This window comes from Ylistrum balloti, unplaced genomic scaffold, assembly GCF_031769215.1.
Source record: "Ylistrum balloti isolate Yb309-2 unplaced genomic scaffold, AGI_CSIRO_Ybal_v1 Utg371274, whole genome shotgun sequence".
NCBI lineage: Eukaryota > Metazoa > Mollusca > Bivalvia > Pectinida > Pectinidae > Ylistrum > Ylistrum balloti.
In genome coordinates, this window is record NW_026782685.1 from 35,382 (window position 1) to 177,841 (window position 142,460).

The following is a 142,460-nucleotide window of genomic DNA, read 5'->3' on the forward strand; positions in this document are numbered from 1 at the left end:
AATATCGACACATTCAACTTTTGCTAAATGTTCAGATATTGATTAATTTTATGTTGTGGTAAAACCGTTGTATGTTACTTTGCTAGTTATCATTCTAACATATAAACGTTATAAAAATTCAGTGTAACCGCACTGTTAAGTGACCCACTATTAGCCTTTCAATCCGCTGACATTTGTTCACATACTTTGTTTGATGTGAGACCATGGAAAGGAACACAATCAAATACAGAGCTGGATGTCATACATTTCTCGACAATACATATTTACTGTCATGCAATGAGATTGTTTTTCCATCAGAAAGGCCCAACTACACCTAAAAAATATTTGGAGAAAGAAGCGTTTATGAGCAAAAAAAATCACTACACAAAACGAATCGAATAGTGTTATGATATACACTATGGTAGACATATAATGTAAGAATATCAATAAGCTTATTGTAATACTCATTCTTTAGCACATCCACATGTTGTATATGGAGTTGTATCTATGTTAGATGTGTTTTTTTCAACGACGAGGATCCGTGGGAACGCGACCTCCAGACTCACGCTAACTGTTAGTTTTACACAGTGACTTCCCAGCGACATTGTGTTGGAGAGGAAATTAAAAACATTTCCTTTTTTTACTGAAAACAATGGTGGACCAATGAAAGTATACAATTGTCAATGTGGCATTTAGACAATGATACAAGAAATGCATGAAGTTGGTTCTTTATGACATCACTGGATACAATATGCACAGTTTGAAATGTTAAACATATTTTACATTTATATATAACAGTTTGCGGGTGCGTCTGTATTTACTGCTTTGTTTGTAAGGCATGTATGGTATTTTGAGCTATGTTCAACCAATCAATTCTTAGAGGCGACTAATGTGTATTATATAAATAATAAGTACATATTCCCGAATAAACGCATAAAATTTGCTATCTTTCATCAATCCTCAATCCATTAATTTATCTTCCATTCGTATTCCTTGCATACATCTAACTATGTATAGTGTATTTATAAGTAGCCCGATATTGTAACATTTTAGTACGTTCACACTAAATCAGTGTTCCCCTAAGGCTTTTTTCATCAGTGTGAATATTAACATTTAAAACAAGAAAACAAACGCACTAATTCAAGTACACCTTCTTTTTAACTAGTGATTCGAACTGAAGAATGTCTAAACCAGATTTTAATGTTTCATAATTATTACCTTCATTTCATTTGTACCTTCACGACAAAAAACGACACAAAATGTATTTCACTTGCCTGTATAGTAGAATTATTACACTATCGTCCTCTCAAGTGAACCATAGAAAGATCAAACATCACCGTAAATAGTATCTCTTAATCAATACGTGAAAGTCTTAATAAAAAATCTTATATTAAATCCACGTTTTGGTGATCCTTGATTTTATTTTGTTAATTATGTCCTTCTGTTGTGAAGTTGTATTTACATAAATTGTTGTCGATGTTATTTGATCGTGTTGTGATTTAGAGTTAGAAAGAAAAGTAATGTATATGTTTCGTCCAGAACGACAGGCTTCACAAGTCGACTTCGTCTAAGTTTGACAACACATTTGACGTTGTTTCTCATTTTTGAAACATAGCAATATTATAAAAACTACGAGGACTGATAGATAAGATGTGTGCCTTGTTAACAAGGTAAGTCTGACAGCTTAGAATATACATAATGATTGGGTAGCATCACTTGGGAATGATGCCCCGTCATATGATACAGTGACAAGGTGGATGACAGAATTTAAACGTAGCAGACAGAGCCTTGGGGATGACGTCCGTCCCGAAAGGCCTGTCATTGTTGCAATCTCAGAAATGGCCAATCAACTCCATGATAATATTATGGCTGACAGGCGAGTTATAGAAAGGTATATTGCCAGTACAGTTGATACCTCACAGGAAATAGTACACGGAAGATCTTGTATCTATTCACAAATCCGTCATTGTCATGGATGCTATTGATGATTGTGGCTTTGCAATTAATTGAGCATCAGTCTTTTTCGCCTGATTTCGCTCCAGGAGACTATCATCTATTTCCAAAATTGAAAAAGGATATATCCGGTACCAAACGTCGTCAGATGATGACGTCAGTCATGCAGTGGAGGACTTCCTAAACGGCCAAGAAAAGATTTTCTTTCAAAAAGTCACCGAGCCTCTTAAACATCGATGGCAAAAGTGTATAGATACTGAAGAGGATTTTGTTGAAAAATAATGCAATATATTCGCCAACAAATCGTCTCCTTAAAATGAGGCTCACAACTTATCAATCAGCCCTTGTATATAACACATCATAAACTTAATTTGGCAAATGTCCAATTACTTGATATATGTGCAGACGCTATACATGGATAAAAACTCATCCATTAAAGCGTAACACATGTATTCGAGTAAATGAATAAAGGTAAGCATTTTTAAATGTGTTCATGAAAGGTAGTAATGCCTTTATGTAAAACCTTAACACGTGTTATTTTAAAGTTGTTTCATTTGTCCTATGTCACTGTGATCCTTTTAGGTGCCCTTTGTTATGCTTAGAATTCATAAATACAATGTTGTGTCTGTTGATTGTTGTCGATATGGCATATGCTTTTGTTGATGCTTTAGTACAGGGTTTCGTTATTTTCTTATGTTGTGGTCGCTTTTGGTCCATTATTCAGTACACAGTTCAGTTTTTGGCTATTGCTTGTTGTCGCTATGATACACATAACATGTTATTTTTGTTGATGCTGTAGTTCTGGGTTTTGTTGATGGTGTGGTTCTGGGTTTTGTTGATGCTGTGGTACTGGGTTTTGTTGATGCTGTGGTTCTGGGTTTTGTTGATGCTGTGGTACTGGGTTTTGTTGATGCTGTGTTAATGGGTTTTGTTGATGCTGTGTTAATGGGTTTTGTTGATGCTGTGGTACTTGGTTTTGTTGATGCTGTGGTTCTGGGTTTTGTTGATGATGTGGTACTTGGTTTTGTTGATGCTGTAGTTCTGGGTTTTGTTGATGCTGTGGTACTGTGTTTTGTTGATGCTGTGGTACTGGGTTTTGTTGATGCTGTGTTAATGGGTTTTGTTGATGCTGTGGTACTGGGTTTTGTTGATGCTGTGGTACTGGGTTCTGTTGATGCTGTGGTACTGGGTTCTTTTGATGTTGTGGTACTGGGTTCTGTTGATGCTGTTGTACTGGGTTCTGTTAATGCTATGGTACTGGGTTCTGTTGATGCTGTGGTACTGGGTTCTTTTGATGTTGTGGTACTGGGTTTTGTTGATGATGTGGTACTTGGTTTTGTTGATGGTGTGGTTCTGGGTTTTGTTGATGCTGTGGTACTGGGTTTTGTTGATGCTGTGGTTCTGGGTTTTGTTGATGCTGTGGTACTGGGTTTTGTTGATGCTGTGTTAATGGGTTTTGTTGATGCTGTGTTAATGGGTTTTGTTGATGCTGTGGTACTTGGTTTTGTTGATGCTGTGGTTCTGGGTTTTGTTGATGATGTGGTACTTGGTTTTGTTGATGCTGTAGTTCTGGGTTTTGTTGATGCTGTGGTACTGTGTTTTGTTGATGCTGTGGTACTGGGTTTTGTTGATGCTGTGTTAATGGGTTTTGTTGATGCTGTGGTACTGGGTTTTGTTGATGCTGTGGTACTGGGTTCTGTTGATGCTGTGGTACTGGGTTCTTTTGATGTTGTGGTACTGGGTTCTGTTGATGCTGTTGTACTGGGTTCTGTTAATGCTATGGTACTGGGTTCTGTTGATGCTGTGGTACTGGGTTCTTTTGATGTTGTGGTACTGGGTTTTGTTGATGATGTGGTACTTGGTTTTGTTGATGCTGTAGTTCTGGGTTTTGTTGATGCTGTGGTACTGTGTTTTGTTGATGCTGTGGTACTGGGTTTTGTTGATGCTGTGTTAATGGGTTTTGTTGATGCTGTGGTACTGGGTTTTGTTGATGCTGTGGTACTGGGTTCTGTTGATGCTGTGGTACTGGGTTCTTTTGATGTTGTGGTACTGGGTTCTGTTGATGCTGTTGTACTGGGTTCTGTTAATGCTATGGTACTGGGTTCTGTTGATGCTGTGGTACTGGGTTCTTTTGATGTTGTGGTACTGGGTTCTGTTGATGCTGTGGTACTGGGTTCTGTTAATGCTATGGTACTGGGTTCTGTTGATGCTGTGGTACTGGGTTCTTTTGATGTTGTGGTACTGGGTTCTGTTGATACTGTGGTACTGGGTTCTGTTAATGCTGTGGTACTGGGTTTTGTTGATGCTGTGGTACTGGGTTTTGTTGATGCTGTGGTACTGGGTTCTGTTGATGCTGTGGTACTGGGTTTTGTTGATGCTGTGGTACTGGGTTTTGTTGATGCTGTGGTACTTGGTTCTGTTAATGCTGTGGTACTGGGTTCTGTCGATGCTGTGGTACTTGGTTCTGTCGATGCTGTGGTACTGTGTTTTGTTGATGCTGTGGTACTGGGTTTTGTTGATGCTGTGGTACTGGGTTTTGTTGATGCTGTGGTACTTGGTTCTGTTAATGCTGTGGTACTGGGTTCTGTCGATGCTGTGGTACTTGGTTCTGTCGATGCTGTGGTACTGTGTTTTGTTGATGCTGTGGTACTGGGTTTTGTTGATGCTGTGGTACTGGGTTTTGTTGATGCTGTGGTACTGGGTTCTGTTAATGCTGTGGTATTTGGTTCTGTTGATGCTGTGGTACTTGGTTCTGTTAATGCTGTGGTACTTGGTTTTGTTGATGCTGTTGTACTTGGTTCTGTTGATGCTGTGGTACTGGGTTCTGTTGATGCTGTGGTACTTGGTTCTGTTGATGTTTGTGCATGCCCTGGTAGAGGTGTTTCACTATTTCGCTATTGACGCTTTGTTGCATACTTTTGATTTTGTGTCTATTATTCGCAGATATCATATACATGTTTTGTCATGGCTGGTGTCGTTGATGAAGCAGAATACACTTACTCTTCCAGAACACAGGGTCTCATTCTCCTTGCACATTTTCAGGAGTCTACGTGTGAATCTTTCTTTTGTTCATATTTCCCCCTAGTTTATGGAATTCGAGTTTACATTATGATCATATTGCCATCTTGGTATTTTCTTGAATTTTTAAAAATGTAATTGAAATAAACCCTTGTACGTTATGAAATTATAAGTTACCAACAACAATATTCAATAGAAGTATGGGACTTAGCTTACAGAAATCCAAATGAATTCGATTTGTATTACCTTCATTAAAGATGACAGTGAGTTCGCGATATAGATACATAGCATGTTACAACACAATTCATTACAAGCATTATCACCATTGTAGTTATAAAAAAAATCCAAATCCGAAAACATTTCAAATAAAGTAGCTTTGTTTGATACTATCTGGATCTAAAACAATCTGAAGTTCCCTTCCATAGAAATACGGCATTTAGGTGTGTAACAATGGTGGAGGAATATCATGTATCTATTCTCTAAACAAGTTTATATATCTTCATGGTGCACATAAGACACGCTGCAATAAACATGCGTTTTTGGGTCATAATCACCTCACCTGATACGATCACGACATACCCATTGCCAAATCTGATTGGTTGAGAAATAACACACCTCTAAAATCACCCGATGAAAAATATCGCCGTTTCCAGTCAATGGTGTTATCTGGGGTCAAAGGTCACATCTATTGTTATGTTAATAAACTGTAAACAAACTTATCATGACGCCATTAACAGGATTTTTTTTATGTCGTATCCAGCTTCGTTAATGATTCACATTCTAGCTTATCTAAGTATGATATGTCTGCAAGTAACACTGTCATCACCTATTCAAGGCCTATGTTGTATGTGGTATAGTAAAGCGTGGGTGTTTTATAGCCGGGCGGATTTATGTAAGGTATACCTTGAGAATAGTGCAAGCGATCAGCAAAAAGGTCAAAAAGTAGGCTTAGAGGTGTGGGCATGATCTTAACTGGATGTATTATAACTCATATAATTGTTACCAGAACTTAACACCAGAAGACATACTACTACAGTAGATACCCATTTGAACTGTCCGCACATTTTAAATGAGTTGAATTAAATTCCGTCCATTCACATTTTTAAAGTTAGTCATTCACAGGAACGGGTTATTTAAATGTTTTGTTGTGTCGTATGTTTTGGATACCTGAATGGGTCAGGTAATTCGATAGCATTAAGTTCTGTGTACAGCGCAGTACACCTTCAACAAGTAACAGTTACCATAATGTGGCCTGACAGCGTTTAAAAGTCGACAATATCTAACAACTTATCAATGGAATGATGATAACATAATGTTACTACACTTAATATCTATATATTGATTTTAACAGTTGCCTTTATGGTTTAATATGGAAAATGTGTTTTTTTTTCTGAAATCCCTGATGATCATAAACTCAATGCTATGCTTCCTTATGAACACGTACGTATTTTTTGTTATTAACAGTGAATATGTAGACATAATGTTCAATTTTTAATCATTGATATATAACCAAAATACTCAACCTCTACCTCCCATTTGGCCACTAACTAGTGTTATGTGCTATATATCAATCAATAGCTATGTAACTATAATATTATACTTTTTGGCCGACAACTATGTATTCTTAATGTTAAATAAGCTGTAAGACTGCAGTGATCTACATAGTGACTAAATGCGGAGCCAATGTCTTTTACCAGGTTACTTTAATAGATCACTATTTCAATTGACCGATCCTTCCGTACAGGTAGTTATACAAAATAATGTTCAAATGTAAGTATTGCATATATGGTATTGTCATTTTACACTTTATATTAATTTTAAATAAGGAACCAATGTTTATCTGGGGTTAAATAAACGCAAGAACTGGTTAACTGGCCTGCATTTGCGAAAATATTGCACGAAACCATTTGGGTTTTCGAATATTGAAAGATTTTATCTCTCATAAGGAAAAGTTCTTTCCGATAGAATCATTGTCCGAACCTCTTTTCGCCATTGTTTACAAAATAAATAGAGTAGATAGAGCAAAACAAAAACAAAATCAGCAAAAGCATTTCTCGGGTTCGGTTAACTTTATATTTTCATTTGGTTGGAGTTCTAAGCTAGCTATCAGCTAGTCTACATCGATACGTGTAGAGTACTTTCCTGTAAAACATTGCAATAGGTCATTTACTAAGATATTTTATTCAAACTATTTCAGTTGCTGTATTTTCATTTCAGAATGTGACAGTGAACATGTTGATCAGAAAAGACATCAGAACAGCGGATTTACCCGAAACTCACGACACCGAAGTATCCGACACAGACAAAATCCTCATCTTAACCATCGGCACCAGTCACCTGCACATCACCCCGGTCATCATGACCGAACTGACAGAACACCTAAACTCCCAAAAACTAGTGGAAAGGATCGTCAGACACAACACAGGAGGTCAGACCAAAAACATCTCTCCGCATTCCACCAAATAGAATCATCTGCGACCCTTCAGTTGGCAAAAGAAAAAAATTCTCCTCACCACAAATCAAAATTATCGTCGCATCCAAAGACCCCCAGTCGAACATCAAAACAAAACCATGGGACCGATTATCAGCACAATAGCAAGAGTCCAAGAACAGACGAAAATAAAATGCAACGTCACCCTCCTTTCAGGTACAGTCGGCGTCGTGAATATAGGCGTCGCTATGGATACGGACAAAGGGCACCTGCTTCTGTCTCCAGATTGGTAAGATAATTTTGGAAGGCAATATTAGCAGTTAATGGTTTAAAACCAAACCTACATCAACAGTGTTAAAAAATAGAGAAATGTTACCTAAATAATCCCTTGACGATATAGATTAAACCTCAGTTTTGTATTACGGTAGGGAAGATGAAAGAAATAAACTATAGTCACTGTATCGGGATCACCGAGATTTCATTTACGATGTAATAAATGTTGTATTTATATTAATAGGAACAAAGAATGCGGCCCAAACTTAGCGTGGCTATACATAACCTGAAACACACCATGTCCAATATGCTTGAAATTATGCAGAAGAAAGTAGAAAAGGTACGGTATTATTCACTACATTGTATGAACGAAAAGTGGTTGCAGAAATCAAAGGTTCTCAAATCCATCTAAATTTTGGAAATTTTATACCACCTTCCACCATCTGATAAACTTTACTTCAAGAAAAAAAAACAGGTTCAGGTAATATGGACTGCTTGAATTACAATCTACACAGCAACAACAGCAAGGATATATTGACATGCATGATTGAATTTTGTCGGTTTTCGATGCACAGTCAGCAGCTTATGTAAAAGGGTCTGTTGTGTATTTGTTTCCTAATCTCTTCCTATGTAAAGACTTGACATCATCAATATAACTAAAGGACTTTGCGAGGTCTCTTTTTCATCTTTTGATCATTCGGATAAAGTCTGTCTCATATGAAAACAAAAACAAGACAGCGAAAAGAGGGCCCAGTTAGTAAGGTTTCATCACCACACCCCTCGCAAGTTTTGTCAATCAAGTTATTCGATCGAACTCGCGATTTCACCTTCCTTGTATCTATTCTTGAAATGATTTACACTAAAAACGCTTCAGTATACTTGTAGTGTACAATGAAATTCCTGTAGGCACGTTTTGGTTGCGAAAAAAAACCCACGAAACCCCCTATAATCAGAGACTATGCGGTATGACGCGGTGTTCACTATTCGTCATACGTTCTTTTGCTGTCTCCAAAATTTACATTCCCTTAATTCTATCGCTCGCGTTTAAGCATTATCACAATAAAACTGTAACATTGAAAGTTAGTAATTAAAAACATGGATAAGAATTTGGTTGAACAACTAGACGAGTCGGCAATGAAACGCCTTTACACAGCCATGGATCGTGTTTTGTCTGTAATATTGTTTACATTGTGAACGTCCTCTCAAGTTCCATCGGCGGGATTTAGCTACCGAGATATTCCGAACGGTCTTTATCATCGCAAAATAGTTACTACTACTGTTGTGATACTACACATCCGATGTATTTTTGTTTTGTGTATTCAAATAGCCATTAAGGTCCTTGGGATTGATAGCGATACTTAATGTCGTATGAAACAGGATGTAAAAATCGTATGATATGGAAGACACTAAAGGGATCCTTTGCAGAATCATGGTTAAAATATTGCATTAAACAGGATATAAAAATCGTACAATATTGAAGGCACTAAAGGGATCCTTCACAGTGACATGGTTAAAACATTGAATGAAACAGGATATATATATTTTTTAACTTATTTTATCAGGTCGGCGAACGTTTCGCAAATATCAACACCGATGCACGACATGACATCACGGAGGTGAAAACACAGTTGAAAGTCATCCATGATGAAAATAATCGCGCTTACGGTAAATAAATGTTAATACAAATTCCCCTGGACGAAGCTATCTGATAAAAGGTTCAATGTATCCACACTTATATTCGAATGTTGAGTATAAACATAAGGTTTCATTATTTTGCTTAAAGCGTTCCAGCCAAGCCTGTATATATTTACATTCACGGTCCGGATAACATCAGCCATAGTATATGACTTACTTACACTAGACAGATACCTGAAAATATTTAAAGATATGAAAGAATAAAGAATATTTGATTGATGTTGAAAGTAAGCTTAAGATTTGAATGTAATGGAGATAAAATTTTACGAGCACTAATCATACACTCCATGAATAATCTTATATATTCTAAGATATATCATATAATTTATTAATTCATTTATCATCCAAATCACATTCGTTATTAAGATATTTCTATAAACGTCACAAAATGACAATGGATTTTAATGGTCAGTTGTATTGATAAAGATTTTTTCAACGAAGCTAACACATTCATAGGTCGCTAAAGATTTAAGTTTTGTAATCGCACCAGTCTGTGAGAGTTATGTCCCTTCCTCCGTTCTTAGCAATGGAAATTTCGTAAGGTTACCGGATGACTCAGAAACACGACAGTTATTCAAAGTTTATTCTTTTTATCTTAGGTACTGCCAATAACAAACCATTTGTTTTCCGTAATTTATTTATTTATTTACTACAACACAGACGCACTACTTGATGTCACGCAGCTCGTGCGTTTTGTGCACCTGAGGGCGTACGAGAGACGAGTAGCACCAGTATCAATGAGCTTACTACCAGATATGCAATTCAAAGACTTCAGCTATGAAGTAGTTCTCGCGGACCAAAGGCAGAACCGTGCAAGGACCATGCATATGGTCCTAGAAAGAATAAAAAGGTAACGTTTGAGAAATAACGCTAATAGATTTGTTTTTCGTCATTGTTCGAAAATTTCAGAAGAGAATTTGATTTGAAACAGCTAGAAAACCGCTGATTAAACGCAAACTATTATAGTTGGTCCTTAAATATTTCTTATCACATCAAACTGGTAACATTCTAAATATCAGAGTATCGCACATTCCAATATTTCATCATATTGACTTACATGGGATTTTACTAAAAAATTTTTTTTTGTTTGAACATGATTCGTTTAAGGTCTTAAGATATATTTTGAATAGAACATATTTACTCAATTAAGAGACGTAAGAGGCGACTGGGAAAATAAAAAAAACGGTCGAAAGAAAAGTAAGATTTTATATGCGGAGGTACACTAACACAAAACGTGTTGGATTTTGTAATTTTCACTGTCTGATTAGTCAAGTCTATAGGTATATCTTGAACCTTACTGCTATCAGAATGAAGTAAAACGTGGCATGCAGGTCACGACAAACATGCTGGAATTATAGTACATATATAAAATCAGGCATAATTTTGACAGGACATTGATTTTTAAAATTTTGAACTGATGAAGGTAGTCAAAAGAATTTAGTTTCGGATTTTAGTGTTTAATTAGGGTTTTAGTGTATGACTTATGAACGGATTCTCGACAACCGTTAACATCTAATCAACTGCTTTTCCTTTGATCTGAAATACTGCACGCAAGTAGGAAGTAAGTGAGTCCTTTATGTATACAATTCTCAATTGACCGACCTCGTGGTGCTGACGTTTAAATGAAAGTTATAGATTATATTTTTGTAGTAAATTGTAACAGATTGAGTAAATGTCCACGTTACTTTCATTCATTAATTTCTCATAAGTACTTTTAATACTTAAAAATATATTTGCTATATGTTTCAGTCGGTGTATGGAGCAGGAACAGAAATACAGCTCAATAGTCCAAAGATATAATAGCAGAGATGCAAGGGCGCTCTTTGTGGATATTGCTCGTTTTAGACGTAAAATAGAAACCAGATTATACGGACAAATCCGGGGTGATGTCCGACAACGCATACACACGTACCAGGTATCATTCTAAAGCATCACTTTAAATAAACTGTTTTAAACAGGTGCGTGCTTGGCTCAAATGTGTATGTCATTTTATATTCTTTAAAAGCAACAAAGAATGTCTTTCTTTATTTTGGTAGGCTGGTGGATCTGCATGACAATTCTATACATGTTCCATACAGTTATTTGTTTATTTGATTTCCGTAACTTAAGTGAGTATAAATAAACTAATACTGAAACAAAACATAGATTTAATTTGATTGTAAACAGCTATCAGAGCACATGTGTATCGTTATACCGACTGTATATATCAGAGTATCAAACAGAAACACCAGCTAGATATTTGTAAGTATGAGATATAGATATTTATAACCTATTACGTACTACTTATTTTTTGCTAATACTTCAGATTATGTCTAAATATATCCACCCTTTATATCACTATTACAACACCTATAGATAATATTAATTCTTCCACGATACAGCGGTACCTGAACACTGTAACGGACCAATATATGGACGCACGAAACTTCTCATTTACCGCGAATAAGGAAATCAGAGCTGTCCAACGAGATGTACAGGTATGTCTGGAAGTATTTGTTTACATCATGGATATATGTTATGCTGCGTAAAAATGTGTTTGTTTCATTTCTTCGAAAACCTGCATTGGATCAATTTTCTCTCTCTCAGTCAGTGTATATTGTTTCTGTTTTTATAGAGCGTCGAATCATGAAGTCTCGTTTGTAATTTACATTAACATGGCGACAAAAGCGATTTCAGTAAAAACCTTTCTTTCTTCATTCGATCTTCATCCTTTATGTGTTTTGGTGTCTGTCCGTATTTGTACATTTGCTGTTCTGCCGAAATATTATTTATTTTGGGAAAATTGCGGGTGAATGTTTGACTTTCATTAAAACCTCTATTTGGAGTACAATCGTACTAGATATATTCTTTATATAACGACTTACTGATCAATTCTCCTCAAAGTAATATTTTTTGCTATTTTGGACATTGAAAACAACACATTAGACAACTGAAAAATCCAAAATTCGAAATATTTATCACAATAGCACAAACAATTATGACTGCAGATGTTTATCCTCTAACTTGATAGCTTTTATAATGGCGGTAAAATGTTTTAAGATACATACCTATCCAGACTTGTATATGGAATTTCTGATGAGGCAATTTCATCCTTCTTAAGCACATATATCTCACATCTGTACAATCCTAGGACCAAGCTATAGTCATTGTAATGTCATCTTAAAACTTCACAAGATGACATCGCTGGAAAGCAAACAACCTTTATCATAAGACATGGCACAAACACTTTAGGCATTCGGTTCCGGTTTCGAAATCGTCCTTGATATTGATCTTTGGGAAGATCACGTGATAGTATTAAAGTTAAAGGTTATATTCTCAAAATTAACGTGGACATTTTAATATTAGATAGCTTTACAATGAATTATGTTTTATATTATGTACAACCATCAATGATATCATTCAGTGTACTTCACTTACGGACACATAGATATTATGGAGATACTCCTGTTTTTTTTTATAGAGAAACATTGCATTACGAAATGCCTATTTGGAGAGACGTCTACCTCATACCGAAATCGTTTACCAAACAACAGCGCCAATTACCAATATGGATGATATAGACCAAGTGGCATTGAAAAGCTATCAAAAAGCCAGACAATTAGGACGTACTGTCGAGTCCATGGCAAGGTCAGGAATGAACAGAATGCGTCAAAATCATCTTTGAGTTACAAATGATTTTTGGAGTATAAAGGTTTTCATAATTAAATGCATTTTAATGAACCTCCTACAAATGTACAGTAAAATAAAAACACACAATAACAATGTTAAATTAATCACAAGGTATGATTTCATTTACAGGACCATCATTCCAATATTGCAGAAAGCAAAGAGATTTATAGAGGAACGAAAGGAAACTGGAAGTAATGTGCGTTTGCAGTTGTTTGCAATTGTTGGCAGACTGGCCGGTACTATCGTGGTATGTGTTTTGAAACGCTGTAGTAATACGCAATACTTTGCATTGTTATCGAGGATTTCTAAAAATGGTTAAAGGTATCACCTCCTCAAATCACCCCTGAAAGTAAGTAATGACCAAGCCCACATGTGTGTTTCAAATGAGGTTAATTAAACGATTATATTAATCTGTTATATCGACAATTTCCCGAGGTAAATTTATATTGTCATCTGATTGTTGCCTTCAGAATCTCGACAAGACAATGGACCAGTTACGTGTCTTACTGGCAGACGAGACTATACTCCGCGAGCGATGTGAAGACTTAGTCACTGGATCTGGTGGAGGCGATGATGATGATATGGTCATCGATTGTGAGCAATATATCACCATATTAGGAAGTGGTGAGGATGATTTAATAACCGCGCGTGTTACAACTCCAAGACCGAGCCCTTCTTCCACATTGGTACCTCATTACAAATCTACAACTCCGCGACCATCAACAAAAGTGCATTCAACACCAAAACCTAAAACTACGACACTACGTCCTACAACTCCGCGCCCATCAACAACGAAATCTTCAACACCAAAAGCTAAAACAACCACACTACTTCCGACAACTCCGAGTCCAACCACAACAGTGACGCCAACACCAAAACCTAAAACAACCACATCACGTCCTACAACTCCGCGCCCATCAACAACGAAATCTTCAACACCCAAACCCAAAACAACCACGCCACGTCCTACAACTCCAAGTCTAACTACAACAGTGAAGTCAACACCAAAACCTAAAACAACAACACCACTTCCGACAACTCCGAGTCCAACCACAACATTGACGTCAACACCAAAACCTAAACCAACCACACCACTTCCAACAACTCCGAGTCCAACCACAACAGTTACCTCAACTCCGCAACCAAGAACAACGCGTCATTTAAAAACATCCACAACAACCACATCAACCACTACCACCACAACACCAGTTCCATCGACAACTACCACCACAACACCAGTTCCATCGACAACTACCACCACAACACCAGTTCCATCGACAACTACTACCACAACACCAGTTCCATCGACCACTACCACCACAACACCAGTTCCATCGACCACTACCACCACAACACCAGTTCCATCGACAACTACCACCACAACACCAGTTCCATCGACCACTACCACCACAACACCAGTTCCATCGACAACTACCCTATCAAAAAAACCTCGATATCCCGTATCACTGTCAACAACAACAAAAACAGTTACTGTATCGTCTGACGATGAAGATATCATCTTCAGTGGAGATGAAATGTTTTATCCAACTACAGATAAATTGTCAACAACCGTACTTCAAAGCAAAAGTCCTGTTACTACCAGTTCTCCTCACACAACCACCACTACAAGCATCCCAACAACTCTTGAGAGTAAACCCACAACGGCTGCCCCAACTACAACTACGGAAGCAGTCACTACGACAGAGATAGGCGCAACCATTGAAATTGGCAGTGGAAAGGAGGAATCCGACTTCACAATCGAGGAAAGTAAAGAGAACGAGGATTCGGATGGTGGATGGGGCGGCTGGCTTTGGGGAGGTGATGACCCTAATGTCGGAGCTTACGAGAATTCATTTAGTAAGTTTAGACTAGTTGCATCGGTGTGTACATGTGACATAAATATGGACTATCAGATGTGAGAAAACTTTAAGAAATTTTGACCGGAAATGTATTGTAATATCCAATTTTCTGTTGCTGCTTGCTGTCAGTCTGATTAATTATTATTATACTATTATTCTAATTTGAGTTTTTAAATTATTTAAATAGATGTGGTATCAAATATTAGGAAGACAAGTTTTCACTCTGCTGTTAGCCTGTATTGAGCTGGTTATCCTACTGTTTATAGAAATGATCATGGTACATAAATCAGTTTAACACTGATTGATGTCAAACTATTAAACAATTGCTTGCTTCACGACATTGCTTAATTTTGAATGATATTTTAATTGTTAAAATCTTTCTGAATCCTTCCTAGGTCCTGTGAAGTAATATATTCTGTATTGTACTTTATGAATTTTACTGAGAGATTGTAAATCAATCATGACGGAAAAAGGCATGTGACAAAAGTGAAATTTATTACCACAGGCACTACATTCGCATGGGAATGTAATTCACGTGTTCTGCCCCACGTTATGTGAAGCGAAACTTTAAATGATAACTAGTATTCTTGTCGCTGTGTTATTTGCTAATGGATTTCTCTTCGTAACCGGGTACATATTGTCACACTCTGATGTACCAATATCAGTGAAAACGTTCACGTATGTGCATGAGAATATTTTTAATTAAAGATATCTTTTACAGGAAACAAATTGCAGAAGAGAGCAGAGGAGGAACGAGAGAAATCTGACGATCTGATAGCAAGGTCTATTCCAATCAACCGCAGACATGATTGTTAGTAAAACAATGATAACAGTTGTTACCTTTCATTAGTTGTCAACTTGTATAGATGAAAAAAAATATTTCTCACTTATTTGCTTACAGATATTCCATAAAGATTACTTTTTTTCTTTATATTGCAACTGCTTCAAATTATTTGATGATGCTTATGGTGACCATGATGATGATGATTGTGCTGATGATTATTATAATGATGGTGATGATAATTATGATAGCATGGTGATGATGATGGTAATAATGGTGATGATGATTATGATGATAATGATGGTGATAATGATGATGCTGGTGATGATAATGAAGATGATAATGATGCTGGTGATGATAATGATGATAATGATGATGATGATGATGATGATGATGATGATGGCTATCAATGATAATAAATCATCTTTATCCTAGTGATCCTGGAGAGATGGGGCACTGTGAAAGAAAACGTAGCCATCATGAGAGATTTTGTAAACAATGTCACCGAAGTGGAAGCCATTTGGATGGACGCCGAGCCCAACATTGAATCTACACATGACAAGATAGTCAAATTAAACGCAAAGATTAATCAGCATGATATAAGTATCCGGAACAGGATCGAAAAGGCAAAGAAAATAGCAATATCACAAGTGAAGAAGGCAGAATCTAGTCTAAATGGCCAGGAAACGTCACCATCACGTCGACACGTGGAAATGATGACGGATCTACTTGTTAAAGGTTTAGTTAATGTGTCTCTATATCTATATGTACCCATCTTTCTCGCTTGTTTCCATGTTTGGACGTACCATCAGCATCAATTGCCACATGCAGTGAAAAGAATGCAATGTATGGATCATAATCATCATAATTATGAAACTAAATTTCTTCTACCTCTATTTTCTGAATGTTACAATACATTTCAAAATTCATTTTAAAGCTTGCTTTTACTTCAGAAACTGTTATTTATGATTTTATCGGCTTGAGGCTTTTGTCTTTCTTTCTTCATTACTTTGGGTTTTCCTCAATAGCGTCATAAGCTTCAAAATTTAGACCCCTAGCATCAGTAATGTGTATTACAAGGACAAAACATCGTTATGATGCAGTTTAATTCATTGTTTGGCACAATTGTATCTACCTCTAAACGTGTATCAAAGATGTAATTCGCTTATGTGTCTGGTGCAATTTTAATGTTGTTGAACAGTTGTTCAGTATATCAACATGTACTTGTTTTAGCTGACACTGTCCGATCAAATATGCAACAGATCAAGGAAATCACTGGCCGTCCAGATGTTCAGCCTTGTTTGACCGTACAGAGGGAGGCCACCAACCTTCGTAACAACATAACAGAACTCAGGAAAAAGATAGACAGAGCTCGAGCTATCTTCTCAGCGCTTCCCGTAGGTTCTAAAAATTTGAATATTGCATATTATACTTAATATCCAATAATTTTAAGGTGAAAGTTCCTGTCACATAGTTCACAATAATCTGTGACATGTTTCATAAGATTTGTTATAAAATATGCATTATTCCATTACGTAGGTCATTATTCCTTTCATGTAGCTCACATCGTTCCGTGACGTAGTTCTAATTTCTTGAGATATATTACACATTATTCCGTGACATATTTCACGATTCCTGAGATATATTACACATTAATCCGTGACGTATTTCACGATTCCTGAGATATATTACACATTAATCCGTGACGTATTTCACGATTCCTGAGATATATTACACATTATTCCGTGACGTATTTCACGATTCCTGAGATATATTACACATTAATCCGTGACGTATTTGCAACATATCGCACAACAACGTCCTTGAAAATTATCAGATAAATTGCTTATTTACATGTCACAAAATGACCGGCTGACCTTTTGTTAATTTAGGTCGTTCGGTCACCTCTAACACGTTCATCGTTATTTTTTTCAGTTTGCTGTTTCACATGCCCTAAATCATCTTTGATTTGAAACAAGTATAAATAATTCAAGATCGGATATTGAACGTATAAGAATTCATTTCGTAACATTCAGTTTAGTGAGATAGACAAACGATTGACAAACTCGAGACAGAAATAATTTATAAAAAAAAATGTGTATATTTTATGTAGGAGACATGTAAGATGGGGGCGACGAAGCCCACTATATGGTAGTAGCGACTGTCTGACCTTAATCCATACTCTCCCTATGGATTATTGTATAATGTTATGCAGTGGATATCTCATGACCGAAAAGCTGAATATCATCTTCCATGTAAAAGATACAGATAGAGCTTCACAATTCAGTCAATAGTAATATATAGTGGTATTTTTGCTCGTTTGTTACACAAGTCTATCGATGGTTGTATTGCAACAAGTGTGTGAATAATTGTGCGCATTTTACATCTTATCTATAAAGTAAATGCCGAAATATCAATTTAATGTTTTCCAGTGGAAATTCAATATATTGAGAGTGTCCATGTCCCCTCCTTTGCCACAAAATCATAAACATATTTCCTTAGAATGGTTAAATGAATATTTGAGCATTCGTCATACACGTGGTTGAGCCTCGATTTCATTAGAAAATGTAACGTAGATCAATAAAGTGTGTCTGTGACGTCAACAACTACCTTGATATTTTGGAAAGCCTTCGTCTAATTTCAATTCGTTATTTTGGTCTTATTTTATACACCGTTTTCCATAACTAGTTTTCAAGTTCACAACTCATAATGTTGAACTTTAACATTGAATTGAATTGATTAAATCTCAGTCAGTCTGACAAACTTTTACGTGGAATGTAACATTGTATAGTGATTAAATCTCAGTCAGTCTGACAAACTCTTACGTGGAATGTAACATTGTATAGTGATTAAATCTCAGTCAGTCTGACAAACTCTTACGTGGAATGTAACATTGTATAGTGATTAAATCTCAGTCAGTCTGACAAACTCTTACGTGGAATGTAACATTGTATAGTGATTAAATCCCCGTCTGACAAACTCTTACGTGGAATGTAACATTGTATAGTGATTAAATCTCAGTCAGTCTGACAAACTTTTACGTGGAATGTAACATTGTATAGTGATTAAATCTCAGTCAGTCTGACAAACTCTTACGTGGAATGTAACATTGTATAGTGATTAAATCTCAGTCAGTCTGACAAACTCTTACGTGGAATGTAACATTGTATAGTGATTAAATCTCAGTCAGTCTGACAAACTCTTACGTGGAATGTAACATTGTATAGTGATTAAATCTCAATCAGTCTGACAAACTCTTACGTGGAATGTAACATTGTATAGTGATTAAATCTCAGTCAGTCTGACAATTTTTACGTGGAATGTAACATTGTATAGTGATTAAATCTCAGTCAGTCTGACAAACTCTTACGTGGAATGTAACATTGTATAGTGATTAAATCTCAGTCAGTCTGACAAACTTTTACGTGGAATGTAACATTGTATAGTGATTAAATCTCAGTCAGTCTGACAAACTCTTACGTGGAATGTAACATTGTATAGTGATTAAATCTCAGTCAGTCTGACAAACTCTTACGTGGAATGTAACATTGTATAGTGATTAAATCCCCGTCTGACAAACTCTTACGTGGAATGTAACATTGTATAGTGATTAAATCTCAGTCAGTCTGACAAACTTTTACGTGGAATGTAACATTGTATAGTGATTAAATCCCCGTCTGACAAACTCTTACGTGGAATGTAACATTGTATAGTGATTAAATCTCAGTCAGTCTGGCAAACTCTTACGTGGAATGTAACATTGTATAGTGATTAAATCTCAGTCAGTCTGGCAAACTTTTACGTGGAATGTAACATTGTATAGTGATTAAATCTCAGTCAGTCTGACAAACTTTTACGTGGAATGTAACATTGTATAGTGAATAAATCTCAGTCTGACAAACTCTTACGTGGAATGTAACATTGTATAGTGAATAAATCTCAGTCTGACAAACTTTTTACGTGGAATGTAACATTGTATAGTGATTAAATCTCAGTCAGTCTGACAAATTTTTACGTGGAATGTAACATTGTATAGTGAATAAATCCCAGTCTGATAAACTTTTACGTGGAATGTAACATTGTATAGTGATTAAATCCCAGTCTGATAAACTTTTACGTGGAATGTAACATTGTATAGTGATTAAATCTCAGTCAGTCTGACAAACTTTTACGTGGAATGTAACATTGTATAGTGAATAAATCCCAGTCTGATAAACTTTTACGTGGAATGTAACATTGTATAGTGATTAAATCTCAGTCAGTCTGACAAACTTTTACGTGGAATGTAACATTGTATAGTGAATAAATCCCAGTCTGATAAACTTTTACGTGGAATGTAACATTGTATAGTGAATAAATCTCAGTCAGTCTGACAAACTTTTACGTGGAATGTAACATTGTATAGTGATTAAATCTCAGTCAGTCTGACAAACTTTTACGTGGAATGTAACATTGTATAGTGAATAAATCCCAGTCTGATAAACTTTTACGTGGAATGTAACATTGTATAGTGATTAAATCTCAGTCAGTCTGACAAACTCTTACGTGGAATGTAACATTGTATAGTGATTAAATCTCAGTCAGTCTGACAAACTTTTACGTGGAATGTAACATTGTCTAGTGAATAAATCCCCGTCTGACAAACTCTTACGTGGAATGTAACATTGTATAGTGAATAAATCTCAGTCTGACAAACTTTTACGTGGAATGTAACATTGTATAGTGATTAAATCTCAGTCAGTCTGACAAACTCTTACGTGGAATGTTAAAGAACGATTTAAGTAATTGGTTGTTGTAATGAGTTTTATCGATGGGGTCAAAGCTCACATTTTGGGCGGAATTTGAATGAACACTATTTGTTGTATAAAAAGTATTTATATCGAATTACGTGCGTCGTACATCAACAATCCTTCTGTATAATGTTGGTCCTGAAACGTGGTAATTAATCTACATTGATGATATCTTAGGTCTTACTAAATGTAGCTTAATTGACGTACAATAAACTCGGCCTTATTCTCGCTATTAATAGACCCATAAATAGAAGGTATATTCCTCAAGTATGTTAGTATATAATAAAAATACAATTGATAATATACACAGTGTACAGCAATATGTTAACGAAGGCACCTTTGGAGCAACGACCTATTTAAAGTTATTCACATTTTTAGTTGCACTTCCATCCTTTCAGCATGGCGAAGGGAGTGGACGGTGCTTGTGTTATCGCTTCCGGCGGATGTTGAACGCCGAGTCTAAAACAAGCGTTTTCGCTTTAATAGGAATGTGTAGGATATTAACGAAATTCTAAATTCGTAGTCGAACAGATATAAAATATACATAATCTACCCTATTACTGTATGCTTCCGTCATATTATATCAGGTATCCATAGCAATGGTGGAAGGGAGAGAATATAATGCCGACGTGCCATCAACAAGTGAAATTGTGTCACCCATGACGTCACTCGAGGTGTGCATTAAGCCTGAAAGGTCGGGGATGACGGTAGCAAGTTTCCATGGTAATGGAACAGTAAGTAGGATGTTGTTTTCACACTAACCTACTACCCTACCAGTGGATCATGAAAACTGTAAAATGAGTTGAACACAGCCTGGTTTCAATCAATGATGAAACATAATTTTCCTTGTACATACAACGAGAGAAATTGTATAGTTTTTGTATTAAAATATTGATTAGTTATTTTTGTTAGGGTTAGCAAAACTCATTCAAAGGTAAACGCTCATGTTGTGTGAAATAAAACTAGTGAAATCCTTCCATCGAAGACAAATCAACCTGATTAACTGGGTATGGGATCGAAGACAAATCAACCTGATTAATTGGGTATGGGATCGAAGACAAATCAACCTGATTAATTGGGTATAGGATATGCTAGTGTGGTTATAACAATAGTTACATTGTGACTACAGTGATGAATGAGTTTATCTTGAATTGATATCATCTACCGTCAGTAATCTGTGGTATTCTATGCCAAGGAAAGCAGAAGAATTCAAGCTTTTCTCTTTTAATATCTCTAAACTCTACAGATCTCTAGATCAATTAATTCAGATAATTTTCTCTGTTGTTCAGATTTTATTGTTGTCAGAAAATATAGAATTAATGTGTTGTTTCCACACAAAGGTTGCCTATGATATAGAACTTGTGGAAAACATTCCAACTGTGTCTATCACGGGTGCTGATGGGGAACTTTACGGTACTCTACAATCATCCGTCATCATTGAGATGTCGCAGTGGTACAATTTACATGTCACTAGGTATGTAAATATATTCCTAAAAAGTAAAATTCAGAAAAAATGATACATTATTAACTTGTTACCAGTTCGAAAACATATTCATATTCTTGATATTTCTTCGTTTTTGTACAATTAATGTGAACCTATGGGACGAGCGTTAGTGGGTAATGCGTGGGCATCGTGTGGTTTGATGTAGTGCGATCCAGGGGTGCTGTTGGGATGGGGTGTGGTTTGGGCAATGACGAAAGGAGTTCTTCCATTCTCCTCTATTCCTAATCGTTTCAAACACGTTTCCTCGTTTATGTCATTTCCCCATTCCTCTTATATTTCTCCTTGACTAATAGCCTTGTATCTCTTCTCGTTTTGCTGATTGCATAGTTTAAGTTGCTGTCCTTCTGGTGCCTGTCCGCGTCCTTAATTTTTTGTTGACCTTTTTCTAATGATTCTGCGGGGTTGATTGTCCAATTTCTTATTTTCATGTCAAGTTAATCGTCTCTTTTCTGTAGCGATTTTTTGTGTTGTATTTTATTGTCTTCTCAATTCAGCTGTGAATTATGTTTAGACTTGAGTTGCGCGTTTTCCGTTGTTGATTGTGTTGTTTTCTTGCTACTGTTTGGTGTCTGATGATATTTTTCTTTACGATATCTGCTCTTGGTATTGACCTGTGTATCGTTTAGTATTCCATCCATATCTTTATTTCCATATTTCCTCTCTGTTTGTAATCCTGAAAAGTTCTTAATTACTTGTTGTAAAGGTTTATTTTGTTTCTGTTTGTTCTGGACGGTGTATTACACATAATTTATATAAATAAATGTCGTCTTTTTTAACGTGGTTCATATATTTTAACGTCGGACGTTTTGGTCGCTGTTGCCGGCGGTTGTATATCTTGGGTCTTTGTTTAAGTTTCACTGTCAACTATACTGTATACTTTAAAAGTTTTGTTGTCATGTTGTTATGAATGTTTCCACGTATACGGTACTCCAGCATAGTAGAAGAATCAGCCTGTGATTGGATAAGTTGTCCTTAATTTTGTATCAGATCTGGCCACACTGTAGCGATGCGAACCACGCGACTGGTCAATGATACCGAACCTATCCTGGAGACAGCTGCTTTCCCCAATATGCAAGTGTTGCAAAGAGCTCCGACATCGATCCAACTTGGAAGTTCCAATCCTCCCGGTCTGGTGAGAGATCCAATATACTTGATTATTCAATATGGCATACATTACTAACCAACATTTCTTTTGATTTAGTTTCAGTGTCATCCATATTCTGTCCACTGTTAAATTTGTTAAGTTTGTTCGATAATTTGATAATTCAACTTTCTTAAAGTTGGTTGCAAAAACCTGTCGTAAATAAAAAAAATTAGTTATTGTTATGAATACAGTAATGTTATAAACGTGAAGTCTTTGAATAGGATTTAAAGTTTTATTAGACGTTGTCTGATTCATTATAGCAAATATATTTTTAAATCTTCGGAGAAAATTGTAGTGCGAGAGGGAGAAAGTTTATGTAGGTTTTAGCCTGTTGCCTAATACCCAATGTTGTATTATCAATGAAATCTTTGTGGGAAGAAAAAAAGTAGTGCTTGGTGTGTAGCATTCATTAAGTACAGTTTCCGGTGTAGTTATCGGTGTAAATATTACTTTTGTTCATATTTGCACTAGTTGAGTTTGAATTACGAGTACAAAACTGTTGGTATTTTCTTTGTATTTTTCCAAATTTTCCAGTAATGTAACGTTCACGTGGTATTTTTCCATGAGTGTAATGTCCACCACTGCTATTGATACTTAATAGCTTTGTAAAGGTGTTACTGTTTTCTTGGTTTATCATTAACTAATTAGATTTGTTATCTTTATTAAAGTATGGCTTGTCATTGATAAAGATTAGTTTGACGTGATATGCAATAAAAATCTAACAAAACAAAAAACAAAAACAAAAAAAAACTAAAAAAAAGACCCCAAAATACAGCATTTGAGAAAGGTGTGTTTGACTTTTAATTTTTATATATGTAACCGTAGATTTGTTCCTTTATGAACATAAAAAACCATGCGCGTATTGATTTAGGAATTTAAACTCTTTAACAAATGCGGTGTAAATGAATGGTTACTGAGATGTACCTAGTTACTTTGCATACTGAAACATATTTTTGATTGATATGGACGGAGATTGAATATTTCCGTATGCACTAAAATGATAGTTAAAGTAAATAAGAAAATTACAATTATTGTTGTTGATTTCTGGTATATTGCTAATTCGCTTGGGGTAATTTTTTTGTCCTTGTTAATGTTTTAGCTATGCATGTCTATGGTGATGTTATGTTATCCTTGTTTGTTAGATTTTTCTCTCTTTCTCAGGGGAATACTGATACGTTAGGCTGTATAGGACGTGTGATAATCAACGGGCAAGCTGTGGGATTGGCACATGCTGGATCTATAGAACAACCTGCGAAGACTTGTACCTCCGGATGGTATACCTATGATAGACAATATAGAATTGTTTTCCTTACATAATCACTAGAATAAATGAAAAACGTTAATATTATTTGTATATTTAATTATTTCTCCATGTTAAATGCTAGTTATAAACTGTCTTGACAAATCTGGTTAACTCACGAACACACTCTCTCTCCAAATATTCTGAAATGTTTAAATTATAAACTCACACTCCTCGAATAGAAAAAAAAATATTGAAACCGACGTTCTTTCGTTGTAATGTCAGTGCTTTTTTTATATTAGTCACCGATAAAGATTCGATAAAGAAGACAGGTTGGGATTTTACTTTGAATTTCGAAAGTGCTTTTTTTTCTAATGTAAATGCCACTTTTAAGGGAATGATAGAAGTTGTTCTTCAGCATCCCTTGCAAGTGATAGGTAGCTGTCTTGCATCAATAACCCTAAACTGAACACACTTGTATTGGTTTCTTTTTATTTCAATAGTGCGTCATCTACTGCACCGTCAATGGTATTTGATGGAGATGGATATGTAATGTTTCCTATATCTGTGTTACGCCCCAATTCCCGAGTGGACAGCCTGTATCTGAAATTTTCAACAAGACAGCGGGAAGGCATTCTTCTCTTGCTTAATGACAAAGTGGAACAGGTATTTGTTAATTTCTTTCAGAATGTATTATCTTAAATGAGTTAATTGCATGGAAATTGTTATTTGGCATGCCCACTAAATTAAAGTCACGACAAATGTCGTTCACACATCTAAACAATGAAACAATTTATTCAGTACAGAATAACAAATAAATCATTTGCCTTATATGGTCTTTGGCTTTGGCAGATCACATGAGATGTCTTGAGCACATGGCTCAGTACTAGAATCTGTTAATTCTCTGTCCTTTAGAATTGCTTGACATAACAAACTCAGTGCACGTCGCTATGAAATGTGATACTTTTAAAATACAATATTTAGATACTGTTTTTTTTCTTTACTTAAATAGACTTTGTAACGTGATTCAAATGTCTTCAACTGGATTCGAATGATCCTCGTTAAACTTGGAGCAGACTGATAAACTTGAAAATACGACACGTGTCTGAAATATATGTCATTTGAACTTGAACGAAAATAATCCTCTTTACCTTCAAAATATATTTAGACATATATAAACAGTTCCCAATTCCTAATCCGAGTCTGTGTTTCTAATAATATCATGTACACTGTTTAATCATGTATGTACTTTTCTATGATAACATCGGACTCATTTGCCGACAGATTAAACAGCAGTAAATGTCGCCGTTTATGGCTGAAAAAAGAATGATTCGTATCAAAATGAGAATATCGTCTTCATAATAGTTTCATTGATTTGATTTCTGTCTTACTGATATTATTAAATTTTCTTTTTTATATCCTTCCGATCATAAAATACTAATATATACTTCTGCTGACAGCAATAAAATGAGATGAAAATATAGTTTTCCTATATTTCTCCACGCCTATCAAGAAAATGACGACAAAGGAAATAGAATACTACTCTCAAATTAGCTCTAAATAAGGGTCGAGAATTTCATGCTTGTGTATGCTGAATACAGTTTACTATCCTACATACAAGGATATGTAAGGTTAACTTATCATACTAAATGGTCTATCGTATGAAAGACGTTCATGTCCTTCAATTTCACTTTTCATTTCACCGACGATGTACAATTTTATAAATTGAATATATACTGATTTTAAATCAAAGTATGACTTCAATCTTAAAATCATGACATTACCTGGATATCACTATATTTACATATATTTATAATGTAACATTCATCCTCCCAGGTCTTGTTATTGAAGTCTCCATTGTGATTTTCTCTTCTGTTTTCAGTTCTTGTTTCATTGATTATACATTGCAGTTCTATCAATATTACAACATTGTTTTGCCTAAGAAATTAGTCCACGACTCCCCAGGCTCGTCACTTCTAATATAGGGATATGTAATTAATGTAAACAGAGGAGTCTGAGGTGATACTTACTTTCACATTACAACGTATGTAATAGTCCCGATATGTATCTTCATAAGTATAATCATGGTGTGCATTGACTGTAAGTTGAAGACTACTTTTATTCAGTTCGATATTTATTAGTATTCCAAAGGACTCAGTATAATAAAACATGAAGAAAATATCTGTGTAGAGATGAGTGAAACTAAAACATGAAGGAAATATCTGTGTAGAAATGAGTGAAACTAAACTATGAAGGAAATATATGTGTAGAGATGAGTGAAACTAAAACATGAAGGAAATATCTGTGTAGAGATAGGTGAAACTAAACTATGAAGGAAATATCTGTGTAGAGATGGGTGAAATTAAAACATGAAGGAAATAGCTGTGAGGAGATGGGTAAAACTAAACATGAAGTTCATACTCACCAGTTAATCACCACGTTATATCAAACTTTATCGTGTATGCTATTAACGATGAATATATGTAGGACACTCCCATAATCTAAAGATCGTGATATCAAAAGGGGGTCACATTACAAAGTTGTAACTCTCCTTATTATCTCTCATTCTTATAATTAAATGTTTTAATGCTTCCCACTTCATCGGATTGAGATCGAGAAATGTGTTGACGTGGATAATCAGTCAGCTATATGAGGTTTGTGGGGAAGATTAATGTCTGTCACCATCATGTGTTGTAATATAGATTTCATCGTGCGTTTCAATTATTTCCTCCATAATTAGTAAAAAGGTGATCGGTATTTCAACCAGAATTATAATATAAAAGTATATGATACTACAGTGCAATCTCAAAGTCGTTTATCGTAGAATCCTTCATAGATAGCATATAGGTCTTTAATTATACAGAATACCATACCTTTAGTACTATGAAATCCATACTCGTAAAGGTTTTGTAAGTAAGTCTACAGGTTTGCTAATCAAGCTATATCACATATATTCCTCGACAGGTAATTATATTTCTACTGAAACAATTAAAGTTTTTGAAAGTAGTACTATGGGTTTGGTTGCCACATTCATCACAACTATATTGCTTATTTTGTATTCCAGCATTTGCAGATGTTACTTTCGGTGTCTGAAGGTTTCATACATATGGAAGCAAGGACAAAGAGGGGAACGACTGTTCTTAGAAGCAACGAAAACATATACGCCGATGGATTATTTCACATCGTAGAGGTACTGCAGATTCATTGTGTTTAAGTACCTGTCGAAAATCAAAGGCGAATTCAAAACTGAGCAAAAGCGAACACTTTTTTTGCGATAGTAAAACAACGCTTGTCTAATTTTGTCAGTAATTAAATATAAATATGACATCATAACAATAACTGGTATTGATCCGATGAAAACTTTTATTCGTCCGAATATAACGGTTTTATAGAAGGTCAAGGTCAACGCGATCAAAACCTTCTCGAAAAGGATTGTGAGCACTTCATATGAAAGAGAGGTTCGGCAGTTTTTGCCCATTTTCTAAAAAATTATGAATGTTAATTGTCAAGGAAACAAAATGCTGTACAAATTCAAACCATGGATATTGATTGAAAATCAGTAAATGGTAAAGACAAACACATAACTATAACTATTGATAGAAATTATTTCGTTTAGAATTTTATCGACAACCTTATAAACATATGTTAAACGAAATTAAATATAAGCCCATATGGAATTTTTTTTCAATATTCATAGTTAATTGTATTAATTATATTGATTATAGTCTTAGCACGTGATCCCGTCTATATTTTAACAGTTCTTGATTCCTTGTATTCCATGTTTTAGGTCCCTTGAATCACCGACGAATCAGAAAACGACAAAATAGCTTAATTACGGAATACATTCATTCTCGACATATACTTGCATTATACTTAAAGTTATATGTATTTAAAAGAGATGTAAATTTATATTATAAGATTCAGAAACTTTAGGTTGTTAGTGTTATAATTGTATCAGATCCTTACTGTTGTCTACTATACCTAATCAATCAGAAGTCTACAGATAATTTTGATGTAACTTTGTCTGATTACCAGGTAAATGTACAGACTGAGATAGAAGCGACATTGGATGGCGTGCCAGGAACATTTTCCCAGGAAACCTCAACACAAGAAATCCCGACGAGGATAGATGAAGGAATTTACGTCGGTGGATTAGGGTCGAAGAGTCACATAATTGCTGGTAAAACTAAACTAAGGTAAGAAATATATATATATATCACTTCAAGACATTATATACGTCTATTGCTTATGTAAATGGAGTCTTGTTTAGATATTTCTATATAAACTCAATGATCGCCGCACCATGTGTGTGTTATCCCACCACGTCGACTTAAAAAACAATGTATCTGTATGTATAATGTAATAAAAGATGAATACATTTACTATTATGTTAATGTACAATTACATCAGTTAATATAGCTTCCATAATTCTATACTTAATATCTGATGCAATAAAACGTTCAAACTAATTCACTGACCTTTTTTTTCTTTTACTTTGGTTTTGCAGATCTCTGACAGGCTGCATTTCAACACTGCGTATAACAGACAAAACTGTTCCTATGTATATGCTACAGGAAAGCAAGAACGTGGTGTATGGTTCATGTACAGATAGTGTAAGTATTGGTAATGCGTGTGCTGGTAATACGTATGTGGAATAGCAATGCGTTCCGTTTGATTTAGTGTAGTGCCATTTCGCAAAATGATGTCATAGATATGTTGATTTTCAACGAGCAAAGCCCTTTAAAGGCAACTTGTTGATGAAGACAAACATTGGTGAGGTGCATTCTTCAACATTTTCAAAACAGTTTTAAATTGTTCTTATTCATCCACTAAATGAGTGGAATACAAATATAAAAAGTGAATATAGGATCGCTGTGTATGACACCAACTGTGGCTCCCATGACTTTGTCAATGTCTGACATTGCCTTTGTCACGTAAAGAAAGTCTGACATTGTCTTCGTCACATAAACAAAATGTGACATTGCCTTTTTCACGTAAGCAAAGTCAAACATTGTCTTTGTCACGTACACAAAGTCTGGCAATGACTTTGACACGTAAACAAACTGACATTGCCTTTGTCACGTACACAAAGTCTGACATTGCCTTTGTCACGCACACAAAGTCTGACATTGACTTTGTCACGTACACAAAGTCTGACATTGACTTTGTCACGTAAGCAAAGTCTGACATTGACTTTGTCACGTACATAAAGTCTGACATTGTCTTTTTCACGTACACAAAGTCTGACATTGCCTTTGTCACGTACACAAAGTCTGCTGGATGTTGTCATTGTACACATTTGTCTGACACCTCCTTGTTTTCCCTATAAGGGATAAATACCTGGATGTTGTCATTGATCGACGACGTTTGATTTGTCTGAGTCACCTCCTTGTTTACCCTATAAGGGATAAATACCTGGATGTTGTCATTGATCGACGTTTGACGTCACCTCCTTTTCCCTATAAGGGATAAATACCTGTCAGATCACGTTTGATTTGTCTTGTTTTCCCTATAAGGGATAAATACCTGGATGTTGTCATTGATCGACGACGTTTGATTTGTCTGAGTCACCTCCTTGTTTTCCCTATAAGGGATAAATACCTGGATGTTGTCATTGATCGACGACGTTTGATTTGTCTGAGTCACCTCCTTGTTTCCTATAAGGGATAAATACCTGGATGTTGTCATTGATCGACGACGTTTGATTTGTCTGAGTCACCTCCTTGTTTTCCCTATAAGGGATAAATACCTGGATGTTGTCATTGATCGACGACGTTTGATTGGATGTTGTCATTGATCGACGACGTTTGATTTGTCTGAGTCACCTCCTTGTTCCCTATAAGGGATAAATACCTGGATGTTGTCATTGATCGACGACGTTTGATTTGTCTGAGTCACCTCCTTGTTTTCCCTATAAGGGATAAATACCTGGATGTTGTCATTGATCGACGACGTTTGATTTGTCTGAGTCACCTCCTTGTTCCCTATAAGGGATAAATACCTGGATGTTGTCATTGATCGACGACGTTTGATTTGTCTGAGTCACCTCCTTGTTCCCTATAAGGGATAAATACCTGGATGTTGTCATTGATCGACGACGTTTGATTTGTCTGAGTCACCTCCTTGTTCCCTATAAGGGATAAATACCTGGATGTTGTCATTGATCGACGACGTTTGATTTGATAAATCTGATTGTCACCTCCTTGTTTTCCCTATAAGGGATAAATACCTGGATGTTGTCATTGATCGACGACGTTTGATTTGTCTGAGTCACCTCCTTGTTTTCCCTATAAGGGATAAATACCTGGATGTTGTCATTGATCGTTTGATTTGAGTCACGACGTTTGATTTGTCTGAGTCACCTCCTTGTTTCCTATAAGGGATAAATACCTGGATGTTGTCATTGATCGACGACGTTTGATTTGTCTGAGTCACCTCCTTGTTTCCTATAAGGGATAAATACCTGGATGTTGTCATTGATCGACGACGTTTGATTTGTCTGAGTCACGTTGTTTCCTATGTTTGATTTGTCTGAGTCACCTCCTTGTTTTCCCTATAAGGGATAAATACCTGGATGTTGTCATTGATCGACGACGTTTGATTTGTCTGAGTCACCTCCTTGTTTCCCCTATAAGGGATAAATACCTGGATGTTGTCATTGATCGACGACGTTTGATTTGTCTGAGTCACCTCCTTGTTTCCTATAAGGGATAAATACCTGGATGTTGTCATTGATCGACGACGTTTGATTTGTCTGAGTCACCTCCTTGTTTCCCTATAAGGGATAAATACCTGGATGTTGTTGTCGTTTGATTTGTCTGAGTCACCTCCTTGTTTTCCCTATAACCTCCTTGGGATAAATACCTGGATGTTGTCATTGTTGTCACGTTTGATTTGTCTGAGACGACGTTTGATTTCCTTGTTTCCCTATAAGGGATAAATACCTGGATGTTGTCATTGATCGACGACGTTTGATTTGTCTGAGTCACCTCCTTGTTTCCCCTATAAGGGATAAATACCTGGATGTTGTCATTGATCGACGACGTTTGATTTGTCTGAGTCACCTCCTTGTTTTCCCTATAAGGGATAAATACCTGGATGTTGTCATTGATCGACGACGTTTGATTTGTCTGAGTCACCTCCTTGTTTTCCCTATAAGGGATAAATACCTGGATGTTGTCATTGATCGACGACGTTTGATTTGTCTGAGTCACCTCCTTGTTTTCCCTATAAGGGATAAATACCTGGATGTTGTCATTGATCGACGACGTTTGATTTGTCTGAGTCACCTCCTTGTTCCCTATAAGGGATAAATACCTGGATGTTGTCCTGACGTTTGATTTGTCTGTCACCTCCTTGTTTTCCCTATAAGGGATAAATACCTGGATGTTGTCATTGATACCGACGTTTGATTTGTCTGAGTCACCTCCTTGTTTTCCCTATAAGGGATAAATACCTGGATGTTGTCATTGATCGACGTCGTTTGATTTGTCTGAGTCACCTCCTTGTTTTCCCTATAAGGGATAAATACCTGGATGTTGTCATTGATCGACGACGTTTGATTTGTCTGAGTCACCTCCTTGTTTTCCCTATAAGGGATAAATACCTGGATGTTGTCATTGATCGACGACGTTTGATTTGTCTGAGTCACCTCCTTGTTCCCTATTTCCCTATAAGGGATAAATACCTGGATGTTGTCATTGATCGACGACGTTTGATTTGTCTGAGTCACCTCCTTGTTTTCCCTATAAGGGATAAATACCTGGATGTTGTCATATAAGGGATAAATACCTGGATGTTGTCGACGACGTTTGATTTGTCTGAGTCACCTCCTTGTTTCCCTATAAGGGATAAATACCTGGATGTTGACGACGTTTGATTTGTCTGAGTCACCTCCTTGTTTTCCCTATAAGGGATAAATACCTGGATGTTGTCATTTGTTGTCACCTCCTTGTTTTCCCTATAAGGGATAAACTGGATGTTGTTTGATTTGTGATTTGAGTCACCTCCTTGTTTTCCCTATAAGGGATAAATACCTGGATGTTGTCATTGATCGACGACGTTTGATTTGTCTGAGTCACCTCCTTGTTCCCTATAAGGGATAAATACCTGGATGTTGTCATTGATCGACGACGTTTGATTTGTCTGAGTCACCTCCTTGTTTTCCCTATAAGGGATAAATACCTGGATGTTGTCATTGATCGACGACGTTTGATTTGTTTGATTTGTTTTCTATAAGGGATAAATACCTCATTGATCGACGACGTTGTCTGAGTCACCTCCTTGTTTCCCTATAAGGGATAAATACCTGGATGTTGTCATTGATCGACGACGTTTGATTTGTCTGAGTCACCTCCTTGTTTTCCCTATAAGGGATAAATACCTGGATGTTGTCATTGATCGACGACGTTTGATTTGTCTGAGTCACCTCCTTGTTCCCTATAAGGGATAAATACCTGGATGTTGTCATTGATCGACGACGTTTGATTTGTCTGAGTCACCTCCTTGTTTTCCCTATAAGGGATAAATACCTGGATGTTGTCATTGATCGACGACGTTTGATTTGTCTGAGTCACCTCCTTGTTTCCTATAAGGGATAAATACCTGGATGTTGTCATTGATAACGTTTGATTTGTCTGAGTCACCTCCTTGTTTCCTATAAGGGATAAATACCTGGATGTTGTCATTGATCGACGACGTTTGATTTGTCTGAGTCACCTCCTTGTTTCCCTATAAGGGATAAATACCTATGTTGTCTATAAGGGATAAATACCTGGATGTTGTCATTGATCGACGACGTTTGATTTGTCTGAGTCACCTCCTTGTTCCCTATAAGGGATAAATACCTGGATGTTGTCATTGATCGACGACGTTTGATTTGTCTGAGTCACCTCCTTGTTTCCCCTATAAGGGATAAATACCTGGATGTTGTCATTGATCGACGACGTTTGATTTGTCTGAGTCACCTCCTTGTTCCCTATAAGGGATAAATACCTGGATGTTGTCATTGTCATCTATAAGGGATAAATACGACGTTTGATTTGTCTGAGTCACCTCCTTGTTTCCCCTATAAGGGATAAATACCTGGATGTTGTCATTGATCGACGACGTTTGATTTGTCTGAGTCACCTCCTTGTTTTCCCTATAAGGGATAAATACCTGGATGTTGTCATTGATCGACGACGTTTGATTTGTCTGAGTCACCTCCTTGTTTTCCCTATAAGGGATAAATACCTGGATGTTGTCATTGATCGACGACGTTTGATTTGTCTGAGTCACCTCCTTGTTTCCTATAAGGGATAAATACCTGGATGTTGTTATTGATCGACGACGTTTGATTTGTCTGCGTCACCTCCTTGTTCCCTATAAGGGATAAATACCTGGATGTTGTCATTGATCGACGACGTTTGATTTGTCTGAGTCACCTCCTTGTTCCCTATAAGGGATAAATACATGGATGTTATTTCGGTTTCTGATTTGACTCTGTTGTACCGGATTCTTAATTTGTGTTGAAAGGTGTTAAAAACTTGTTTTTTGTGGTACAATCTGTGTGATAAATGCTAATATTGAAAGTAAATAACTCCAATATGCATCGTGTCGACGACTTACCTTAACGGAATGGGTGTGAATCATATCCTTGTAGTCGTTGTCACTGTTTTACGTTTCACTGAACAGCTGTATGATGCGGTCAAATGGCATGGCCATGTTGTATCTTATTCTGAGTTTGTATAGGAGAGTACGATTCGTGGTTTTTTGAATAGATAACATTTCTAGAAATGTTCAGTAATCAGTTGTTTGAACTGATTTACTTTTTTTTAAATACATCAAACAGCATATTCAAAAGGAATTTGGAATTATCGTTTTAAGGGCGACAATGTTCTTTGATCATATCTTTTTGTTTAATTACCTTTAAGATGTATAATCATGAAACAAATGCATCAAATCAATCAATGTTTAGAGAAATATAAGTTTCCAATTCTCTGCTTCTATGAATATGTTATTGACAAAGGAAAAATAAATGCTTGGAATATTTCACATTATGCTGGGCAGAATTAAAATCATGAACAAGTGTATGTCTAGAATTGTATCACTTATTAAGATCGACCTTTGTGTCTGATATCACCAGTAGCATAACTATGACGTATTTGTTGCCATGGATACAATGCTATTAAATATAGACTGACAATTGTGGCGCGGTCGCAGGTTGGAAATAGAAACTGATAAAGAGACTGAACTTGATATTACTAATCTTCTTGCAGGGATTGACCAAGGATATCTCGTATATATAGTCATTATTATTTGCTTAAATTTCCAGTTCACTAAACGTAATTTCTATAGAGGAAAAACCTTCCTATGAATATATAAATATTACCATTGGCTTAGGTTCCAAATAAAACATCATTCGAAGATTGTGTAGATAAATGACACTCAAGTGAAAAAAGTCTTTTGATACCATTTAGAATTAGATACATTAAAACCCAATAATGAATTAAACTGCATTATACAGCTCCTCGTAATTCTGTGACACAGAGATGATGTTACGGGCTTAAATTGTTGAAACTGAAGAATGGAGTGGAGGAAATGATACAAAACAAATAAGGATAAAATAAATTTCATTAGCCCCATACCATTTTTTCGATAAATTACGTTATTTTCACACATCTGATAAGCAGATAGTCAGGTACACTTTGAATAAGTATAAGAATAAAAAGTGGGATGCAGGTTACAGGAAACCTCGAGGTCTACTTGCAATGCCTGCCCTCATCACGAAAACATACAACTGAACCCAATCTTTGTTGTTTACAGCCTATCTGTCTGTTAAAACCATTTCCGCTGCATCCTCCGACATTATTAATTGATTTCCAATTGTCCGTGTAAAGATAAATTTTGACATAATATTTTATATATTCCTTAAAATATCGAATCCGTTGTAATACAGGCATATTATGTTTACTGGATATAAGTCATTGTTTTAGTGTAATAATAAATAAAACGTGTTGATTACGGAAACCATTTGGTTGACCTCTGTATTCTTCACTTTTAGGTGTGGCATCACTGTGTCCGTTTTACGGATAATAGTGTACCAGTAACGTTAGGAGACAACCTGGAATCAAGTCGGGTATTCATCACTGTTAGTACCGCAGCTATTGGAACAGTAGTCAACTATAAACGGAAAGACGTAAGTATTTCAAACCCTCAAAACACATAAAATAATATACCTTCATTTTGTTATATATGGGAGTCTGAAGTTGGTTCCCAGTTAACAATAGTTAACTATAAACGGACAGATTTAAGTATTTTGTTATATGTTATATGGGAGCCTGAAGTTGGTTCCCAGTTAACAATAGTTAACTATAAACGAACAGACGTATTAAAAAAAAAAAACCTCAAAAGACATAAAATAATATACCTTCATTTTGTTATATTCATAGGAGTCTGAAGTTGGTTCCCAGTTCCTAGTTCCTAATACAGTTTAAGAAAAACTGGAGCTGGGAATAGATCCGAGAACCGTGTTAGCTTCAATGGGACTGGGAACTCGATCCTAGTTCGGTGTAATATTAGTATGATATTAAGTAAATTCGGTACAATAATCGAGCTCACAAACTTCCAGTTACAGTTTCGTTTTAGCTAAAACGGAACTAGGATCTTGTTCTCAGTTCCATTTTTCTTAAACGGAACTCAAATATGGAACTAGGAACTGGTTGTCAACTTCAGGCTCCCTTTATTTTTCAGAAAATACGGTGTTTTAGCAAAACATGTCATTTGATGCGTGATCTTTCTGTTTTGGTTAGTTTTACTTTACAAAACAAGTATTAACGGCATATAAATAATTAATTCTGATTGGCTAACACATTGCTGGAGCTTTTTCCCTCACAAAAGAACAAATTGCAGTTAATAACAATATATAATGAGAAATGCGCAGATTAATTTTTAGATATCTCGAGTTATGGAGATGGTTTCCCTAAGTATGAATTATCCTTTGTCTGCATGAAAAATAAACTTTTAAGAGCTTGGACATATATTATACAATAGTATACTATTAAATATCATATTATATATTATTATTATATCCACTGGTCTCTCAACATGGAATATAACACTCAATAGATATGGTATCAAACATTAATCATATTGTGTTTTATAGAAATTCAACATAAACATAGAACTGGATGATTCTGGTGTGACCATCACCGAGAGTATTGTGGGCAATGAAGAAAAACTGTTCACTACATCGAATAACGAAGATAGATGGATGACCCTCCTAATAGAAGATTTAACGTACGTTTTATCGCTTAATGTCATACCAACAGGTGACCTTGTAATACAGAGATAACGTAATATTAACAGGTGGTCTTGTGATACGGTGATAACTTGATATTAACAGAATGTCTTGTGATTCAGTGATAACGTGATATTAACATGTGATCTTGTGATGAAGTGATAACGTGATATTAACAGGTGGTCTTGTGATACGGTGATAACTTGATATTAACAGGTTGTCTTGTGATGCAGTGATAACGTGATATTAACAGGTGGTCATGTGATTCAGTGATAACGTAATATTAACAGGTGGTCTTGTGAAACGGTGATAACTTGATATTAACAGGTTGTCTTGTGATGTAGTGATAACGTGATATTAACAGGTGGTCATGTGATTCAGTGATAACGTGATATTAACAGGTGGTCTTGTGAAACGGTGATAACTTGATATTAACAGGTTGTCTTGTAATGCAGTGATAACGTGATATTAACATGTGATCTTGTGATGTAGTGATAACGTGATATTAACAGGTGGTCTTGTGAAACGGTGATAACTTGATATTAACAGGTTGTCTTGTAATGCAGTGATAACCTGATATTAGCAGGTGGTCGTTATATAGTGATAACGTGATAACTCCGGATGTTTAATTCCACAAGTCCTGAAGCAACATGTGCGACTAATATGAGTTGAGGTCATGTGACATTTTAATGACATAAATCTTAATGGCTAAGATTGGTTCTCTGTTGTTTTACAAGCTTTACATTATTAACGGACTGTCATTTCCCGATTTAGCCAAATCTAGTGCATTATTATATTAGTTATATATTTGAAAAGAGGAAAATGTAACATACCATTTTGGAATAAAAACGTGTACACCTGTACGATGATGTCAATACATCACACATTCTACGGAAATACTCCTTTATATTCTTTTTTTTTCTTCTGTCTGTAATATCGTATTTGAAAATCGTCTGAAAATGAGAAATCAGTATAGATTACAGATTTATGTATCAAATACCATCAAAACAAATCCTTGTTTTGCCAATTCTGCTCTTTCTCATATTTCTTAGTATTCTCGATTTAACTTTACAGCTTTGTATTTGTTTTATGTTCTATGCATGTGATGTAATTGATGTAATATTTGTGTCTTGATAAAGGGGCAGGTTGCCTCGAAAATTTGACAATTCACTTGTCTGTACTGTCGTTATTACTTAATTGATTATATATATATATATATATACATATATAAATAACTAGAACATAACATCGTTATCATTTGGGGTGTCGGGTGTCGGTATGGTAAAAATTCGCCTATCTTCTCGAAGTATTGGACGAAAAAAGGTATAGATTCACCTGTAAGACCAAGAGGGTTTTCTCCAGGCACTACAGTATCCTTCTACATCTGGACCAACAACAGTGATTAGTATCAATTGTAATAACTTGTTTCGAAATTGTTGTGCAACAAATGAAATGTATACCTATTTGATTAAAGTAAGTGCTTAATTAGGGTACATACTTTTCGAGCTGTTGTTACTGCATACGGGTATTCAAAAGGTAAGATTTAGATATTTTTTATCTTGAAGGGACAAAGTGAAAGTTACTCTGAATGGGACGTCAGTGACACTTCAACATAAACAGAAAGGATGGTTTGCTACGGGAGATGACAGTTCCTCGGTATATCAGATCACTATCGGAGGAGAGGAGGGCGATGACCTGGCCACGTTTGATGGGGGAATAGCACGTGTTATTGTCAATGACGTGTAAGTATGACGTCACTATCTATTTTAAGCAAGTCTTTTATAAAGTTTATTAACCAATTATCACCAGAAACAAATTATTGTCGTGTTGATTAAAAAAAAATGTTAATATTCGATTTTGCTCAAATAATACTAATTTAGTATACGAATTGTTGATGAAGTTTAGTATTATTTGATATTAAAAATAAGTGAACAGAAAATTATGACAGGTTTTTAATTCCAAAATTAATAGCCACAAATCAGGTAGCAGCGTATGTCATCTTCTAATTGTTCTACTTAGTCAGAACTGTGGAACAGAATAGCCCGGTGTGGCATTTAAAAAAAACCGATATACTGTTGTAATGTTCATGTCTAAATTTCATCTTATTGATACGGGAATTGGTATCTCATACCCCATGGACCTGATATTGTCTTCAGATTCAGACAATCGTATGTATTCAACCATGTTGGTAAGAAATTTAGCTAAAAAAGTGACATTACAAATACCTACTTTAGCGGCGAGTTTTAAAGTTCTAACTATGAAAATGAAATGTTTAAATTGGATTTGTATATAAACATTTTTTTTCCTGTTCAAACATTTTCTTTTTTCTAAAGCTGAGATTCTGTACTGTTAGAATTATCAATCTAATTAACACATGTTAATACCATGTTTTCGTTTCCTCTCTGATAGGTTGAAAGACCTTGCTTCATCTGCAGATGTTCACAACCTCCTTGGATGTGAAAAACTCATTCCTGAGTTACCGGAAATGGAGAAAGACATGAAACCTGTATGTTGATATTGTCCTACCATGTAAAATACAGTGTGTACAGCTAATACCATCTCCAAGGGGAGGAGACAGGATCAAAACATCATTCGGATTCCTGAAATGGTTATTCCAAAATATATATCAATGACCATGATGGATATCTAAACATATAATACTAAACCTGGATTGATATTGGACGTGTAACATAATTACTATTCATTATTGATTAATATTTTATTACCTGATATGATCCGTCTATTTTCCAATAGCTGCGTTATTCAATCAAAGTATTCTTTTGCAAATTCATATATTGGTGTAACATTTAATTTTCACTTGTTAGGCGTAATAAGGATTTGTCTGGCCCCTATTATAAGGCACGGAAAAAGGACACCTATTGTCGCACTTGTATTCTAGCACAATACTCTCCCCTCCCAAAGCCATATAGCTAAAATATGTATATTTAACCTTTTAAGTATTTTCATATTTTAATGCATAATTTAACATTTAGATATCTACCACAAAAATTGCCATTCGGATATGTTCTTATGAAACACGAATATACATTTAATAGAATCTGTGTGAATTCATTCTTTATATATATATTAATTTTACTGTGTGATTGTCATAGCTTTCACCAAATTGATTTAGCAACAGGTGTACATGTAATGGTGCTGTTGGTGGGATGTTTTACGTGGATCAATAGCCTTTAAATGTGATTGTATTGGTGTTAAATGATGTTATAAACTTCCCTTTTAATTCAGACTGACTGCTGAGTGAATACATAAAACTTCAGCAGTTTGACAAACGTGACAAACACGACATAATTCAAGGATGGTTGTAGAACGTCCAAAAGATTGTGTGATCACGCGTTTACAAATTAAACCGGTGTTAATTGCTACAGTTCTTTTGCCTACATAAATTGATTATAATACAAAGATACATTTACTCTGGACCCAGTGTAATTGATAATTATCAGGATTGATGGAGAAGAACTAACTTTCTTTAAACAATGAAAAGCTACGTCCGAAGGTCAAATGTTGATGTTTCCTAATTCAAATACGAGTAAGATTTTCAAGAAAATCTACTTCATTTTTAAACATCTAGGTTTTCAATGATAAAGAAAGAGAGCTTTCAGTTTTATTCAAGAATTCGTGAATGTATGTACTGTCTTTATCAGTATGAGTATTAGTATGATAGCAATAAGTGGACTGCGACACGAATCATTCCTTGAAACGAATATCAGTTTATTGTTTGAGAACACCACGAGACAGACATCAAATTTTTTTTATTTTAATTGTGAAAGAAAGCGATAGGAATACTCACAGAGGTGAATATACAGCGACTGGTTCTTCGGTGAAAACGCAAAAAGTTCAAAAATATTGTTTATCATATACCGTCAGTGAATAAAGCATTTGCATATCATGTATGTTTTCAATTGTTTTCAATTCAACAAACAATATGTGGCAGGATATGTAATCAATGCGATGATACAACCTTACAAATAATGGCGTGTAAACATTTCTGATTGTACTCTTTGCTCCCAGTGGAAATTAATGATTTTGTACCATCGATTCATCACACACTGTAGATATCTTGGTCCATAATTAGTCTTCAAGCTGGCTGGCAAAATCTTCTATGCTGTGAAATCAGATATTTTCGGGGGACTCCATCTACGTGTTTTTTTCTCTCGTTTATAAAATACTAGTTTGTGAACATTTGATTCCGTGGATAAATTTAGATGCATTATGTGCTTATACTATATTAAACACTTCGTGAACATATGATTCCGTTGAATAAAAGAACCCTAGAAATGAACGACTATTAAATTCTCCACAATCATAATGATTTCACAGTCTTTGTTATAATTAATTTTAATAACTGTACATATGTAGGGTGAAATATTACAAAACGTCAAACTTACAGTTAATGAATGTACATATAAACAAACGTAACTTCAATACCAGTAGACCCAAAGATCAAGATCACGGCGTCCACTTTCAAACGCTAAAATAATGTTACCAACAATTTTGTGTGTATGCGTATAAATTAAGCACTCTTTTCCCACCTTGTTAGTAAATATGTAATTTTTGTGTTTTTGTCATCGTCAGGTCATTGTTTTGTCGTTGGTTGTAATGCTTACTTTAAAATTTTCACTTATCTTTTCTTATCTTATAAGCTATCTGCTAGCTGCAGACAGCGGTACCGGAAATCGTAATATTGCGAACCAGTAGTTAATATAAAGCGTGTCCCTGAATTCCATATCAGACTTGTCAATACCTTCTTCTTATCAAAAGATAAGACACCTCAAAACATCTCACAGTTAAATCTAAGAACTTGACAAAGGCTTTGTGACTTGTTTTCATAATCTCTAATTTCTTTCGTGAAAACAAGCAAGATCAGCTGTGTATATGTTCTACTGGCAATTATCATATGTTTTTAACATGTTGATAATATTATCATGTTCACAGCCATCTTATAGACTTTGAATGAACTATTTAGCTGTATACATATTGTATTCTATAAGCTATTTGCATTTGGAAATAAAGAAATTGAAACTTGAGGGTACAGTTAACTTCCTTTGTTATCTCTATTGTCTGTAGGAACATCAAACTCAACGAGGGTATCAACAGTCAGAAATTCGATTTTGTTTTTCTGATTTCGTCATAAGCTTATTCGTTCCCACATGTATATCTGTAGTCTATTAAAAAACTAAATTTCACCAGGTCAAGATGAGAATTGCTTTTTTTCAATAAATCAGAAGAGAAGAAAAATTTGACATATGTATTTTTAGAATCATATATGAAATAATATTCGAAGAAATTTCTGTCTATATATTCTGGTGTATCAAAAAACAAAATATGGTGTTTTGTCAAAGACGATTAAAAAAGAAAAATAGTCCAAAAGATTAAAAATACATTGAGAGAAATGACGACAAATGTTTGTACATCGAACATTTGTTCTAATGGAGAATTTATAAAATAATCACATCCAGCTGATGTATAAAAAAATAAAAATATAAAAAAAATTGTTACAGGACTGAATTTCTTTCAGTTTTTCAACATTACATATATACATTCCATGGTCTTGCTGATTCCAGCTGTACAGAGACGTGAACCGATTTAACAGAATTCTGTGATTCATATGAAAGTGGTATCATCTTACAGTCACACTATACAGAGCTATAATATCAATTATCTCCCTTCGACTGTATCGCCTTCATAACATGGTGCACATAAGGTAGAAGTATGAACACAATATCACCGTTGTCAGTAAAGATACTGCTATCTTATACCTTGCGTACTCATTAATATATATATATACATATATATGTTTTGTGGAGAATCTGACTTGTGAACGCGTTGATATGATATTTTCGCACCAAAGGTATCCTGTATACGTCTGTAAAGTCTCATCCAATTATTATTGTTATTATTCTGATCATTACATATGAGCCTAGTGTTGAATATGTATTTGTACACGAAATTAATTCTAATAAAATAGGAAATAAGACAAGAGGCCCAGGGGGCCTGTATCGCTCACCTGGATCTTTATGACCGAAATTACTATTTCTGTGCATATGTTCCACAGTAGATGCTTAAAGCAATATGGCAAATGACACCATATGGGTTCTGTCCCTAAGTAGTCAGCCCCATCATCTGTGCAATGTTGAAATGAAACTTTCTTATGATGTTTCAAGTTAAATATAATTGATAGCTTTCTTTTAATCAGGGAAAGAATATGGTCACACAATATAGCACAAAAACTCTTGGTTATAGCTGGACGGATGACCCAGGATAGCAGAAGCTTACTTGCCCTTTAGATCATTGTTTACAAACACAGATACAGCATATTTGAGACTTGCACAAGTCAACAATATATAGCAACGATTAAATATAAAGACAGGAAAAATTAAGGTACATGTAATTATAAACCATAACCCTAACTCAAAACCAATAATAAAACGTTTCATGCATATCATTAGTGATGTCACCATGGTCTGTTAAGCCCCGGTTACTGGAGATATACTGAAAACAGTTTACTGTAGGCCTATAATCACTGCATAGCAAATGGGATCAACTTAGAATTTCATATCTATTTATGCTATAATTATGAAGAATCTTAAATCAAAATGACGCTCTTGCAATTATCTTTCCGATCATGTTTTCTGTATTTTAATGCTGTGAATAGAACATAAGTAATTGGCTAACATGTAGTTTTTCACATTACTCAGCTCAAGCCTCTCAGACCTCCAGAGGGCTTGGCCTAATCTATTTTTGGAACAGTGTGACATCACTGTGTAAGGTCTTTATAATTTATTCCAAATTATGCCAAGAAAATTCCCAGCCAAATATATTCCTTTAATAAGTCATTGGACGGGTCTTCATATTTGTATATAAGCCTTTGTGAAACTTTTACTGGCCAAATATGATAGCCTTTGGTCAATCAGAAGTTGGTAATAATTTGACCAAATTTAGCCCCAGTAACCTTAAATATTTTGTTAAGCAGAAGTTGTTCAAAGGTTTAACACATCTGACTGTTTTGACCTTGACTTTGGGGTTAAGGTCATTTCTTTTTGCAAACTATCTTGGATATTTTGGAAGAAGTCGTTTAAAGGTTTTCCAATATTTGACCTCTGTGACCTTGAATATGGGTCAAGGTTATTTTTCGCAAAGTTTGTTTTGGCTTCATCAAATGAACCTTTCAGCCAAATGTGATAACTCTACGCCTTTCGGTATTTCAGAAGAAGTTGTCTAAATGAAAAGTTGATGGACGAAGGACGGACGGACGACGGACAGACGGACGACGGACGCCGCGCTGTGGCATAAGTTCACTTTGCCCTTATAAAACGGAAGACATCATTACTGCACGGCCTTTACCAGCGAAAGATCAAACAACGTGAAAATCAAAAGTAAAAATATTAGGTGGTATCGGTGAGTGATCTCTATAGTGTTCGGTTTTGTGCTCTGAAATTGCAACGCCACGCTAAAAGGAACGTTTTTTAAATTTTTGAATAACAATCCTGGATACATCCTAACTAATCCGAAGTCTGTAGGATCTAACCAATAACTTCAGTCGATTGAATGTTAATAACATTGTAGGTCTGTAATTCGTATTTTGAAACATTTTGATACATTGTATATAATTACATATTACGTTGTATGTATATTATGACGAGAAAGGCAAGCTTAGATGCATTGATATTTGACATGAAAATTGACCATTTAAGATGTCAACCTTGAGAGTTATATGTTTTTAAAACTTGTCTCTAGATGATGCTATGTTGGTGAAAATAATCTCGGTGTCTTTTCTGCATATTTATGAAATTAGATCAATATATTTTTCAATTCTGGGGACTGAAAAAAAAACTTACCGAAACTGGAAACGTACACTACAGGATCGTAGGCAGTTGGTTTTTTTAAATGTCAAATTGGAAGCATACTGTTTGGAGCCCTAGGATACAAATTACGAATATGTTATAAACTGTGAACATTTTTTTCCCAAAAATATTCGTAATTTATATCCTAGGCTCCAAACAGTATGTTTGTTAGAAGTCCTCGAATTTTACATAAATTTGACAAATATTTTTTTAAAATTATGAATACGAATTTCCAATAAAATCGGATAATATCATTTGACAATGTATGCCATGTTTTAGTTCATACTTGATTGCCGGGGTTTGCCGTTACCTGTATGTCATGTTTTAGTTAATACTTGATTGCCGGGGTTTGTTGTTACCTGCATGTCATGTTTAGTTCATACTTGATTGCCGGGGTTTGTTGTTACCTGTATGTCATGTTTTAGTTCATACTTGATTGCCAGGGCTTGTTGTTACCTGCATGTGATGTTTAGTTCATACTTGATTGCCGGGGTTTGTTGTTACCTGTATGTCATGTTTTAGTCCATACTTGATTGCCGGGGTTTGCCGTTACCTGTATGTCATGTTTTAGTTCATACTTGATTGCCAGGGTTTGTTGTTACCTGTATGTCATGTTTTAGTTCATACTTGATTGCCAGGGTTTGTTGTTACCTGTATGTCATGTTTTAGTTCATACTTGATTGCCGGGGTTTGCCGTTACCTGTATGTCATGTTTTAGTTCATACTTGATTGCCAGGGTTTGCCGTTACCTGTATGTCATGTTTTAGTTCATACTTGATTGCCGGGGTTTGTTGTTACCTGTATGTCATGTTTTAGTTCATACTTGATTGCCAGGGTTTGTTGTTACCTGTATGTCATGTTTTAGTTCATACTTGATTGCCGGGGTTTGCCGTTACCTGTATGTCAAGTTTTAGTTTATACTTGATTGCCGGGGTTTGTTGTTACCTGTATGTCATGTTTTAGTTCATACTTGATTGCCAAAGTTTGTTGTTACCTGCATGTCATGTTTTAGTTCATACTTGATTGCCGGGGTTTGCAGTTACCTGTATGTCATGTTTAGTTCATATTTGATTGCCGGGGTTTGTTGTTATCTGTATGTCATGTTTTAGTTCATACTTGATTGTCAGGGTTTGCCGTTACCTGCATGTCATGTTTTAGTTCAAACACGTGCATTTGACTTTCATTAGGTTCTTTTTGTTTAACTAAAGTGCTGGTGCAACTCCCAAGTTAGATTTTAAAATTATTTGGATCCATTTGATTTACCTTATTCGCTCATCGATTTCATTATTTAGGTCCCTAACATCACTGACAAGTCCCAAAGGACGAAACAGCTGTTTGTTGTAGCATCACTGACAAGTCCTAGAAGGACGAAATAGCTGTTTGTTGTAGCATCACTGTCAAGTCCTAGAAGGACGAAACAGCTGTTTGTTGTAGCATCACTGACAAGTCCTAGAAGGACGAAATAGCTGTTTGTTGTAGCATCACTGTCAAGTCCTAGAAGGACGAAATAGCTGTTTGTTGTAGCATCACTGACGAGTCTTAGAAGGACGAAATAGCTGTTTGATATAACATCACTGACGAGTCCTATAAGGACGGAACAGCTGTTTGTTGTAGCATCACTGACGAGTCTTAGAAGGACGAAATAGCTGTTTGATATAACATCACTGACGAGTCCTAGAAGGACGAAACAGCTGTATGGTGTAGCTTCAGTGACGAGCCCTAAGAGGACGAAACAGATGTATGTTGCAATTTAATGTATTATCTCGCTCTGCTGTATCGAACTTTTAATTTGTATTGAAATATACTATTAACTTGTATGTATTGTTTCACTATCGTTGATGCCTGGGTTATCGTATGTTCATCAAATCTATAATGTATTCATATCCTCAATGTTATCTTATTCATCCACTTTGATAGAAAACTTTACTGCTTAGCTTTGATCATTGAAGTAACCGAGACATATTGTAAGTGTTTAAAAAAGAAGCGGAACTATTTATCTGTATGATACATGTACTTTCCCCAAGTAGAGAAACTGGTGTCATCTAGTCCTTATCCTTCTTCACAATATTCTGTGTTCCTATGTGAACTCCGTGCTGTGAGTGGTGATACAACATTGGACGGGGCTCGGTGTTGATGGCCCCGCCCTTCTGACTTTGACAGGCGGACATTAGAAGATAGACATGTAAATGATGAAATCTCTTGATGACAATACCTTCGTCCAGTTCGGTGTTATGACTGGACCCCAACTGACTAATATCTGAGGACGACATACCTAGTATGCCGGAACATGTCAACAATTAAATTCTACTGGTAATCTGCTTGTTGTCTGGTGCTGTCTACAATGTATTATCATAACTAACAAACCACTCTTCATGTCCCACTTGCTTTCATTTTCATACAAGACTAAATTTATCGAAAGGTTATCAAAACAAAGATATTGCTATGTCCTTCACTGTCACTTCTGGATAAATCAACGATATTTTGTCATATCGACCGTGTCCAACGGCTTTCCAACAAGCCGCACGATAAATGTTATGTTTCGATTTTCTTGTTGTACATTTTCATTTCCAGCGTGTATTGTCCCTGTTTCTCAGACAACGTACATCCGCATTTGATTCGGTATTCAACGATGTGTTCCCGATATCACAACCTCCGTGCAAGATGTCGGCAGCCGACAGACAAAATCTCACAACATAAGGTTTCGAGGGATGAAGGTTAAACACAACTACTGAGAATTTTTTTTACTTTTGTCAAGAAATGGTCACATTGGGAAATATTCGCTTGAAGTAGAGCGATATTGATTGCGCTTATTGATGGATTAACCAAGATGTAAAATGGTCAGCAACGACGCAGATTACGCTTTTCCTTCCAGGATAATCTTAGAATTAAGATTCTGTTGCTATTCTCTTTATTCTTTTTGAATACATTTAAATTTCGACAGCTGTTATTAGAGGTTATAACGGGTTTTAAAAGAAGAAGTTATTGCTGCGAAAAATACATGCAGACAAATCCAAAACTTATCATGTATCCAAGTTTATGTACTTATACGTACTCAACCTAATAAACATAAAAATAAATCTCAAAATTAGTCTTAAATATGGATTTAGGGTTTTATCTTTTTATGTTTCCTGAAAGTCAGAAACAATATAAGATTGCACAAAAGCTTCTATACGCCATGTCCTCTCTCATAACTGTCAAAATCAAGACAAGGTAGGAAGGATGATTATCAAGTATTTATAATTTTGTATATATTCATTTGTTTTGTCTAGTATGCTCTTCATGGGTAGACTTACCTTAACTAAATATTGAGGTGGAATGTAGCACAGCAATCCTCCTTTTTCCGGAAATTATAAGCATACCTTATCAATGTTTGCAATATTTTGACAAGGATCCATCAATAACCAGTAAATGTTTTTGTTTTCCTTGCATGTATTAAAATTACAGAATGTTGTTTCAATTGTAGCTACATGTTTGTACTTGAAGCAATCGGAACCGTACATATACTTCACGATGATCAAAGAAGAATTTGAACAAACTGTTATATACAAATAAGAATAAAAATTAATAAATGATCATAAAAATCGATCATAAATTCACTTATTCCCATATTACTGTGTCGGGAAACACAAACTAGGACCGAACAAGAAAACAAATAATGATTAAAACCAGAAAATAAAAGTTAAGCGAAATATACGTTCAGTTTTACACGATAACCAGCCTTGTTGTAAAACACTTGATGCATATCCGTGTTTTAATAAGATTCGTGATCAATGTCGTGTATTGTACTTATGTGTAACGTCATCAGGTTGTTGTTGTTGTTGTTGTTGATGATGATGATTGTATGTAAATAATAAAGAATAGTGACGTAACTTTTAAACAAACAGTAACGCTACAGACCGGGAACAGGAAGTATGATGTTGTAACTTATTGGAGGAAAAAGCTGTGTGATGTATATAGATATACACTCTTATTTCAACTTTTAAATTTGATGTACAGCAATCGTTTATCATTATCATTCCCCGATGTTCTGGAAATCTTACAATATCTAGTGACACGTATATACCACTATCTACAATTACGTACGTTATCATTCATAGATCATCCTACAAGTCTCTACAATTATTCTGTTAGAGATATTCACCTTTAAGCTCCTTTCTTCTCATCTTACTTTCGTTTCTTTCATGTTATTGCGAGTAAACATTCGTTGATACGTTTCATGTTTTCTGTACTAAATCAAAATAGAAAATCAATACGTAAATCTTAGTTTTCCCGACTTAGGTAATTCTGTGTTGATCGTGAAAAATAATCGTCACATAAAAGTGATCCCTGGAGCGAGAGATTTACATCTAATTTGGTTGGGGACCAGAAACATTTATAACCACAGAGAGAGACTTATATCTAGTTGTGATGGGGACCAGAAACATATATAAACACAGAGACTTACATCTACTTCGGTTGGGGACCAGAAACATATATAAACACAGTGAGAGAGAATTAAATCTGGTTTGGTTCGTGATCAGAAACATATATAAACACAGAGAGACTCACATCTAGTTGGGTTGGAGACCAGAAACATATATAAACACAGAGGGAGACTTACATCTAGTTGGGTTGTAGCCCGGAAACATATATATACACACAGAGAGACTTACATCTAATTAGGTTGGAGACCAGAAACATATAAACACACAGAGAGACTTACATCTAGTTGGGTTGGAGACCAGAAACATATATAAACACAGAGAGAGACTTACATCTAGTTGAATTGGAGACCAGAAACATATAAAAACACAGAGAGACTCACGTCTAGTTTGGTTGGAGACCAGAAACATATATAAACACAGAGAGACTTACATCTAGTTCGGTTGGGCACCAGAAAAATATATAAACACAGAGAGAGAGACTCACGTCTAGTTTGGTTGGAGACCAGAAACATACATAAACACAGAAGGAGACTTACATCTAGTTTGGTTGGGGACCAGAAAAATATATAAACACAGAGAAAGACTTACGTCTAATTTGGTTGGAGACCAGAAACATAATAAACACAGAAGGAGACTTATATCTAGTTTGGTTGTATACCAGAAACTTATACTAACACACACACAGAGACATATCGGATGGGGACCAGAAACATAGAAACAGATTCTTACATCTAGTTTGGTTGGGGCCCCGAAACATTTAGAAACACCGAGAGAGACTTACATCTAGTTTGGTTTATGACAAGAAACATATATAAAAACAGAGAGAGACTTACATCTAGTTTAGTTTTTTACCAGAAACATATAAAAACACAGAGAAACTTACATCTAGTTTAGTTTTTTACCAGAAACATATAAAAACACAGAGAGACTTACATCTAGTTTAGTTTTTTACCAGAAACATATAAAAACACAGAGAGACTTACATCTAATTTGGATTTTGACCAGAAATATATATAAACACAGAATGAGACTTAGATCTAGTTCGGTTGGGCACCAGAATCATACATAAACAGATTCTAACATCTGGTTCGGTTGGCGACCAGAAACATATATAAACACAGAGAGAGACTTACATCTTGTTTGCTGGGGTGGAGACCATTAATATATATAAACACAAGGAGAGACTGATATCTAGTTCGGTAGGGCACCAGAAACATATACAAACAGATTCTTACATCTAGTTGGGTTGGCGTTCAGAAACATATATAAACACACAGAGAGACTTACATCTAGTTGGGTTGGCGTTCAGAAACATATATAAACACACAGAGAGACTTACATTTAGTTTGGTTTTTGACCGGAAACATAAATATCACACAGAGAGATTTACATCTAGTTTGGTTGGAGACCAGAAACGTATGTAAACACTGATTCTTACATCTAGTTTGGTTGGGGACCAAAAACATATATAAACACAAAGGGAGACTTACATCTAGTTTGGTTGGGCACCAGAAACTTATACTAACACACACACACACACACACACACACACACACACACACACACACACACACACAGACATATCTACTTCGGATGGGGACCAGAAACATTGAAACAGATTCTTACATCTAGTTTGGTTGGGGCCCCGAAACATTTAGAAACACCGAGAGAGACTTACATCTAGTTTGGTTTGTGACAGGAAACATATGTGAAAACAGAGAGAGACTTACATCTAGTTTAGTTTTTTTACCAGAAACATATAAAAACACAGAGAGACTTACATCTAGTTTAGTTTTTTACCAGAAACATATAAAAACACAGAGAGACTTACATCTAGTTTAGTTTTTTACCAGAAACATATAAAAACACAGAGAGACTTACATCTAGTTTAGTTTTTTACCAGAAACATATAAAAACACAGAGAGACTTACATCTAGTTTAGTTTTTCACCAGAAACATATAAAAACACAGAGAGACTTACATCTAGTTTAGTTTTTTACCAGAAACATATAAAAACACAGAGAGACTTACATCTAGTTTAGTTTTTTTACCAGAAACATATAAAAACACAGAGAGACTTACATCTAGTTTAGTTTTTCACCAGAAACATATAAAAACACAGAGAGACTTACATCTAGTTTGGGTGGGGACCAGAAACATATATAAACACAGAATGAGACTTAGATCTAGTTCGGTTGGGCACCAGAATCATACATAAACAGATTCTAACATCTGGTTCGGTTGGCGACCAGAAACATATATAAACACAGAGAGAGACTTACATCTTGTTTGCTGGGGATGGAGACCATTAATATATATAAACACAAGGAGAGACTGATATCTAGGTCGGTAGGGCACCAGAAACATATACAAACAGATTCTTACATCTAGTTGGGTTGGCGTTCAGAAACATATATAAACACACAGAGAGACTTACATCTAGTTTAGTTTTTTACTAGAAACATATAAAAACACAGAGAGACTTACAACTAATTTGGATTTTGACCAGAAACATATATAAACACAGAATGAGACTTAGATCTAGTTCGGTTGGGCACCAGAATCATACATAAACAGATTCTAACATCTGGTTCGGTTGGCGACCAGAAACATATATAAACACAGAGAGAGACTTACATCTTGTTTGCTGGGGATGGAGACCATTAATATATATAAACACAAGGAGAGACTGATATCTAGTTCGGTAGGGCACCAGAAACATATACAAACAGATTCTTACATCTAGTTGGGTTGGCGTTCAGAAACATATATAAACACACAGAGAGACTTACATCTAGTTTGGTTTTTGACCGGAAACATAAATATCACACAGAGAGATTTACATCTAGTTTGGTTGGAGACCAGAAACGTATGTAAACACTGATTCTTACATCTAGTTTGGTTGGGGACCAAAAACATATATAAACACAAAGGGAGACTTACATCTAGTTTGGTTGGGCACCAGAAACATATATAAACACAGAGAAAGACTTACATCTAGTTTAGTTGGGCACCAGAAACGTATGTAAACACTGATTCTTACATCTAGTTTGGTTGGGGACCAAAAACATATATAAACACAAAGGGAGACTTACATCTAGTTTGGTTGGGCACCAGAAACATATATAAACACAGAGAAAGACTTACATCTAGTTTGGTTGGAGACCAAGAGCTTAAATACACACAGATTCTTACATCTAGTTTGATTGGGGACCAAAAACATATATAAACACAAAGGGAGACTTACATCTAGTTTGGGTAGGGACCAGAAATATATATAACCACAGAGAGAGACTTGAAGCTAGTTGGGTAGGGGACCAGAAACATATATAAACACAGAGAGAGACTTGCATCTAGTTTGGTTGGAGACCAGAAATATATATATAAACACAGAGAGACTTACATCTAGTTTGGTTGGAGACCAGAAACATATATAAACACAGAGAGACTTACATCTAATTTGGTTGGGGACCTGAAACATATTTAAACACTTTTAAAACTATATACTATGTTAATGAGTGTTACACTTGTATCTCAGTGGGTTGTTCATTAACGTTAATCTTTTTATTTTCGATCACAATTCATTTTCAAATGTAAATCAAATGTAAATTTAAACTGCAAAGATTCCTTACAACAACGATCAATTAATAACCTTAACCTATATCTAATCTCTTATTCTAGGTTTGGTTTCTATACGTTTTAAATTAGCAATATTTATAAGGCTGCGCAATTAAAACCAAAAATAGGGAAAAAATGTTTACCATAAAGGTAATTGGTCGATATATTGAACAGATCACAATTATTTCCCGACGTACTCATATTGGAAATACTGTTTATAATTGTAAATGAGGTTACCAAATTACATTTGATATGAAGTGCGACTTCTCTCTCTCTCTATATATATATTGTAATTAGCGTGATGTTAATATTCAAGCTAACGAACAAGTCACGCGGAGCTTAATACATGTACTTTTAGAATTTCAAGTCAATTCAAAATCATCAAAGGTTGTGTTTTACTTCAGTTAACATCTCCATTCAATAGGGTTCGTTACATTTTACATTTTTAAATTATGAAATAAACCGAAACATAAAAATGGCAATTGAAATTGACATTAAGCTAACAATTCACGGTGATGGTGTTTCCGTGTCTATAACTTCACACAGTACATCTGTCGCCATCAATTCATATACGAACAAGGTTGTCACCTATCTGTTTCTATTGTCGGTGTGTTGGTATAACATATATCTCATGTTGATACAGATATTCTCCATCGTTTGTGTGTACTATAACACAAGTATCTGGCAAAGAACTTACCACGTGCATTCCTTGGTGCGGTTGTGAGTCATCGTCCTTGGCTTGCGTCTAACCACAACCCCGGATGAAGTACAAAATATCAACAGTGCATTACACATTTTGTGAAAATGGTTTTGTGGTTAGCCAACCAATCGACGTGTTTTGTTATTTTAACGTAAATTACATCGCTGGTTGAGTAAACATTACGTAAACAAGTGTCTGCACAGCCATTACTGTACACACTAATTCATGTATCGGAATTCTCTTCACAATCAATTGTATAAAATTATTTGTTATATATATCATACATTGTTATACATATCACTGTACAAATGTATTTCATATTTAAATAAACCCAACATCATTCCCCATCCTATGATGATGTCATGCCTATTTTTAACCAGTTTCTGTTTGTGTCTGCTTCAATAACACATTTTTATTTGTTTATGTCAATACGTTATCAAATTTGAAGTGTATTACAATCAAAGATCAATTAAATTGTGTATTACAATCAAAGATCAATTAAATTGATTATTTCAGCTATTTCAGCACGTGGATATGAGTGGGATATGCATGGTTAATTATCTATGGCTATCACAGCTTGCATAATTCTCTTTCTTTATGAATCATACACTGACGATACAATGGCAGTACGTAAATGTGTGTGGTTGAATGATTTTCTTAAATGCTGTGTAGGAGAAATTTTTTTAAAACAATATTTGAGATGATCAAAAGATGTAATTATGTTACAAATGATTGACACACCTCTAAGCTACACTTATAAAAATGTATATTTGTAATCCAGGTGTTTTTAAATTTGTTAAACAGCTGTTATGTTCATATGGGCTTACATGTTTATGTCAATATGATAGTTTACATATTGTTATGGGTATCTATTTTTTTTAAAAGTCAAATGTTGAAATAAATTGTAAAAATTTGATATAATGGAATGCAAATTATCTATTTTAAAAGATCAAACTGTCTTATTTTATTAACTAAGAGAGATACCTGTATTCAAAATGAATCTAATCAGTCTCACAGAATTTTCCTAGAGAAGGATGTGATAACTAATTCCCCTGTGTGCGGACCCCACAGACTGCAGTTTCTGAATCATTCATTGCTGACGTCACTATTCTCAGTTGACCCAGAAAACGTATCACAGAGCGTTTCCGGGTCCTTCACGTCTCTGTCGCTATATTTAACGCTGAGCTACCCTAATATAGCTCATTCGGAAATAGCGATTTTCTTATTAAATGAAATCAAGATCAAGTGCTAGAATTACAAGCTTGTGCCTGCTGTTTCGCTGTACTGCATCGATCGAACGCCGCAGTCCAATATATATCCTATTGGAAATAGATTCCCTACCGGGAATACACTCTGACGTACACAGCGAGGCCAAATCAGGGGAAATCATTAAAATAGCACTTACTCCCCCGCTTGTATCGATTAATTCTTTATTTGAGTGAGGTTATATAAATAATTAAATCCGAAATTGAAAAACATATTATAGAGAATAATTCGGGCTGACAACGAATTCGATTAGGCATTCACAATACTTTTTCAAGCGACTAATGGAATATCGGTGTTACGAAATGATACCTAGGACAACACATTTTGTTACATCTATACCAGTACTTTCTCGGTATTTAGAATTGCTATATATAGCATTTCGATTATTTCCTGACCGTGGGATATGTCCATATGATAAGTGTGTGCAAATGCTTCACAGATTATCAGAGTTGCGAGTAGACACATATCACTGTATATGTATATATAAACAGCATTTAACACTAGTGTTCCAAATAAAGGTCTTTGTTTGCATTTGGTAGCAATTATCTCTTTAGGAACTATCAATGTCAATTATTTATACTTTATTTTTTTATATAGAAAACAGTTTCCTTTTATGAATTTTTAGGGCTGAAAATAAACCACAATGCCAAAAATTATTAACTAACACCAAACACTCAAGGTAATATAATAAACCCATTTTGAAAAGTTATTTACGGACACCATAACCAACGCTACCGTGAAGATTGTTTTTACAAACTCTATGTAAAGATATTTTTTTTACTTTTATTGAAGATTCATAAACATATGAACCTTAATCTAGGGAATTTAAACTATTTTTTATGATGCAGGTCAATTCATTGTTTGGCTTTCCTGTATCTAACACTTAATTTGTATCAAGAGATGATATTGACTTGGGAGTCCTAGAAGGATGAAACAGCTGTATGATGCAGGTTAATTCATTGTTTGGCTTTCCTGTATCTAGCACTAAATTTGAATTAAAAGATGATATTGACTTGTGAGTCCTAGAAGGATGAAACAGCTGTATGATGCAGGTTAATTCATTGTTTGGCTTTCCTGTATATAGCACTAAATTTGTATCAAGAGATGATATTGACTTGGGAGTCCTAGAAGGATGAAACAGCTGTATGATGCAGGTTAATTCATTGTTTGGCTTTCCTGTATCTAGCACTAAATTTGTATCAAGAGATGATATTGACTTGGGAGTCCTAGAAGGATAAAACAGCTGTATGAAACCGTTTAATTCATTGTTTGGCTCTGCTGTACCTAACTCTAAATTTGTATTAAAAGATGTTTGTCACTTGTGAGTCCTAGAAGGATGAAACAGCTGTATGATGCAGGTTAATTCATTGTTTGGCTTTCCTGTATCTAACACTTAATTTGTATCAAGAGATGATATTGACTTGTGAGTCCTAGAAGGATGAAACAGCTGTATGATGCAGGTTAATTCATTGTTTGGCTTTCCTGTATCTAACACTTAATTTGTATCAAGAGATGATATTGACTTGGGAGTCCTAGAAGGATGAAACAGCTGTATGATGCAGGTTAATTCATTGTTTGGCTTTCCTGTATCTAGCACTAAATTTGAATTAAAAGATGATATTGACTTGTGAGTCCTAGAAGGATGAAACAGCTGTATGATGCAGGTTAATTCATTGTTTGGCTTTCCTGTATCTAGCACTAAATTTGTATCAAGAGATGATATTGACTTGGGAGTCCTAGAAGGATGAAACAGCTGTATGATGCAGGTTAATTCATTGTTTGGCTTACTCTCTCTAACTCTAAATTTGTATTGAAATATAATATTCACTTGTGGATGTCTTTACACAATCTTCTCAATAACGTAAGTAGTATAAACATTATAAGAGATGGATTACTTTGGTTTAATCCCAACATCTACAGCTTATAGTTAACAAAGCGTAGATATGTCGGAAACAAAATTGTTGATCGTTAACGACATTGAAAATGCCTGAAACAGGTGGCTGATGACAACAATGTTGGAATTCTAGTGACATATATACGTAGAAAAATAGATAAAGGATTTATTCGCCGAGTTTGTCTATTCTTTGAAAGATACACATTATCGGAAATGGGCTCTATAGTGTGGCTATATTCAGTTCCGAGTAATGTTCCTCTTCTCACAAATACGATACACAATACACACTCAAGAAGCGAAATGTTTACATTGTTATCACAACTCGTAATCAATCAGAAAATGTAAACATCTATTTTGTTGTCGATAATATTTTGTTTCTTAAATATTTGTGTCTATGTTAGCAGTAGTTTCATTAAGCATGGAAGTTAACGACTTAACAGATTGACAGCCGGAACCATGTCGTCAGTATGTTTAATGACAAACTGTAATGGTTTGTATTATTCATAGAGTAGTCATTTTGATTTGTGAATGTTATCTTTCTTGATAGCAGCATACGTGTTTCTCTCAGCAGGAGTCCCTACAGGCAATAACAGGTTATGTTTCATTACATATTTACCAGTGAGTTCCGAACACAATGATGTTCACAATATATCACAAATGATGACACACTTTGTAGAGTCTCGCTAGATACAGGTCGGTTATGATTATAAACACGATTGTTATCATCTATGCGCTACAGAGACTGGTATTTCGTATTGATTATTTGGTAAACAATATTTTGATACATATTTGTTGTACCTACATCGATTTTCACTTTGAGAATGTAACTTGGCGTTAAATAGAAACTACAAAATGTTCTCGTAACAACTGGTCGTATCCTCTTTTTTGTTTCAGGAGACTCGTGTTAATTCTTTCCCTTGTTTACATATTTAACTTGATCTTAAATAGTTTTTGTTTACAAACATTAATGCACTTTTTCAAGCTGACAATACTTCAGATCCTTGAATTCCTAACGAGATCGTTATTGTTGATAGATAAACCTACAGTATATGTATTTACCTGGACGATACAGACAATTTCCTGTTTATAAAGCTACATACACTAGTTGTACCAAATATGTACATGATCAGCTGTACTGAGTGTGTTAACGTCTCATCAACAGCAGCTAGATAACAAGATAAGTCACACTGTCAAGTGTATATTATCATTTTCTGAAAAATTTATTCATAAACAAATTTTATTGATGTTTTGCATGCGATGGCGTTATTTGTCACTTGTGTTCAAAACGCTTCTGTTTAATTGAACGTACCGTAATGGTACAATATATATTACTATATTTAAAAAGCCCAGTCAGCAGTAGCATTAGGTTCCGTTCACAATTAAAGATTCATAAAGAGATGAATTTCAATTGATTAAAAGAAAAAAATTATCTAAAGTTTCACACAAATTGACAAGATACATCATAGCGTCTAGACATAACGACAAGGAATATCACGTCTACATTTACAACGACCGAACCTGAACCCAAAGGCAAATAAAAAGTCACCCAGGCCAATGGGAAAATTATAAAATTTGTCAGCTGCTAATCTAACTATTTCCTCTCTGATTTCGTCATACATGGAAGGACATAAACTGATAAAGACATGGTCATTTTGTATAACGTGCAGAGTGAACCAGATGCATTTTCTGTAATGTACTACATAACTTACTGTGTAGATTTCTGATATGTATATTTGATAACTTAAAGAACCTCATATCATAGATATTGCACAGTAAAGAGTTAAAGATGTTAGCCTATTCGCATATTATGAGAAACATGCCTCAATGAAGAAGAAAGCAGCCCTGAATATCGAAATAGGAGATTTTTTTCCAGAAATGTAACGATCTGCTGCAAGGTAATTTGCGCTGACCTCAGCAGAATGTTATTTCGCTAAATCGTTCAGATAAAATCGATTTTCTGAAGACATGCATGCTTGAAATGTCAATGGTATGCTATAGAACAGTAAAGCATGATTGTGCAATCACTAGTTGCTGTAATAAATGGACGTCTTCAATATATAGAGACGCCGTGATATAAATAGGCAGAACTGCTGCTGAAAAGTATGTCAATCTTACAGATCGATTTTCTTACGGACGCGCATTTTAAAGCTTAGCAGTGCAGCTCACACAGGCTGCTAGCTTCCTTAGGGATTGAAGAGCGGACGTCTTCAAATTATCCACGGCTGATGTTTATTTTTCGCGCAGTCAAGCCATCTGTAAGAAATTTAATAAAGACAGTATAGACACTTAGAAAATATCCACTGAGGACATCCGACGGAAATCTTAATACTAGCAAGACAATCACATTTATATCGTTATGTCTGAAATTGTATGTTTTGTTAAATAAAGAAGCTGATCAGTCACAAGTTATAGCCACACCAACATCACCACAGTCTCTTAACCTAAATAGCATTTTGTTCACAACAATAAAAACTGTTGATTTCACAATAACTCTTCTGTTTAAATATTGTACAAAAGGCACACAAGTGAATACCACCTTTTAATACAAATCTAGATTTAGATAAAGTAGAACCAAATAAGCTTTACCTCCCAATAGAATAATTCAATTTCAGCCTTTAAAATATTGGTCTTTCGACTGTCCATGTAAACCATCCTTATATATATACATATATTTACCGGTTTTCATTCCCCTACATACTCTATAATAGTGAACTTTTTAGCTTTTCCTAATATTCTTTTATTCAGCGTTTTTCTAGTTTCGACACCCTTAGTTCTTGCTGACCTCATTATTCTCTCTATCTTTTGACAAAATCTGGTTAACATCTTCACAGCTCCTGTCCTCAGTGCTCATAACAAACGATGTCTCATCTCCGTTCTCCTCTCTTTTTTCTGAGCTCAAGGGAGTTCTTTCATCTTTGTTCTCCTCTCTTTTTTCTGAGCTCAAGAGAGTTCTTTCATCTCCGTTCTCCTCTCTTATTTTCTCAGCTCAAGAGAGTTCTTTCATCTCCGTTCTCCTCTCTTATTTTCTCAGCTCAAGAGAGTTCTTTCATCTCCGTTCTCCTCTCTTTTTTTCTCAGCTCAAGAGAGTTCTTTCATCTCCGTTCTCCTCTCGTTTTTTCTCAGCTCAAGGGAGTTCTTTCATCTATGTTCTCCTCTCTTTTATTCTCAGCTCAAGAGAGTTCTTTCATCTTCGTTCTCCTCTCGTTTTTCTGAGCCCAAGAGAGTTCTTTCATCTCCGTTCTCCTCTCTTTTTTTCTCAGCTCAAGAGAATTCTTTCATCTTCTTTCTCCTCTCTTTTTTCTGAGCTCAAGAGAGTTCTTTCATCTTCGTTCTCCTCTCTTTTTTCTTAGCTCAAGAGAGTTCTTTCATCTTCGTTCTCCTCTCTTTTTTCTTAGCTCAAGAGAGTTCTTTCATCTCCGTTCTCCTCTCTTATTTTCTCAGCTCAAGAGAGTTCTTTCATCTCCGTTCTCCTCTCTTTTATTCTCAGCTCAAGAGAGTTCTTTCATATCCGTTCTCCTCTCTTTTTTTCTCAGCTCAAGAGAGTTCTTTCATCACCGTTCTTCTCTCTTTTTTTCTCAGCTCAAGAGAGTTCTTTCATTTCCGTTCTCCTCTCTTTTTTCTGAGCTCAAGAGAGTTCTTTCATCTCCGTTCTCTTCTCTTTTTTCTCAGCTCAAGAGAGTTCTTTCATCTCCGTTCTCCTCTCTTTTTTCTGAGCTCAAGAGAGTTCTTTCATCACCGTTCTTCTCTTTTTTTCTCAGCTCAAGAGAGTCCGTTCATCTCCGTTCTCCTCTCTTTTTTTCTGAGCTCAAGAGGAATCATTCATTGAAATTGAAGTGAAAGAGCAACGTGATTGAAAATTAAAAAAAAAATTGAAATGCTGTATTTTGGGAAGAGAACAACGCAAAAAAAAATAAAGACAAAAAAAAGAAAGAAAATAAATAAATAAATAAAATAAAATGACCGATGCTATAGGAATGTGTTGTACCATGTTCAGAGGCTACATCATGGATAGGACAGCTTATTTGGTTGATCAAAAAACTTAAATCAGTTTATGTTGAAATATCTAAAATCATTCAGCAGTACCTAAAATTCGCGAAACGTTTTCCATTTAAGTGTATATCATATTCTCTGTCTTGTGAATAAAATAAACTTTTCATTTGTTTGTTTTGTTCTGAAACTTTTTTGCTTTTGTGTACTTGCATCCAACTATTTTGACCATATTTTCATTGCACACCATAAACCACTCATCAAAATTAAAAATATCTCAGGAGGATTGTCGTTTGACAAGTTGTGATAACGATAACAGGTTCATGGTCATTAATAATGTAAAACACATCTACAATCTGACCAATTTCTATAAGAAGATTAGAAGTCCAGAAAACAAATTTTGTTTAAACACAATCAACTTAATAATGTATCACCGCTACATGATGACGTCAGATTTCTATTGATTGGTCGTCTATAAATAGTTACTTCTTCTCATGTTTATGGTCAGTCTGTCACTTAGCTGTACGTATTGGTGGCTATCCTAAGTTGTCTTTTTTCAAACATGGATAATTTTTCATTGTGTACCCTCGTCATGACCATTTCATCATTCGGTCATTGCTTGAGATAACAATCCAAGACAAAGGAAAACAAAAATCATATATCAAGTTTTTTCAATTTTATTTCACCTCCAAACATCCATACTTGGCAAATTTTGCCATACATTTACTCTTAACCAGCAAGATTAACTCTTTCAGAAGGACAACATAAGGAAAATAGATTTGAAAATATATAGCTATTTTGTGATATTTTATAGAAGGCGATATCAACGGGATGAGACTCCAATCATATGTAATACTAACGACAAGGAAAACGTTGAACAAAATTCAACCAGACATTTAGTAACGTGCATCATACTCACAGTAACCATGGTAACAGTTTGAACGACTATTTTCACAACACCGACAACGAGCCTGGGAAGTGAACAACAGATTAACAACGCTCCTCCCAAGATTTAACAAATTAAAGACTCGAACACACAATATTTAAAATATTGAAAGAATAATAAAACATACAATAACCATTAATTAAACGACTCATCAATTAATCAATTAAAAGATTTAAATAGATAAAAACGCTCAACGTTGGGATAGAAATAGTTTAAGTTTAAAAAGGGGAAAAACGAAAAATCAGATAAATCGTTTTTTATATTTTTTAAAAGTTTTGTTTTTTGGTTTCTGAAACCTTTAAGTACATTAAAAGACATATTAGGTAGTAGTTATATATTGTACGAAGGTAGAAAAATAAGTTATGCTTTAAATTTGAATATGCTTCTCATATATATTTCCTTTCACATTAGCACTTTCAGAATCACATACATTCGGAAATCCCCTTCATATTGCCTGGGGTAAAGCCATTCGGAATCACTTTGCCTCTTTAGCTTTTTAAAGTAAAAGGGGCATATACAGATAATTATCTAAAAATCGCTCTCAGCGACAAGCTATAATGACACTTTTTTTCAAAAGCTTTGGAGAATAATTCAGATCTAACAATTGTAATATACATCTTTATCAAGCACTATAAGACAAAAACAAACTGCTGCCAATGATAAACTTAAAATTAGATGAAACATATGAAATACTCTGACTGAATAATGATAAGATGAAAATAATGATCAATGCGTAAATGAAGGATTCAAAATCAACAACAATATTTAAACAACAACAAGAAAGGAAACTTTATAGTTTTCTCTTAATTATTAAAATTTAGAGATATTTAACTTTACAATTAAAATTTTAAACTTGTAATAATATGCAACTTAAACAATTGACTTTAAAGCAATCTATATATATATATATATATATATAGAATTAACGCTGATCATTGCACTACATGGCTCTAGCACCGAAAAAAGTGACACGACCAAGACTAGAAATTTTGTTAGATAGATTGAGGTGCCATTTGTTTTGTCTTACACTTCAATCGGGATTGTTTCGTAACTGGAATTTTAATGCCTGGCAATCTGATCAAAACATTATTTCCACGGTCGTCCACTTTTACAGTCTTACACCCACAGCGTATAATCATACTGATATATACTCCATATAACTCAATACATATTCTGTATACACCGCGATCCGGATCAGGAAAGACAATATTAAAGCATTTGATCTATATAACAATTTTCACCGGATTCCCTGATAATGATTTACACGCGTTTACTAATTTATTTAAAGTTTAACTCCATAATTGAGCACAAGACATATGAGTTAAAGATATATTGTTCGTCTCTTTGGAATCTGTGAATTCCATGTGTTTCGTAGTTTATTTGAATGAATGACGAGATGAATGAATGTTTGTAAGTCTTTGGATCACATAATGTCAACAGCCTCGTTTTGAAAGAGACTGTTTATAACGAGGAAGTAGTGACTATGAGCGGAAGTGACGCACTAGGCCCGCTAGATACAAGACTGTCCGTCATAGCACCTGACGATGTTGGTAAAGATGACGATGTAGCTATAATTTTAGCTTCTTTCTTCATCTTTTGTTTCAAATGTACTTTAGCGTGACGTTTCTTTTCGTCACTTCTTGCAAACTTGCGTCCACAAACATCACATGAAAAAGGCTTTTCTCCAGTATGCGTGCGTACGTGTGTAGTTAAATGATCACTTCGACTAAACGATCGCATGCATATCCGACAGTGAAAAGGCTTCTGTCCGGTATGAATGCGTATGTGACGAGTGAGTTCATCGCTTCTAGAGAATCTCCTGTCACAGTTCTCAACTGGGCAAGCATATGGTCTCTCGTGAGGAGGTGTTTTACTCGGCCGGTTGGGGTACTTTCTTGGCTTCAAAGGAATCAGCTTCATTGGCCCCTGCTGGTATGGTGTGTTGAGCACAGCCGGTAAAGATGGCGTAGGGGACACCGAAGCTGAAGGTGAAGCAAAGTCTGTTTGTGTAGTTGACATCATAAAGTCACTAGGCAAGTCTGATAATGGCTCCGATTTTATGGGCACTTGTTGAAATCCGGCTTGTGTGAAGCCGGTAACACCATGTGACGATACCTGACCAAGTGCAGAAAAGTCAGGTAACTGAGTCTGTGGTTGGCTTGTGTTCATTTGTTGTTGTTGTTGTTGTTGTTGCTGCTGCTGTTGCTGTTGTTGGGGAGAATTTTGAACCGTCCATTTAAATTCGGCATTCATGTTAATGTCTTTTGAATTGAGGTCTTCTGTAAAATGCAGTACTGTCTGTGGTATACTTTGAGGGGCATTCACAGACATTGTTGTTGTCACAGGATAATTGAGTTGCTGTTGTGCACAAGAATTAAATACAGGCTGTTGTTTCATTGGTAGATTCTCATATGACGTCATTGGCGGGCGAGACGAGTAAGGCGGCGGTGGCGGTGTTGAGAAGTTCAGACTGGACGTGTCAACAGCGGAGAGTGTTTCGCACATTTGTGGTTCGGGTGTACTTTCTGTTGAACTTACAGGGGATCCGAAACCTGTCGAGTATGTATCCGTTTGATCCATCATGAGATCAGTTGGTGTTGGAGACCCGGCATGTGAGTGGTGGGAGGAAGTTGAAGGGGTCGGGCTAAAAGATGGTGGCGGAACCTGTTGGCATTGAGCATTGGAAATAATGGGATAATCTTGCCCGCCTGCCATTCCTTGTGGGATACCGGTTGCGACCTGGGCCTGTATCCCTTGTGTAGCCTGTGTCAGAATACTGAAGAGAGGGGATAGAGGAGTGAAGATGCTAGGCGTAATCCCCTGGGGCAGGGCGTCACTGCTGCTAGATGTAGGGGTGACGGATGTGGTGACCAGGGTTCCCTTGTATTGGATACGGTGGGTAAGATTAGAGAAATTTGCCTGGTCATCCTGCTGTACGGGTATCTGGCTCTTAGCAAAAATACCATCCTTCTCCGGTATGGTAATCTGAGCTTCGATGTTTGCTGAAAAGACAGAAGACAACCAACGATAAGTTAAATCACAAATAAAAATCATAGAAAACAGAAAAAAATTCAAGGTAAATGCCGGATATGATGATATTATGTAATCACCTAGTCCTTTCTTAAGATATGATTATTCGTTTACTGATGATAACCATTGTAAAGTTATACTAAAATTTTTATAAGAAAACGGATATCACAATATAAATCAAGATGAAAAAAATAGCGTAATCTACAAGACAAATATCTTATTACGGATAATTTATTCACAATTCGTGGACAACTGTCTGTTACATGTGAATAATTAAAATATGAAAATTAGGTAGGATCAATTGCCATATGATAGCTGTTATGTATGAGGACAATGTCCATAATTGCCTGGGTCACGTATTACGCACGAGACTACTCGAGACTGATCTATGACGTAGGCTTGTAATGGATAGCTATCTCTGATTGCGGCTATTTATATGTAAGCCCCGCCCCCTTGGTGTGTGCTTTAGCCGAAATCCGTGGGTGTTGAAACGTAAACACAGATTCCACATGGTTCCAGGGATGAGTACTAACCCCGTGATAAATTCACATCATGTACAAAACGATATTTAGGTTTATTCCATAAGAAAAACGTAAAAATATGGCTCGAATCGGTAATGAATGAAAGCCGCAGTATGGCTGCGAGCCAAACTGATATCCGATATCATGACGTCAATGCTGGCTGTTCAACATGAATGGGCTAAGAATAGACACAAGTCTAAATACGCTATGCGGGGTTACTATGCCGAGAGGATCGATCGTGAATTGAATCAATTATCTAGCTATATGAATGAAATTGTACAACTGACAATCCACAGAAATATACAAGAAACATTTCTTCAAAACATACCATAAAAATGATAAAGAAATTGTACATGTATAAGGTATTAAACGAGCGTAGTAGTGGCAGCTGTATTACGATGTGTTGTCTTACAGCTGATCTGTAATATATACCAAGATTTAAGCCAAAATACATACCGGTGGCTGTGATTGGTACTGGGCCCAATGGGTCACATCCAAAGAATGTCACATCCGAATTACTTGTAACAGGTGTGTTGAGACAATCATCAAATGATTCCGAGGGAAGTCGACTCCCTCCAAATGCTGAAGTGTCAAAACACAGGTTTGCTAGACTCATTTGGTCTGCTAGGGCTACCTGTGACAGTGTATCCAAACCGTCCATAATCATTGTTTACTAATAACACAGTCCGTATATAACGTATCTCCGATATTCCAATGGTTCGTTAACACTATCCGACTACGGAGAGCTTAATAGTATCGTCGCTAAAATCATCTACACATCAGCATTGATCCTCGACTCAGCAAACTCTGAATGAACTTCACACCGGATCGTATTTATGAATGAAACCGTTTACGCTAGACTCCCATATATGGGACACCACGTGATCCAACACATATACTAGAGCCAATCACGGCACACGGAAGACTGGTTGCCCAGCAGCGTCTCCATGGCTCCCACTAACGTCAATGCCTACGTCAATCATAAATAATAGATAACCTTTACTATCAAATTTTACTACAAACTAGTAGGTCAGGCTAATTTAACGTAAAATTATCAATTTTTCAAAAACGACATTTTCGTGCTGTAGACTACGTATACAGTTAGAAAAGTTGATCTAAAAATTTTCAGGAATCATTTTGTTCTTATCGAGAAAACCTACGTAGTAAGTTGATGAATGGAGTGTGTGAATGGATTTCATAGTAGTAACCTTTGCCCTTCCGAGTCCACAATTGCCTTATATGGAGTAGAAGGACAAATTCCTTGCGCTGACGTCAGAATCGTTATAGGAAGCTATTTTGCCTTATATGGAACTACGATCGTGTATCTTCGGTTAATGTCGTTATGGCGGAAACGGAACATAGTTTGCCATATTAGGATTTTTCCGTGTTGGCGGAATTTTACGAAGTTTCTAGAGGCCGTACGGAGTTAAATTAGAATCATGACGTACATTGCTGGACGAGCTGTTTAGATTTGGAGCTATTTCTGGCGACAGTAGAGTAAATGTAGCTGAGCTCAGACACAAAAGGAATCAATTTAACAATGCGAAGTTCGTATATGTATCGAAGTGGCCAAAATTATATCAGAATGACCCATACATAGAACGTTGGTATCGATCCATGGATGGGAGCTTCGGTGCAGAGGCCCCAGACGGGGTTCACACATTTTGGACAGATAATAATGAGATTTCATCGTCCTAGATACAAGACAATAGCTAGAATAATGCAGATATGTTTGAAAAGTATTCGTTTTATTCCTATAACATTGCGATCTTTAATAAGAATATTACAAGGGCATATTTTTTCTATCAAAAGTATAAGATGTAAATAATGGATGTTTAGATGAATTTAATGTATTTTTTACAAATGTAATTGAAATTATTGAAGACATCGACCATTTTACAATGAGTGTTTCTACAATCACAATGTTGTCAGTAAGAAGTCATGGTACTGTATCATTTATAGGCCCACTAATTTTTAAATGTTTATCTTGTTGGATGCTTCTATGATTTATCTTTGTTTATTTTTTTTTTAATTTTTTGTTTCTTTTCAGATAAAGAATTTTGAAACTATGGATTAAATATTCCAGAGAGACTAGATAGTCTGTGTTGTGTGTTTATAACAGAGGAGCGGGAAGAGAATCATCTCTACATTGTATAGCCTCCAGTACACACTGACGGTAAGTAGGTCGAGGGTTATTAGTATATATACATTATAGATTTAGCTGTATGGGATATTGCCAATTGTTAGGGCTTTCATGGCCCTGCTTCGGGCTACACATCTAATGACCAGGTCTAGCCTCGTTATCAATGTATCAGTACATGTAATCTTATTATGACCGGCAGTGTGCCTCTGTAAACAGGTTTATGATGTGCTAGTCGTACTAAAACTCAGGTATATACATATCTAACCAAGCAAATTATCGGTATGAACTCGCTGACTGGAATACAAATGAAACACTTTTACATAGAATTTTTTCTCCCTTTTCATATTAAAATTGCGTGGTGTACATAATTACGCTTACATCAGAATAAATGATAGCAAACCTATTAAGTATAAAGACCCCAAACAGAAAGCATAGAGTGTGATATTTATTCTCATTTAATTACACAACCAAGGGAAAATCAAACCATATACTTTTAATTTTACGATAATTTGTTTATTATCATTATGTAATAAAAACAAATGTAAGATAACCAGACATTTATATAATTTTCCAATACCGCGGAAAAAAGATCGCCTTAAAATGTAATTAATATTTTTAAAAATCTGGCATTATGACTCAAATCAAAGTTTTAAGCAAATATTCAATGCATCAATATCTTATTTGAATATTTTTTAGACACTAAATAAAATCTATTTAATCACTTAATTCTACTGATAATCTGTGTAGGGCTAAACATCACCTATCTTACATTATTCGTCTCCATCTTATCATCTCATCATCTGCAGTTAACATTTTTAATCATTAAAAATATGTGACTTTCATATCAAAAGTTTTGAACTGATAAACATTTGGATATAAAAGGAGTAAACATATTTTCTACTCACCTGAATATTATTGATTAATGTAGAATTTATTGATGATAGAGGGATTTCCTTCCCATCATGCTAAGCCATTGTGATGTTATTCGTTAGATAATCTTTAGGAGTATTAGGCACTACCTAAATTTAAATGGACAATGATATACACGCACAAATAATGGTTATCTCTAAATCTGTCACTTGGAATGATGATACAATACAATTCTCATAAAAAAACTGTCAATGAAAACAAATCAACACCACATCTAACAGGACTGTTATAGTAAACACATTATATACCACATCTAACAGGACTGTTATAGTAAACACATTATATACCACATCTAACAGGACTGTTATAGTAAACACATTATATACCACATCTAACAGGACTGTTATAGTAAACACATTATACAACACATCTAACAGGACTGTTATAGTAAACACACTAAACACCAGATCTAACAGGACTGTTATAATAAACACACTATATACACAGATCTAACAGGACTGTTATAGTAAACACATTATATACCACATCTAACAGGACTGTTAGAGTAAACACATTATATACCAGATCTAACAGGACTGTTATAGTAAACACATTATATACCACATCTAACAGGACTGTTATAGTAAACACATTATATACCACATCTAACAGGACTGTTATAGTAAACACATTATACACCACATCTAACAGGACTGTTATAGTAAACACACTAAACACCAGATCTAACAGGACTGTTATAATAAACACACTATATACACAGATCTAACAGGACTGTTATAGTAAACACATTATATACCACATCTAACAGGACTGTTAGAGTAAACACATTATATACCAGATCTAACAGGACTGTTATAGTAAACACATTATATACCAGATCTAACAGGATTGTTATAGTAAACACATTATACACCAGATCTAACAGGACTGTTATAGTAAACACGCTATACACCAGATCTAACAGGACTGTTATAGTAAACACACTATATACCAGATCTAACAGGATTGTTATAGTAAACACACCAGATCTAACAGGACTGTTATAGTAAACACAGCAGATCTAACAGGACTGTTATAGTAAACACACTATATAATAGATCTGACAGGATTGTTATAGTAAACACACTATACACAGATCTAACAGGACTGTTGTAGTAAACACACTATCAACCAGATATAACAGGACTGTTATAGTACACACACTATACACCAGATGTAACAGGACTGTTATAGTAAACACACTATACACAAGTTTTAACAGGACTATTTTAGTAAACACACTGTACACCAGACCTAATATGACTGTTATAGTAAACACACTATACACTAGATCTAAAACGACTGTTATAGTAAACACACTAAACACCAGATCTAACAGGACTGTTATAATAAACACACTATATACACAGATCTAACAGGACTGTTATAGTAAACACAATAAACACCAGATCTTACATGGCTGTTATAGTTAACACACTATACACCAGATCTGACAGGACTGTTAAAGTAGACAAACTAGATCTCACAGGGCTGTTATAGTAAACACACTATACACCAGATATAACAGGACTGTTATAGTAAACACACTAAACACCAGATCTAACAGAACTGTTATAATAAACACACTAAACATCAGATCTAACAGGGCTTTTATAGTAAACACACTATACACCAGATCTTACATGGCTGTTATAGTTAACACACTATACACCAGATCTAACAGGACTGTTAAAGTAAACAAACTAGATCTCACAGGGCTGTTATAGTAAACACACTATACACTAGATCTAAAACGACTGTTATAGTAAACACACTAAACACCAGATCTAACAGGACTGTTATAATAAACACACTATATACACAGATCTAACAGGACTGTTATAGTAAACACAATAAACACCAGATCTTACATGGCTGTTATAGTTAACACACTATACACCAGATCTGACAGGACTGTTAAAGTAAACAAACTAGATCTCACAGGGCTGTTATAGTAAACACACTATACACCAGATATAACAGGACTGTTATAGTAAACACACTAAACACCAGATCTAACAGGACTGTTATAGTTAACACACTATACACCAGATCTCACAGGACTGTTATAGTAAACACACTATACACCAGATCTAACAGGACTGTTATAGTAAACACACTATACACCAGATCTAACAGGACTGTTATAGTAAACACACTATACACCAGATCTAACAGGATTGTTATAGTAAACACACTATACACCATATCTAACAGAACTGTTATAGTAAACACACTATATACCAGATCTAAGAGGACTCTTATAGTTAACACACTATACACCAGATCTAACAGGACTGTTATAGTAAACACACCAGATATAACAGGACTGTTATAGTAAACACACTATATACCAGATCTAACAGGACTGTTATAGTTAACACACTATACACCAGATCTAACAGGACTGTTATAGTAAACACACTATATAATTGATCTGACAGGATTGTTATAGTTAACACACTATATACACCAGATCTACCAGGACTGTTATAGTAAACACACTATATACCAGATCTAACCGGACTGTTATAGTTAACACACTATACACCAGATCTAACAGGACTGTTATAGTAAACACACTATACACCAGATCTAACAGGACTGTTATAGTAAACACACTATATACCAGATCTAACAGGACTGTTATTGTTAACACATTAACAGGAATGTTAAAGTAAACACACCAGATATAACAGGACTATTATAGTAAACACACTATATACTAGATCTAACAGGACTGTTATAGTAAACACATTATATACCAGATCTAACAGGACTGTTATAGTAAACACACTATATACACAAATCTAACAGGACTGTTATAGTAAACACACTATACACCAGATCTTACAGGACTGTTATAGTTAACACACTATATACCAGATGTAACAGGACTGTTATAGTAAACACACCAGATATAACAGGACTGTTATAGTAAACACACTATACACCAGATCTCACAGGACTGTTATAGTAAACACACTATACACCAGATCTAACAGGACTGTTATAGTTAACACACTATACACCAGATCTCACAGGACTGTTATAGTAAACACACTATATACCAGATCTAACAGGACTGTTATAGTAAACATACCAGATCTAACAGGACTGTTATAGTTAACACACTATATACCAGATCTAACAGGACTGTTATAGTAAACACACTAAACATCAGATCTAACAGGACTGTTATAGTTAACACACTATACACCAGATCTAACAGGACTGTTATAGTTAACACACCAGATCTAACAGGACTGTTATAGTTAACACACTATACACCAGATCTAACAGAACTGTTATAGTAAACACACTATATAATAGATCTGACAGGATTGTTATAGTTAACACACTATATACACCAGATCTAACAGGACTGTTATAGTAAACACACTATATACCAGATCTAACAGGACTGTTATAGTTAACACACTATACACCAGATCTAACAGGACTGTTATAGTAAACACACCAGATATAACAGGACTGTTATAGTAAACACACTATATACCAGATCTAACAGGACTGTTATAGTAAACACACTATATAATAGATCTGACAGGATTGTTATAGTTAACACACTATATACCAGATCTAACAGGACTGTTATAATAAACACACTATACACCAGATCTTACAGGGTTGTTATAGTTAACACACTATACACCAGATCTAACAGGACTGTTATAGTAAACACACTATACACCAGATCTCACAGGACTGTTATAGTAAACACACTATACACCAGATATAACAGGACTGTTATAGTAAACACACTATACACCAGATATAACAGGACTGTTAGTAGATAAACACACTATATACCAGATCTAACAGGACTGTTATGTTACACACATAACAGGACTGTTATATAAACACACTATACACCAGAATAACAGGACTGTTATAGTAACACACACACCAGATATAACAGGACTGTTATAGTAACTATAGGAACACACACACTATATACCAGATCTAACAGGACTGTTATAGTAAACACACCAGATCTCACAGGACTGTTATAGTAAACACACTATACACCAGATCTAACAGGACTGTTATAGTAAACACACTATACACCAGATCTAACAGGACTGTTATAGTTAACACACTATACACCAGATCTAACAGGACTGTTATAGTAAACACACCAGATATAACAGGACTGTTATAGTAAACACACTATACACCAGATCTAACAGGACTGTTATAGTAAACACACTATACACCAGATATAACAGGACTGTTATAGTAAACACACTATATACCAGATCTAACAGGACTGTTATTGTTAACACATTAATAGGACTGTTAAAGTAAACACACCAGATATAACAGGACTGTTATAGTAAACACACTATATACCAGATCTAACAGGAGTGTTATAGTAAACACACCAGATCTCACAGGACTGTTATAGTAAACACACTATACACCAGATCTAACAGGACTGTTATAGTTAACACACTATACACCAGATCTAACAGAACTGTTATAGTAAACACACTATATAATAGATCTGACAGGATTGTTACTGGCATGAGCTAACACACTATATCACCAGACATAACAGGTCTGGTAGTATAAACACAGTATGTACAAAATCTTGATCAGTGATTTTAGCCAAAGTAACGATGTTGTAGTTTTTTCAAACGGTGAAAAAGCAAGCGGAAACATTTGATAAGTTCCTTAACTAAGCAACATTTATAAAGTTATTATCAAGTCTGTGAACCTTTCAGAACATTTTACAATGTAGATTTAAGAATATAGTTTTAGTAAATGTAAAATGTTTCACTCAATTGTATATTTTATGTATCTAAAACTAAACATCTCGGTTATTTTAAGAACGTATAGATCAATTCAAAATATGATGTAGTTTGATCCACGTTTTCAAAAAGCTGAAAATTGAAATGATTAAATAAATTTTAAGAAAAGCACAGTGAATTCACCTTGCTTGTTATTATGATCCCGGATTTCTCTCCTTATATAATCTTCAATAAATTTGGTTTCATGTTTTTTGTATAAAGCATGGTATTGTGACATGGTGTACACATAGTACCTTATCCAAGTTATAACATAAAAATGATGTTTGCCTGATGCATCCAAATTGTAGGTGTATGTAATATGTCAAATTATACATTAAGTCAGAGTTGCATTTCATACCATGAAACTCTTATACTATATATCGAAATCCCCTTAAAACCGTCAAAAATACTTTAATGGAAATCATGTTCATTTTAAAAAACGATATAATTTTAAATTGTGAAACATTTTATTCTGGCTGGTAACCATATGTTGAATAGATATCATGTCACAACCCTTTAGAAAATGTATGTTGTTGTTCTGATGACTGCACTGTCATTTATATCAGAGCATGGGTGATAGTGACAGTACGGCATCTAACGTCACACACCCATTAGCTAGCTGGATGTAACATATTATGTATTCAATGAATCAGTCTCAACTAGTTAAAACTATCAGATAATCTGCTATGAGTCTAAAGGTGTGTCGTATATAGTGTCTGTAAGGGTAATTTGTTCACAAAGAGATGTATTTCTATCAAACGTCAAATGACGATATCAAATTCACAAAATGTGATTCTAGTATTGTGGATGTCTGTATTTGGGAAGAAAATCTCATTTGAAGAATGAGTAAGGCTTATCAGCAATAAAGTTCACAGATTCAAACATATGTAAAACATGAAGCAGATACGACCAAAGACTTTCATCAGAAAATAAAATAAAAATGCTGTTTTGAAACTCACTTTGAAAAACATTTTTGTATCAAAGAAAATTCTGGATGCACTTTTAATTACCTAAAATGTCAAAAAAAAAAAGTTTCAAACAACTTCTTCTTAGGAACCATGATGATAACAGATATCAAATTGACATGTATATTGTTGTGTGTTATCAAATTGGTTTTGGAAGACGATATATGTCTATTGAATATTAAAGATATTTAATGTATCATTATATGCCCTGAAATAGCTCATTTTATACCTTTCAAAGTGACTAATATTTGATATTTAGAATGATATTTGCTGATTGTTGAAGTCAGTCACGTGTCAAGTGAGTGACCCGGTAAACATTACACGGTGTATACAATGATATTAACCATGAAGTCAGCAGACCTTGACCCATATTTAAGGTAACATAGGTAAGACCTGAAACAAGATAGGCCAACGTATAGTCGTAATGTATCTTTTCGTACAACTATTGGAAGGAATTTCTCAATGTTAGATCTAGAAACTATGGTAATAACTTTAGTAAGGATTTGTACGCATACTAAATAATATGTTTATAGTCAGTACTCTGCCTACTTCATGTTAATACAAGGGACACAACTATTAATTATACCTCTTATAATTCGTATCAAGTTTGGTTTCAACCAAGATCCTGTTTGTATCAGAAGATAAAAAGGATAACATCTATTGATGTTTATATGTCTGTCTTGTCTACTGCTTCGTTTCTTTGTTGTCTTCTATTGGTATATCCATAGACACAATACCTTGTTTAATCCATTTTAAAAACATTAAACCTCGATTAATAATAAACGTGGTTTCTAAATGTGAGCAGTTGAAGTAAGATCACGTTCATATCATTATCATTTACCACTTTCATTTTTGCTTTGTTTAAAATGTCATCAATGGAACGTGGAATGGGTAAGACCTCGACACATCCATTAAATAATAAAACCAGACTGGTCAGTGGGTGGCTTCTTGCACATCAAGTGTGACGGGCACTGACCAGCTGCACATTTTTGATGGATAGGTGTAGACAGAATGATGAGGATGAAGTGTTTGGTAGATACTAAATACTACAGCTGCACTTTGGCGTGGCTGGGAACACATGTTATTGATGCTGGCATATTAATTCTACTAGCAACATAACATTCTTACGGCTCCGCTGCTTAACTGTTTCAATCATTCGTACCTGGAATAGGGATAAAAAATGCCTCCGAGAAAACAAAATCGTCCTAAGCCTTTAGACAAATACCTTCAAGAGATGTGGACAATCTCGAAGTTTCGGGACTAGTTACGTTGTCATCAAGTTGAAACCTCTATACATGGTAAATGACAAAGCAATAGTTGATGGTATCACTCAGGATGTATTTGATGTTCCAACAGCCGGTGCATGGGAAAACACGACACAACACAGACAACGGAATTCACAGTGACGATCCAGTCCACATAAAGGAGAGCGCGCCACAAATGAAGGAACATGATTTGGTATGGTGGTAGCAGGTCTCAAGACAAAATACTGCGACCTTTGCAACAGTATCACTCAAACGGGAGGGGACAAAAAAACGAAACATATGATAAAAATGACGCTCAAGGATGGCGGAGTGTATTGGGAGTACTTGAGGATGGATGTTAAGAGGATGGTAGAGAGGAATGGGAGTATTGGAGGATGAGAGGATGAAGATGGTTGGATCGGTTGACGCGGGACGGGATGGTATGGGGAGATGGGGATGGAAGGGTCAGACGATGGAAATGTTAATTCTGAAAGATGGTAGGATCAGAGGATGGGGGTAGGATCGGAACACGGGGTAGGATCGGAGAATGAGGGTAGGATCGGAGGAAGGGGGTAGATCGGAAGATAGGGGTAGGATCGGAGGATGAGGGTAGGATCGGCGGATGCGGGTAGGATCGGAGGAAGGGGGTAGGATCGAAAGATAGGGGTAGGATCGGAGGATGATGGTAGGATCGGAGGATGGGGGTAGGATCGGAGGATGGAGTAGGATCGGAGGAACGGGGTAAGATCGAAGGATGAGGGTAGGATAGGAGGATATGGGTAGGATCGGAGGCTGCGGTAGGATCGGAGGAACGGGGTAAGATCGGAGGATGGGGGTAGGATCAAAGGATGAGGGTGTTAGATAGGAGGATGAGGGCAGGATCGGAGGAAGGAGGTAGGATCGGAGGAAGGGTGGTAGGATCGGAGGAAGGAGGTAGGATCGGAGGAAGGAGGTAGGATCGGAGGAAAGGAAATGGATGTTGTGTTAGAGTATCCACTCTTTGTTTAAGGCCGTATTCTATTTTCCTAACCTCTCCTGTAATTGTTCCTACTTTGTGTGACAATACTTGTATAAACACAGCGGGGATCAGTTGATAAACATTACTTGCTGCATCATTGAAAACGTCAGCGAAGGTGCGGACGTAGGCAGAGCAAGTAATGGAACACATCACAGCTTGTTGTTAAATTAAAATGAACGGAAGAATTTATTATCACCCCATACACAAATGCACTCGTTGCGATGATTTAATACTCACTAGGGACGTTGACTTGTAGGATTTGTTAGTCCTCATTCTTTTTACATTTTATGGCTGTTTCATCGAACGTTAGTATCTTTTGAGATTTGATCATCGCAACGACGAAAAATTCCTATAAGATCGGAATACATTTTCCTTATTGTTACGGAAGAAAATTCGAAACAAACTCACTCACACCTCACAAATAATTCTCAAAAATGTAGCCGTTCGTCCAACTAAAATTTCATCAAACAATGGTAGTTTATAAGGCAATATAGTGTGGGATTTTGTTTGGGGTCAAAAGATCAACTACAAAGGTCACTGTTACTAGAAATAGAATCTTGTCACAATTTAGTTTTTAGACAATAATTTGAGAACGGATTAATGGGTTTGGTTGAAACTTGATACACTGGAAGCTTATAAATAATAAAACAAGACACTTCTGATACAGAACAAGTTCTGCATTACTTGAAAAAATAATGTATTTATACTGCAATTACATCATGGGGCCAACATATAAACTCGGATCCATAGTAAAAGGTTAGCTTATTGCAAAAAGTTAAGTAGCATTTGCTCCCATTTGCTTTACAACAGAACATTGGTGGGCTTATTAGCAGACATGGGCTTATTTGCTGATAAATACAGTAATTTACGGCAGGGGACATGTGTTGCATGCAACACCAACTGTAAGCTTGTTCTTCCCTATTTCTTTTCCCGTTTTTAGATAAAAAACATAACAAGGTTGTTGTTATGTATAAGGAATAACAAATACGTACATACATCGGAACCTTTATAATATATAAAGGTCAACAAACATGTCATGTCAGACACACATATTGATACTATTGGCCCTAATGCCAAGTGCAGGGCAATTTGGAAGTGAAAGGGTAGTAGAGGGTGTAATATAAAGATGTATATATAATGCATTATATACCTTCACTCACTCTAGCTGCCTGCACAGAGGGCAGTAAGTCAGTTTGGATCTGTTCATCCTACTGAAGTGCCGTTAGGGAGATTGACAAACGAGTTTCTTGCTCACCGTACGCCTAGAGACTACTCATGGATCTGCTGGCTTGAATACTTGGCATTCTGTCTGCTCTCTGTATTACATACTTTTTATTAGCCTTATCTATGACATGAAATCTCGCGAAAACGCTACACCTCCAGGAACAACAATAATGATATCACTAATCTTACTTATCAGTTCAGAACAAAGGATATTGTTTAGAACCGCCGGGATATCTCTCGAGGAAACAGAAAAAAATGCGACATGTCTTTGTTGGTCAACGGATGCACATGTACAGTATGCGATGTCTTTTCCCCCAATATTTATTGTCAATCTGTTTACGAGTTTTTCTTTCTCGTCATCGCAACAACTGATTTAAAGACATATTGGGAGAGTTTTGAAACATGAAAGGAACTAGCGAACAGGAACAGCCTAAGTGTGTAGTGACATTAGCCCGTTAATTTCATTAATTTCACAATATGTGAAGATTTTAGATGAACGCCTAGTACAGTGTGTATTCTGTGCCTGATCACTAGGGACTGAAATCCGCCATCATATATCCTGGGACATAAAGATAGACTTGATGGCGTGTTTACATTGTACAAGATAATAGTGCTACAGTAGCAAATATGCATCTAGTCCTAAACTTTAAACATCAAATCAGCTCACACTTCGTCTAACTATGAATTCCAATACTAGTAGATTTATCTGTCTATTCTTACATCCGTCTTTTTGTCACATTTCGACATCTTTCGATAGGGTTTGGTTACAAAGATTTATATTTTAGAGAGGTTAACAAATTTTGTCTCTTCATATTCGTGACTCTAGAAAAAAAATAAAGGAACTATTCTATTCCTTATGCCTGTTAGAAAATTGATATTTCGAGATCAATTTTATTCCCATTTGAAGTGTATAATCTGTGACGTCAAATTACACTATATGTAACTGTTCACGTTTTCGCAAACGTAATCAATGAAGCATATTCTCAAATTTATCAAAACCTTAAGAATGGCCTTAGTGTCTTTAAGATATCAATAAATGTTGAAATTCAACAGAAATGTAGCTTTTATCAATGCCATTAGATAAACAGTTTGTTCAAATCAACATAAGAAGAAATATATTTGATATCAAATAATAAAATTTTCAAATGTTTGGAATTTATCCTATTTGGAAACCGATTGACGTTAAAATTGATCACACAAATCTTTAAAGAAGACCTAGACTTTATACATCAATCAATATTTCTACGACTAAATCGTAAACACACAGTTTCAAAATGAAATCTTGATATTATTCAAGCGGGAAACGTTAGCTTGCTCTATTTGCTATGGTTATACAATGCAAATTTGAAGTTCGATACAGTTGAGCCAAACAACGAATTAAACTGTGTCATACAATTGTTGCGTCCTTCTAGGACTTGTCATAGATGCAAAGGACCCAAATGTAGAAGCATAAGAGTCAATTGAGGAAAATTCAAGTGATGGAAAGAAAAAAAAACTAGACGGAAATGTCTACTAGTCCCATGATATAATAAATTATACAAGTTTTACATATCAGAAATTTTACGAAAATATACTGAACCGTGCCCCAATTCGTCGCATCTCTGTTTGGCTTGAAAGTCGTGGTTTTATTTCAAACTATGCATATTTTCAAAACTATGGATATCAACAGAATGAAAAATAACAATTAAGAAATAACAAAACAGAAAAAGCGTTTGCAAATGAGACACTTAGAAAATGGCCTAAGTACTATGACGCTTTCCGACGGACATCACGACACTACCAACCGTGGGGAAACCAATGCATTTACTCTGATACCACATGGGACATCTGTTGACCTGCCTTCTTAAAAGTCAAGAAGATTCTGGAGGTTCATGTCAGAGGCGATACATTGCGAACATAATGGATGTTCTCCTCTGAGAAATAAGGTAATAAAACGTAGTAAACCTTTTTAGAAAACAGATTAAAAGCAAATGTTTATATATCACCGCACTTCCTTTTAAGTATAGGAGTTAGAATATGTGTAACTGGAAATAATTCATTGTCCGACATCATTCTTATTTTGTTCCTGAATTACAAACGTTCTCTCTTATTTTCGTGGCAGCTTTTTTTAAAAAAGGAATTTTCCTCTTTACAAGGCAATAGTATGATATAAAAATATTATGAAAAATAATGTGACAAGTTTTCATTCGATTTAATGAGCTTAAAACTGCAAGCAACCAAAACAGGAAATATTCCAGAATGACAAATCTTTTATTTTGACATCTGGTATTAAAAAGAAAAAAGTCAAAAAAATATTCCATAAGCAAAATTTTGAAAACGTCATAAAAATGGCCCTTATAAACTTTATAAGTACAACCACAGATAAGAACACAAAAATCCAAGATATAATCTTAGAATTAGTTTCATACTGAATTATGTCTTACTTCCGGTCAAACAACAAATACGTACATCAGTAAGACACTCGACAGGAAGTCATATAACAGCTCTGTCGAAAAAAGTTGATATTGTTATCTAAAAAAATAACATTCTTAAAACCTTTTTCTTGTTTACTGGAGAAATTCTATGTACATATTATTCCTTGGTATCATGTAACCACCTCATCCATTCTGCCAAGTCACGTTGCTGATTCGTTTTTCCTTAAAATGTTTCCCTCCGGTAAATAAGCCTCTGACCTTGGACTCATGAAGTTCTTTATGACTGTTTCTCGTGCCCGTTGGTTTTAATTTGATTTGTTTTTGGTGAAGAGGTCTCAAATTCTTATCAAAATGTGCGAAATAGTATTAATGAAGGTGCGTCACAAGCAGGATTTTATTTAATTCCAAATACAAACAAAAATAATACGACTTCGTTGTTCTTCGTGTTCAATATACATGTTTTTGTTTAACTTTCTCACGCTATTTCATGAACGAAATTGAATGACCTACATATGTAATTTAATTAGAAAAATATCGTTTTTCATGTTTTGTTTATATACACTTTTGATTCCGGATGGTAATTCTATCGTAATTTCCCCTAATTCAGGTGCTTGAAATAATTTCGTGACGTCATATTACATTGTAAATTAACGTTCTTTCAGATCACGTGGGACAAGCATGGAAGCTGTGCTTGAACTTTTCCCCGTCAACTACTAATGTTATAAGAACTATTTTGATTACGTAAATTTACAGTATTCATTATTACATGTCGTGCATATGTTCAGTGTTTATATACATGTATTAGTTTGTTAAAGTATTTTGATCAAGCTTGAGTAGCCAAGAGTAACTTAGCTGTCTGTACATGAAAACGTTTCACTGTTTGAATGTATTATTAAACTATTTTATAAAGTTTGTAGAGTGCACAGAATCATTTTGAAGATCGAAATTCAGAACCAAGGTGAATAAGTGAGATTGTCATCAGTTTATCTCTGTATAAATGAACCTGTGTTTTATGGTTTAGTTATTGCCTATATGTCTTCAAGTGTAGAAAATTCATTCAATTATCTTCTATTTTTTAAAGCAATTATGCAGACTTCATGTACCTATCCACAAACTGAACAAGGAAATAACCTCACATGATATAATAAATGAAGAATTACAGTGCAGCTACATGATGTCCATGAGTTACATCTAAGTATGATTCCCTCGTCAATCAAATATTTTGATGTTAAAGTGTAGATATGCATTTAATTCAATATGGCTCGATTTGATACCACATATAGATATGCATATGTAAATATAAGATATTTGTTAAAGCTCGGAGGTTATTAAGGAATGACGGGTATGTTTTATTGAACAAGATGAGAACTTTGATATTTTCCCTCGTGCGTGGCAATTAATATTCATAAAATGTGTTTATCATATTTTTTCAAGTCTTCCATTGGTGTAAGTTTGTTTGCCGCTCTGTCTATATATGTGCTCACAATTTAACTAGATGATACAGTTTCACATCTAAGACACAAATCTTCAGAAAGATAATGTAATTCAAGATACGAATACAACGCACGAGACACTCCAATGATACAATTGTCCATACTTAGTGCATTTAGTAAAACAAGAGATTTCTTTATTTTGTAGGACTGTATCAACCAGTCGTTCTTTAAGTCCACAATATACTCATTTCACAGCAGATACTGATTAGTCAAGAATGACAGCGAATATCAAAACTTGTCTTTTACACTGTGTAAAACTATTATATTTCCACCGTAAAACCACATATCTCACTACAAAATTATATTTATTCCTCATGGCTTTTTTACTGTTGCGGCATATGCACACGAAGCTTGGCATTTCTGGATAAACGGGTGTCATTTGCAACTTCATATATAGATAAGTAAGTACATGCAATAAAGTCAAATGCCAAGACTTTGTGTAAGAGAACCTTACCAACAAAATGTATGAAATCATAATTTCACTATCCAATGTAAAATGAAAATAGTAATTTGGTTTATGACAAAGCCACTTTAGCAAAACTGTTTTGTTAGAATTGATTCAAGGATGATGTTAGAATAGACAAAAGAAAAGTAGAATTTGGTCGGCTTCCAATGTGTGGAACCAACAAAAGGTGAAGAGGTGAATCTGTCAGAGATTATGTTGAAGATTAATGAACGAGACGGAAGAACTCGAGAACAGTACAAGCATTGCCCAGCTTGGAGATGCATGAATATAGCTATCTAGAAATAGAAAATTCACAATAGGGATGTTGAAATCATCACATTTATCATACAACTTGGTAGAAAGTTGTCCATGTTGGTTTCGTTGTTGGAAAATATCGAGATAAGTAACTGATGTAGAAGAGTCATATCTTTGATTTCCAGTGTGGTGGATATACGATTGACATAGTCAATATTTCCTGTTATTTTCAGACATGATGTCATCAATATATCTGAAAATGAAACTAAACGACTTTGCAAGGTCTTTGTGACCTGTTTTGATAAGCTCCTTAATAAATTCAGCCTGTATGAAAACAAAAACGAGCCAGCTGTATAACTTGTATTGATAGATGTAAGTGATGACGTTTCACTCTACCTGCTTTCCGCACTGCAAACTCGTAAAGGCCAACTAAATTCATTGTCTCTTCTCTCCTTCTTAACTGTAGACCTTATACCTCTTTTGTTGAAAAACAACTCGATTTTAGCCTTATAATAAAGTCCAACGAGGGAAGGTTATTGGGTTTGCTATTAACTAAGTCTAACCTATATTGGTAATCGCTGTCTTTTATTTGATATTCAGCTTAACACGAAATTAGCCGTCAGCCCAATGAAAGAATAATGTGACTGGGTTTTACAACTTAACGACAATATAGAATTTTACGGTGACCCTCTCGTAAGTGGAAACCTGCTGGGTAGAGGTGATGACATTTCAGTTGAATGGCAATATAGAATTTTACAGTGACTCTCTCGTAAGTGGAAACCGGTCTACATTCATTTATGACCCCATTTGTTGTGGAACATAAATCACTATACAAACAAACAAAATCAATGGTAGATTAATTTGTACACGAGAGAGAATATCGCAGAAACGATGAAGGTTTGGGAGTGATGGAGATGTTACGGGTGAAGCTTTAGTAATCAGGACATTGGGGAACTTTTGAATTTCAGAAAACAAAGAGGCTACTGGCCGCAGCGGTGGCTATACAACCTAAACAACTGCTCGCTGATATCCTTAAATGTCAATTTTAATCTTTTATTCATTTAAATACTTTTATTACTTTGAAATTTGTTTGACATTTTGGTAACACTAGACAACAAACTGCAGTATGAAAATTCGAATTAGCAGCAAATGAATATCTTAGAATAAGGTTAATAAGAATAGGAATAGATTGTGTTTTTTGTTTGTCAAACGATACATGTCTTATTGGTTTCAATAAGTTTATTTTCTCTTTTAATGAAAAGAAAAAAAAATTCTTACATCATTCTCCCTTATTGCAAAGTTTATCTTTTAGCAAGTGAAATTGTTCTCGGCACAAAATATCAAGTCAGTGGAGATTGATTATACAGCGCCTGTAGCTTTCATTCCTATTCAGAAATGATGGAAACAACACGTATTTAGAAATTCTGCGGGTCATACAGCTCTTTCATTTTCCATGAACTGTCCGCCTTCTTAAATCAATAACAGAGATTTTCAACGATAGCATCATGTAAAAATCTAACCACACAACGTCTGAAAACTCTCGTCAGAAAAAACTAGATGCCCGCATTACACAGGGTTCATTTACACCCACAAGGACATTAGTAGATGGGCCCAGAAAAACTAGATGGTCGCATTACACAGGGTTCATTTACATCCACAAGGCCCTTAGTAGATGGGCCTAGTGGTCATCAGGAGTGTCATTGTTATATTTCGGTGAACGCTTGGTTCGTGTGAGATATATGTGTACGCTTGGTTGTCTCCATCTCATGCTTATTAAACAGGTCTCATTATATGAAAGGCTCTGTTTATTCAGATTTCTTCAATTCAAGATTTCAGCAATATATATATATATATATATGATCAATGAAGTAATAGCAACAGCACGGACAAGCTAATTGTCAAATTTTCGAGGCAACCTGCCCCTTTATCAAGACACAAATGTTACATTAATTACATCACATACATAGAAATACAAAGTTATAAAGCTAAATCGAGAGCGGTGGTGTAAATTTAGGTGTCTGGATAATCCCTTCAGTCGATGGACGCCGAAGGCCCTTTATAACGGACAAAAAAAAAGTCCCAAGTTGTTGTATGTAAGATGGTGATTAAAATATCAAAAATGTTTATATATAGAGAGATACACGGTTGCCAGTGTTAAAGCTCACACTTTATATAGGGTCAACAGAGACGGCAATCGAATTTTACAGAATTTAGTTTTAACAAGTTATAAATTACAATAGAATATAAATTCTTAAAAATCTTAAAGACGATATATTTGTATCTTTAGATTCATGTCATCAGTTGTTCTATCGCAATTTCGCCTTTAACTACATAGAAATAAATCATTGCAACATATTTATTTTAAGAAGACATACAGATGGCAGCGCTGCCACCTGTCTGACATCCCTATTTAGAAACTTATGTAAACACCACGTGCCTTGTAAAACATGTGACAAGGCAGTTTAATGGAAAGATCTGTAGTTTTACACGATAAGAAGAAACACTGATAAATATGGCAACGCTTTATATCCTTTCTGACAGACAGTAGCCATTCATGCATAATTGTACATACTTTGAATTTTTAAACAGAATATCCATTGGTTATATATATGTGTCAATTGATTTCAGTGGGATTTCAACTGACAGCAAATAATACAAATATCTTCGACCGTGGTAATTCTTTTTCCTATCTGAATTAGGTCAGTATATATAGTATTACTGACAAGGCGGAGTCTTCCTACGACCAAACGAAGCAGTAAATTCAGTTTTAGAAATTAAAAGGAAATTGTGACATTAAATACTAATCTTGTTCTATAAGATATGATGACCTAGATATGATAGACAAATGAAAACGTCTTTTGAAAATCTGCCGTTGGGACGAATATAAGCAAACCTACACAATAACCTTTAGAACATTTGATGATATAGACACGTCAAGCCCATTGTGTAGGCATCTGATCACGTTCCACAAGAAAGCACGTTACTAAGTATAGATTGATAGACCATCATATTGATTTTTTACCAAAGAAAAAAACAGTGATGTTAATATCAGACGGATGTCAAACGCAAAGGTGACCTGATGACATTTTCGCAATGACCCTTAATCAAGACGACAGTCTTTAGCCGGTCTTATACATCATTTTACTGATTGGATGAATTTTATACAAATCTATATTTGTCAGCATCAGTGGACAGCTAGAGCCTAAACTGATTAATAGATGTCTTAAGGGAAATCAGGAAAATAGATCAAAGAAAATGTCGGTACAGGTATAAACGCGAGAACTCGGAATTTGGGCTTACCCACTAAATTTACTATCAGCGATTTTGCAAAATGATGTTTCCCAGCATCTGAGCTTTTTATGTTTGACAGGAATCATTTGTTCTAAACATAACATGACGGTCATGTTCGGTAACAAAGATGGCCGCCATACAGTACGCTGTAACGGTGTAAATATGTTGGCTTTCATGTCGCCAGGTCCATATTCTTGATCGACAAGGACTGCTTCAGGTTTGGTAGTGACGAAGTATCTGGGCAATATTTATACATGACCTGAACCTAGAAATATATCCGAGATGTTCCGAAATACGTATTTATACATCTTTTAAAAATACATATTTGTGTTGTTGCGGTTTTTCAACTACCTTTGTACCTTTGAATATTTCACACTGGTCATTTGTCTGATGACGTTGACAATGTAAAAATCAAAATGTCACAGTGTCAGATATAAATTCCTTACTGCTTGTGATAAAAAAAGTTCTATATAAGTTCACCAACCAGATAAAAAACTTTTCATTATTTGCATAGTATAAAAAAATACATGTAAAAGAATGGGTACAAGTAAAGATCCCTAGCGACCACTTTCTTTAATATCTAATTGTACTAGTGTTCATGTATTAACGATCAACTTAATGGGCAAATGTCAAGTATATTGAACTTATCAATGCCTTAACACATTCAACCTATCAATGATAAAAGTAGAGTCCAAATTCAAACACATTCAATCTACCAACACTTAAGATGTTCACACATTCAATCTACCAAAACTTATGGAAGACGTTTGTAACACGGGGTTGAAAACAAACAAAAAAACCCCCAAGCAATTCAACCCAAGCACTCCAACAAATACTCTCTACTCTCGCCGCCACAATGCTAACCAGGCTCCCCGGTCCCTGGGGTCTATACGGAGTAAACAATGGCTCGACCCGCACGAGTCGAGATCCAGGCATCGAGTGACCAGTAGTAGAACCTAGATTTACCAGGAAAGCTTAGTGCGCATGTGCAATGAACGTAAAAGAGGAATTTCGTGCGGCTCGCTGTTCGTCACCTGTCAGCACTTTCACCAGTCAGGTGAAGTCAGGTGAAGCGCGACTGTCCCGAGATTGTTACGTCAACACAACACAACACCGGAGTACAGTTCACACAGGAGTTCACATAAAAATGTAATAACGTGTACAGTGACACCACAACATACGTATATAACATATGCATATTATGCAACCTTGGGTTGAACGTTCATTAAAGCCCCAATATACGTAACATTCACCAAAAATTAGTGTAGAATCACACATAATTATTGAGATATTCTCTATGATGTAGTTTAGTTATTCAAACAATAGTTACCATGACTTTGTGCATAAAGTATTGATATATGAGCAGTTGAAACTCGCTATTTGTAAACACACCTCCATTTTAAACACGCCGCCATCGAAATTACGATTGTTGCTGAACCACGTCGGAAAGTTCATGACCTGATCTCGTGGGAGTTGAGGTTTCTACTTATAGAGGAAGCACATGCAGATATGTCTTTGGTAAGTTTTTGTTTACAAACATTGTTTGCGAAGTCTTGTCGTAGACTTGAGGTATTCCTGTGATAAACATTCAGTTTTTGGGAAATTATTAGAAGGAATGATTAGTTTAGAAACGATACGACGCACAATTCAGAACTGGCCTGATGTATGATTGGAAAAAAAGGAAGCGACTGGTGAACGTCTGTACTGTGTCTGCCATGTTTACACACGCGGAATATGCGCACGCGCAATGTCATCGCTACGAGCGGTAATGTATGAATTATTGTGGGTCCCACATTGTTTATTTTCCGATTTTTTCAATTTTTATTTAAATTGAAAACAGTCAGTTTTAATTTTCTTTAATTAAAGGAAAGTGTTTGTTTTGTTACATATATTACGGGGAAAATAAGATAACGTTTGTTAAGGCTTTAACCAATATTCTAAGCAGAGCGTCAGAAGTAGTTACACAACAATGTGTCGTCAGAAGGAGTTATATACAACAACATGTCGTCAGGAGAAGTTATATATACAAGAACATGTCGTCAGGAGGAGTTATATATACAAGAACATGTCGTCAGAAGGAGTTATATATACAACAATATGTCGTCAGAAGGAGTTATATACAACATGTCATCAGGAGGAGTTATATACAACAACATGTCGTCAGGAGGAGTTATATACAACAACATGTCGCCAGGAAAAGTTATATATACAACAATATGTCGTCAGGAGGAGTTATATATACAACAATATGTCGTCAGGCTAAGTTATATATACAACAATATGTTGTCAGGGAGAGTTATATATACAATATGTCGTCAGAAGGAGATATAAATACAATAATATGTCGTCAGGGGGAGTTATATATACAACAATATGTCGTAAGGAGGAATTATATATACAACAATATATCGTCAGGCTAAGTTATATATACAACAATATGTTGTCAAGGGGAGTTATATATACAACAATATATCGTCAGCGGGAGTTATAAATACAACAATATGTCGTCAGAAGGAGTTATATATACAACAATATGTCGTCAGGAGGAGTTATATATACAACAATATGTCGTCAGGAGGAGTTATATATACAACAATATGTCGTCAGGCTAAGTTATATATACAACAATATGTTGTCAAGGGGAGTTATATATACAACAATATATCGTCAGGGGGAGTTATATATACAACAACATGTCGTCAGGCTAAGTTATATATACAACAACATGTCGTCAGAAGGAGTTATATATACAACAATATGTCGTCAGGAGGAGTTATATATACAACAACATGTCGTCAGGCTAAGTTATATATACAACAATATGTCGTCAGAAGGAGATATATATACAACAATATGTTGTCCAGGGGAGTTATATATACAACAATATATCGTCAGGGGGAGTTATATATACAACAATATGTCGTCAGAAGGAGTTATATATACAACAATATGTCGTAAGGAGGAGTTATATATACAACAATATGTCGTAAGGAGGAATTATATATACAACAATATATCGTCAGGCTAAGTTATATATACAACAATATGTCGTCAGGCTAAGTTAAATATACAACAATATGTCGTCAGGGGGAGTTAAATATACAACAATATATCGTCAGGCTAAGTTATATATACAACAATATGTCGTCAGGCTAAGTTAAATATACAACAATATGTCGTCAGGGGGAGTTAAATATACAACAATATGTCGTCAGGAGGAATTATATTTATATAAATATGTCGTCAGGAGGAGTGATATATACAACAATATGTCGTCAGAAGGAGTTATATATACAACAATATGTCGTCAGGAGGAATTATATATACAACAACATGTCGTCAGGAGGAGTTATATATACAACAATATGTCGTCAGAAGGAGTTATATATACAACAATATGTCGTCAGAAGGAGTTATATATACAACAATATGTCGTCAGGAGGAGTTATATATACAACAATATGTCGTCAGGAGGAATTATATTTATATAAATATGTCGTCAGGAGGAGTTATATATACAACAATATGTCGTCAGGAGGAATTATATTTATATAAATATGTCGTCAGGAGGAGTTATATATACAACAATATGTCGTCAGGAGGAGTTAAATATACAACAATATGTCGTCAGGAGGAGTTATATATACAACAATATGTCGTCAGAAGGAGTTATATATACAACAATATGTCGTCAGGAGGAATTATATTTATATAAATATGTCGTCAGGAGGAGTTATATATACAACAATATGTCGTCAGGAGGAGTTATATATACAACAATATATCGTCAGGAGGAATTATATTTATATAAATATGTCGTCAGGCTAAGTTAAATATACAACAATATGTCGTCAGGGGGAGTTAAATATACAACAATATGTCGTCAGGGGGAGTTAAATATACAACAATATGTCGTCAGGAGGAGTCGGGGGGGGGGAGAGGGGCTGGAGGAGGGGGAAGGAGGGGCGGGGTTGGAGGATGCTCACCTTTCTGGAAACTTAGAGGATAGTCCATGCCCATCAAAGTACGTAGAAAATCTGTAATATATAAGATAAAACATATGTGAGAGATATTGAATATCAATACATTAAGATATTATTTCTGTAAAATTTAAGATAAAGTATATGTGAAATATACTGTATTTCAATACATTAATATATTTTGTCTATACAAGAAATGTAGTATATGAACAATGCATTATACATTTAATATGATAATTGTGCTTTTGTACTTTGAACTTTGTATTTCTGTAATAAATCATATTTGAAATTATTAAGAAATTGTGTCTCAACAGTTTATCTAGCGTTTGTGTACATTTGTGTACATTTAATATAAAACATCATGTGATCGTATTTTAAAACAAACATTTATTAGGAAAACAAAACAAGCATTCTAAATATGTCTATATCTTTTGTTTCTGGAATCTGAATTAACAGCAGGAAAAATCTGATGATGTATCATGTTTCTCATAAAACGAATGAGTACATGAATACTCCCTCCTGTTACTGCTGTCCTATGTCGTTTTATATTTGTACATTACATGATGTGTATGTTTTCATATTCTTACATTCATATGATTCCTTGTTGATATCCAATAAGAAAAGGAAGTTGTTAAGTCATGCACATACTTTTACAATCATTTTTCCAATGAAAAATCTTCAAAGAAGACACTCTTATAGTTTCGAATATTAACGTAACAATAGCTTAACATTGCATTGTTGAAAACACTACTGGCAATTTAATGGCACCATTCGGAAGTCAACATTGTGTTTCTTACTACTTTTGCAATCTACTCCTGATGGCTCTCAAGATCTGTTTCAACTATTCCATGACGCTATTGATAATAAATCTCTGAACCAGTCTGTAAAGATATTTTTTAAAAATATAGTGATTCAGTATGTCAAAGAATTATAATTTGCCGAATCAGATCACAACACGGTCCAAACACAATTAATTGTAAACCGAGCAATTGGTTAAACTTATGTTACACCCATTGCTTAATACTTCAATGAAAAATTATATCTGTCAACTTTCATTTATAATGACTTTAAAAAAAATACATTTCTGTAGTATTTTTCCTCTTGGACCTCATGTTAAATAATATAATTTTCGAAATGGCAAACGCATTGAAAAAAAAACCGTACCATTCGACTCAGAATCATGACAAGTTGTTGAAGGTGGAAAATGGATAAAAACGAAAGATATACATGTTGTTACTATGAACTTTTCAGCATTTCTATTTTTAAAATTTGATTTCTAAAACTCAATTTTCACAAAAGTCCCAAACAGAAATCAGTTTCTACAAAGATATCACCAACAGAGTAAAAACAGAACAAGAGTAGTCGTTCATTTACTTGTAGGTGACACGTTACAAAAGGACACGTGTATCGTCTGGAATACACGATTTCTATAATAAGCCATTATTATCACTGTTATCACGTCAATAATTTAACTTATATGTTTGTCGTCAAGGTTACTGTTAAAGGATTGTTGTGGACTAAATATCCCAGAATAATACCAAATTAATTCGCCAAGTTATTAAAACAATATTGTTAATATTGCATGTTACGTAAGGTTTTGTTTTTTATAGAAACAATTAAATGCATATTCATTACTTCTGCCATAAGCCTAAATCATTTGTGGCACATCGGCGATTAGTTGGCACGAAAATATCTGGAGAGTGACTGAGATTGATTTAGAATACTTGTCAGAAGAGGGTTATTTATTTGTTTGATACGAAAAGGGAAAATTGTAAAGGTTGTTGGAGGAACGACTTCAGGATGGCCCAAGGGACGCAACTCCTATTTTACGGAATATCGACATTTGCTTATGTTTTTGAAAAAAAGGATAATCGCATTATTTAAAGCACTGCATATAAGGTATATCTGAATAAATCTCTTGGCTTTTTATGTTTAGCCAAAGAATGCTGCTTCTGTTACGAACTTAAACACTTAAAGAACAGATTACGGCACAAAAACGTAACATAAATAAAATCGAGAAATATCATATATAGATATTTAAAAAATTTCCGCGTTTCGGAGAATAGCGGAAATTTGCTATCCTATAGTTTCGGTCACGTACATATGTACGCAAGGCGTGCAAGGCAGTGTATAGTATCTGACCAATCAGGAGACTGATTGGCGTGCCACGTGGAGTACTAGGGTACCGACGCGCACGTGAGGGGTATATCGGGTATTCATTCTAGCCGCGGACTTCCAAAGCGTTGACTGCTATAGTTTCAGGGTTCGGGTGAAAACGTATACAATGCACTTATATATAGTATAGAATATATAATTTACATATTTTCGCTTTTCAGTAAAGGTATTGAAGAAATATAAAGTGTGAAAGTATCTAACGACCGGTAGAAATACCATTGTAGACCATTAAAATGCAGGTGCTTAAAATGGATGAACAATTGAAATCCCAGCATTATTTCGGGAGCCTGAAGCAGTTTGGGCTGGTGCACCTCCTCTCATCCCGTATAACGGTTTTGAGGTTGGGTGGCTCGCTTTGTTCTCCTAAGGCTTGTTATACAATGGCAGAATTAGGGTAGCGAGAGGTTAGTGAGTGAGTAAGGGAATGTATATATATATATAAAAGAGAATATGACATTAAATGCCGGCTATATCGTCCGCTCGGCTCACATGCATGTGGTTGTGTTTTTATGGGAGTAAGGTAGCATAGTAGTATATAAAGGATAGGAATATACAAGGCAACCATAACTTGGAGTGGAATTTAAATTTATGGACAGATTACAACAGAATCCAGTGTAAAGGAACATAATTCCTATACCGGAAACTTAAAGTTTAACCAGTTACTTACAAGTCTCTAGTTAATACCAACATCGTGACACTGGTAATCAAGCCGAAAAAAACTTTCTGCGAGAAAAGTTCTTTATAGGGTGTATACATAAAAAATAAACATCTTCAAACATCTCGAAGCATAAGTACACACTAATTATACAAGTTCACAAAAAAAAAAAAAAAAAATGAAAATAAATATATCAACCGCACTCACAGGTTTTAAAAGTCAACAATGAGTGTTGATAAAAAGACTTAAGACTGCTAGAGTGATCTCCCTTCGCCTCACTGCGTAAACGTCAAAGTGTCATTACAAACACGGGTGACTTCCCATTAATTGATTTTTTTCCAATACGGATCTTACCGTACGTCATTTTTCTAAAAGCTTGGATTTTGATTCTACATGTTTTTCTTATTGTTTACTGTTTGCATTTTTACACAACACATTATAGCATATAAAAAATACGCGTATGTTTTTTTGCAGATCATCCACAAAGATGTACTGTATCTGTCTACATACATTGTACTATATTTGCACTGTATGTTGTATCACATTGTATATTTCTACTGCATAACTTGTGATTAAATTACCTCTTGTGCAACAATTCTGTTTTGTGTGACGATTGCCAAATCATCAGGTTTACTTTAAAGTGTTTAGACTTATGCTAATTTATTACTTTATTAGTATGCACAATTCAAAAGTAAGTTTCATACAGAACAAATTAACATTAATGAAAAGAGAATCAAAATGTCGACTTTTTGGACCACAAAAATAACGTCGTATTAGTGCGTGGTACCATATTCTGTAATAATCCTGAAATTACGAAACCAAGTCTATTAGCACTTGATGCTGTGTTAGTAGTCTAGGGGAGGTAACTCTTGTTAAGAACTACCTACTGATGTATCGATCATAAATATGAGGAAACATAGATGTTGATTTTTATCTCCGAAATTTGTTGTCACATCACCATATATATCGTATATTGTATATGTTAAGGATTTAAAATTTACATTACATATAGATTTATTACAAAATATTACAAAAATATATGAATGTTCCCGGTCCGTCCCCATTACTCGCTGCCAACCTTATAAATTCTATGTTGATTTTGCTGCTGGTTTGTTTGCTGACGGTCCCCTTAAGTAACTACTACCCAGAGACAAATTCGCTTAGACGCCTGACATATGCATTCCCTCGATATCTTATTGGGGAGACAGGGATCGCCATACCATCCGAGGTAACTGGGACGTTTGTTCAGTTTCGTTATTACAGCTGGCATAAAAATAAATTTGTGATATTTGTCAACTTATATCAAATACATATCTGACATTAAGATATTGATACATTAAGCTGACCAGTGTAAGGACGGGAACCGAGTTCAAGCACTTATTCTATTTTCGGTTCTCATTTCAGAAATCGACCGATTTGTCCACGCACCACCTGCATAATAACCGTGGTAATCCAAATTAAGGCAGACTTCGCGGCCGATCTTTCTGCGCGCGACAATTGTCACTATAAAAGCTAGTATCGGAGATGTCTGCATACTTCAATTTATATATTATATCTGAATTAATCATACATCCATGGTAGAATATAATGTGAAATATCGCGTCAAAAGAGGATTTGACATATTTAACAAGATACAGCACAAACCAAACATTGATCCGCGTTTCTCCTTATAGAACTGTATGCTGATCCGTGATTTCGAGGGCCGATCAACGCAAACAATAAAATATTGGATTCTTTTGTATTTTTACAACAATATCAATATAGAGATTTTAGTCTCTGTGGATTTTGTGTAGTGGAGATTTCTACTTTTATTACATAAAACCACATCACGACTTTGAATTGAGTCCGATTTCCGTAGATATCCGCCTGATAGCGTTAATTAATATCATGCAAACAGCAAAAATGTACAAAAAATATCGAATTTAAAAAAAACGGAGTGAACTAAAGTAGCATTCATCTTTTTATAAGTGAAGATTGTACAAAAGACACACAAGTGAATAGCACCATTAATAATTAAGTGAAAATACAGTAAAGCCAAACAATTAAACTGCGTCATGCAGCTGTTTTGTCCTTCTAGGTCACGTCAGTTATACTAAGGTTCTTAATGTTAAACCTAGGAGCTGAGAAATGTCACAACCTAGATAAGTTGGTGCACTAATCCCGTCAGTCAGCACATTTCGTAATTTTCATGTATCTTTACAAATGCATGTTATGCCAAACCTAAGGGCCCAAACGTTCACCAGCAAAATTTACCACCTGTAATATAGAAGAGCTGACAATAGACACACACGTGATTAGCACCATTTGATATAACTTTAGAGGAAATACGAGAGAACCAAACAATGAATTAAACATCATCATACAGCCGTTTCGTCCTTCAATATCATGCAAAGGAACAAAAGGATGAAAATAATATTAAGTAAAAATTAATAAACCCACACGATTCGGCTTCCCAACGGCGTTAAGAGTGACGTGGATGATAGAAACCTATCGTCTGTTAAGTAATTACCACAGTTCATTCTATGTAGTGTATTGATTATCATCATTCGCCCACCACTTCATGTGACCAGAAACTATTTACGGAAACAAAATGTCATGAAACAAACCCGAGGTGTGTTTTTATAGAGGTACCATCTGCACTTGACATTGAAAGCAGTTACTCGATCTCTTGGTAGTCTCTGTGATGTGTATTAAAACTGGAAATAGCACAGATGTACTTCGTCTAGACAATTAAATCTAATGCATTACTATCTATTGGAGCTATTCTATCTAATGATTTATACCATCTTGGAACAAATACTGATACAATACTTCGTTGATAATACGGTTAGCGTAATTTATTCCGGAATTGATATTTACGAAAGAAATACTCATTGGTTCTAATAACTATGAGTATATATGGTCGATAATCTAAAATGTAGCAGCACAGATTGATTAATTTGTTTTTCGTGCAGTTTCTAGATTTAGATCTTTTCGTTTAACGAACCCATCATCATTACGTACAGCTTTCCACATAGTGAATATTCCATCTCTGGATAGTAACATTCCTGTATCCGATATTTAAGGTCCTTTTCTTAATATAACGATATTCGTGCATGTTGTCAACTGACACACAAACTCATAATGGTTTAAAATATGCAGGTTAATAAAAATCAAAGGGAATTTTTACAGTTGTCGTAGTTAAAAAATATTCCATTAGTCTATGCGATATGAAACTGCCGTATTTGATTCTCGTTCGTTTTCCTGTTGGTTCCATTGTTGCATAACTTTAACATGGCGGGTGACGTCGATGAAGCAGAAGACGCTTACTCTTCCGAAACACATGATCTTATTCGTATAACATAATACTTAGTCAAAATTTGTGACGAACGTATAAAAACAACTGTTCTTGTCTTGTTTCTCAAATCGTTTAACCATATAAATCAGAATCTTTACACTTTTAGCTCACCTGCCCCGGGGGCCAATTGAGCCTATACCGTGGCGGGACGTCCGTCGTCAGTCTGTCCATCACGTGGTAACTATTCCATTTGAACGACTTCTCAATAACCAACAAGAAAAATGTCATGGCACTTGACTGGTGAATTCGTAGGATAAAATCTGACCATGTTTGCGAAAAGAAATGACCTTGACCTATATTCAAGGTCACGGGGGTCAAATTGGTAAAAAACAAAACAATCTTTTCTGATAAACTAAAAAAGGCGCAAAAGCATGGTATTTGGCTGACAGATTTCTAGGATGAAGCCTGACAAATACTGCGAAAAAGTGACCTTAATCTATATACATTAAATAGCAGAGGGGTCAAATAAGTTAAAACCTTAAAATAATTTCTGACTCTCCAAAAGGTCCAGAAGTATCATACAGCGGTTAAGTCTGTGAAGAAATTAAAACAACATTTTCTGATAAACCAAAAGGCGCAAAGGCATGGTACTAGACTGGTGGGAATCTAGGACGAAGCCAAACAAATACTACTAAAAAGATATGATCTTGACCCATATAGAAATTAAATTTAATCTGTACAAGACTTCTAGTGAACCAAAAGTTTCAGAAGCAAAGTTGTGTTCTAGGTCAAAACCTGACAACCGTCAGAAAAAAGAGAAAGAACTGACGTTTGCCTTTAATACAGGTCGTACCTGCCACTTTTTAGAGCTTTGTGTCATACGTTTGTTGTGGAAATTGGTTAAGCTGGATTGGATGTCACCAGTTTGAATGCCAGTGGTAACTTTTTTAACGAATATTGAATACCAGGTGAGCGAGGCAGGCCCATTGGGCCGCTTATATTGTACCTTGTTGTAGAATGCGGTGGGTCTGAATTCGATCCGTGACATTAGATACAAATAAATCCTGAGAAACGTTTGTAGAGGTATGAACATTAGGTGTAATATCACGATTGGTTTATAAAGGACGCCAAGCTTCACTCTACCTAGCCTTTGGGGATTAGACACCCATTTATCACGTATATGAAGTATGGTACGTTAAGTTGTATGCTGTCCTTCCAATTAAAGAGAAAATCCCAACAATCACGTCACTACACGATATACATGTATGAGAGGAGACCAAAATTAACGTTTATGCAACGAGACATATTCTGCAACAACAGACTATCCATTGGTGTCAATGATGTCTACATTACTTGTCACTAAACATTGATGATAGCTCTCAGGTTAGTCTATTAATAACGCCAGGAACTTGTCCCTAACTCTAAACATTGCATCCTTCTCTACCTATCCCAAATGGATTGTGGTTTAAACACCCCCTTCTTTATCTCATATATCTCAATTTCTCTTCGTAAAAAATAATCATTTTCTGAATTTTCTAATGAGCTGTACACATTTAATTCGTCTGTTCATTTTGCTACCATTGAAAACGTTGGGCAATTTTCATCATGTAACTTATACTATACGGAAATTGAAATTGTGCGGCTTACCATAGAGGTTTAGGGAAGGCTGTCTCCCGTTCGTTCGTAATGGAGAGGAATTTCTAATTCTGGTGGGTATGTATAACAGACATGGACACTTTTTGTTATTTTAAGACAAGACATCAATATATGTTAAGTTCAAGGATATTGTAAGGCCTTTGTGTCTTTTTTTAAAAACAAGCTTGACTTTAAATTGAGAACCGTACAACAAAAGCAGGAATGCCTGTAAAGGTCGCACAGACAGGCAAATCACGTGGATTTTCGAACTGAACATGTAAAGATATTTAGTGTTAAGCATAACTAATTACTTTACTATCTTTCATACTACCCCGTGAGGAATACTGTACAAACACTCGTCTAAGTATGGATACAAATGATTACGTCCAGCATTGCATACGGCTCTTGTTTGAACGTAAGATTGACACCGAATGTTTGTTGATTTGAAGACTCAAAGGTGGGATTAGGTTTGCCGTGACCTGTATGCCACGTTTTAATTAATTCGAAGATACTGAAATATAGAATTAGTGTACCCCCCATCCCCAACCCCAACCCTCATCTTAATTTTGACATTTCCTTCAATCATTTTGGATTTTCTTCTGTCGCCTCCATAGGTTTACCATCACTGACGAGTCTTAGAATGACGAAACAGCTGTATGGTGTAGCATCACTAACGAGTCCTAGAAGGACGAATCAGCTGTATGGTGTAGTCCTAGAAGGACGAATCAGCTGTATGGTGTAGCATCACTGACGAGTTTTAGATGGACGAAACCACTGTATGATGCAGTTTAAATCATTGTTTATCTCTAATGTATATTATCCAAATTTCTTCTAATTGTGCTTTTGTTTAAGTCTTTCGTAAGTCGAGATAGCAGGTGGTAGACACTGCTGGCGAAGTAATAGTTCCCGGGGTTTGCCTTAACCTGCCAGCAACGTTTTAATTTGTTGAAACAGTGACAAGGTTCTGCATATACGCATGTACATGACATTCCTCTAAAATTAGCAGGTATATGTATTTATAAAAATACGAAATTTACTGACTATGGAGCTAGTGCACATCCCCGTCTAAATTTTGACATTTCTTTCGATTTCATTTTGATTTTTCTCAATCGCCTCCATAGGTTTGTTATTTAGGTTTTTAGAATCCCTGATGTGTCCTAGAAGGACGAAATATCTGTATGGTGCAGTTTAATTCATTGTTTGGCTCTTCTTTATCTAATAAAATTTTATTTAAAAATATCAAATAATCAATGTATCAAATATCAACTTTTAAGTTTAAGTTATAATGTCATAACATTGGTCTGCTATTTAAAATTATTTCTAAAAATAGAAACCTGTATTCTCTATACACACAACTGATTGCGGGAAAACGTCCGACCCGGGAAGATGTTTTCTATCATTGTGAACACCGGTACAAATGTTGTTGAGTTAAATTGTACAGAAGAGGGAATGCTTACTGTCTCGGCCCTAACACACTGACAGTGGTTCCTTTGTACCTTACGTGTTAGAAGTTTGGGATGAATGTCAGTTGACCTGTCAAGACTTTTACTGAAAGAGTGTAACAACAGAGAAAATGTAGATGTTCAAGGCCTTTGTATGCTAAATTTTGTCGAATGCCGTTTAGAACAACATTCTTTTAGATTTACTAGATAATAATTAAAACGCTTTTCTCTTTGATGTTGCTTAATATTTTATGTGGTTGAACGGTCTATCAATAGACAGTGTTGACAGATGACCCATTGATACTGAAAGGTCACCTCTGCCGACAAATGTTAGAAAACAAGTTCCTCACGAAATATGAATGACAGATAGCAAAGCACTCCAGTTACTCGGGTAAGTCATATCTTGTTGTACAGACTGACTGGTGTTAGTTTGTTTAGAATTTTTTTTTTTTTTTTTTCCAGGCACTAAAAGTAATCATAAGACTTGTTATTTTATTATTAAGATCTGGTGAAGTAAGGTTACAGGTCAATGCAGTCCAATCAAACGTGTTTATTGTAAATGGTTCGATGAATACTGTTTACGTGTGGTGGACATCGGTCTCTAATATTTACGAAAGTGGAACGTACTCATTATCCGTCAGGAAACAGGCTGTCACAACCTGGTTCAACTTATTAATTAAAAATTAAGGGCAATAATTAAGGTCTCAGTGGCAAAAATCACTGTAGAAAACAAGTGTTCAGTAGTTACCATGGTTACTAGTATTCTACAACCATTCAGTGAACTACCGCAGATTGTATTTATGCTGCCCCGATGTCTTCTAAACATAATATATGAGCGAAACCATCTTCTACTGACAATCCAGTTTTTATGTCGTGACACGCAAAGCCAAATCATAATACAAAAAAATGGGACTGCAGATGTGTTCATTTACAATTATGTGAAAACCTTATCATATCACGTGAGAAAAGCAGACCATTGTTTTTCCTACATGCCCGGAAGTATCAATTACTTAGATGAGGCGACCAATCAAAATTGTGTTAGAAATGCCAGGATGTAAATCATACCCCAACAGATATTCCCTAATAGATTAATTTTCATTTCTGTTCTGAGGAATCCGTACAAACTCAGTTTTGATTAAATGACACAAGGCAAACGAGTTTATTTGATGGGCTCAGTATTTGACAGCAAAATAAACAGAAGTTATTGTTGATTATGTGCTGCATTTCAAAATAGATGTGTTCACTATCCGTCCGACGCTCCGGCGCTCCCTACCCGTCCGACGCTCCCTACACTTCCGACGCTTCCTATCCGTCCGACGCTTCCTATCCGTCCGACGCTCCATATCCGTCCGTCGCTCTAACGCTCCCTACCCGTCCGACGCTTCCTACCCGTCCGACGCTCCGACACTCTCTATCCGTCCGATGCTCCGACGCTCTCTTTCCTTCCGTCGCTCCCTACCCGTCCGACGCTCCAATGCTCCCTTTCCGTCCGACGCTCCGATGCTCCCTACCAGTCCGACGCATCCTACCTGTGACAGATTCTGCTTCTCATGAAACTACGAAACGGTTCTACCAGTCTCAGTTGTCGTTTTTATCTCATTGAGCAAGAAATTTTACCATAATTGCTCTACATAACATGCGACGGACCTCTTATATGCGGTTCAGTCAGGGAACCAACGGCTTTCAAATGGAGACTACGCTCAGAATGACCTTAGCTATTGATGGCTTGCGAAATCCACATAATTATTCTACTGTGAGATACCGTAGTTTAATCCCTTGAATTCAATTAACTAAAATATTTATATTATTTTGTCACATTAGGACATGGTGTGCTGACGTCGACGTGTATAGAGCTGCTTTTGATTGGCTGTTAAAGCTGCGCAAAATAATCTCAAGTGAAAGAGTCTGTCAAGTAAATATTTTTTTGATCATTATATAGTAAATCCATATTGTTTGCCGAAGGGTAAGGATTGACTTATCATCTTGTTTCGTCTGTACTCGTTCACCATGCGTACTTTTTCTCATTGTAAATATTTAAGGTTCAAGCTTCAGGCAATTATCATAAGATACTCTATCATTATGATTTTATTTTTTTGGATAGGTCTGAAATTCAATATGGCCGTCCTTTTGAAAATGTCGAGCTCCAGTGGTGATTTGGTGTATATTGTAGAACACCCTATCAACAGCAATGGTCTTTTAAGAATGACCTCCCGGAACATGCGAGGTCAAAATAAAATTGAAATAAGGCAGTGCCAAGGAAGACAATAGAAGAAGGACTTTTATAGAATATATCTATCCACAATTAAGTGACCTCACACGATCATGAAATACGGGAAACAGTACAACTCTTAGGCCCTACATGCAGGGCATATTAGTGTGCTGAAAACATCAAACATGTCAACATAATCACGATTCAAATTCCATAAAACTAGGGTAAATGATGAACAAAAGAAAGGTTCACACGGAGACTCCCGAAAAATTTCAAGGAGAATAAGACCACGTGTTCCATAGTAAGCGTCTTCTGCTTCATCGACGACATCCGCCATGTAAAACCTTGCTCAATCCAAATAAGTAATGTCAAATTCTCAAATGAGAATAAGGCGTGCATCAACGGAACCAACAGACAAACTACCGAATGTCAATTACGTCCAACTTAATATCGCACAAATAGAATATTTCTCAACGAGATCACTTCTTTCTCGAAAATCGTGATAATGGAAACAGACGCTTGAATATCGAATCAACTGTGACATGCAAATGCTATAGGTTGGAGATGCAGGGATATTGTTATCCAGAAATGGAAAATTCATAGTAAGGAAATTGAAATAATCACGGTTATCATACAGTCTTTACAGAATAATTTTACAACTTTTTTTTGCAGTATTCAGCAGTGACGGAAAACAGCTGCATTTAAGCACGTGCGTGAACTCGACGGAATGAATTTCTGAATTTACTTAAAAATTATGTTTAATGATATAAATAACTTGAAATAAGTTATTTTGTATTGAACAATTTTGTTGACGAAAATTCATAAAATCGCTGTTAGATCCGATAAAAATTGAAACTTTATCTATCATATTGTTAACAATTATTTTGACGTCCGTCATTAGGCAAAATTCAACGTAACGTCAATGTCAGTAAACAAAGATTGAACAACAAAACTGTTGAAGATTTGATTGTCTGATTTCCAATCAATGCTGTAGTATAAAAAGAATACATGGCCAGTGTCTTTAAATACAACCTGTATTATGGCTATTGACAGAAAGACAAAAGCGGCTCACCATTTTTGTCTTCCTTCACCCTCGCCAAATTACAGCTTATATTTTAAGACACTGACCATGTATTATCTATATATGTGTTCATTTTCCCTGTGCGCAATCTGTACAAACTACTTGTAACTGTTCCATTACATATATATATATATATATAATTATATATACACAAACTCTTGTTTGTTCACACACACACACACACAACACACGCACGCAAACATAAAACAAACAGGAAACAATGGTAAAGACCAACAACCAAGTGTGACAAGCGAGACAGCTGACCCACTTTAGCCTCTCAAATTTGTTCTTGGTTGTTGGCACCTAAACATCCCCCGATTCTGATGAGAGCCTGTTTTTGTCGCCTCCTGTAAATATGCAGGTATACAGTTCTAAAGTTCTAAAGAGAAGACATCGGAGATAATTACCGCCGATTCGGGTTCACCTATTTCGACCTGAAGCAGGCATATTCTTTCCCCGTCTCCTGTACGAATCACGTGAAGACGCTTTTTAATTGATCAAATAAGCACGTGTAGTTGTCTTCACAGTGACCACGTGATGATCTTTGCTGATTAGTCAAGTTATGGTCAGTATCGCGTAACATGTATTTCTCTTCATAACAACCTTATGGTTGCATAATGTACATGCGCTTGCGCACGTGTCGATTGGTCAAGTTATAGTCAGATACACACCTATATCTATAAACGAAGCATGTCTGATCTGAACAGGTACCGGTGTTATAAGTCTGATAAAACTCGTTTATATACAAATGTTCATATAAACCTTTTACCTAACCATGGGTTGATGTATCTAGGTCTACATTGGATTATGCAAGTTCCGATTTTGACAAGTGTTAATGTAACTGCAATTATACCCATATATTGTGAAGAAGAAAAAAAATGCTGACTTTAAAAGACAGGATTACTGTACGTTTAAATATATATATATATATACACATGTACATATGTACCTGAAACGAATTACTTCTTACGAGTGATAGAATATGACACATTTAAAACAAGTAGGTATAAATATAGCTCTATGATGAAGCTAATTCGTTGTACATTAGTATTCTAGACACATTAATTATAGCTCCAAAGAGCACTAATGCATGGCAGAATTCTATCATCTACATATGTACGATATGTGTAAATACAAATATGGTAACAAACAAACTCTATTGCATATCAATTCAATTGCAGGACATTTGTATAGATGTAACTCACATACCATTATAAAGAAATTTATAATAAATAATAATTTGAAGACATAAATGTCTGTATAGAATGGCGGACAACAAAAATCATGCGTTTGATAAATTAACGGAATCTCGATATACATCATAAAGTTACATAGCACCTTTAAAATGTTCAACGTGTATAAAATAAGACATAATAAATAATAATATAGTACAAATATTGCTTAATGACATTCTTGCAAATATTAAATTGAGACAATATGCTCACGTGAATGTCATAATTATTCATACAAGCGGTCGATGTACAGAACTAGCATGCTTTCCACGTGGTTATGTGTTATGAATGAAGAGGTCACTTGTCCCTGAAAGGTGTCATCTTGATTGGTTACGCTACTTAAGTGCATATTGGTCTTACCTTGAGTAGTCTGGCCACTGACCGCTTGACCGCTCGTTTCCAGGGTGTATTTGATATCAAATTCGATTGATTTTGACATGGAACACGAGTGGATCTCCTTGCTTGTTCAATAAAATTCCTTGTCATCTGCTATCCACTAAAAATGTCGGAAAGAAAAGTACTTTTGTCAAAGTAAGATCTCTCCTGATTGGATGTGATAAAATACGCATATACGGATGTACGTATAACTGTTTATGAGCTGTTATATTTTTCGAAATAAAAATATTCCTTAACTGCAATAAATTGATAGAATAATCACAAAATATTGTCAGTCTTGTTATCAAATGATATAAAAATGATAGATATCCAGATTTAAGGAGTTAGGGTTGCTCTGCTTATTCCGACCACAAACCACGAGGCGAATGAGTTAAACAGATAGCACGCATATACCATATAAGATACTATCAAGCGTTACTGCCTAAAACGCTGTGTCCATTCATAAACTGCTTTATTGTAAAAGCCGAGATGACATCGCGTTACAAGGATTAACAATATGACGTGGGATTCGAGGAGTTCCAATCTACTCCTAGCGGAGGATTTCAGGATTTTGAGTAGGGTTTCCATGGTAATTGTATCAAACTTGGGTTCTTCCTGTTTTACTTAAACAGGCTCCCTATGATTGTCGAAGTCTCCCGCCCACATCTTTTCGGCTACGATCGGATTTATCCGGTCCAGCGCGTGCGTGGGCGACACTTGTACGGCAGAGTGCTGTGAACGCCATTCAGCTCCAAAGTAGCTGCTGTGCTCCACTATACGTGTTTTGCTTCTAAGAAAAAGGCACGAACATTTGTGTGTGAAACTGACATCAATGTGTCACCTAAACTACAATCAATATTCGCATGAGATCAGTGTAGCGGGAATAGTTTTATCTTGTGAAATACACATGTATATTAGTATATAATCTATAGACAAACTTGTTTATAAAACGGAAGTGTGTATCTGTGTGATGGAGTTAAGATGTATACGTGTACTTAATTGGATAACCGTTACATGGAGCATGTACAAGTGTGCGTACAATAGATATATGTAAAATATACCTATGTACATATTAAAGTAAGCTAAGTGATAAATATAGCCACAATATATAAATACACATACTACAAATATCTTATATATGTAATTTATTAGATGTTCTGGTCTGCATGTAAAAGATCGAAAAAGGCGTGCTTATCAAATCTGAAAAGTTCAAATAACAAATATACAATCTGTTTGTACCGATGTGTGTAGTAAATGTTTATATAGGTCGCTTATAAACATAGCAACCAAGAATACTCCTGTTTAAGGGATTGCTTATAGTTGTAAAAAATGTTCCATAGACCACTCATATCCCCGCTCCGTCCTCAACCAAAATAATTGTAAATAAAGAAAATAAAACGAACAAAAACAGTTAAAAGACAAACTTATCAGTTATCTGATTTTGGGTAAAATGTGAAATATTTGCGAAATTGATTTACACATCGTCAGCGCTAGCGTCGTGCTCGGGATAGGCAAACGTCATTTCGATATTTATGACTGACGATGAACTACCATTGTTATCAACGTTCCTAGGAGTAATACTTCATTCAAAATTGTAATAAATGGCCGACTAACTATGTTCGTATCATTATGCGTCCTCTCGTTGTTTTCGCTCAATCTTCGAGGGAGACATCACAGTCGTTTCCCGAACAAAATGAGGCACAGCTATGGACCAAATCTACTTGACACAGTGTGATACGAACCCCATCTATATACGTGATATGTAATATTCCATTCGGATATTCTACTCTATACTCGGTTTTTCTTGGTCTTTCACAATCACCGCTGTCAAGCAGGTCCTCTATTCAACTGTCCACGAGTCCCTCTTCTTTCTTTGACATTAAGTTTCGTCTGTTTGAATTTTATTTTTTTTTAAACTCTTTTAAGCGATATTCTCCCTATCTGTGTTAGAACCCTAATTCAGTCGCTTGTATCAGGTACCAAATTACTGACACTTCAAAGATTGTACGGAAGACACACAGGTAAACAACATCCTTAAATACAAATTTAAAATTAGATACAGTAGAGGCAAACAATGAATTAAACTGCATCATACAGCTGTTTCCTCCTTCTAGGACCTGTCGGTGATGCTACATCATACAGCAGTTTCGTCCTTCTAGGACCCGTCAGTAATGCTACATCATACAGCTGTTCGTCCTTCTAGGACCTGTCGGTGATGCTACATGATTCAGCTGTTTCGTCCTTCTAGGACCTGTCGGTGATGCTACATCATACAGCTGTTTCGTCCTTCTAGGACCTGTCGGTGATACTACATCATACAGCTGTTTCGTCCTTCTAGGATCTGTCGGTGATGCTAAGGGCCTAAATTTTGCAGTCTATGAGGCGACTGAAGAAAACTCCAGGTAATAAAAAGAAAAGTCCAAACCATTGACATTCAGTTTGCCATACACGAATTGTAACTACCGTTATCTTGGCCTTGTTTGTACTTTTCTTTTGTCTAATTCCCCCCTCCCTTTCCCCAATGACTTCCCTTGACACTCTTATAGTCTAGTATTCGCCCCCGTGAGGAAGGCTGTGGGTTTTGTCGAAAGTCTTTAAAATTATTATCACTCCCTCTTTATTGAAGGGTATTAACCATCGGATTTTTGCTATTTTTTTAACATCATAATCTAAATTGCACTACTACCAAGATGGCGCAACTCTAATATATCCCGATACCTGTTCTTAGGCAGTCGATAGTACTCGTTACGCGTGAGAGAGAAATTAAAAGAGATGACCGGTCACGTGGTACATGTGAAGACAAAGTATTAACATTAACGTAGAAGGCAGACATCTTATTCATATGATCCTTTTTTCGCGACATCGTTGATTGGACATGAATATTCAACTTCCACTAAACACAATATATCGTTACACAAAAATAGAACCAATCAGCAAATACAAGTGTTTAAATGAATCAGATCAGTGGAAAATCCACACCGAAGGATCGTGAGTCGGCGATTTTTAATCATACGTATATCTCCGAAGACATAAACGTGGAGGTAAGAATAGCTTTTACTGTTTCTATGAAATAACTGATATATATATAACAAGGAATATCATTCTACAGATGTTTATGATATCTTTATGACTTCGGCTCGTCAGTGTCGAAGGTGTACATTTATTTATTGACAGTGGTGTTTAGTACATACAGATGCCACGTGTACTTAGTCTCATACACATGTACGTGTCAACCATCGTAACATAAACAAAAGGATAAGGCGAATATCCAGGACTAATTAATAAAATGAAGCCCAAGACAACTCAGCCGTAAAACATATAAATTAGATGGCATGAAGAAATTTGAGCGTCGGGATTCCTGTACGTTTTTCAATACGAATGTCTATGTACGTACGAACTTTGATCTGTCAAATGCAGATATGTTAAGATAATATTTACATATACAAGTCCAGATATTTACGTGAATATAATATTTTCATAGTACAAGAAAGGATTTTATATACATGACAAACAATTATGAATTTATCTCTGAGGAAGGTTAAAATGGCTGTATGTATAATTACACGTGGTGTGGGTGAGTGTGCACAAGTGGGGAACATATTATACGTGTTCCTTATTTCACTATTTCAATTCGTAAGTAATTGGTCTTGAACTGTATTGCTTTTGTCGATACTGAGAACACATCTTCGATATGACAAAAATTAGTTATTTTCTAAATATTCAAGATAATTTTAATTTGGTCATCAGTTTGTGTTGTCAATAAGAGCACATTCGCACGTGAAACGCCACGTTACAATACGTTATGTCACAATCCATCGTGGCAATTTTATGACATTACTCTCAATAAATTTCAAACAATGAAAAAATCTAGTTAAAAGTAATAATAAACGGTATTTATTTTAGATATACATGTAAGATGTGAATCGTCTCGGACAAGATCGTTCACGTAACTATTTAGCCGTGTACGATTGTTAATTCCTTTCAAAATAAAATAAATAAGAAATGAAAAAAAAACCCACTACATTTATCGCAGTCATATAAACGATACACTATATATGAAGGTAAGTTTCACTTTAAAACGATTTTGAACATTTATAAATGAAATTTAGGCGTGACTTGTGTATTAGTGTCTAATTAGGTAGAGTATAGCTATCGCCGAACACTTTGACGTCGCGCGTCACGTGACCTGTATGCCGAGAGAGGCTTGATACCGCGAACTACATACTTCATTACGTCATTATAGGTTGAAATATGCATTATGAAAAATTTTGGCCAAAACCCTTTAATGCTCAACATTCTATTTGTGTAGAGACTAGTTCGGACGTAGCCATTGTACTATAAAGTGTGGTGACATACAGGAAGTCAACGGCAGTACACTTCAGAGTGATAGCACTATGAAGTCGGCTTCTGGTCCAGACAGTCACGATGAACCCCCGAAAACAAACGCTTTCATTACAAACACTTGCCTGACGGAGACCGCCCTTTAAGCTCAATGTACGCAACTTTCTCTAAAATAGCGAAGAAAATCTGTCTTTTTCGACGTAGTAAAAGTGAATTTATGTGAGAGATACTAGAAGACAATATCGTGCGCTGGTATTGATTTAAAAGTTTTTATTTCCTTGTCACCGTTGACGACCTTTGCCGGATCGGAGTCGGAAAATCGTTTAGACATTTTGGTGAGAAGTCGGTATTTATTATAAGCACGTATATATGCCTTATTCAGACTACACATCGAACCCTCGGATGGCTATACACCTGCATTCTGCCTGTGATATGAGGTCACAAAAAGCGCGCAGCACGTGCGGCATCACACTTGACCGGAAACGCGCGGATATACCTGTTCATACACCTTAGTATGCAAATTAGTCACGGGTTTTTCTTCTTCTTGACGGCCTTCCGAGCTTCGTATAACATCGCTTTCTATTTGAAGTGGGACCATGTTTTATCCATTTTTGTTTGTTATAATTTCACTACAAAGTGTTTCTTTATTGATACTACTGAGCCTCACTATGTTTTAATGTTATCTTTTCATTAGAGAACGGTTTCTGATAAATTTCTGAATTTCGTTGAATTTTCAAGTGATGTGTATATTGGGACGTTAAATGCACTCTCAGTGATATAAAACCATGAAACCAAAACCGTGCAGTGTACTTTCTGCCGCGCGAGATCACATGTTGATTATTGCTTTGAATTATAACTAAATCTTCACAGTCGTCATTCTACTGATATAGTCACACTAGGACAACTTGACTGTCTTGTCTTGAATTCCATTTTTAAAATATCTTTTAGTATTTTAGGTCGTTATTTATTTTTTGTTAATTTCGTAGTCGATATAAAATATATCAGTAGGTTACACGGACTTCAATTAAAAATTCAGTATGAATTAGATCTTTTCACTAAGTTGATAAGAAGAAAAAATGAAAGTACTGAAATGACATGATTTTAAAGAATTCTCAGAAAGCGTGCTCTAGAAACAAAATATATGACATCAGACGCTCAAGTCCCGTTGGCTTCCTGCAAGACCGCTCGACGTATAGCCTTGGTCTACAAATTCTACTTAGGTAAGAGCAATGTTTTGACTTAAGTATCACGTTGCTAGCTTCAGAGCTAGGTTGACTGCACACAACCATTTAATCATACATTTTCTGTCTGGACTCGTTTCGAATGTCGTCTGATATAATGTGGGTATTGTAACATACGAAGGGTAAGCCTAAAGTATGCTCTTCAATCATTCTATTATTTTAGAGACTTGAATCTTCCCGGGTCATAAAGTGATAAATATTGAGTCTGATCAAGGCTAGTACAATGACCGAGGCTAGAACAAACTCTTTACTTTGATTCCAAAATTCTTCATAGTAATTCATCCTATAACTGACGTTGCCATTGTCGGAATATACCTACATTATATGTTTTGGCTGTATTCGGTAGTGACAGAAAAAGCTGTATTTCAGCACGTGTGTTATTTGGACTGAATTACTTTCTGAATATGTTAATTGTTTAAATCAGCAATTTTCCTTGAAGTCACAAGCAAAATTGTTCAGAAAAAAACCATAAAATTGCTTTTATGGCCGTTGAAGTGGTGAACAATATTTTAGCAATGGACTACGTCATCAGACACAATCCAGCGCAATGTTAACCCCTGTTAAACAAATATTAAATATATCAAGGAAACTGTTGAAATTTCGATTGTCTGAAGTTTTACTGAAAAATGGCAGGCTATTTTAAAAACCTATATTGATATTGATTTGCTGGCAAATTGCGGTAGTGAATATATACAGTTATGTATAAGTAAATGTAAAAATCAGTTCTGGAAAGATGTTTTTAAATCATGGTATAAATTCATTGTGCAAAGAGATAATTTGGAAAATAATGAGTTAATCTCCAAAATACCACTCTGGTATAACAAAAAAATATGTATTGGGGGGAAACCTATTTTTTACAAGGATTGGTACAAGAAGGGTGTGATCAATATATGTGATGTTTTAAAAGAAGTTGCTCCAGTGTCTTTTTATACCTTAAATGAGTTTACACGTAAATATCACATTGCTACAAATTTTCTTCAGTACCACAGCTTCATATCTTCAATAAAAGATTTTATCTCTTCATATGATTTAACTTTATCGAACATAGCTTACCCAATCATTCCTGTAAACATACAACACTTTTTTTAGCCTAGTTAGAGGTACAAAACTGTTTTATGATATCTTGATTAAGAATGATGTGGCACCATCTTGTAAATTGAAATGGAATCAAGAATTTGACGATATTAATGATGAAGAATGGGCCAAAATTTTCAAGATCCCCTTCCATACTACAAAAAATTCAAAACTTAAATGGTTCCAGTTCAGAGTAGTTCATCATATTCTGACAACAAATTCTTTTCTCTGTAGAATTGGTCTGGTTAGCTCACCTCTCTGTATTTTATGTAACTCTGAAAGAGAAACTGTTACTCATATTTTATGGGAATGTAATGAAGTACAGAATTTACTACAAAGTTTTGAAATACTATTACAGGCATTACTTATTCCTTTTTCAATTAATAAAAAATCTTTCTTCTTTGGAATTTTTTCAAGTTCCCATATCAATAGGGTAGATAATGAAATTATATAATTATCATGAAGCAGTACATATATAGAATGAGGTGTCTGCATAATTCTTTGCATATAAACTCATTGGTAAACTCCATTAAAGACAATTACAAAGTCCAAAACTGTTAAGGAGAAGTTTGATGTAGAATGGAGTAAATGGAAAAGGTTAATTGACATGTAGTCGGATTCTGATAAATTCTACTTGTAAATTTTATCCTCAAATATATAATATATATTTATACGAAAGTAGGATGTTTCCAAACCCTTGACAAGGCCATTCTTATCCTCTCAGTCTTCCATCCATTTCTTTCATCTTTTTTCTTAAATGCTTTTCCTATTTCTCACTGTTTTTTTTCTGTCCAGTAAATTATGTGCAATACATATCTGACAAATTTGTTGGCATCTGTGTCTTTTTTTTTCTTAGTCAGCATTTCTGATATTAAATACACCATCTCTTGAAATCTTTGGTTACTGCTCCCTGGAGTTGATGTACGCTGTTAAGATTACTGAATTTTGTGAGGTGTGAAATGGTGTGGATAGTGATGTAGTGAATGAGAATTATGATTGTGATGATGATGAGGGTATAATGGTGGTGGTGGTGATAAGGATCATGATAATAATGAAATGGTGATGATGATCTTGATTTGTAATGATGATGATGATCATGGTGTGATGATGATGATGATGATGATGATGGTTGTGGTGATGATGACAATGATCTTGATTTGAGATGATGAAGTTGGCGGTGGTAGTGGAGGTGATGTGATGATAATGATGATTGATACATAATGATGGTGTGATGAGGATGATTATAGTGATGATAAGTGTGATGATGATGAGGATGATATTGAATTGTGATGATGATGATGATGATGATGATGATGTTGTTGATGGATGATGATGATGATTAGGATAGGATTGTGTGGTGATGATGATAATGATGATGTGTATTGTACATTAAAATGGAAATAAAAAGATAATTACCAAAAAAAAAAAAAAAAAAAAAAGTTTTACTGAAGGCTGAAGGATAACTAGAAATCATTGGCAGTGTCTGAAGATAAAAGATTTTACTCCGGGACAGAAAGACAAAAGTGGCTCGCAAAAGTTTCGCCAATTTTGTCTTTCTTGACTCTCATCGAAATACAGCTTGTGTTTCTAGACATTAACCACGTACTGCCTATGTACATATAAACACCAAACCAGCCTATGTCTGCGGTATGCCAATCCTGTCATTACAGGTGTAATATAGACCTAGTATAAATACACTCTGGAAAACTCTTTATTTATCTGTGAACATTTCTTGGACCGGGCTTACGTAGATATTTCAAAATTTTAACCTGTAAACCATTTTCTTTATTAGGTTGGTTTAAATAAACATGTGGAATAACTCTACTTATAAACAAGGGACTCATAGATTTTAAAATTTAATTTGGGTTTAGCAGCGTAATAGTCTAAATAATGTTTCTCAAGTGTTTCCATTTACATTTCTGTATAAAAATGTTACTGATGGCATGTTAAACAGCTCCAAATGACGAACACCGGGAACGCCTTAGGGTATATGATATTAACAAGTCATCATCTGCATTGTACATTTAAATCTCTCTAATGATTGCGGTCGGGTTTTCAACATAATCTTGTTATCACAAGGGCTGACGGACATGTTCTGAGGTTTGTATTGAAGAAGTTAAGCAGGGATGTCCTCCACTCTACTATTTCCTGACTATTTAAGACTGTGTACCCGAAGACTGGTGGTTATTTGGTCAGTTTATATCGAAGAGGTAGCATTCTAAAGTATACAAGGCAAGTGGCAGATTAGGTAGATAGACACAATCGCTGAAAGTGCAGTAATTCAATATTTACATACGAAAGTTCTAATGCCTTTTTATATCCATAATGATATGGTAGCAACACTAGGGAATGTTGCCCATTCAAATGCTGAATGCCCATACACTTTTGTAACACCAGAAATGGTAGCAAAACTAGGGAATGTTGCCCATTCAAATGCTGAATGCCCATACACTTTTGTAACACCAGAAATGGTAGCAACACTAGGGAATGTTGCCCATTCAAATGCTGAATGCCCATACACTTTTGTAACACCAGAAATGGTAGCAACACTAGGGAATGTTGCCCATTCAAATGCTGAATGCCCATACACTTTTGTAACACCAGAAATGGTAGCAACACTAGGGAATGTTGCCCATTCATATGCTGAATGCCCATACACTTTTGTAACACCAGAAATGGTAGCAACACTAGGGAATGTTGCCCATTCAAATGCTGAATGCCCATACACTTTTGTAACACCAGAAATGGTAGCAACACTAGGGAATGTTGCCCCTTCATATGCTGAAGGCCTGACACTGTTGTAACACCAGAAATGGTAGCAACACTAGGGAATGTTGCCCATTCATATGCTGAATGCCCATACACTTTTGTAACACCAGAAATGGTAGCAACACTAGGGAATGTTGCCCATTCTTATGCTGAAGGCCTGACACTGTTGTTACACCAGAAATGGTAGCAACACTAGGAAATGTTGCCCATTCAAATGCTGAATGCCCATACACTTTTGTAACACCAGAAATGGTAGCAACACTAGGGAATGTTGCCCATTCATATGCTGAATGCCCATACACTTTTGTAACACCAGAAATGGTAGCAACACTAGGGAATGTTGCCCATTCATATGCTGAATGCCCATACACTTTTGTAACACCAGAAATGGTAGCAACACTAGGGAATGTTGCCCATTCAAATGCTGAATGCCCATACACTTTTGTAACACCAGATATGGTAGCAACACTAGGGAATGTTGCCCATTCAAATGCTGAATGCCCATACACTTTTGTAAAACCAGAAATGGTAGCAACACTAGGGAATGTTGCCCATTCATATGCTGAATGCCCATACACTTTTGTAACACCAGAAATGGTAACAACACTAGGGAATGTTGCCCATTCATATGCTGTATGCCCATACACTTTTGTAACACCAGAAATGGTAGCAACACAAGGGAATGTTGCCCATTCATATGCTGAATGCCCATACACTTTTGTAACACCAGAAATGGTAGCAACACTAGGGAATGTTGCCCATTCATATGCTGAATGCCCATACACTTTTGTAACACCAGAAATGGTAGCAACACTAGGGAATGTTGCCCATTCAAATGCTGAATGCCCATACACTTTTGTAACACCAGAAATGGTAGCAACACTAGGGAATGTTGCCCATTCAAATGCTGAATGCCCATACACTTTTGTAACACCAGAAATGGTAGCAACACTAGGGAATGTTGCCCATTCAAATGCTGAATGCCCATACACTTTTGTAACACCAGAAATGGTAGCAACACTAGGGAATGTTGCCCATTCAAATGCTGAATGCCCATACACTTTTGTAACACCAGAAATGGTAGCAACACTAGGGAATGTTGCCCATTCAAATGCTGAATGCCCATACACTTTTGTAACACCAGAAATGGTAGCAACACTAGGGAATGTTGCCCATTCAAATGCTGAATGCCCATACACTTTTGTAGCACCAGATATGGTAGCAACACTAGGGAATGTTGCCCATTCAAATGTTGAATGCCCATACACTTTTGTAACACCAGATATGGTAGCAACACTAGGGAATGTTGCCCATTCAAATGCTGAATGCCCATACACTTTTGTAACACCAGAAATGGTAGCAACACTAGGGAATATTGCCCATTCAAATGCTGAATGCCCATACACTTTTGTAACACCAGAAATGGTAGCAACACTAGGGAATGTTGCCCATTCAAATGTTGAATGCCCATACACTTTTGTAACACCAGAAATGGTAGCAACACTAGGGAATGTTGCCCATTCAAATGCTGAATGCCCATACACTTTTGTAACACCAGAAATGGTAGCAACACTAGGGAATGTTGCCCATTCAAATGCTGAATGCCCATACACTTTTGTAACACCAGAAATGGTAGCAACACTAGGGAATGTTGCCCATTCATATGCTGAATGCCCATACACTTTTGTAACACCAGAAATTGTAGCAACACTAGGGGATGTTGCCCTTTCATATGCTGAAGGCCTAACACTTTTGTAATACCAGAAATGGTAGCAACACTAGGGGATGTTGCCCTTTCATATGCTGAAGGCCTGACACTGTTGCAACACCAGAAATGGTCAATTAAGTGTATTAATTGGTGACAGCCGAGTTACAGAGAGAAATATAGCCAGATCAGGTAGGATTTCACAGGAAAGAGTACCTTCTCTTCTTACAGAAGATCTTGCGATGAGAAAGCTCAAAGCCAGTTTGGTACAAAGACTTCTGACAGTTGATCAGAAGCACACCAGGCGAGTTTATCTGAATCTTTTAGAGGCAGATCCTTCTAACTTTCTGCAGAGATTGGTGACTATGGACGAATCGTTTGACCATTATTTCACCCCAAAAGCCAAGCAACAGAATCAACGATTGTGGCATTGAATTGATTGAACATTCACTTGATTCGCATGATCGCACTCCATCAGACTTTCATCTATTTCCAACACTGAAAAATGCCATTGCCGGTACCCACTTTCGGTTAGATGATGGCGTTATGCATGCAGTGGAGACTTTTGGAACGGCCAAGAAAAAAAAACTTTTTTTAAATGTAGCATTGAGGCCGTAAACATTGCTGAATAAATATATATAAATACCGAAGGGTATTATGTTGAAAAATAATGCAATGTGTCCGCCAAAAGTCAAACCATTAAATATGAGACTCACATCTTATCAATCATCTGTCGTAGCTTCCTGGTCTCGGTTGATCAAATCTAACATTTGACATTTGAAAGGAAGAGAAGCGTTTCAAAGCGAAATGAAATAAAACAGTGCTTACCAGCGTCATTAATGCATTATGAATGCGCTTTCTTAAGGATTTTCAGACCACATTATAATAAATGTCCAACGCAGTAAGAGTTTTATGAATCCAAAACGTCTTTAATTTGTCCGGTGCTCTCAGTTCTGTGCATGGGGGAATCACTAGCTAAATATATGTAATAACCCTTCCGCCCGCCCCCCACCCCCACTCCCCCGCCCTTCCAAGAATCGAAAATGTCACATGCTCCGTCATTTCGCGCACTTTAACAGTGCATCGTTTACCCCTAAAGGATGTTTCCAGCAAAATTGGATAAAACTCTTCTCGGAAGTTATGGAAGTGTAGTGTTTTAAACAACGCTTACATTTGCATTGTGTCCTGTTCAGGGAATTATTGATTTATTTGTACAATCTTTTGGACAAGGTTAGCTGAATATACTTTAACTTATGTACAGGATAGTTGAGAGCAAATGTCACACGAGAGAAATGAAATTTTGCCATCAGAAGACATCCAAGTGGCAATCAATGACACTCCAAGGACACTCGTTAAATAGTTGTCTGGTATTTCAGTATCTGTACCCCAAACACGGAGAAGGAAATGGAATTTAACAATCCACTTCTGTCATAAGTATGGCCTTTTCTAAGAACAAAAAATCCTTGTTATAAAGATTCTTTATCATGTTAATTTCTGACCCCTTGTTGACTGTATAAATTATTAACACTAATGATGTTGAAGTAGTACAAATGTTTACAAGGTTTACGAATAACACGGTAAATAACTCCATTTGAGAGATAGTGTGGTGTATTACGGCCCAAGTGACCAACAATTAAGACCTGACAAATTGCATGGCTAACCTAGAACAAATAGAAAAAGGAAATGAAATGAACTCGCCTTCTCAGCGGCAATATCCTAACGTCTCTTGGACCAATACTTTTAATATTTTCTGTTATCATCAGTTGTAATGGACATGGTATTTTCTGTGATGGTGATTTAAGACCTTTTGACGAAATGATCATCGTAATATGGATATATTTCAACACATTAAAAACTAAATACACTAAAAAGAAAAAAAGAACCCAATACAATCAGGAACATTAAGCACTATCAATATTTAACAAGAAATGGACAAATATCTGTTTGATTGATTAACAAGTCCAGGATTGTTGATCCCTGTACAGAGAAGTACGGGTAACATATAAGTGAAACAATGCAGAAGATATTTTCGCCCGATCATTACATTGTATTGCGGGATGACACGTGTGCAGTAAGTCTATCATTTCATGATTTCTCGTCTCTTGGGACACCTCTATCGCCTGACTTTGATCAAACACCTTTATTCGAAAATCACGCGATACCACTCACGCACACCTACCGGCCCACCTTTTGCTTGCCACATCGTCAGAACTCTATCTGACACGATGATAATCCTGCTTTTAGAGTATTAAGTTAATTTAGATAGTGTCCACCTCTACGTCAGCAGTAAATGCCATTTACGTCATTCACTCATCTGAAAAAATAAATCTTTCTCTGCAGTAAACAAACTAGATGTGAAGGCAATGTAGAATGCTGAGAGGCTTGTCGTTGATTATAAGCAACAGATACATGTATTTGTGAAGGAGAACAAATGTCCTTTGTTTGCTTTATGTTGGTAAATACATGTGAATTTATGGTACTTACCACTCTAACGGCACGCAGAAGGGATTTATTTGCATCCGTACGTCCGAAACCTTTTTCAAAAGGCTTTTTAAATACTTACAGTGCCTTTCCTTATTACATTAGTGTAATGGTACCTTGCGTAGAAGCACTTTAGTGGTCGGACACGATGTTGCAGAGCAAAAATGGATTTTAAAGATAAATTCCTACCTTTACGCATGTTCGGTAAATAACATCACTTTTGGTATAAACTTGTTCGCCGTTCCATTAAAATGTTGTTAATTTGCAATGAAGTTCTTTGGGGATCAAGTGTAGATCCTGTTGATTGTCCCAAACGTTTGGGCACCAATTAACCAAATGATTACAATGCTATCATTTGTAGAGGTCAATGGAGGACATGTTTTTGCTTTATTAATACATCAATCCTATATATGCTTCATGATACTGAAATAACACCATTAAACCTGTAGAACAGGTTAGTTCCAATCTTTTTATGTAAGTTAAGAACACAAGGAATTGTAAAGAAACCCAGATGGTAGAAAACGTGGGAAAGGGAGGTAATAACACTTAAGTTTTACAAAGTTACACAAAACACGTCCAACACGTGGAACAAAAGACAATAGATAAATAACATACTTCAATACAAACATAGAATTAGATACAGTTGAGGTAAATAATAAATTCATACCGCTTTTTCGTCCTTCTGGGGCCCGACAATGATGTTTTGTTAAATGTTGAAAACCAGGAGGCGTCTAAGGAAGATCTTTATCAAAAGAACGAAAGCTCTTACGTAATCTAGGTTTCATTTGTGTAGACTAGTTTTCATAGAGATATGAGTGATTGCACATCTAAAAAGGCATTTAAGAATGTTGACACGTTTGTCTTGAACCGAACCAAAACATATATATATAAGCATTTTGTATACAGAATGACATATCTGGAGTCTAACCATTGCCAAAGTTGAGTTTAGTTTTAGTTATGTGTTGTTAAACATCCCACCAACAAGCTTGATCTCGGAGGATGCGATGTCTTAGTGTAAACTGCCTGAAACTGAATAGTATTACCTAATTCTTCTTCCAGCAGAAAGCAGCATTGTTACAATGACTTACCAGACAGGATTTCGGCTTGGTTTGGTCAGGTTGTATACCATTTGGACGTCGAGGTAAATGTTTTACCCAAACGCCATCTTTTGATCAGTTACTAGCCAACGTCGTTGACGATACAATTAAAGACAAAGAAACGAAAACTGTGGGTAAGGATTGGTATCCATTCATTCTAAACCCTGCCATTACAAGTAAATATAAGCATTAAACATTACAGGAATAATGATTCTAATTTTCCAAATAAATCATGATAAACTCCTATCTTTAAAGAAATCTGTTAAACCGATGTGATGACGTAAGGTTGCAGCCGGAAATAATTGAAGCCAACAGCAGTTGTATGGTTTTTTATGTATGCGCTCTTTAAGTTCACTCTCCTTAATTAATTATATTGAATGAACTAACTTGCTACTGAAATACCGATCATAAGCTAGTCCCCAGACGTAAGTAATTATATGGCAAAAATGAATGAATCAAGTAACCTCGGCGCCAATGGAAGCGACAGCTATTGGTCGCGATTCAAAACTCTGTCATCGTAAACGGTAATACTGGTGTAGCAACAGATTGACAAATATTGTCTGCTCGTTGTGGCACTTCTGTTTTCACGTTTTCATTTGACATATCTGTAGCATCCAACGGTGCCAGTACAGTGTACATTGCAAACACTTTGTGTAATCGTATTTATTTTATACTTAAAATTTAATTAAATTAAAAATACCTAGGAGCTTCTTATTTCTGGAACCATTCCGTTAGGTTTTTATGGTTTCCAGCACGTTGTGTGAATACATTCGTTTTCAATATTTATTGACCATTTACGCTTAAAACAGGACAATTACGTGCGAGACTTATATAAGCTATAAATAATTGTCCAATCCCTCTAAATTAGATCCTAGAGTGCCATTTCACTGCGTAAATAACCACAATGTCAAGCCCGACTTCCGGTATACCATAAATAACTCCCCTTCTGTTCTTTCTCCGCGTTCAATACCGGCGTAACAAATTATGTGTAAATTCAAGCAGTGATCAATAGAGATAGATCAATACGAGAAGTGATTCCTTAGCAGGATTTTTTTATCCTGTTATTAGCGATGCTGTTGGGGATTCGTGAGCTATTTATAACTGTGTGCGTCGTCTGTGATAATCGATCTCTTTCATCTGCTGTATTGATTGACAACTTGCATCATCAACTCACAGTTCTACATACGTCAGAACTCGCCAGTTGCTTATCAACGGCTATAGTCTGTTTTAAGCCAATGGGATAATGGGACCATATTAGGGATTGGTTGCCCGTTTTAGCCCATGCATCAAAGGTATACATGATTTCTTATTATTTATATTTTAATGATATAATTTAAGATTTATAATCACTATATCAGGAAAATAAATGGAAAAGTGTACAGAAACAAATTTTCATTCTAGGGAAATCGTACAGAATGCTATCGTTTATATTATATTTACGCCGATCGTGAAACACAATGAATGCTTGATTGTCTGATGCGACTGAATTTGAAATCAAAACTTTTCTCTTTTCCTTCATTATTCAAAATTGGTCTATTGACACTACCTCCCTGTGCCCTATGACGAGGGGTTTGGATTTTTCCCCTGGCAGAATACACCTGTCCGTAAAACTGGTAGTTTCTGCTTCATGCATTACATTCACCATTGTGGTAGTGTAACGACTGGCTTGTCCGTTGGAAGCATCATGTTGCGGGACGTCCGGGGCCTTTCGGCAGTATACGTCAGTTTGGTAGCACAGTAACGCTGATTACTGCTCCGAAGAGGCTTTAACAAATATCGGTGGTATGTGAACTATATGAATTCAGATTTTGTCCTTTTTTCTGTGTTTATCGTCAAGGTCATTTTGAGTGTGGTATACTAGTAGCAGCTGTGTCTACCTCATTCAACAACGTAATAAAAGAATCATCATGTTGTCTTTATGAAATAGATTTTGTTGGCTTTTTATATTACGAGTTTTACTGCAAGAATCAATATTTCTATATGAATGAGTTGATTTGTACCGCTTTTTTATTTGAACATATAACATAATGCACAATCTCACGCACACAAGACATGGTATTCACATGAAGGTGACGGATTTTCTCACTGGCCTTACAGAGTCGTAGTGAGCGGCATGCGTCCTCGTTCATAGCATTTCCATTCATTCCAGTTTTATTAATGAAGGTTTAACGTAGAGCAAGGAATCATGGGATAGATTGGTGGATATGTAAGTATAAACTTCACTAGTTCGCATTGTAGCCTTAAGATGTCTATCTTGAGACAGCGAAACGCACTAAAATCCCATAGGCATGGATCTCTATGAAGACGTATCACCTTTTGTGACATTGCTACATTGGTTTTGATGGCTTTTTATATCACGACTGAAAAATACGCTTTTTTACATTAATCCTTCAGGAAAGCAGCTATTGATTTTTCACCATTCCCAAGAACATCAGTACTAGAAAAACGACATTACCAGTGATGGTAACGTTGAAACCAACTATAGGAAAACTCATAAGATGCTAATGTCGAATAGCATGTCTTAAAGCGTCTCACTAATCAAGACTTTTGTTTATTAAAATCAGTGACATTATCTTAATTTCATTTCAGTCGTCAAACTTCTTAAAATTACTCCACTTCTCGTTGACAATCAAAATGCATTCCAAGGATCATGATTGGCTAATACTATGGTTAGATAATTGGCCATGGAATTAAACCTACTTTAGCGACAGCGTCTTCAGTTTTCATTTGCCAGTCAAAACGAGGTACGTCGTGTAATCGACCTAAATGTGACGAACAATAAAACGGAACAAAGGGTTTATATGGCCTGTATCGCTCACTTAATTAATTAATTTAATTCAAACTAACGGAAAATATTTTAATAACTTGTATCTATTTCCCCTATAAGGCGGTCCTGCCCTTCCTCCCATAGGAGGGGATTACACGCATTATTTGTACATATAAAACTAAGTTGCCTTCACAGCAGGATGCTTCAGATCGCATCGGAACAAAAAGTAATAATTTTACCAGATAAGGAGTTTTACGAATTTGGTTTGTTACCACTACTGGGCCCTGCCCCAGGGAACCAAGACTCAAGGTTTATACATAAATCGTTTCCCTTTATCCCGGAATGCTTTAGACAAAATTTTGACAAAATCCGATCATTCCTACAGAAGGAGTAAGATATTGAAGAATTTGCAAATTTTCCCCTTTTGAACCCCATCATTCATGCCCAGACCCACCTACGTTGATGCATTTTTTTCTTCTCCTTAGTGTTTCATAACAAGCAGCTGTTTATAAGAAAAGATGACAGACGCCAGGGTATCCCTATAATTCCCTTTGGGCCAGGTGAGCGGATAGGTAATTTTAATGAGTCATGTCCAGATGCTGAGCATCTACTAAACCACTTCCCTTAACAATATGCACTAAAGCATTCAAATACACTTTGACACCCACGCACACGTGTACCAAAGGCCGGGTATTCTTCAGTAAGAAGCGATTCATTATAACTTTGTGTAATTTGTCTTGTTTGTACCTATTCTAGCTTTACTCGTTATATCGCCGGTGACGTGCACGTTATAACGGTAAATGGTGTTATTAACTTGTGTGTCTTTTGTACAATTTTTGCGATAGCAGGTGGTAAACGCTGCTGGTGGACTTTTAGTCCCCAAGGCTTGACGTAACCTGCAAGCCATGTTTTAATCTATTCAAATAGTGGTAAATTTCAGAATATACACATGTTCTTGACGTTGTTCTAAAATCATCTGATATATGAAAACAATTTATTGAATTTTGGGGAACTGTCCTATCTTTCTAGATTTTGAATTTCCTTTCTTTCGATCACTTTTCCGCATTTGCCTTCTAGGATAAGAAATTTAGATCCTTAGCATCACGGACGAGTCCTAGAAGGACGAAACAGCGGAATAATGCAATTTTATTCATTGTTCGGTTCTTGTGTGTGTAACTCTAAATTAATAGTGGAAGGTATTATTTATTTGTATATCTTTTGTACAATCATTGAGATAGTGGGTATTAGACATTGCTAGTGGACTTATAGTCCCCGACGCTGGCTGTAACCTGCATGCCACGTTTCAATTCATTCGAATAGTGGCACAGTTCAGAATACAAACATGCATTTGACGTTGCTCTAAAATTACCCGATGTATGAACATTACCATATTTATTTAGATATGGTGCTGTTGCACCTGCCAGACTAGATTTTGACTTGATATTCCTCAGTTGTCTCCTAGGATTCAAAATATAGTCCCTTAGTATCACTGATGAGTCAACTAAATTCACTGTTTGTATCTCACTCTAAATTTGAATTAAAAGGCGCAATTTACTTATATGTCTTTTGTAGTTGTGGTATCGAACAACGTTACACGATATGTGCACGATGTAAACACAATAAAAAAACTGAAAGAAATTATATATCTGCTTGATTCTAATGTGGTAACAAACATCAGGAAAATGTCAGCAAATTAATAATCCAAATGTATTCTAAAATACCATAAAACGAAGGCAAAGTATGAACAAAAGAAAGATTAAGACGGAGACTTGAAAAAGTACAAGGCAAATAAGACCAGGCCCCACTTGTATAAAACATCTCAACTTGAGATTTCCTCAAGTCGAGATTTTCCTCATCTGATATCTCCTCAAAAAACGGCTTGTATAAAATTTTCTCAACGAACAGGAGGAAGTCATCGGCTAAGGATGTCCTGAAATTCCTTGAGGAATTTTCATACAAGATATTTTCAAGGAGATATTAGCTGAGGAAAATCTCGACTTGAGGAAATCTCAAGTTGAGATGTTTTATACAAGTGGGGCCAGGTGTTCCGGAAGAGTAAGCGACTTCTGCTTCATCGACAACACACATCATGTAAACCTTGGTCAATCCAAGTAAGTAATGTCACGTTCTCAAATGAGAGCAAGGTATACAAAAACGGAAACAACAGGCAAACTAACGAACATCAAACCCGACCAGCCTCATAATAGCACCAAAAATAGAGTATTTCTGAACGAGATCATTATGGCGATCAGAACGCTTTCCAATAATTTTCATCGACTTGAATATTTGGAATCCTTGTGTTACGAATTTGTCAGTCAGTTGACAATGGTGATAATGAAAACATGCCTTTGAATATCGAATCAACTGCGACATGTAAACACCATAGGTTGGGGATGCAGGGGAATTGCTATCCAGAAATGAAAAAAAAAATCACAATTGGAAAACTTAAATCATCAGGTTTATCATATAGCTTGGTGGAAAGCTCTCTTCGTTGTAGGGAAATACCGAGATAAGCAGTTCATGTAGAAGTGTTTCTTTGATTTCACTTTCCGGTGGATATATACGATGGACGTGGTCAATAAATTTATCTGAAAATGAAATTACACGACTTTGCAAAGTCTTTGTGACTTGTTCTGATAAGCTCTTCAATATATCCAGCCTTGTGTAAACAAAAGTCAGTCAACAGAGGGGCGCAGTTAGTGCCCATAGGTAAACCAATATTCTGCAAATATAGAAATGATTTATAGACATGTGTGGGATAAGATTTTTTATTTTCGAAACATGTAAGAGTGTAACTGAGTGTTTTCCTAATTAAGGCAGAAATCAAAAGACTTGACACATGCTGATCTATCAAATATGGTCTGAATAGTTATAATCAGCCGTAATTTAAAGTTTTTTTTTAAAAAAACAAAGTACCCACGTTACCATCCAAAGTATACAGTCGTTATACATGTAGGCATTAAATGGGCGTCTCATTGAATCATCTGAAATCTCATACCGTCATAAAGGAAATTTTCTTACTCCGTATTACTCTCATTCTCTATCATTTGGTAAACACAAAATCTATTCTCATACGTTATACGTTAACCTTTTATCTATAATGTTAGTCAACAGTTTTTACCATACTACGTTGGATACCGTATAGTGCATGTGTGTGCACGGTGTAGGTTTTGGTACATTTTCCGTTACCACAACTGTACAATGTTTTAAGTAAAAGTATTCATCACATTTGCTCCGAGGGGATGTCTCACTGAAACTGTTAACGACTGTTCATTTGAAGCGTGATGATTTGAATTTCTATTTTCAAGACTCGCACGGGCGAACTATAAAAGACCCAAAAAATTATAAACTTTATTTGTTTTACACCAATTGCGAAGCAAGTTATTTCAACTTATACTTATCACGCTTGTTGGCCCGGATGTCAGCGCGCGAGGGGTCTTAACGCTCAATGAAGAGATAAAAGTGGGACAGTGTCTAGGAAGACCTTAGGAAGAAGAAACGTCTGAAGGAAAGAGAGAAAATACAAAGTTCCCAAGTTCAGGCAATTTTGTCATCATGAACTGGATGCAGCAGGTACAATTCTTCCAATTTTACTCATGTTGGACCATGTTCTATTCACTAGCAAATGTTCCTCTCAATATCCATTTAGGAAGAGTGGCGATAAACAGCATAAACAGCATATCATGACAGAGAGAAAGAAAACAAAATTGTTTATCACAACGGACGTTGCATGAGTGAAATTAAAGAAAACAAAATGTGTACGTTATTTCATTCTCATTCAATACTACAGAATATAAACGAGAAAGAAGAGTCGACAATAAGACGTACATTACTTCTTTAACATGATAAATAGGAATGGTGATATTGTGAAGAGTTGCCACAAGGGGATTCGTCTAACCAAGAGTTCGGAGAAGAAGTGGGAGTTATTGATCTTGAACTTGACATTGTTGTGCCCACACACACTCTTATCGGTTAGGTAATGAGCACGAACAGATTTTATGAATGTCAATTCCATATAGGGCGCGCCCACTAACAATCTTTAAGACGCAACTCCTATTCGACATCAATGAAATATTTAAAGCGTTTGCCACTTTCATTATTACAAATGAACAATTAGACTGTTTTCTGTTTTCTCCATCAAATCACTGTAGTAGTAACATCAATGGCTTTCAGAAAATTTTACATTCAGCTCTCCAAGACATGTACAAGGACCGCTAAGTCCGTTGTCAGTATATCATGACTGGATGAGAGGTCATCGTGTCCAGGTAATGACATTACAGTGAGATGTATGAGAGGACGTGAAACCTCATCCAACGAACGTTTAAAATTTGATACATCGTAATAACGATAGAAAAGACCTTAGTTTACAGATATAAAACTGTAGAACATTAAGGCTTTATGAATAGACACAGCATTAGAATGAGGGGTTGGTAAGTGTTGGAAGGATTTTTTCTTGAACTTGATATCGGTCTGCAAACGCATTTAGTAACTCTTTTGTCATGTTAACCATGCAGATTTGTAAAACAAGTACACGAAGGATCGACGGTAATGTATTACAAATACAATTGCTGACGATTTCATTTAATGTTTCTCTGATGTTGAGTTAAGTACATCACATATTAAAATTTCAGATTTATATTAGCTAGTTAAATATGGAATACGAAACCTTTGTGCCGAGTTATTATTTGCAGTTGCAGATCTAGCTCAACATCCGCTTATACAGTGTTCGAACAACTTCATGTCAGGGAGTGCCACAAAATTCACGAAAAAAAAAAAAAATACCAATCAATTTCTTCAAAGAAACAAAGAAGTGTAGGTATTCAGTTCTCGACATATACGCTGCTGGGATTAGGCTTGGTATATAGTTATAGGCTCCTCAAAACCGGTAGTTGTAATGCTTAGTCAATAACTTGTAGTTATAAAGATCTCATAAAAAATATTGAAACCAAACATTTTGGCACTTATTAAATTGATACACCACTTCTATACCCATAGAAGTGAAATTATATCAATTCTTCAACCAATTTTTTAACTTATGTTCAAATAGAACATTTCGTGAGATGTGTACGATGAACTCATTTTATTTTTTGTGAAAATGTCATTAATACAATCCACAAGCAAAAGAAAATCTTCGTCAGCTGTCGAAGAGTAATCTGAGCGAAACAAGTCAATTGAACCTCTTGTTATTTGTAAATGGGTAACAGGCTGACAATACCTCTTTCCAACACTGATATTTGTATACATTTAATGTACACATAACTTCCCAGACTCGGTTATCCAGATGGCACCATTTTTGTAATGGATTATAATTACTGATAATACTTGTGTCTCGTATTCCTAGAATGGGTAAAGATTGACATTTAATTGCAATGGCTTCTGTTCATTAAGTCATGTTGTACGTTGTCGTAATAGTCGGCAGTAAAATGCCTACCTTCAATCGATTAATTGTATTTAGAATTGTCTGTGGCATCATCATGTATTGCTTTATGGAGAAATATTCAAGTTCATGATCAACCCACTTCTCTGTCTCCTACGCAGACATATTCCCAGAACGCACTTTTCGTAATGCGTTCCACTCTGAAGTTCAAGACTAGTCTGCCAAAGAAGACATCCCCCGCTCGAGCTAATATAGGGTTATTTATTAACGAAAATATTAGTGATATAAAAAATATAACTAGAATTGCTTCAAATTTTATAACATAAATTGTACAAAAGACACACAAGGGAATAGCAGTGATCAAAAGAAACGTCAAAATCTGGAGGTGCATTAATCCCATTATTTAAATTCAGTTGTTTTCAGATATATTTACAACACCGTCAAGTACACGTGTATATTCTGAACCGTGTCACTATTTGAATTAATTGAAATGTGACATACAGAAAACGTCGGTGACATTAAAAATAATACTTCAGTACATAATTTAGCATTGTAAGTTCCTCTATTTGCTATTATCGTTTATTTTGAGCGCAGACGGCAATTAAATATCACAACATAATTTTCTGATTTCCTTATCTACACAGTCAAATACTCGATCTGTTTTGTAAATATTCTCATTAGATGATTCACATAAGGTACTTAAATTGACTTATCTAAGATTTAAAACATGGTTGTCGTCGAGCAAGCAGAAGACGTTTACCCTTCCGAAACATATGATCTTATTCTTATATTGCTCGAGTTTTGGCTTTGAATTCAGATTCTAGTGACATATCGGTATTTTCTTTACTGTTTGTATAGAATTAATTTAGCATCTTCCTCAATTGCCTTCTAGATTTCAATTTCTGCACTTAAATCAGTGACAAGTGCGAGAAGGACGAACTAAATGCACAATGGTGTTTAATTCCTGCTACGATTCTACCACTGCAGATTCTAAATTCCAGTGGTGATATATACTCCTGTTTCTGTATAATCTGCCTCGTGGTCAGAAGAGCAGACGTCATATTAATACGGTTGAATTAGTTATGCCTAAGCATAAGATAAAACAACAAAAATTAGCACGTCCTTATTCTGGTACATTTGAGATGTAACACGACATTTGATTGACCAATAGAAATAATTTACCACAGTATCAGAACGATATACTGTCCGCAAATATCTTGAATGTTACCAACGTTGCAAATGTTTTTTAAAGCAACTATATTTCTAACAATAATATACATCAGTTGAAGGGCACTGAATTCACATTCCCCTTTTGCTTACGAATACATAGTTAAAACAGGTATAACCCTAGTGTTTTAACATTTACAGCGTTATCATGATTATGGCCTCAATATATAAACGTAATAGCTGTTACAGCCATTAAAACGGATATTATCAACAGGATAATCACGATTTGCAACCGCTGCAAACTTTGAGCCAGTAATGTTCTTTCTTAAGTGACAATTCATGTCTATTATTACTAGTCTTATAAGATGGGTACAGCATATCTATTACCTAATGGGCAAGACTTTAGATTGTGTCCTCTGAACGAGGCGTACAAGAGTCCACTACCGCCTACCTAACGCTCAGTATAGGGGTATCACAAAGACTAGTTTTCAGTATAATGTGACAAGACTGGCTTTCCCTCTGGGGCATTCGGGAGTAGTCGGGAGTATACGTCATTATGGCTGCCCTTGAAATCGACTTCAGATCAGCACTATCACACAGCAGCTCGAATGAACTGGTAGCAGTCTCCAAAAGCACATGCACTCATAAACAAAGGAAAAACCAACATATCAACAGGATCATAATTCAAACTCATACTCGATGGAACTGTGGCAAAGTGATGAAAAAGTAAAAGGATAATAAGACCGGAGGAGCAAGCGTTATCCGTTTTATCGCCGAAACCCACCATGTAAATCTTGGAAAAATTATGCCATGTTATGATTTAAAGACAAAAGTAACCATTAAGCATAGCGATGAGCATCCAGCCCGTCCAACTGCATGTCCCACAAGGAAATAAGAATATTTTGCAATGCTATCATTATGACAACATTGAAATCTTCATCAACCTGCTTCTATTAAAACCTCCTATCTGAGTTTGTCAGTTTGACATCTTGCTCGAAAAAGTTTTGCACGGAATATTAGGATCAAGCTCTTGAGTATTGAATCGATTGCGAAATGGGAAACACCAAAGGTTATGGATGCAGGTATGTTGCTTTTCATAAGTGGAAAATTTACAATATGGAAATTGAAAACAATACGCTTGTTATCATTCTGTTGATAGCTGTCTTTGTTGGTTTCGTTGTAGGAAACCATCGATATAAGCATTTGATTTCCAATTCTAGTATATATGATGGTCAACAAATCGCCATACGAAGACGTCATCAATATATATGAAAGTAAAATGGACTTTGTGACCTGTTTTGATCAGATCGTTGATAACTGAAGCCTAGTATAGAAACATACAAATCGGACAAGAGAGAGGCGCAGTTTGTACGTATAGTTATGCCAATAGTCTGTTGAAAGATCTTACTTACCACCAATCACGACGAAGATATTGTCAACCGGAAAATAGATCATTTCACTTTCATTAATTCATTCTACGTACATGTTTATCTTCTTTTATTTTGCGTTTTATTTTAGTTCACAACCATATGTTAACGAACGATTCAATAACAAGAGAACAGATGAGTTCATTCAGTTCATAATGGGGTATATTAGGCATAGAGGTGAAAACCAAATGTTCTTTTTCAAGAAACTTAAAAAAGAGGATGATGAAGATTGGCTAGAATCTCTATTTGTGGTTCTTTAAAATCCACTCAAATCGCAGACACCAAGGCGCCTTCAGTAAAAAGGCCATGTATGTTATTATGACGTTAAACAATTAAAAACATATCAATGATAAAAATTATATAAAACAAATTCTACAATACGAGCATATACTGAGAAATTGTAATTCCCTTTTTCTTCACTCCCAAATGTCTGTGGCTGATTTCGAGTTTTTTACAAGCCCTTTTTTTCTTTTCAGTGTGAATGAACCTTTGTCACGTGTACTTTCCTGACTGTCGTCTACTCTTAAGTTAAATAGACATATCGATATCATAACGTGGAGTAATCTGTCCACCACGTATCACCGTCGATGATAGCAGATATATTTAAGTATACGACTTCTGTTTTCGGTATCTGCCCAGCAGTCTGTGGAACATTTGCAAGTTCACGATCAACCCACCTCTGCCAGCCCACGCAGACTTAATCCCAATACGTCAGTAAGGAAATCGAGATGTATATTTCTGTTTAATTGCAACATTGTCAAGTTCAAAACCAGTCCATAAAACAGAAGGCGTATGTCCACCCACGATTCTTTCCCTACACTAATCGAATCCGCGTTCACTGCCAGTAGCAACACAAACTTAAACTGATGTGGCAATTTTTAATTTTGGATTCTTTTCGCGACGAAAAATCAGTTCAGACTGGTGGGACTGGTCTGCCTTGATAAATTGTTATTTGATATTGGCGTACTATCTGCCACCTGTGATCTACACTTACTATTGTGTTGTTAAATGTACTAAAATCAAATTGATTTCCTTTCCAACAGTCAGTCTGTAATTCATATAGCTAAAAATAGTGTCGCATCAAACATAGTGTCACAACGCAGAAACATAATATTTTGTTATATCGGGCCAAACATGTGCACGAACTATCATAGCAGCTGTGATAAATGTACATAGTTAAATACATATTTATAACGATACAAGATACATGTAAAAAGATGGCTGACAACACGATGGCGACAAATATCTTTTTTTAATTTTCAATCTTTTGTTAAAAAACAATTTCAGGAAATCATAGTTGTGTCTCGAATCGTTTTAATATCTCCGCAGTCGATCCGTACTTATACCTCTATATATTAGGCATATCAATGGCAACATTTGTTCTTATCGCTGAAGTCGGACTGCATGTGTGTTGCAAGTCATGGTCAGTGTCCAGAGACATTTCCATACCAAGTCCGCAAAATTTGTCCTCATAGGCATTTGCTCAGTTTTCAATGGTTTTGCTTTGAATACCGTATGAAGTTGTGCTCCCTGAAGTTGCGCTCCCTGGAGTTGTGTTTCCTGAATTTGTGCTCCCTGAAGTTGTGCTCCCTGAATTTGTGTTCCCTGAAGTTGTGCTCCCTGAATTTGTGCTCCCTGAAGTTGTGCTCCCTGAAGTTGTTCTCCCTGGAGTTGTGCTCCCTGAAGTTGTGCTCCCTGGAGTTGCGCTCCCTGTTTTTATGGAGTTATGCGTCGTAATGTGGAAGTAAAATGTTGGAACATGCAAGCATTAATTCACTCTTCAATGTCTTTGTTCTGTACTCTCTGCGAGGCGCCAGTAGCGTATGCTGTTGTACCATTTAGTAACTTTGCATTTCAACTCTTAGTTTTGAGAGTTATACCTCTTTATGTGAAAATATGAACACTTTTTGTGTCCCACTATCAATTGTAGGGAAATGTGTCCCATAAATGACATTGCATTGCAAACCTTTTTGAAAGACTTATCTCCTTCTATGTTGTCAAACAATTTGGCCCAGTGGTTGAAGAATTACGCAAGAGGTTTGTCTAAATTTTGCTTTTTATAGATCAATTTCATCTCAATGTTAATAGTTTCCGAAACATTTTTGCCCCACGCAGTTGTATATGGTAAGTTGTATATGGTAAATTTAACAGATATATGCCCTTGAACTTAATAATTAGGCAAATCTGTGTTTGGTCATATACTACTCAGTAGAATGTGATGTGTAAATAACGATCTTGGAAAAACAGGGTAATTCTTGTGATCCTCGCGGTAACAGCTCTCGATCAGTATTTTTTTTCAACCGGAGCAAATAAATATTCATCAGTTTATCCACCGTGACATTGGTACAAAATGCATAATGTTGCTTTTCAATTCGATTTACTAAATGACATTTACCTGTTTGTCGCAATTATTTTTTGTCTAAAAATGTGAATGTTCCTAATGAAGTGTTCCGCCCACCTGACTTGTTATCGACGTGCCCACAGGAGATGTTCATGTCTCTGATTACACAAATACATTCATCAACGAGTGATGTTACTTTACCGCTTGCCTGTCCCTTTGGATTTGCAGTTTCTGTATAAAACGTTTGTATTGAATTAACAACCGAACTAAATAAATTTATTGAAGTGGATGATTTATTTAACCATTGCGTTACTATGAACTACTTGTCCTTCAATTCCTTTTTGTAAGAATCAACGGTATCTAGATTACATATGTGTACATGTATTTATCCGAAAATATAACTACGGACTTTGCAAGAGCAAATGTTTTTCCATCAATAGCTACTTCAAACATCGATACTGCAAACAACAATTGGTAATGTTTTTCTTAAATCAACAAGCAATGCGTTCGACATTAATTTCGCCAATTGTTGTGTGAAAGAAACAATTAAATGATGTAGGGCTTCAGCTATATATGTATATCTTAAAGATAAAATTGATTGTAGTAAGCAGGTAGACGTATAACGACACGTGGTTTATAAAAGGTTAGTTTCAGAATCACTTCGGCTATTAGTTTGTGATTCCACATCCTCCCAACAGTCAAGGTCATATGGATAAAGGTGCCTTAGAATAGGACCACTGACGAAGGCTTAGATATACTCAAATCTTGCTCGATATCATGACCTGGAATCATGGTTCACAATTACAGAATCATTTATTCAGTTACGCTATAAACCATTGACATATTTTCAGAAATACGACGTTGTCGTTTGGAGTTATTATCTTGTTCATTACTGAGGAAATGTGAGTTCAATTACTGTCCTTAGTTATCACCAAGTTGATAGTAAGAAGACATGAAACATCAGGTTAAATTTTACTTGTTATAAAATATTTATTTATATCAACTTTTTCTATAATAAACTGACCTAACATGTGCTACACAGAATGGATAATAAGTTCTTCTCCCAGAACATATTCGTTTTGTTATATGGCCAATCCACAATAAGTCAATTATGACCAAAGACACTAAAACATGATGCTGATATAGCACTCCAGTATCTTATTCTATATTTTTCTTAACTTGTTGTCAGTGTCATGAGACGATTTTTTTAATGTTTGGAAAAGTTTTAAATGGTGTTGTATGTATATATTACATTCATTTAAATGTGAGAGACTTTATATAGCACAAGGGAGATAATTTATAAAAGCTATACGTATACGTTACTGAGTCTAGTTGATTTTTTAACCAATAGAATATATCTAAAATGAAAGCATCTACCACTTTAGTATGCTGGTATGTCTAGGGAAGGGGACATAATTCAAAGTCTTCCTCATAGGGATGGACACTCGACTTCAGGCCAAAAGTGAGGTATTGTCGAGAGAAAAACAGCTAGTGTAACAATTGGTTTGCCCGTTTTCAGTATAACAGGTGAGATTTCCTTCAGGATTATTAATTCGTATACTTCAGTGATCGGCTTCAGTTTAGCAATATCATAAATAGTACACAACCATATCACAGCCTCCAAAAACTATACACACGCATATGATATACATGAATTACTATCTAAACATCTGTATTTGTTTTTAACAAGCGTGATTATTAACAAAAAATCTTAAAATTGCTGTAACAACCGTTCATATTTGGAACTTTATTTCCGTGCGAAGCTATGATTAGGCTCAGTCCTCAAACACAATTCAATGTCAGGTTAACGAAAATTGAACAACAAATTGTCGTAATAGACTCACCACTTGTTTCGTCGCCCCCGCCAAGATACATTTTATATATAAACATACTGGCCATGTATCGAGATTAAGTAAATTCGATTTGTCTCACTTATGACATATTCAAACGTATTAACTAAGTATAGTGAATAGTTAATCAACAAACCTTAATTTATCTCAGATATATTTGTACTGCATGTACTTTCAAATGGTCAATTGTTCTTCAGTGCAACAGGCTAAATATAACTGTCTTAATCCATCACTGAAGACAGTATGTCAACAAAATACATCCATCTCTGAAGACAGTATGTCAACAAAACACATTCATCACGATCGTTTGTTTTTTCGTATCTACCTTACGGTCTTTGGAACATTTTCAAGTTCACGATCAACATCTCCCACGCAGTTTCAATCCCAATATGTTTGTACGGAAACTATGATGTATATTTAACAACAGTTATATTGTCAAGTTCAATACCAGCCCATAAAACACCCACCTTTCTGTCCTTTCCACTGATCAAATCCGCCATCTTTTGCCAACGCAAACATCAATAACTCAAACACATGTGGTAATGCTTGATTTTGGATTCTTCTAACGGAAATAAAATATCATTAGACTGGATTTTTCGTATCGGGGTATCTGTTAAACCTGTTAAGCAGATAAGTTACATTGACCAACTGTAAGCGATTGATAAAAAGAAACAAACCAAATGGCAAATTGATCAGCATTGAACTGCTGGATCGCTAGAATTTAATCACAAATCGGACTGTGAGCTTCTGGCCTGTTGGGTAATTACAAAATGACTTGACCTACAAAATATCCTTCGAAGTGGAAATAAGGCCGTATTTGAAAACTCAAATAACTGAAATAAAAACATAAATGATTTGCTACTCGCATTGCTAAAATATCTTTCAAAATTAAAAAAAAATCTTAATTCATCGCATTAAAAGTAAATCTGATTTCACATTTACCAGAACTCCATTTAAAGTAATCGGTTGCCGTCGGATGTAGGATTTTCAAAATCTAAAAGCGCAAATATATTTTTGATATCTATATATTTGCTTCAGTGCCCTAACGTCAGCTCACTGCATATCACTAGGACATAAACGTTCTATCTTACAATTGCTGACGTTATTTCAACTTACACTGATCACTATCGTCAGCCGGAAGTTAATCGCGCTAGGATACCGATGTGGGAGGAAACTGGAGTACACTGGGAGAAACCGACCGCTAGCTGAAAAATACGTTACCATTGTGCCACCCGACCACTAATGTCACTTTTAGATAGTGCATGTTCAATATCATTTGGCTGTAATATCCCCTAAGAGCAAATTTAATTTGACAATTTTTTTCATATAAAGTAACACACAGAGTCATGTTGCGAAAAAAAACCAAAACAAACTACATGTATCTTAGGGAAAGTGAAATGTCAAACGTGTCATGGTAACAATTAAGGATGTATGTGTCACTTCTATCAAATACCACATCGTGGTCAGTGTCTTGTTACCATGGACAAACTTTTATTATAAAGTACTCCCACAGAAATGAAACATGGTCAATATCAAGGTTTTTTAATCATCTTCATGAAATTTGACATCTTGATCAGTATCTTTACACCGTGATGTCGATGTTCCTTCCAAATCGTCTTCATTACATTACATTTTGTCGCATTTCAAATCGATCTACTAAATAGAATGAAGTGAATGCTCTTCACATGGTTTCGCCCATGTGGCATGGTAACTGACTTGTACAAAGGAGATGTATGCCTCTGGTTACAAGAATAAATTGATATACGTATGGCTTCACTATTTTCCTGCCGAAAATATCCAAATTATCTTTAAAGGGCGACATTTCCATTGTAATAGTCTACGTTATTGCAGATTGAATCCAAACTTAATATTATCGAGGCACAAGAGAAGAACAAATTAACATTGATGGTATATGTATTGACAAAAATTCTTAAAGCCTGCTTCCCCGATATCAAATGACAAATAAGTATTACATGTTCTGCATTGGTGTTCTTACATGAAGCGGGAGTGGGGAGGTTATTAGTTTTTTCTACTATTGTCAGCGTGGGTGTTGATAAAGGTCGTTTTCATTGTATTGCTTACAATCTGAAACCAGTTATTGATGCTAACAAGTCAGTGTAGCAATTTTAGAGAAAAGGACATGGCCTATATTCTTTATAATTTTTAAAGCCCAAATAAACGTAGGAAACTGACCGCTTCACTTCAGTTGCACTCATGGATACGTCTGTTGGCTGTTCTAGAACAACGTTTGCCTCTGCTGGGAATAGGACTGATGTCAGCAACAACGCAAAGGGTTATATATATCATATAATCTCATTCCCTTCCATGAGGAAGCTTCTTCCTTTTGCTAGAAATATCAAAGCTTTCAAACACTCTTCAGACCGCGGGCATCACAGTAACTGAGCCAACTCAATTGAGCTGTTAAACTCCAGGCCCAGCCAGACAAAAACATAAAATCTTTCTTAGCTTTGTATGAGATGATCCAATTTATGATGTTTAGGAGCCTGAGGTGTTGAATCAATCGAATTTAGGCTAAGTCGAAAGATTTGATGGATTTTCATGACAATACAATAAGATACATCGAGAAGATATTCCAAGATATTCACGAACGCAATTAATTCAGCCGAAACTTTATTTTTGGAAATAGAAGTTTCTTACTCATATATAAACATTTCTTACAGATGTAGAAAACTGAGTTGAGAAAAAGACAAATTGCTGAAACATAGATCTATACAAAAATGTAATTCAATAAAGTTAGGAACATTTCTCGAAAACTAATGTATTTATTGACATTTCAAAAAATACCCCCTGAAGGTTACGAATGTCCAAAGGAAGAGATTGGTTGAATAAACTGTATGCAATTGTAAGACGATAATAAACTGGAAACCGTGACTTGAATGTTTATACCTCTCAAAAGAAGTTTAATGTCAAAGTGAAGTTCAGCGGACTACAGTTGCCACCAACCATAGATTTTTGTCTACATTTTTCTCCTTAAAGTATTAGCTCAGAAAATGTTACAGGCATATTTGCGTTAATAAGAGAATCTTTGAGGGCTTTGATCTATCCAAATTGGTAATGAAGAGACGGACATATAAGAGTATTCTCCTATTTTGACAAGCAACACGTAATTATTTTCTTTTCAATTGATGTATGATACTATTTCGCATTTCAGAAAATGGAGACTACTTTGCTGAGCTAAAATTTACTTCATATCATACCATTATTCATATATGTTTCATGTATAATTGATATTATGTTCTTTCTACCCTTATAGTTTGTTAAGAACGGCCTCCGAGACGAGTGTTTATACTGTTTGACATCAATTGCCTTACCACAGTAACAGTATCGCCAACCACCTGTTACCTTACATTTTTAGGTCATAGCCTTTAAAAATCAAGGGCGTCAGGGTGTCTTAAAGAGTCATCGGGAAAAGACCTTTTAATCAATTACATTGTATAGCAATAAGATTTGTAGGTATTTAGATGATCTATATGTAGAGGTTGCCTTTAAAAAATAGATCTTAATTATTTTGAATTTTTGATACAAAACAAAAGTCGGAAAAAATCCTAGCTATTACATTATCTGACACGATTAATCGAATGGCCAATGTTAGATTGATGAAATCAGACGAGTTACAACGCTGTCATAACCAAATTCCGTTCAATTCAGCATAATATGGGAATGTGTGCTACCTGTAGATCAAACCTACGAGAGGACGTCCTCATGTGTTTACGAATTGGTCTTACCTTTACTACACTGATAGAGAGATTTTTCACATTCAGATATGTTATTATTGATTGTTACGGCTTAACACGCAACCTATAATAATTGACAAGGCTTAGTCGATTATTTACTTCAAGCCGAAGACTTCAAACACGACATCCGACCCGTTCACACTATATTGCCAGTTAACACTCTTCTGGAACAGAACCCAAAGTCTCCTTCACGTGGATAGAATTTCTTTTAATTGCCAAAAGTGACGTAGTGTAAAGGGAGACATTTAAGAAAGGAGAAACGATCGGATTCCAAATCATCTCTTACGAATCGTGCACAGGTAGTGCGTCATACCTGCAGAGGGGGAATCGGAAGAGGATTGAAGTTCATGACGTATTGTTTAAAAGCTTCGTGCTGTGGATGGACTCGCTATCACATGGTGATTACTATATATACCCCCTCAACTAAGTATGGATATCACGAAGCTAGCAGCATTCTATCTTCCTTAGTTCTTTTCATGTAAATGCAGCGAGCGATGACGCCGCGATTCCGCTTTTGAACAACATGACTACTTCAGTGCATCCGCATTTCAAACACGGAAAGGCTTAATATTCGGAGAGGAAAAGCACCAATGAAAGCAAGATGAGAATATACACCTTTAAATTGGGGTGAGAGCATAATGAACATTTAATGATTTATCACCATTAGCAACCCCAAGCACGTGAGTTTCTCTCAAAGACAGCATCGGAATGTGACTTCAAAATATCACCATCAGTTTTGTTAACGGCAAGACCCAAATACACAGCACTTTTCCTGTACTTTACACGCATTATTGAAATTCAGTTAGAGAGGACATAAAAAATGCGTTTTGGGAGCTTTCAACGTCACAAGATTGAACGAGTTGTTCTGATCTAATACAAGTCTAAAGGTGTAGTCCGGAGACTGCTTTGATAAAAATGTGTATAGAATTAACGCATATAAAACATTTAGTTGATAGTATGCCTGCTGATTTCGTTGCTCACCTTGTTCACCTTTGGGAACGTGGCATTAATTGCTTGGATCGATAAAGGTTAACTTGGATCATATCACCGTTTAGCTAGAAGCACTTGTAAGATTCCGAAACACCTTGTCTTATTTTCCTAGATCTTTGAGGGAAAATCATGTTGACATGTCAGTATTTTATATATTGTCCTTTAAAAACAACTAAAATATCGAAAGAAATTTTGTTCTTATCTAAGCCCTGATGGATACGTCGAAATACAGCTTTTCTGTTACATTTTGATGGTTGACTCGTGTCTCTTAGAATAACATTCATTATTTATTAATTTGTCTTTTATTTTGGTTTTTGAACGTCTCTTACACTACAGAACACAATACACACAGATAAGATTACAAAGTACATATAGTAACAGTGCAAATTAAGTCTTTATGTGACGAGTGCACTCTTCATGGATACGATTTTCCCCGTAATGGCTGTTCATTCAAAATATTGACACGTGGTGGTAATTTTAAATGGGGAGAAGGATGGTGTTGTAAAGTAACAGTTATGTTTGCTTTTGTAATTACTTATTATATTTATCCATGTCTAAAAATGGTTTTGATATAAAGAATATTCTCCCCTTGATAGTTGATGTGCGGAAGAAAGCTATCATCTTACCAAAAGAAAGTGGCACGTCGTTATTATTTCACCATGCCATGAAATGGCTGCCACATGTAATGTTGCCCTTGGCCGTCTTTATTTAGGTTTCCTCTGATTTTAGCCTTTACTATTTGTTACGAAGCATTTTCGAAGGAGAGCATCGTGGTAGGTTCTGCCATGTGAGATATAAACGATACTGTTTATCTATATACCTGTATATTGCATACGTTGCTCCCGGTCTATAATAGATTTGTCCGTGTCCCCGCTTACATGTATTGTATCTGATATCCTCATTACATTTCAATTCAACAAATTTTATTGCTCAAAAAAGGGCAAAGGGATAGGGCATCAAACATTGCCTATTTAAGCCTTCTCCCAGCAACTTCTGGATGGCAATACAAGTAATTTATTAAACACGTAAAGACAATACATAGCAGGTAAGTATACAATAGTGTCTCTATTTCCGTACATTGTCGTAAGAGGCGATTGAACTTGGAACTTTCTCAATTCTAAAGATCTGGCTGACAACCACCGAGACAAAGTTGTCCTTGCCAGTCTTCGGATTGACAATATTTACTTTACACATTCATATATGTTGAAAAGCGAAGATAATCATCGGTGCAAAGGATGTGATGAACCATTTACAATAAAACATTTTCTATTGGACTACGTTGACCTACTGTATACTAGGGAAATGTTTTATCGTAATGTGCCAAATCTTTTTCAAACTGTTCAGATTTATAAAATTATGGGTTATCTTTAAGATGTTGGTTGCAATATAGAGAATAATTTACCATTTTGATCTTGTGTTACATATTACTATACGAGATTTTTCACATGTTTGACCAGTTGCGTAAGGAGTTCAACATGCTCGGAGGTGAAGATTCGCCAGGCACTATAGAAGGAGAGGGTTCTACATAGTAAGTGTATCCATCATCTATAGGAGGGGGAGGGTCTACATAGTAACTGTATCCATCATCTATAGGAGGGGGAGGGTCTACATAGTAACTGTATCCATCATCTATAGGAGGGGGAGGGTCTACATAGTAACTGTATCCATCATCTATAGGAGGGGGGTCTACTGTATCCATCATCTATAGGAGGGGGGGCTACATAGTAATTGTATCCATCATCTATAGGAGGGGGAGGGTCTACATAGTAACTGTATCCATCATCTATAGGAGGGTGAGGGTCTACATAGTAACTGTATCCATCATCTATAGGAGGGGGGGGGTCTACATAGTAATTGTATCCATCATCTATAGGAGGGGGGTCTACATAGTAATTGTATCCATCATCTATAGGAGGGGGAGGGTCTACATAGTAACTGTATCCATCATCTATAGGAGGGTGAGGGTCCTACATAGTAATTGTATCCATCATCTATAGGAGGGTGAGGGTCCTACATAGTAATTGTATCCATCATCTATTGGAGGGGGAGGGTCTACATAGTAATTGTATCCATCATCTATAGGAGGGGGAGGGTCTACATAGTAACTGTATCCATCATCTATTGGAGAGTGAGGGTCTACATAGTAATTGTATCAATCATCTATAGAATTCCGAATTTCTACACCTTCTATGCAGTCAGCTGTCGTCCCAATTCTAGCGTTAAAAACGTCTTCTATACAGAGTGGGCCTTGGTTCTGATATGTATACATACTTTCCAGGAGGTTATGGAAGAAAACGTCACTATCTACAGGTATCGATGACTGTTGAGGAGAAGGATAACCTACACATAAAAATAATTGGCCTATTGACGGGCACGCGATGGAACAGGTTATAGGAGGTTTGTGTTCAGCAACGTTAACGGTTACGTCACGCCTCACTTTTACCGATCAAATTAAGTTCGTATTTTAGAATGAAACACTGAGCATATAATCACCTGTAATTATTGCCTAGATGATTATCATACGCTAATTAAGTTGTAAATTGAATATCTCTGGTCATCTTTTTTCAATTAGACTTAACTGTATAACTCTCCGACGTTGTCAAAAACATCAGTATACTTTTTTTCGTTATTCTTTTTATGAAAGAAAAAATATGCGTTACTAGTTTGATATGATGTCCCACTTATTTCAACATAAGTCATAATACAATATTAATACAGATAAAGGGAAATTGCAGAACCTATTACATATAGGGTTAGGACACCGCACCAAACTCATACCCAAAGAGATAACCCCTTGGGATAGGAGAACAGAAGGTCATGCAGGCCTTAACATAACACCGATATTGCGATCAAAGAAGCTGACAAAGACTCCCCAGTGATTGTCATAAACAGAGATGATTACAATAAGGAGGCCAATTGCCAGTTATCAAATGAGACACTTTATCGCAAAGTCGGTCATGATTAGACGTTAGAACATGCTCAAAAGGTCGATGATACCATCAATGGGTACTTAAGAGAGGAGACATAGATTCAGAAACAGCAGAATTTTTATGCTTCGGTTCCCCAGGGGCAGGGGATTTCTACCTCCTCCCAAAAAATTACAAGGCTGGTAACCCTGGTAGACCTATCATCAATTCGATTGGTTAACCCACAGAAAAAATATCAAAGTTCATTGACTTCCACTTAAGCCTTCATGCAAATGATCTACTATCTTACTTAAAAGATACCATAGGCTATCTAAAAAGACACCATGTAGCAATCTACCTGAAGATACGCTCTTGGTAACTATGGATGTAGTCTCCATACACACCAAGTCATTCGGGGAATGACATGCAGGTGGTGCCCACTGACCACTGTAGGAGTTGTGATTACCAGCAACGCCTCAGTATGGAACGACACTGGACCAACCAACTCCAAACCTGCTACCCACTCGGAATAAACTAGAGATGATCTTGTTCCTACATACAGGTTCTGTCATACATACCTGGCAGTCGGTACATCTCAAGTTACCGCTGAAGCAACTAATATAGCAGGGCGTAGCTTCCATAGGAAGAAAAAGCCCGGGCTTACACATAAAAAATCCGTGCATAGAGTATGTCGGACAAAATTACAAAACTAAGGTTGAAAATAAATATCAGGGGTTGAAGTTGAAAAAAACTGTCTCAGAAAACGATTCAAAACATCTTTGAAATCATGAAATTCCGTTTCCCCAGACCCCTCACCTGGGCTTACATATTTCTGCTAGGCTTGCTACGCCCCTGTATAGTATCACCCACCTAAAAAAGGATTTTTTTCAACTAAACTTACTTGCTCCATTTATTGCACTTTTTATTTAGTTACAATTTCACCTTTCCTTCCTATTTAAGATTGGCGCCGTTTATTAACTCTAGTCAGGAAGTAGAAATTTTCAATTTTATGGGGCGACTTTTCTTTGGGCGAGTTGACGGTACTGGGGACTATTTGACCATATTCAAAGTTATATTATATTGTCCATTTAACTGGTGTTTATTTTTATCAAATTACTTATTATTGTAACTATACATTTAACATTTTTACAACAACATTTCTTATCTTTGATCAAACAATTCCTCATTTAGAGTATGGTCGAGATGTACCGGGAGACTACTTTCCTCGGAGTGTGACATGCAATTGTTTTCATTGCGACCGCGTATACACTCAGTGTCTACGTTGCAACACAACCGAGATTGATTAAACACATTTTTGATATTTTAATCACCATCTTACATACAACAACTTGGGACTTTTTTTTTGTCCGTTATAAAGGGCCTTCGGCGTCCATCGGCCGAAGGGATTATCGAGCCACCTAAATTTACACCACCGCTCTCGATTTAACCACGGATTTGTATATATTTAAGTCCGTAATTTAACTTGATAACTTCGTATTTGTTTTTATGTGATTTTTTTGTGAATTTTTGTAATATTTATGTCTTGATAAATGTTGATATTGCCTTGAAATTTTGACAAATCTCTTGTCCCTACTGTCGTTATTATATTATATTATCATATTTGATCATTTTATATAGCATATAAAGTGAAAACAAATTTTACGGTTCACCAATCTCATCTGAAATGGAAACGGCTGTATTTCCTGAATCGACAGCGACAAGCTGTAAGGGTTATCTCCCCTCCATAATCATCGTGAAATGGCAGCCGAGATATGTGTGGTTTTTGAGCAGACTTTGAGTGCTTAGAAGTAGTATTTGGGGGATTGAGGTTGTTATCAAATATTTTAATGATGTTTTGGATGTTTTATATGTGTTTTGGGGAAGTTTTTATTAAATCATTCTGCCTCAATATGCCACTGGATCTTGTTGTAAATTGAAAGTTTTTCTGTATATGGATAATTTTCCAGCTAAAAAGGATATTAGCATTATCGTACACACATTATCATCC

At 35.6% G+C, this 142,460-nt stretch overlaps 2 protein-coding genes and 1 long non-coding RNA gene across 3 annotated transcripts; 2 read left to right on the plus strand and 1 right to left on the minus strand.

The window, feature by feature from the left end:
• Positions 1-4,023: 4,023 nt before the first annotated feature.
• On the plus strand, positions 4,024-39,189 carry LOC132561742 (uncharacterized). Its single transcript, XM_060226443.1, has 25 exons — positions 4,024-4,297; positions 7,168-7,670; positions 7,899-7,994; positions 9,217-9,319; positions 10,010-10,199; positions 11,099-11,264; positions 11,731-11,826; positions 12,810-12,976; positions 13,148-13,265; positions 13,489-14,875; positions 15,599-15,688; positions 16,094-16,396; positions 16,892-17,055; positions 21,036-21,182; positions 21,789-21,922; positions 22,940-23,084; positions 24,258-24,370; positions 24,840-25,002; positions 27,401-27,526; positions 28,372-28,532; positions 28,844-28,949; positions 35,381-35,515; positions 36,482-36,615; positions 38,182-38,358; positions 39,026-39,189. The coding sequence occupies exons 1-25, from the start codon at positions 4,024-4,026 to the stop codon at positions 39,129-39,131; spliced, it is 5,304 nt and encodes a 1,767-aa protein (XP_060082426.1). The 3' UTR covers positions 39,132-39,189.
• Positions 39,190-61,966: 22,777 nt separating this feature from the next.
• Positions 61,967-65,661, minus strand: LOC132561759 (early growth response protein 1-like). The gene is made up of 2 exons (XM_060226460.1): positions 65,321-65,661; positions 61,967-64,315 (listed from the first exon to the last, which is right to left on the minus strand). The coding sequence occupies exons 1-2, from the start codon at positions 65,529-65,531 to the stop codon at positions 62,775-62,777; spliced, it is 1,752 nt and encodes a 583-aa protein (XP_060082443.1). The 5' UTR covers positions 65,532-65,661; the 3' UTR covers positions 61,967-62,774.
• Positions 65,662-66,318: 657 nt separating this feature from the next.
• On the plus strand, positions 66,319-66,958 carry LOC132561755 (uncharacterized). Its single transcript, XR_009554721.1, has 2 exons — positions 66,319-66,603; positions 66,915-66,958. It is a non-coding gene; the product is annotated as an uncharacterized LOC132561755 (long non-coding RNA).
• Positions 66,959-142,460: the final 75,502 nt, after the last annotated feature.

Coding starts and splice junctions, on each gene's coding strand:
- LOC132561742 (XM_060226443.1), top strand. CDS start 4,024: ATGGTACTGGGTTCTGTTGATGCTGTGGTACTGGGTTCTTTTGATGTT. Junction 12,977..13,147: donor ACTGTCGAGTCCATGGCAAG/GTCAGGAATGAA, acceptor TTTCATTTACAG/GACCATCATTCCAATATTGC. Junction 14,876..15,598: donor AGCTTACGAGAATTCATTTA/GTAAGTTTAGAC, acceptor TATCTTTTACAG/GAAACAAATTGCAGAAGAGA.
- LOC132561759 (XM_060226460.1), bottom strand. CDS start 65,531: ATGATTATGGACGGTTTGGATACACTGTCACAGGTAGCCCTAGCAGAC. Junction 64,316..65,320: donor AGTACCAATCACAGCCACCG/GTATGTATTTTG, acceptor CTGTCTTTTCAG/CAAACATCGAAGCTCAGATT.